Source organism: Mytilus californianus, unplaced genomic scaffold, assembly GCF_021869535.1.
Source record: "Mytilus californianus isolate M0D057914Y unplaced genomic scaffold, xbMytCali1.0.p SCAF_16, whole genome shotgun sequence".
NCBI classification, from domain to species: Eukaryota; Metazoa; Mollusca; class Bivalvia; order Mytilida; family Mytilidae; genus Mytilus; species Mytilus californianus.
This window is the reverse complement of record NW_026262648.1, coordinates 712,308-856,486: the sequence shown is the minus strand read 5'-3', so window position 1 is coordinate 856,486 and position 144,179 is coordinate 712,308. Positions and strand designations below refer to the sequence as shown.

Below are 144,179 nucleotides of genomic sequence, written 5' to 3'. Positions count from 1 at the left end.
TGGCAAAGACGATTTTGGCTGTAAAATCTGTTTTTGATTTAATGCTTCGAGTACAAGTATGATCACAATGTTTACAATATTATCGGATCTTCCATTCTATTGATTTTTTTTATTAGATTGTCTGTCCACTTGTCACATTATCGAGTGATGTAAATTTGATAATAATTTTGCGTGATAAAGAGCTTATTGTGCAATAGATCCTACAGTTTTTTAGATATCACATACCACATTTTCCACAAAACGATGCACAATTAGCTGTTACCCAAGAGGCGTATGTTGGGTCTAAACATACAGCACGGCCGTAGTCATTGCAATTCTGTAATTTGTCATGGCATCCTGTGATATACATTTTTCTTTTAGAAGTGATATAATAAATTGAAAACGATGAGAAATATGAAACAACTAAACAAAGACTAAATGTACTATCAGTAGAAAACTTTTTAAAATCTAGCACTAGGTTTACGAATTTCCTTCTTGTACTCTAACAAAATGTTTTTTTTTTTTAAACTCAACAAACAGACAAAACATGAAACATTTGAAAGATTAGATTTGCTGATATAAAAGTATTTCTTGTTAATGTTACTTTATAACATAATCGCACTGACAAAACACACTGAAGTTGTATTAAGTGACAACTTAAATTTCAATAATCATTATGTTTTCATAACATAATTTGTTTTTATTCAGGCATAACGTCACCACAAATTATTAAAACTTTTACTTAATTCCTTGACAAACAAAATAGTTGTTTTAAGTTAGCCATTATTGTAGATGTCTTATTAAAAACGCTCGAACTCGAGGCGATCTCGCTACAAAAAATGCTCCGAGGCGGTTGATATAAAAGAGCACGACGAACAACGAAAAAAGTATAGGAACTCAGCTGCCCTAAAGGGATGCAGTTTTTAATTCTTAAATGACCTCTGACTCATCTTTAATATATATTTATACACAAAAGACAGGTTTTCGTGAAATTAAATATCTATTTTAATATTTAGGATACATCATTAAAAGAAAAATCTATATTCAGTACCGTTCATTGTTCCGGTTCCACCAGTTCCAGTCATTGTTCCAGTTCCAGTTCCAGTCATGGTTCCTGTTCCAGTTCTAGTTCCTGTCATTGTTCCAGTTCCACTTTGTCCTACAAAACTTCCGGTGAAATGAGAACCGCCAGCTAAAATTCACAAATTGCTATAATGGTGAAATATCAGTTTGTTGTTTATTTTTGCAATTAGCCATGTGGAAAAAATAGTATTTCATATTTTGTCGTTAGGTTGGTCTTCTGTGTACCCCAGCAAGGTAAGTGTGTCAAATTTCGAGTGCTAAAATAACTGCAGTAAGTATGTTTTTTGAGAATTATTTGAAAAGGCTTCCAAACGTCATAAATTTGATGTAAAATAGCAGTGACCATTAAAACTTTAAACTAAATCTCCGTTTGAATATGGCCATGCCACCATTTGAATTCAATTTCTAAAACAGAATAGTAAAGTTCTAATATCCCGCATAACTGTTTTGTTTTTGTTTGTTTATTGTACAAAGTGACAAAATTAGAAAATGTTAGTATTGTCGCCTATAGAAAAAATAATTCAGTCATCATTGTAAATCAAATTAATAACTTGTACAGACCACCATATTTCCTGCAAATTGATATCCACCAGAAAGAAAGAACAAAAAAATATATTTTTTTTAGCCTGATTAAGACGATTTTGGCTGTAATGATTTATCTGTTTTTGATTTAATGCTTCGAGTTCAAGTATGATCACAATGTTTCCAATATTTTCAACGCTCCGTTTGAATATGACCATGCCACCATTTGAATTCAATTTCTAAAACAGAATAATAAAGTACTAATATCCCACAAAATAATTCAGTCATCAATGCAAATCAAATTAATAACTGGTACAGCCAACATATCTCCTGCAAATTGAGTTTCACCAGAAAGAAATAACAAAAAAATGGATATTTTTTTTTTTAATTTGGTAAAGACGATTTTGACTGTATCTGTTTTTGATTTAATGCTTCGAGTACAAGTATGATCAAAATGTTTATAATATTATCGGATCTTCAATACTATTGATTTTTTTATTAGATTGTCTGTCCACTTGTCACATTATCGAGTGATGTTAATTTGATAATAAATTTGCGTGATAAGAACTTATTGTGCAATAGATCCTACAGTTTTTTAGATATCACATACCACATTTTCCACAAAACGATGCACAATTAGCTGTTACCCAAGAGGCGTATGTTGGGTCTAAACATACAGCACGGCCGTAGTCATTGCAATTCTGTAAATTGTCATGGCATCCTGTGATATACATTTTTCTTTTTAAAGTGATGTAACAAATTGAAAACGTTAAGAAATATGAAACAACAAAACAAAGACTAAATGTACTATCAGTAGAAAACTTTACAAAACCTCGCACTAGGTGTGCGAATTTTCTTCTTATACTAAAACAAAATATATTTGTTAACACTTAACAAACAGACATAACATGAAACATTTGAAAGTTTAGATTTGCTGATATAAAAGTATTTGTTGTTAATATTACTTTATATAACATAATCGCAAAACATACTAAAGTTAAATGTAACCGATACAATTTTTTACATCGAGTTAAAAATAGATGCATTTTACACCCTTTTGTGTTATAAGAACTGTAAACAGATTGATTTCTCCTTTTGCTTTAAAGCAAGAGGCTCTTTAAAAGTGAAAATTCATTCATTTTGTTTAAATATTTAACATCAAATTAAACACCCTTATTTCTATCTCAATTATGAGGAAATCTCTGTGATGTAGAATGCATCAAGTAAACGAATTATATTATTATCAGGTCTTGCGTTTTCATTTCTCTACTTGATTTTTGTTCTTAGTCACATTTCTGTTGGAATTTTGCGTATTTGAGAAAAGATAGTAGATATTTCATCTGTGATTTTCTTTTATAAATCATCGATGATGATACATTTGTATGAACTCAAAACTTATTTTTCACTTACCGCCATAAACAGCTACAAAACAAATATCTGTCTTTAATAAAACTTAATTTTAAAATGCTATTTGATTATTTGATTATTACATAAATACTTTCACTATTTTGGTTTCAGTTGATAATTTTTTTTTTTAGATTTGAAAATATAGCCATGATAACTGAAACTCCAGTTTTCACAATTTTTTTCTATATAAATGAAAATATCGAGTTGTGTAAATTTGATAATAAATTTGCGTTATGATTTACATGATATATAACTTCAAAAGGCTTTATGAGCAGAGCAATATATCCTACACATTTTCCAAAGAACAATGCTCAATTTTCTTTTTGCCAAGGGGAGTATGTCGGGTCTATACACACATCACGACCGTTATTCATTTGTGATCAATTTGAAATGATAAGAAAGCATAAAATTTAAAACTGAGATGTAATATCATTAGTAAACTTTTCAACACTCATACTAGATGCGCAAATTTCCTTAATCTACACAAAAATAAACATAAAAAAATCAGAACAAATACATATAAATCAATAATTTAATATACACGATTTGCTGACCTAAAAGTATTTTTTGTTCAGGTAACCTTATATGATTAAATCAATTTAGAAGTTGTTTAAAAATTTAGGGTTCCAACTCCATTTAGCAAAATTGACATAAGAGGAGTAATGCCACAAATTTTTTTACAAAAAAACTGTGCAGAATTTATCTGTGTTTTAAATTAAAAAAAATACTTGGCATGTGTAAGTTATTTCCTGTCCAGTACTACAGTGAAAACGTCAAATGCCATTTCATTGCATATAAGGTAATAGCCATCACCGAAAGTAAATCAATCAAATTTGCAGTATTTTGAGACATAACGTACGATTAACAGTTTTTAATCTGTATTTAAATATAAAATCTGCATAACACGTAATACTGTTTCAGAAATGTATTCTTTAAGTACTGCCAATATACATATAGCTAGATTTAAACAAACCTCCACCAGAGGGCGCAAAAGAGCATTGTGGTTTACTGCAACATCCGTTTGCTTCTTTCACTAACTGACAATTGCGTGGTAGGGTTCCATAAGTAGGACATCTAAGGAAAACATATATTTATACATCTTATTAATTAAAACATCTGAATATTAAAAAATCTTTCATATTTATTCAGCTTTTTACTACTGTTATGAAAAGCATATTTTCGACATTTCATTTTTGTATATCTGCAATTCTAACCAAATTCTAATTGGCTTATTTCCCTTGTGGGACAGATTTACTGCAAATCATCCAAAAACGTTCAGTGGAATTTTAGCAATCAACGATCAATCAATCAATAAATGAAATCGTCTATTTATTCCTTTAAGATCTTAAAAAAGGCACGAAAAACGTGCTCTACAGTAACGACGGATACAATAATCACATTTATACATTAAAATGAAAACACGATTCATTCCAAATATTATCCAATACCTAATCCAACATACGCCCGATTTGTACACGACAATATCAGAAGAACACAAATTTTCAAAACATACAACTAACACTTGAAATCTATTTATGTAGTCTTTCTTCGTACGTTTTGTTTTATAGAACATGCACTCCTTTCATGTTTTCGTCATTATGTAATGTGTCTGTGTTCATATTCTTATTGGGAGGGGATATCCATCGTGTTGTTATAAATTGTATCAAATCTATATTGATATTCTTGCAAATGAAACATGTTTAAAAAAAAATACGAACACACGACAAACATATAGTCTAGGTAGCTTGGGTCGGTACATATCTTTACGATATGTTTTTTTCCAGTAAAACATCGATAAGAAAAAAAATTGCGCAAATCCAGCATCAGGAAGCACTCCACAGTTAGAAAATAAAATGAAAATTGAACCACAAAATGTTTAATCATCTTCTATTCCTAGCTTTCTAATACATTAAGCCAACTGTTTGTGTCATACATGTGCATATGTATTTAATCAGTATCTTCCATAGATTTGATTTTCAAAAGTTAAAAATGGTGTAAAAATCATTCTATTTTTGTGTATCCATGGCAACATTCTGCATTTATTTACCATAAATATTGCGAAAAGGGGCATGAAAATGTCACATATTCCCCCAAAATTTGGTTTTAACTAGAATTTCAATGCCTTTGAGTGATACCCTTTTTTCGTAACATTTAATCACAAAGTTCGTGCGACAAAAAGTTGGAAAAAAACATTACAATAATTGCCGGACCGATGGTATGGATATGAAAATACGGACTGTCATACAGAAAACAGCCCATAATACATTCATTACACAATCGTGATGTTCCTATAAACCCACTATGAAGGCTAAATTAATCTTCAGCTATCCAAAAATGAATTTTATTGCACACTAGCTCTCATATTTGAAAAAATCTACAGGGCCAAAATGCGAAACTACACACCAAAATGTGCAGTGCTACCTTAATATGATTCCCCCCCCCCTCCCCCCTGCTTCAACTTTTAATGCATATTTTAAAAAATTCACAGGGGCCAAAATGCGAAACTACACACCTAACTGTGGAGTGCAACCTCATTAAGAAAGACCACGAACCAGAACGAAGAAATAAAACACGGAACATTATAAGTTGGGAAGCGTGATCCAAACATGTAAGCTACTACAGGAAGAAACTTAAAGTAGCCACATTTATTGGTCTTATACTGTCGCTCTATCCCCCCACCCCCCAAACAAACAAAAAAATATAGATAATACAACCCTCTTAGCTTCTTATACTAATATGATAGTATTCAATCACTGTCTACTAAAAGCTAGTGATCATGACATCGTATGAGTTTAGAAAACTATACCTCATTTGAAAATGAAAGTTGTTCATTTTTGCAAACACAAGAATAACGTGATGTGTTACATGTATATATACAACTTAATGTTTATACTTGAGCGTTTCTGGTGAAGGTAATAAAAAAAAAAGCACTTCGGTCGCAAGGAAATATAAAGTGTTTATTTCATTATAGATAAATATCAAATGTGATTCACTTACACGTCTTTGCATACGTAAAGACCCGTTGATCCATCGACACATTGACAATTGTATTTGCAAGGAACAGTCCATGACTCTCCTTGTTGATAGGTCTGCCAATTGTAAATACATCCTTCTGCAATGAAACAGGTAAAGAGTCATCTGTAATATCAATAAAACAGTCCAAAACCGTTAATATACATGTCTCTCATAAAGTCATCCTTCTGGAATGAAACAGAAACACAGTCATTTATGAAAACAAAGAACCCTTAAGGATATTAGCTACATTGAAAAAATGAGGATTAATGAACTCCATAGTATACTAATCAAAGATTTCCAGAAAGCCAGGGGTTATTTTAAGTAGTACTTGGCTTCCGAACGGTAGTTCTTCGTATTAAGACTTTAAACATGGGTTGAAAATTGGCAAGTATAAAGGTAATACGTGTATAGTTGAGGATATACCTGATTTCTATCAAGTTAATCTTAAAGTAAAATATTTAGAAAGCAGTGAAAATTGCAAAATTTGGTTGAATAGATATGGATTTTGAAATGGTAGTCTGACACCTTTAGTGGATTCACTCTATATGGATGCTGGTTTTTCGTTATAACATTACCAGCATCTACATCATATCATACAGTTTCTTGTGTCAGGAGATAAATAAGCAACCTCATTAATAAATTATTGTATTTCTTGCCTTTGTGGATATGACAAATGTGACAGTTTACTATCTAAATCAGATGGAACACAGAATTAAGTATACAATCTGTTATGTTGTGGTAACAGAATTTCAAGTTACAACTGGTTTGATTTGACATTCAATTTCTCTCACATATGCTTTGATAATATCGATATGATACAATCTTTTTTAGCGGCGTCCAGAGGTGGTTATATGATTCACATAAATGACCTTGTGATCGGATGTGTATGGTTACGATACTTATCTTGCAGGGCTTTACCAGGTTTCGGGTAAAATAATGACACTTTGTCATCTGGTGGAAATATCTCTTGCATTCTTGTCATGCCAAACTTTCATTTGTTTAAGTTTTTGTTGGCATTTCACGTGGCTTACAAAGTATATTTTCAAATTAATATACATATATATTGACGGACTTTAGAGTTGCAACACTAGATTATTCTTTTCAATTATCATGTTCAAGTATGAAATTCTTGTAAAATAAATGTTTAAACATAAATTTCGATCATTACTTCATTGTCTATAAACAGTTAGCAGTTCGAAAGTTGAATTGATTACGTCATAATTCGTGTTCAAGTCATGTGGCATGCACTGAAATCATGGTTTCCCATATCAATGGATGTATCACCGTCGAAGACAATGACTGCTTGTTTCCAACGGCTAAACGATTGACAGAAAAGCCAACTAGTTCTGTTGTGCATGTTTTGAGTTCTATTTTGTCCTTTCTGATTTGCCATATGTCTCACCCATTACAGTGTGTTTCGGCAATTATGCGGTTTAAACTTGAGGGCTTAAATTGTTTTTCTGCAGTCAATTCTTTGGCATTTCAGTATTTGGGAAACATTTATGATGTGAAGCTGTGTGTCTTTCAATGATTTGATTAAGAGTTAGCGGTGTGGCCGTTACATTTCTAGCGAATGACGTAATCAGACTTTATGGACGAAACGTTGTCGCTACATAGTGATTTGGTCATGGGTAGTGATCAGCAAATCCCGTCTGCTTTCTACCTTTGTTGTATATAATAAGGACAGTAAGGGAAGTTTTTGACGTGAAATTGTCTAGCAACAGCACATTCACGCAATATTCGTATGGCCTGCTTTTAATTTTCTTTGTACGGTCTCAGAAATATGGAAACGCTATATGTTTTTACTGATTTAAATGTGGATATGATTTGAAAGAATTGTTTCACGAAGAAAAAAACCTTACAAAATTTCTAATGGGTTTCAAATATCGCTTTTAGAAATTCGTGCGACTTCAATAATCCGGTATGTTCATTTATCTCAGTTTTGTCAGACATTGAATTTTTGTAAACGGAACAAAAATTATGGTTAACATGAAAAGTTAAAAGTCATGATTTGTTAAAAAAAATTCACCAAAATGTGTGCTGCGTTTTCACAGTCAGTCAGTATATAATCTACTTTTTTTCATGAGTATCATCTAATCCAATTTCTGCCAATGCTTTTGTAAATTAAAAAAAGGATGTCTAAATCATATTTGCAAAGTCTGATAAAACTAAGACTAAGGATTGTGTGCACTTGATTTATACTACTTACACTAACATAGCTAAGCTGAAACATAACTTGTTAAAAACATCCTACCATTAAGTTCAAACATTGATCAGAATGAGTACAAAAACAAGTCCAACTAATTGAAATGTTAGTGGTCTTTACAAATATTAGAAACTTGGTAAAGGTCCTTCATAGTGTATACAAACTTCATAAAATGAATCAACACATGCTGGTATTGGATGAAGTGGAGCTGTAGGCGTTTTCTGGTTAACTTCCACTAAATATGCGTGACAGGATCATCAGTTTTCTGCAACTTTTAAAAAAAAAATTTTGATAAAAACTATAGAAACACCAAATTACAAAGTAAACTAGAAGGCTTAATTTTGGCTTTGGGATTCAAGGATTTTATCAAAAAAAGAGACGATGTTAAAGTAATCTCCGAAATTAGTTTTCCGTGAAATCAAATTATCAATGTTGCAATAGATTAGACCGTTTTTGAAGGATTTACTCCTCAGAGATTAACGCAAACTTCCTTGGTCATTTTCAATATGGAAATTGTCAGCGAATAATGGCGTGTGAAGTTCCATATAGTTAAGGCTAGTAAAGCTCAGGTCTGTTTAACGGCCACTCAAAATTCACCTAATATACCAAGCCAATGATACATATTTGTAATTGAACATCTAAATAGATTAGACATTTAACTTTTTTGTCATAGATGGTCGATTATCCTTTGCCAAATATTGTATTTCGAAAGCAGGGAACATCATGTTTTCTACAGATGATGACAATAAACAACTTACATTGTTTATGTTTATTTCAAATAACATAGTCTAACATATATTCGTTTTAAAGTGTAAAAGTGTGATTTAAAAACGGAGTTTAATCAGTATTGTTAACATTGTATGCCAATTATTGATTTGATAACATTTATCGCTTAAGATGTTACTTTTCTATTGTTCTCATTTCCCTATTTCCCCCATTGATAGGTTAAAAGTATCTATGAAATCCATTACCCGTCTGCATCAGTAAAGGTGAAATATTTATATGTATTGTGCTGTTGATGCACATTTCTGTTTGTATAATTATTCATTTTACGAAATCTCAGACTTTTGGGGCATAAAAGAATTATTGAAGTTGATACACTACGATAATTTTTATTGATACTGGCTCAAAGACTTCCAAGTGATGAAGTTGAAATAATCTCTTCGTAAATTTTAATGACGCCATCACAAGTTGGTTGACCGTTACAGAATATCCGTTTCACAGATGATGGCGGATATGTTCCTAATGTCGTAACTACAATCCCGTCCCCTTTACCCGAATGTGACCTAACGAACTAGACTTATGACTGGGATTTACTAATATGAGCAACACGACGGGTGCCACATGTCGAACAGGATTTGCTTACCCTTCCGGAGCTCCTGAGATCACCCCCAGTTTTTGGTGGGGTTCGTGTTGCTCAGTCTTTAGTTTTCTATGTTGTGTTTTGTGTACTATTGTTTGTCTGTTGGTCTTTTTCTTTTTTAGCAATGACGTTGTCAGTTTATTTTCGACTTATGAGTTGGATTGTCCCTTTGGTATCTTTCGCTTTTCCTTTTTCAAGGGTAATAATTTTAATATTAATTATTTGCCTATATTTTAACTTTCTACTATGCTTGACATATCCAAAAATACAAGACGCTTTATATATCAACAATTTCAAAGAGAAATACAACACAGAGACCAAATGAAAAAAATATTTCAAAATAAACGTAAACCTAAGCAACACCAGCTCCTAAAATATGCGGTTGGACTCTGGTGTAAGTTTTTCTTACCTAGTGACACATGTTGTGACAAATATTGATACAAAGAACTGTGTTGTTTCTTTTCAAAGCGATTCAATCATATACTACAGACATGGTTTAAAACGCTCAAAAAAATAAGCCTCTGAATAAAGTTACGGTAACTATAATTGTTTCCAAAGTTTTTTCGTCGTTATATTATAGATAATGCATATTTCAAGGTATGACTTTATGTAACCAAAAAACCCTAGAAATATGTATTATCTGACTTATGTATACCGTTCACAAAAACTATTGTTTTGCTCCTATAGAAAAAAAATTGGTAATTTGATAGTGATAAAATCCCAAACTGACGCGAAGAGGGCACACAATCGTAATGTATATGTTACACGAAACACGCACATCCATACGTCATAGTAAGATTTCCAATACGGTGTGAATCAGCAGATTGTATATTTCTGTTTTTAATCATCCTACATCTACAATGTAAACGTGATAAAATTCGTCTTGTTTTAAAATTATTATGAAAAGTTTTCCATTATTAGATTAATTTCACATACTAGTTATGTCCCTACTTGTAGCGATTAATTCGAAAATAAACTCTGCGATTATTTTGATACATTGTGCAAAAAAAAATGCAGTTTTTATTCTCATTAGGGTTACACGTGTCATTATTGTATACCTTGAAGTACATTTCATTGACACTTGGTCTCGTCCGGGTTAGGTCCCCCCCCACCAAAAAACTAGAATAATCATTCTGAAAGAAAATTACTCAATAGAGGCAAATAAATCATGATATTTTTTGCCAAATGACTGACGTGTTTGTCGTTTGTTTATGTTGCTGGTCTTCTTAACACCTCTAAGAATAGTAGCCGTAGTCAATTCTAGAGTCAATAAGATTATAAACCATTTCATGATAATGTGTATAGGTCGTTGTCTTTATATATATGAATAAAGAAAATGTGCCTAGTTAGTACCTTATATTGTACCTTCAAATATACTATTATCTGTTTACCGAGGTCAAGCTGATCAAAAGTCAATTTAACTGGTGTATAATAAAATCTGAAAGTTGAATTCAAAGATTCCTTCAGGTATTATGTAGTCATTGGGTATCTGTTTTAGTCATGGAATACATTAACAAGCCTCTTTTTATGATCGTTTGTGTCAATAATGTGTACATGTGTCATGACAAATTGCTGATTAAATTAATACACAAAAGTAGAGCCACACCATCATTAATGTTTTTAGATAATTCAAGGAATATTTAACTCCATACGCATATTTTTTTTATTTTAACATAAAATCGTCGGACATCTCATTGCATATTTTTAATATCTTATTTACTGAAAAGTTTTGGGAGATTTGTAAATGCACTTCAAAAGATTGTAGAATATGAAAACAATTTAATGGGACCAAGTTAACTTAAAAGACCATATATATTTTATCACTGATATATCAAAATTTGAAATACGGTAAAGGTAATAGCTTCACGTCTCTTGTACTGCATAAAGATATCATGTGCTCATTTTGCTCCGTTGAAATGGTAAAATATATTTTTTTCTGTCGGGAGAAATTTCATGATATCTGCACGCTAAAGAATCCTTTCGTGGGTTTTTATTGGCATATTGCGATATATTATTATATGATATGATCTTGCCTGTAACATATCTTAGACAATCCGTGGGTTGTGCTATAAAGAAACAAATATATGAAATGTCATTGCATTTTTTTATAATCTTACTGACTGATCTAAAGATGTGTTCAGCTACCTTATGTAGGATGTTTATAATTCTACCAGCTAAGCTGGATGAGTACTCCATTACCAAAGCTTTTGTAGAACGTTTATATTTCTACTAATCAAGCTAATGGAGAACTCCACTACCAAAACTTGTATATTATGTTTTTAATTTTACCAACTAAGCGATAAAGGAATACTCCTCTACCACAGCTTATGTAGGACATTCAAGGTTCTAACAACTATGCTAAAGGTAATATAAACTACCACAGATTATGTAGGACATTCAAGGTTCTAACAACTATGCTAAAGGTAATATAAACTACCACAGATTATGTAGGACATTCAAGGTTCTAACAACTGAGCTAAAGGTAATATAAACTACCACAGCATATGTAGGACACTCAAGGTTCTAACAACTATGCTAAAGATAATATAAACTACTACAGATTATGTAGGACGTTTCTATATCTACCAACTGAGCTAAAGGAGTACTCAAGAACAAAAGCTTATTTAAGAAGTTTACAATTTTAACAACTGAGCTTAAGGAGTACTCCACTACCAAAGCTTGTATAAGACGTTTAAAAATTTACCAACTGAGCAAAAGAAGATCTCCACTAACAAGGTCATGTAAGACGGATAGTACTCCATTACCACAGCTTAGTTAAAGCATTTATAGCTCTACTAACTAAGTTAAAGATGTACTCCACCACCAAAGCTTATGCTAAACCAGGCTAGAAAGATTCTTTTATAATTGCTAAGACGGATCATTGATAGACATTGATTTCAATAGAAAAACTTTTCAAAATATATTCTTAGAGGTTTATGAAAAACGAAAATTTAAAAAATTAATTCTTTTTTTTTTTTGTTGTCTATGAATTAATTACATGCGTCGATATCAATAATACATACTTAATACGGTATTGACAAATTGGTCTAAAAGAGTTATATCGATATATAAGTAACTATACAAATTAAGCTATCGTTGATGTCAAACGTCCCAAGCAGTCAGGGGCTAACACAAAAGGATGAGGGGGATGTATAACAAAAAATATATACTCAGAGATATAGTACCCCTTACCAAAAGAAAAAGTAAAAAAAAAAGAAAAAGATTGGGTATATTTGATTACATTCATTTATCAATGTTTTAAAATTGTGAATTGATTCTAAAACAGTATATTAGGTCTAAGCAATAAAATATATTTACTTCTCCATTTTAGATTTCCCTTGGAGTTTGGTATTTTTGTTCGTACTTTTTTTGCCAACTTCACCGTATCTTTTTCTGAAGAGAATTTCACGATCATTATTCGTCAGGTATACACCAGACAAGGACTGGTACGGTAAACGAGGGATAGATACATAAGAACTTGTATAATCTATCATTAGTCTCATAACCTTGATTTTAAAAGCTTGTTATCTACCACCATGTCAAGTATTAACAATTTTTCAATGCTATTAAATTAATATAAAGACTTTTTGTGAAGTAGCAGTCTTGACCCTTTATCGTGTTCAATAGTATTAGATAACAAAATAGGTAAGTAACGTTGAAGATTTGAAGTTTTTTTTTTTGTCTCAAAAGTCCACCTTTTTGTAAAAATATTCATTGACAAACTTGTGTATGTAGTTTAAAGTAATACATTGGGATAACATTCCGACGCCTTACGCAATTTCTGATGAGAAATGTTTTATAAAAGAGAGGCAAAAGATACCAGAGAGAAATTCAAACTCATAAGTCGAAAATAAACTGACAACGCCATGGCTAAAATTTAAAAAAAAAAAACAACAGAAAAACAATAGTACACAAAACACAACATAGAACACTAAAGACTGAGCAACATGAACCCCACCAAAAACTGTGGGTGATATCAGGTGCTCCGGAAGGGTGATCAGATCCTTCTCCACATGTGGCACCCGTCGTGTTGTTTATGTTAGTACAAACCCGGTAATAAGTCTAATTTGGTAGGTCACATTCGGGAAAAGAGAACAGGATGTAGTTACGACTATAAATCGGGATTATTATGTACAAAATAACTTATTATTTTACCTTACAAGAACTTTTTTTGCTTCCTTAATACCGCGGACAGAAAAGCAGCCTTTAAAATTTTATATAATGTCAGACTGGCACGCAATGATTTTATTCAAATCTGTGTTTGTGCTGCACGATATGATTTAATCTTAACTTGTCTCGCCCACGTACAGATATTAACCAGCTGTTTGGATTACATAGTAACTGTGGTGATTGTAAATATGTGCACTTAATTGTTCAAATTTAACAAACCGATATTTGTATAGATTGATTGAATGTATTCTATTTGAGAAAAAAAAAACGTGGTAATTTTACTTATTATCAACGTTCCATACGTTTGGGAACCTCGTAATCCTTTAGATATTTTGTTCGCAATGAAAATTGAAGAAAGCATAGAGATTGTATCTCTTGATAGGCAATACTTGGTCGCATGTAACATCCTGTATACCTGTTAAATCGAATAAAAATCAAAACCGTGTCGCATGTCCAATCCAGTTCTTTGAATTGAAGACTTGATCACTGTTAGTACCACATGTTAAGATAGTCGGTAAGATAAATCGTTACACATTGTGCTAAATCTAATACGATATATATGGGGTCAGTAAATTCCATATGGAGATTCAAGATTTGCTCTCACCCTATATGGAATTTACTGACCCCATTTATATTGTATTAGTTCACTAGCACACTATGTAACTAATAATTCTGGGTCGCATGGCACTCCCTTTTCCTGTCAAATATGTTAATATACAATATTGAGACGCATGTCACACCACTACCTGTCAAATCTATTCATAGACAATACTGATACGCATGTCACATCTACTACCTGTCAAATCTATTCATAGACATTACTGGGTAGTATGTCACATCTACTACCTATCAAATCTATTGGGTCGCATTTCACATCAAGCACTGATCAAAACCATTGGTAGTCAATATTGTGTCACCATAACGATTTATCAGGAATAAATGCTAATCTTGTGTTTAAGGCTCGAGTCAAATTTTGGCGATACACCAGCTTTGGAAATGAAATAATCAATGGGCGAATCCATAAAGAAAATGTATTAAAGACAGAAATCAAAACAACGAAACAATAATTTGGATAAACATAAAAGAACGTCAGCAGAGACAATATATCTGAGTTTGGTATTTAAGCAGCATGATTCAGGATTTGGTTAAAAAAGTGACCAATTAAAGTCTTTGATATGGATTTGATTTATTTGATCTGGATTGGCTTGATTCATATCAAATGAGGTTATTGATTTAATTGGACCAATTGACATGATGTTTATAATTTGACCTTACTCGTTCGAGAACGGCGTTAAATTCAAAAATGAAAAATTTAGTGACACTGCTACTTCCCTTAAATCTAAAGCATGTGAAAATCAGGTTTCTTCATAAAACAGTCTTTAAAGCTCAGTTAAGGTGAATCTTAGTTTTTTTTACTTGTTTATAAATATATCATTAACAGTTAAATTATATAATTGTGCTCAAACTATATTTGCAGTTGCCTCAGTCAAAGTAAAACCAAACATCGAATGACTCTCTTAATATGTTCCAGACCGTAATTGATAAGAGTTATATCAGAAGTATGAGTCATGAGTGTTAAGCGCAGGAAAATCAAATCATGCGTTTAAATACTACTTGATCGGTGCTGCTTAAAGAGACAATCATTTCCAGAGGGTACCAGTAGCGGCTAATTCGAAATAAGATTTCGGTATGTTATAGTCTTCATATAGTATTATACCATTTCTGTTGGCCAATATACACTCTTAATTTGCACAACACATTTCTTGACGATACAAATCTGTGTTGCTAATTAGATATGATTTTATAATATATAATTTTTAATAGAGGCATATTGATATGCCCTTTCGTACAATTTTGTATTGTAAAAGCAAGAGCATTTTGTTTAAACATTTAGTCTACTCTTTAATTAAATACAATGCATGTGCTGTACGTTCTTTCAGTAACTGATAGTTCTAAGTTCGGTACTTTGTGTCTTTTTGTCTTTTCGTTATTTATTTTTGTGCTTCATGCCAATCTAATAATTCCAATTGATTTATAAAGAATGTTCTTATATTTTGCAGTTACACAACTGTAACAGGTGAGGAGAGGGTTGAGACCTCGTAAACATTTTTAGTCGGCCCCTTTCTTAATTTTGTTGTCTTAAGTCAGAATCCTGTAAGTTTTCTTTTGTTCTGTTTGCATAGAAGGCATTACGGTCACTTGCAGTTGTTTACATTCACTGTCGTTTGTCAACGTTGACAATCATACAACATCTCCTTTCTTTTACTTGCTCAAAATAATCCCTCTCTTAGAACGCTGACGATTACAACTAGAGGTGATATACCTACTAACATATAAAACAATAATGCCGATACTGATTTCAAAAAGTCTTTTCCGAAATATTCTTCCAAAACAGCTGGTAATGAAAGAATTATGAGTATACGGTTTTCCTAGTTTTTGTGTTTGTGTGCATTGTGTTCATCTGATGAGTCAATATACAAAAATAAGAACACGTTTTGTTTCATTGATGAAGGCTGTACAGTGAGCCATAAATGCTAACATCGACTACATTAATTCTCTGGTAGATAGTCGTCTCATTAGCAACTGTATCACATCTTTATTTTTTTTTTAAACTATTAGATGTATGATAGTACTGGCATCTGCTGTAATCTTAAATTAGTGATATAAACTTTTAAAATATATATAAAACTAGGAGATGTGGTATGATTGCCATTGGCAGAACTATCCATTATAGTACACATTTATTCAAATGCATTATTATCTAAATGTTAATTTACTATCAACGATCAATCACAAAAATTATACATTTATTACGTATTATAATGGCTTATAATTACAATATGATATATAATTATAACATATGCCCGGAAAACATAGAGTAATCATGTCCATTGATTGAGCCAAAACGACGTGGATTTCGCAGGTATACTTCATTCCCTTTCCGTAGTCTCAGTATAACATTTATAGTGCCTGTAGACGCGTGGATATTAGGGGCATGTCCTCTGGCGATAAATTCTCCATTTTTGATTAAATTTAGTTCAAGCCAATTGCCACCATTCGTAATGAAACTTGTATTAAATTCATATTCTCCGGCCACTGGTGCAACGAAAATGCCTGTTCTTGAATGGTATCCATACCCAATGTTGGTCTTCACACGTGTAAACTTCACGATTGTGTTGGTAGAAAGATGTTGATGATCCTTTAAGGTAACGAAAAAGGCAGGTTTGATTTTTTTCCAAAAGATAAAAAAAAAAAGTGAAACATGAAATAATCAATTTATTTAAACTCGGGATCACTGTCACATATCAACTTAATTTTAGTTTGTTGATCGTGTTTAACATTTGTTTTAACTGACACGGCATAATTCAGACGAATACAGGTTTCCAAAAGCTCAATAGTATCCGTTTTGTAGAATACTACATGCACTTATCATTCTTGCGTCTAATTTATCTTATGAATAGTCTTCTAGCGATTATTTCTAAGAAACTAAAATTAAAACAAAGCAACGAAACCTACCTTTGCATTCAGAACTGCATCCTTGAGTACCTAACCACGCCAACACTAACAAGTAACACGAAAATACATTTGGGACCATTTTGTAGTAGTTAATTCTTCAAATCACAACATTTTCATAAGTGTGACTATTATAAACTGTATTATTAATTACATATTTGCGTGACAATGAACAGATGTTTGTTTTTTTTTATTATATTATTTTTTGGTGTGTGTTGCATAATTCTGAATTTATTTTTCTAAAGCACAAAATTGGTCATGCTATAAGCTTATTCTTATATCCGTAAAAGGAGAATTTTTCGCGGCTTGCAAATTAATTTTACTTGTTATCTGACACAGGTTGCATCCCCAAATAAACATATGGTTGATCCCTAAATAGTTTATTTCATTTGCTGTCTAATTTCAGAGATATTGGTATTGAACAAAAAAATGCATGTCCAATTCATCATATTCATTCACATTGTATACTAGATAATTCACTATTTAAGGAATGCATTATCAAAGATGTATTAGAAATACAAAATGCTGATACGAGCAATTTGGAAAATCGCAAAGTGGTTTTTCCAAGACATAAAAAGCAAGGTTGCAGTTTGTGTGTAGAAAATACTGTTCAGGTATTCTACGGGAAACTTCTGGTGAAATAATTCAAGCAAAACTATTGCGTATTTAACTACGAGATTGGCCTAGAAGTTGAAGGTACGACCCTGGTTTACAGAGAATTTCCACACAGACAGTACGTAACGAGCTTCGCATACACGAAATTAGACGACAACGACCTTATGTTTAACCAGTTTTGACCCAGCTGCACATACGTGCACACGTTCGTTGGTGCCATACATTTTCAAATTTAAGGAACTGGCGTCGTATTTTATTTAACAATAATGCACGTTTCATCTCTTAAGATGTGATTAACAAGGAAAAATGGGAGTTCCGACCATTTCCGCGTACAGGAAGTCGACAGACTTTGTGGTAATCGCGTAATTTGTATACTAAGAATTGTGATTGCCCTAAAAGACGCCGGATATTAATCGCATAAAATCTCTTTGGAATGAACTTGATAGACACGTCTGCCGAAGTTAAACCCTACCTGAGGTTATCACTGGACATATTCTGTCAAACTTTGCAACAGACATAGCTAAGGACACCTCATGTCCTAATTCAAAATCTGATACGATCCATTACAAGGGAACACGGAAGAGTGTAAGCCACACACGGTGGTCAAATAGATAATGACTTAAGCGGCACTAGAAATTGACTCAAATGTATCGGTTTTTTTTCAATCTTTGTTCAGTATCCTGTATCCTCTTCTATTGGACCAACTCAGTCAAACGTTGCTACATGAATGGATTACCAAAGGGGCATTTGAAAATGATAAATTCAATGAGACAGACGACTGCTTAAAATTAAAACGACAAAAGGACAAACAACAACAATAAAACATTGCTATTTTTTTCTTTAACTTTTGTAATATTTTTATATTAATGTTGTCAAAGAGAAATTTTACAGCTTTAATCATATCATCACACATCCAGTAAGTAAATATAACATATTTATCTTAAAACAAAAGTTTCTCATTAGAGAAAAAGGCTTTATATGAATTGCAGCAAATACAATTTAATTTATTGCTGGTTTAAACATTCTGATTGCAAATATATTTGCTGCAATTCATATAAAGCCTTTTTCTCTAATGAGAAACTTTTGTTTTAAGATAAATATGTTATATTTACTTACTGGATGTGTGATGATATGATTAAAGCTGTAAAATTTCTCTTTGACAACATTAATATAAAAATAAGGAGAATGTGGTATGATTGCCAATGAGACAACGATCCACCTAAGTTCAAATGAAGTTGATGTTAGCAATTATAGGCAACCGTACGGCCTTCAACAATGAGAAAAATCCATACCGTATAGTCTTCCATAATAGGCCCCGACATGAAAAATATGAAACAATTCAATTGAGAAAACTAACGGCTTAATTTATAACAAAACAATTTACGAAACCAACGACAACCATTGAACTACAGGCTCCTGACTTGGGATAGGCACATAAAGAATATGGCGGGGTTAAACATGTTTGTGAACTCTCAACAAAGACAGTGGTGTTACAGCACAACATCAGAACAAACTATGTACGTTTCGGCATTAATATTTTTTCGACAGGCTGTAGGTTTTCCTATGTGCATCAATTGTTCCCCTTTAATAGCAGACTTGTTCTTGTACTATGATGGATAACAGTTTATGGTCATAAAAAACATTTACCGTTATCTTGATGATGTTTTTCGTTACATAATCAAGAATTCCCTAAGAATACTCAAATCTACCTATAAGGAACTTTCTTTAGATATATTAAATATTAACAGAAATGACTATCCTTTTCTAGAATTAAACATTTCAGTTAAACACGAGAAACTCTACACAAAGATTTACGACAAAAGGGACAATTTTTCTTTTTTGGACGGTGATGATCCTTCAATACCTCTAACGGTGTTTTTATATTCCAACACGTACGCTTAATTTTTCATTCCAATGAGTGTAATCTGTGTGTTACTATTAAGTCAGGGATTTCGTTACGGCAAATTACTTAAAACCTTTAATAAATTATTCCATGGATGCAAAGATTTGGTTTGGAAGTTTGACTGTACCTGTAGAAAACTCATTTCAATCGGAAAAGCACATCCCAATTTTTACGGTGATAAGATCCGGGTAAACTTATCAATCCTTTAAATAAGTAATGTAAAGTATACTTAATATTATTGTTAAACACATGTACACATTTCCGGTAGTACAATCTTTCGATACCTATATTTTGGCATCGCAGAAGGTCATGTTTTATCTGACTGTTAATGAAGTATTTATACTAAATTCATAGGATGTTGGATGTGTACTGATTGATATCTTAGTCTTAGATACATGATTTTTTTATTCGTTGTTATTGACTTAGAACTAGGTGTCAGTAACTGCGAGTACTCTCAGATCTGTACTTTGTGTCTTTTTTGTTGGTAAGGATGTATGAATAACCTGCCTCGTCCGGTCTGTGTTTTTGTTAAATGTTTTTTTCTGCTTTGTATCGATCTGATGAGTCGAGCCCTTTTGAACTGATTTTTATAGTTTAATCTTATGCAATACTGTTACAACTCTGTCCAAGGTAAGGAAAGGGGGGTTGGGGGTTGGCGCCTTCAAAATGTTTAACCCCGGCACATTCTTTATGTGCCTGTCCCTAGTCAGGAGCCTGTGGTTTAATGGTTCATGTCTGGCATGTATGAGAAGAAATCAAGGGAAAACACACACAGAAGGTAATAAAAAAAAAACCCACAAGTTCATGCCCAAAATAAAAACGACAAATGTCAGTCTCTGTGTAAAATACAGTTCATTAATTCTGACAAATACCTCTACATCGGATAACAAATGTGGAGGAGATACAACAGCGAAATTAAAAAATCGAAAAAATGTAGCCAAAAATGACAAATATTCAACAAAAATATACAAAACATTAAAAAAAACGGGGATGATATTTTGTCTTACTCTACATGCCATAGGTTAATGCATTATCCAGTTATTGTGACACCATGAGCTGCAATATATCATACAATTGAAAACTTAACATTAATCTTTATTGACATTATGGACATAAATTACAAGTAACCTGGCAAAACATTGCTAAGTCTGTATTGCAAGCTTCAAGATCGCATGTAATACGTGGATCATCAATACAGGGTTGTGTTGTAGTTGCCATTGTTGTAGTAGTCGTTGTAGTAGCTGGAGTCGTTGTCGGTGCTAAAAATATACATATTTTAGATTATAGACAAGCATTTAACATGTTTAATGTCCATTTTTTTCAAAACAGGGGTTTGCTTAAATTTTGAGTTCTATCAAATCGAACCGTCTTTCGTTATAAAGTAATTATTGGTTCATGAAATAAAGTGTGAGGTCATGATCATTTGAATAGACACAACGAAATTTAACCATATTGTTTATCATGTTTATTTCAAACATCACTATGATCATACAAACAAAACAAATTAAGGAAATGATTGTCAATGAAACAACTATCAGCCTTTAAGAATGTGCAAAACCCATGCCATTAAGTCAGGTAGAAAAAGCCTAGATTGTGAAAGTTCACAAACATTGAGTTTTCAACAAAGCCTTATATCCTAAAGATGTGAAAAGTTTGAACTATATGCATATTTCTATCTGGCTAAACAACACAGTTGCGTTGCCTGTTGTGTATTTCACCAGCTTTCGATAATCAATGATAATTGCAACTACACTGTGCGTACTACGTGTAGTTTATAAGAGAAGTTCGTAGAAGTGAATTTTCTTACTCATTAGTCATGCTGAACAAAAGTATCTGATAAATCCCAATCGGCAAGTAACTCAAATGAGGATTATGTTCAATCGTCTATTACTAATCGGTCAAAGTATGTATGAACTTAAGGTCGTTTACTTAAGCATGTTGAGTAAAGTATAACTAACAAATGTGACTTCACTGATACTCATTCGTCCATTTTCAAATTATTGACTTTGTTTTCAATTCCAGAAATTTTAGTAAATGAAGACAACACTTACGTAGACTATAGTGTGTTCTACTTCAATTTATAGTATTTTAAAGTATGTATACATACGTCGCTCTCAAGCGTTAGTGTTTTAGCGTTCCCGATGAAGGTAGATACAGAAAAGTGAATCGCACATAGAAAATATATGAAATTTTTGTTCTAGTTACGGAAGAGGTATGTTTGTTTGATGTATAGTACTTCAAAGGAGGTAAATTTCTCACTACAATATACACCATTACTCCATGTACCACAAATTATCACATAATACACAAGTTTATTATACACCATTTCCGATACACTAGTTCCCTATACACCATTCGCGATACACCATTTCACAATACATCTTTCCCGATACACCATTTCCGTATACACAATTCCCCTGACACAATACTAAACTCTCATTATCTCCTTTCCATTTGAACCATTCACGATTTGCACCATTCAGAATATTACCCACAATGTTACATGTTTGAGAGAATTGGAAATCCAATGCATCTTTCATAAAGTGAAATAAAATTTAAGAAAAATACAACATTCGTTATGCACCATACACTATTATACTATATAGTTTTTTTGAGAATTTTACACCACTTAAGGACTGTATGTTTGCGGCATCTTTTCGTAGTCACATAGGTTGCGATCCCGGATAGTCCATATACTTTCGATGCAAATACAAAGTCAAAAAAATCATTGCTAGATCTCATACAATGCACCATGTTTGTTGCACTTCCTTGGTTAAGATAGTGATCACAATTTTATTCGTCCTTACAGTTGGTTCTCATTGCGAATGTACTAAAATTAGGAAAGTGGAATACACATCCTCGTTCTTTAGTCGCTGGTGAATAGTTGTCTCACTAGCAATCATACCACATCTAATTATAGTTAACTTTTCTATTATTTACCCTGACCTCCGCCTACACTTGACTGATTTAAGTCCTCTGGAAAAAATTGCAAAAAGACAAATGAAGCACTAAATATTATAGACTGAGGAAAACGTATTATAATGTAGACTGAATAAAACATAGTATAATACATACTGAAGAAAACATATTATAATATAAAGTGAGGAAAAGATAGTATAATATATCCTGGTGGACATATTATTATTTATCTTACCTCCTTTACATTTCTAGGAATATGATTGGTTAAAAGCAACCGCGTGGAGACCGTGTATATTCCATATAAGGTTAGTAGGCGGGGCTTATTTCAATACACGGTTAGTAGTGGTGTTACGTCTCTTTATAAAAACAAAACGGTACTGAGAAAAAATCTTAAAGGTTTCAACAGAAGAAGAAATTGATGATGAAAGATTGAAATAAATTCATAAAACACATTTAAAGCTAACAAGTTGTTATTGTTGGCATTTGTTTTTTGTATGATGCTAACGGTATTGAAGATTTGCTCACTTTGATGGGTCACTAGTCTAAATACCACATGTTAAGATAGTAGGTAAGATAAATTCGTTACATAGTGTGCTAGTGACGTAATACGGTATATATGGGATCAGTAAATACTATATGGGGATTCGAGCTTCGCTCTCACCCCATATGGAATTTACTGACCCCATATATACCGTATTAGGTCACTAGCACACTATGTAACTAATAATACACTGAAGAAAACATATTATAATATATATTGAAGAAAATATATCATAATGGTTGACATGTTAGCAGATATCAAAAGTAAATGTACATATGTAAGTAAGATTAAAATGCACAATTTCTATCGTAGTACATAGGTAAACTAATGTCGCCTCAATTATTCGTATTTGAATAATAAAATATTTTCCTTGTTATACATGTAATATAAATAGATTTGAAAAATGCAATGTCTGTCTGATATGTGTTTTTTTTCTGTCCTTATTATATACAACAAAGGTAGATTTGCTGATCACTACCCATGACCAAATCACTATGTAGCGACAACGTTTCGTCCATAAGGTCTGATTTCGTTATTCGCTAGACATGTTAACGGCCACACCGCTAACTGTTAATCAAATCATTAAAAAACACACAACTTCACATCATAAATGTTTCCCAAATACTGAAATGTCAAAGAGTTGACTGCAGAAAAACAATTTAAGCCCTCAAGTTTAAACAGCATAATTGCCGAAACACACTGTAATGGGTGAGACAAATGGCAAATCAGAAAAGACAACACATGTAAACCTTGGATCCCATACATGTATACCAAATATTGTTATCTTATTAGTATATTACTTATAATATGCCACAATTTCACTTGATAAAATCACTACACATGTAGTTTTTTAAGGAGTCGCTGAACAATGAAAATGAGGATAAGGACAATGGACATATGACTTGACAGAAACTTCTAAACATAAGGATTCTTTATACATTATGATTTTAAGTATGAAAAATCCATGATTTCTACCCTCTGAAATATAAAACTTTATATAAATAGTAAATTTTGTTGTCCGATTAGCATTTCATGTCTTGCATGTCTTGCATTCTGAAACTTTCGCACAGGCAGGACAAAACTGGAGACCTTGGAGAAATTAAGCTTCCTTATATGCCTCATGGTGATAGTCAGTAAATAAAAGGTACATTTATCTGGAGGAAAATGAACAAGGAAGATACAAAAAGTGAATGTAGTCTTCAGTTCCAGAACAGACATAGTTGTCAGAAATTTTTTTTTTAATTATCAGGTTTATTCGTTCAAATAAAGACAGTAGAAATCTCTAAAATCTCTAAATCCGCCTCTGCAAAGTTACTCATGTAGTTAAAGCTAAATATTTGAGCATGAAAGACTACAATAAATGGGGAATGTGTCCATAGAACACAGATGATGCCCACTCTTGCAGATCAAATAAAGTTATAAAGAGACATAACTGAAGAACGGTAAAAGTGATGCTACCCAAATTTGTGCTTGATCTGAGTTTTGTGGTAATACGTATTGTGTATAAGTTTCATAACATTTGGTTGAGGCAAACTAAAGTTAGAGAACGGCAACGAAAAATTCAGCAATTTTACCATCTGTAAAGGGCATAACTCTGGAACGGTTAAAGTGATGCCAATAAAATCCACACTTGATCTGTGTTTTGTAGTGATAAGCATTGTGTATCAGTTTCATAACATTTGGTTGATGCAAACTAAAGTTTAGAGAAAGGAAACCAACGGACGGACGCACGGACAGATGGACAAGGGTAAAACTTAATGCCCCCTCAGCTACGTATACTGTGGGGGAATAAACATGTATTTTCTGTAATTTCAATTATCTGGTTAACATACATGTACATGAACAGGATGAAGTTATTTTTCTCACAAATCATTAAACTAATATTTAATGAACACTGAAACACTAATTGCTATTCTGACCCACTGTGGCCGAGTCCAAGAATAGTGAACAATTAATGTCTTTCTTGGCAGTAAATTTCTTCTAACAATTATCTGGAGCACCACATGATATCTACATGTATCAGTGTGTAACAGAAGTAAAAAAGTATGCTACTATTATGCATGTGTAGGCGTAAGTATACATGTATATCTTTGCAAATACAGTAGAATATCATTATGATCTATATAATATTACTAATGAAATTAAATTTATCTGATCCCATACATGCATCTTCATAGCTGCGGAACCGTAGCTCTAAGGTCCTTATGTTATGTTTTGACTATTTGCGGACCATAATCTTTGGTCCGCAAATAGTAAAAAAATAACATAAGGACCTAAGAGCTACGGTTCCGCAGCTAATATCTTCATTGACATTGTGAATTATAATTTTTTGGTAGGAGAATGCGTTGGAAGATGTAAATGTATTTTCTGGGATATTGTCATTTTTTTTAAAGTACACTGTGAATCCTCCACAAACCTTTTTTTTAATAAACACTTGAGAATTTGCCCAATGATAGAAAAATGTCAACCTTCAATACTCTATTTTCGAGAATTTACCTTTAAATGCGGACTTGATTATCGGTACAGACTTAAGTTTGGAAACTTGGACCGCAGACTACGATTTTACCATCGGTCCTAGTGTCTGTACCGTGTTCCTTCATTTTCCCTGCAACAGCGAACAGGTAGCAGATATCTGGTATGTAAACTCTTTCCATAGCCCGTTTGAAGCATGTTGGAAGACTGACCATGCAATCTTTGATCTCCAAAATACCTCTCTCTTTTGTCTTCCTTGTGTATCCCAATTTTGGTTTTTCTCAATGATTTGAAATGTGACGTTTTCACGCTTTCAAACATCAAATTTTACAAACAATTAGAATGTGATCCCACAAAAGAAATAAGCAAACAAATTAATGAGGTCCTTTCAGATATGAACAGCAAAAAACGCATTGATGACGACACGTACGACTATCTACGACCTGATGGAATCTGCACAGCCGGTCGATTTTACTTGCTCCCAAAACTTCATAAAGAAGGAATTCCGGGAAGACCGAGAGTATCTGCCAATGGCCATCCAACCGAAAAAATATCTGAATTCGTGGATCACCATCTTAGATCACATGTTAGAACAATGCCATCCTACATTCATGATACAACAGATTATTTGAAGAAAGTGGATTCATTAAATCCCTTTCCAAACAACACAATTTTGGTATCGATGGATGTGTCTTCTTTATACACCAATATTCCGAAAAATGAAGGAGTAGCCGCTTGTGAACAAGTATGGAACAATCGTAAGGATAAACATCCCCCAACAGACTGTCTGGTTCAGTTGCTTAAACTAGTGCTCGAAAACAACAATTTTGTATTCAACGACCAGCACTACTTGCAGATCGACGGTACCAGTATGGGAACCAAAATGGCACCTTCTTTTGCTAACATGTTCATGGGGAGTCTCGAAGAACGCATCCTTTCGAGTGTACCATACAAACCCTTGTCTTGGCTCGGTTATATTGATGACATCGACATCAAATGGAACGAAACTGCAGAACGTCTGCAAGAATTTTTGATTTCTGTAATAACTGTCATCAATCTATAAAGTTCACATCTGAAGTTTCAAATGAGAAAATTGCGTTTCTCGACACCACCATAACTTTAGAAAACGGAGTCATGACAACCGACTTTCACACCAAAAAAACGGATAAACACCAATTTCTCTCTCCGAAGAGTTGTCACCCAAAACACTGTTCCCGGAGCATCCCGTACAGCCAAGCCATCAGGTTAAAACGGATTTGTTCATCGGAATCAAAATTAAACCACCATTTGGGACAACTCAGACAGCAACTTAAATCAAGAGGTTATAAGAACAATAATATTTCTGAAGCTTTCTGTAAAGCAAAAGAAAAAGACCGAACAAACCTGCTCGAATACAAAGAGAAGACGGCCAAGACAAATAAAATTCAATTTGTTGTCCGCTTTCATCCTGACCTGACAAATCTTTCATCTATTGACCACAAACACTGGCGTCTTATTGAAAATGATCCTTCCTTAAAAGAGATTTTTCCATCACCTCCCGTCATGGCTTACCGTAGACCAAAAAACCTCAAAGATATTCTAGTAACATCTAAATTATCTAAACAGGAGATATCGACAATAGGAGGTTATAAACCATGCGGAAGGGGCAATTGTAAGTACTGCAAAGTCGCCAACATCGAAACCAAATTCGTCAGCACAGTCACAAAGAAAAAATACAACATATTTATAACATCAAATTGAAAACGCAAATTAAATTGCATTTATGTTCTAACGTGTGGAACTTGCAAGTTGCAATATGTTGGTGAAACAGAAACATCATTTAACATCCGACTAAATAACCATCGGTCATTTTATACAAAAGAAAGAAATTGCCCAATCACAAGACATCTTTTAAGAGTAGGGGATGATTTTGAAAACGTCACATTTCAAATCATTGAGATAAACCAAAATTGGAATACACAAGGAAGACAAAAGAGAGAGGGATTTTGGATGCACCAGTTACGAACTCTTGAACCTGATGGACTCAATGAGAGAGACGAAAAAAGGTTTAAAAACAAATCTAAATAACAATCTTGAAATCATACAAATTAATTCATAGAAATTCATACAAAATTTTGAACATCAAGAAATATGTTAAACTTTTACTCCAACTTTATATAGTTGTAGCCACAAACATATATATTTTTATAGAACATCAAAAAATATGTTAAACTTTTACTCAAATTTTGTGTAGTTCAAGCTACAAAAATATTTTTTGTCATGCATCCGATTTCACCTTGAGAGATGCACACGCCTAATGAAGCGAATTTGTTTAGCGAAATATTGCGTATTTCTATTTAAAATCTAATAGAACTTTTTATGTATTAATTAGCGTGTTTAAGTTATATTCTTAGACATTTATATAATTTTTATTCAGTAACTGTATCAGTTTATTTTCACAAACTGATCCACGCCTAAATAGATTGAATGTTGATTGTTGCTATTTTTAGACATTATATATATATATATATATATATATATATATATATATATATATATATGTGTCGTACATTTGTACCCATGCTATTAACCACGACAAAGTCAACAGACAATTTTAGCAACCATATATAAATCTTCGTATTATGAAAAAATACGCTCCAATTCATATAAATACAATATAAAGTGAATTAAAGTTATTCATATGATCAATATTGAAAAATTTTGATCAAGAATTGTTTTCTTAAACAATAAGCAATAACGGAAACATTAATTATCTAATAAGCTTGTATTTATACTTTATTCTATTATTGATATAACCGTGTTATCAACATTCTGTTAAAAAGTAATTATTTAGATCTTTACAAGATTTTTTTACTGAGACTCCGGGTGAAACCGCTGTAGGTGCGATAGTCACTTTGAATGCACCGTAAAAGTCGGACACGTTATAGGTCTAATACACCAATATTGAAAAAAAAATTATACATTTTTTTTTAATTTTACACGGCAATTTTCAAATACTTTAATAAAAGGGTTCCCGATGGGGTTAGTGAACAGCGCTTCAGAGGTACCAAATTATTTCAATGCTATTTTGTCCTTTTCTATACATCTTTAATTTCCCGAATCATTATTCTGTAAAATACATGTTTAATATTTCATGATTTATTACATAATTGGCAATGGAGCAAACGCAAAAGATAAAAAAAATATTCCACGGAAATCAATGTATTTGCCACCCTGTCTCCCCTCTGAATATTAAATTATTTTTGTTTATATACATGAATACTCGGATAAAGATCAAAAGAACAGTCGTACAGAAATAATACCGATAATCATGCACATTGTTCTCCAACGGTTTTGTTTTTTCAATTGAACACTCTACCATTTAGGTAGTTTTCGATATTTTTCACCAGGTCGCATTTTAAATATACATCGCCAGATTTAATACAAGTAAAAGAATTCCGATAGAGTAAAAGATTTCCGTAAATAAAGTAAAATAAACATATATAAATGCAAATTTATAATATTGTATGCACATTTAGAACATTTCTTAGTTTACACTCTTTTTTGGGGGCCTTTTCTGTTTATAAAATTATTCAATAAAGACTAAATTCAGTAGTCTATCATCACAATAAAATATTCATCTGACATAATTTATTTAAAACTGACCTTACGCAAAGTATAAAAAAAATATACAACGGTGATCCAGGTATTTTGCCACCATCTCGCCCCCCTCCCCAAATAATTTAATTCCTTCTTTATTTTTTGTGTCTGAAACTCGCAATTCTCTCTTATCATCCTTACGAGATGTTAGTCACACTTGGACAGGTGAACCCTGGAGTCTTAAATACACTCGAGTGAAGATCAACAGAATAGATTCACAGAATGCTAACTTTTTTACTGGGAATTTAACCACGACTAGCGGGGAAATGTTTGCTAGACTGAATTAAAGTCAGAAAACATGCATTCATTGTAATCAAATTATCAGTTATATATATTCGTTCAACATATCCGTCAGAATTTTTTTTTTAACAAAACATTTTTATTGTACGATTTACTTTTATTACTATAAGCACAATAGAAATCTATGAAATATATATCTGCCGTTACCATAAGAATTTAGAGATGTTGCACGACTGTTCGTTTTATTTTTTGGATTAGGAGTTGGTTAATAGCTTTTCAAAACATTCATCGATGTGCTTTAACATATTTTTTAAATGATAAACGAGCAAGACTTGAATTGATATTAATTCCATTCCCGGCATGCCCCAGTTTAAAAGTATGTCACAATAAACTGGTATATTCCAAATAAAGGCAATTAATAATTTCCAATATTCTTCTTTATTATTGTTTATATATAAATACAGTTTGGTGAATGTGTTTTGTATGTTATTATGAACATAATAAGATAAGTAAAAAATCAAGAATTTTTTCTTTAAAGATAAATATATTTTATCGATTAAATATAACATGTATAAGGAGATGGAATTTGAAAATCTTTGGTAAGTTCAGTATCAGGTTTTTGTATGCCATATGTTCTTATATAATCATGATAATTGATTGTCCTTCAGATATATGGGATCTAACAACTTAGTAAATTTACCAAAAGATCTGTTGTTTTCGAACACGAATCTTGAAACATTGTAAGTATTAATTATGCTCATCTCAGACTTTATTTTATTTTGGATTATATTATATATTTAATCATTTACAAACATATCTTCAATATACGTATGTGCCAAGAACTCAGCAGTTTTGATATCATCCAAGTTTAACTATGTCACTATTTAACTATGACTTTTGAAGCAATTAAAATTACATTAATTTACTGAAGACCTTTGAAATGTTTGGCAATTTGAATATCAGTAGGTCTATTAAGTATATTCATAATCGTTGATTTTCTATTAGATATTGACTGACTAACACGTGGGAAAGTTGACCAAGAGGTATATCAAAATTGAACACAAATCTTCAATATTTGTAAAAAGTGAAATTTCAAAAATACTGAACTCCATGGAAAATCCAAAATGGAAAGTCGCTAATCAAATAGCAAAATAAAAAGCTCAAACACCTCAAACGAAGGGATAACAACTGTCATATTCCTGACTTGAATTGTAAGTGCAATTGATATTTATATCAGACTTAAACTTATCAAATGCTCTGTGGAATTTTCTACCTTGTTCACCTGTACCCTGTGTTGTTGATATACATAATCAAGATGACTGATTTTATTTCAAAGTTGTAGCCAACTAAGTTAGTTTACCAGATAGTCTGTTATCATCAAACACCAAGATACAAGAATTGTAATATTATTGTGATTAATTCTTAACACAAACTTTGTTTTATTAAAGATTGATTTGTTTAGATAATCACGTAGATCTACAGATGTGTGCAGTCCTAACCTGTACAGAAGTTAACTTGAAGTAGACGTTTTGACTGCTTATCAAGTTAACTTCAGACATTTTAAGCAGAAAAGCAATTTAACTTCGTCGTTGGTAAACTAGACCTACAGATGGGTGCAGTCCTAACCTGTACAGCAAGGTAACTTGATAACCAGTCATTGTGACTGGTCAAAGTTGCCTGTGAAAGGATTTAGGACTGCTCTGATCCGTCATATAACCACAATCAAGTTAACAATAAAAACGGACTTGGTCCTAGGACTGTTTTATGTCTGCCGAAACATTTAACTTGGAAACAGGTCCGCTATTCTTATAAGATAACTTCATAACCGGTCCTTCCATAACTTAACATAAGTTACCTTTGATTTTGACCACTCAGATCGAACCAGACCTGATCTCAAGGTAACTTTTGGCTGGTCTGCTCACATTAATTTACTTGTTTCTTAGTATAAACATAGAAAGTAAGGTTAATATAATATTTCCATTATATAAACAATACAGATTAAATACATGTTTTTAAAAAAATATACGCATAAAACTTTTAATCGTACAATAAAAATTTATCCGTGATCTGCCTTTCTATCAATTGAAAACGACATTGGTTACAATGCTAACGGACATTGAATATATATTCTAATAAATATCAAATTTTTAAAGTCGTATATACATTTATTTTATATAAAATGTTGAAAGTTATAATCGGTTTTAAAATGTGGCATTAATCTTATAAACTTGGTTATCAGATAACATCGATAAACAATCCCAATTACGAATAGGACTTAAGATCACATAAACAAATCATGATAATTGAAAGCAATATTGGTTTACAGTTATTGTTATTTATCATGTTTATGGTCGGCTTTCTAATATTTCTTTTTCTGCACCAATCAACAGCGCAAGCATGTTCTTTTTTTTTATTAAAATAATTGAATCAACACCAAAAATCGGCATTTTTCACATCTCATTTGATACCTCAGGCTTACTAGTACAACAAAATTTGTCGACCGCATCGCCCAAAACTGACCATATCTGCACTTTCTTAAGTTTATTTATATAGCCGCATGAAAAATAAGAAATATTTTAATGTCAGGATAGATTTTATAATGCAAATAACAGCAATATTGGAACACAATTACAAAATTTTGTCTGCATTAATTAAGATTGCCAGCATGTCTTCTTTTAATTCAAAATATTGTCTTACAACAAAATTTCAGTAGTTTTTATACCTCGGGCTGACTATTGTCACAAAATTATTTGACCGTATCCACCAAAACTGACCATATTTGCACTTTCTTATGTTTATTTATAAAGCCGCATACAAAAATATCAGAAATATTTTTATGTCAGGATTGATTGTATAATACAAATCACAGCAATATTGGAACACAATGATTACAAAATGTTGTCGACATTAGTTAAGATTGCCAGCGTGTCCTTTTTTTATTCAAAATATTGTCTCACAACAAAATTTCAGTAGTTTTGATACCCTAGGCTGACTAGTATCACAACATTATTTGACCGTATCAACCGAAACTGACCACATTTGAACTGTAATATGTTAATCTATAGAGCCGCATAAAAAAATCAGAGATATTTTTATGTCATGATAGATTGTATAATACAAATGACAGCAATATTGAAACGCAATGAGTACAAAATGTTGTCCGCATCAATATAGATTGCCAGCATATCGTCTTTTCATTCAAAATATTGTCTCGCAACAAAATTTCAGTAGTTTTGATAGCTCAGACTGACTCGTATCACAAAATATTATTATGAATCAACCAAAACTCACCATATTTGCACTTTCTTATGTTTATTATGGTCAGTGTTGGTTGATGCGGTCAAATAATTTTGTAAAACGAGACAGCCTGAGGCGCAGGTACTTAATTTTAATCCTGGTATCTGTGATGAGTTTATTGTATTATACAATCCTTCTTGACATAAAAATATTACTGATTTATTATGCGGCCATATAGATTTTAATAATAAAGTGCAAATATGGTCAGTTTTGGTTGATGCGGTCAAATAATTGTTGTTACACGAGTCAGCCTGAGGTATCAAAACTACTGAAATTTTGTTGCAAGTCAATATTTTGAATAAAAAGAGGACATGGTGGCTCTCTAAATTGATATGGACAAAATATTGTAATCATTATGTTCCAATATTGTTGTCATTTGTATCATACAATCCATCCTGGCATAAAATATATTACTGATTTATTATGCGGCCATATTAATTTACATAATCAAGTGCAAATATGGTCAGTTTTGGTTGATGCGGCAAATAATATTGTTATACAATTCAATCTGAGCAATCAAACTACTGACATTTTGTTAAGAATCAATATTTTGAATAAAAAAAGGAGACATGCTGGCACTTTACATTGATACAGACACAATTTTGTAGTCATTGTGTTCCAATATTGCTGTCATTTGTATTATACAATCCAGCCTGATATAAAAATGTTACTGATTAACTATGTGGCTATATAGATTTACATAATAAAGTTCAAATATTGTCAGTTTTTGTTGATGCGGTCAAATAATTTTGCTATATTTGAGCCAGTCTGAGACGTGAAAACTGTTGATTTTTATGATTCAATTATTTGAATAACATAAGGACATGCTTGCACTATTAATTGGTGCAGAAAAGGAAATATTAGTAAGCCGATATTGCAGCATGATAAATATCAGTAACTGTACACCAATATTGCTTTCATTTATCATTATTATTGTATACAACCTAAGTACTATTCGTTATTTTTTATCGATTTTATTTGAGAACCAAGTGTATAAGATTAATGCTACGACAAAGAGAAATGTGTATAACACGCACTGCGTACGTTATTTAAAAATTCATGTACTTAATAAGTATTGTTTATATAAAACAAAGACATTTTAAAATATTTACAAAAACAATTGATTTAGAGCGGTCCTGGTTACAAGTTAATTTAGTGCTGAGCAGACCAGCCAAAAGTTAACTTGAGATCATGTCTGGTTTGATCTGAGTTCTCAAAATCAAAGTTAACTTATGGTTGGACTGGTTTCGAAGTTAACTTATAAAAGTAGCGGACCTGTATCCAAGTTAACTTTTTCGCCAGTCATAAAACCAGTCCTAGGACCAATAAAATTGAGAATGGAAATGAGGAATGTGTCAAAGAGACAACAACCCGACCATAGAGCAGACAACAGCCGAAGACCACCAATTGGTCTTCAATGCAGCGAGAAACTCCCGCACCCGGAAGCGTCCTTCAGCTGGCCCTTAAACAAATATGTATACTAGTTCAGTGATAATGGACGCCATACTTAACTTCAAATTATACACAAGCAACTAAAATTAAAAGTGATAAAAGACTAACAAAGACCAGAGGCTCCTGACTTGGGACAGGCGCAAAAATGCGGCGAGGTTAAACATGTTTTTTGAGATCTCAACCCTCCCCCTATACCTCTAGCCAATGTAGAAAAGACAAACGTACAACAGTACGCACAGTAAAACTCAGTTTAAGAGAAGTCCGAAACAAGTCTGCTTTTCAAGTTAACTTGATTGTGGTCCTAGGACTGGTCAGAGCAGTCCTAAATCCTGTCACAGGTTAACTTTGACCAGTCAATATTACTGGTTAGCAAGATAACTTGTTGTACGGGTTAGGATTGCTCCAATCTGGATATCGATGTTCCTCAATATACTTGTGTGTCGACAACTCTGAATATTCCATCATTAAATTTTTAAAGCAAACTTTCCTTGTGTTTACTAATGTTACATAAAATATAACGCATTATTTTAGTTTGCAAGCTTTAAAAATGCATCAATAATATCAGTTTAAAGACAAATATATTTTATCTATTGAATACACGGAGATCGAATATGGTAATCCTTGGTAAGTTCAGAATCGGTGTTTAAATGTCAATTGTTCTTACATAATCATGATAATTGATTTTCTTCTAGATATATAGAATTTAACATGTTAGTAAGTTTACCAGAAGGAATGTTTTCTAACAACAAAAAGCTTAAAACATTGTATGTAGGATTTATGCTCATCTCAGACCTTTTCTTACATATATCATTTAAATTGTATATTTAATCACGTACACCACATATCTGCTGTTCTTAAATATACTTGTGTGTTGAGAACATATAGTAGTGTTGTCATCAGTATATTTTAATTTTGTTAGATAATGCTGAATGTTAAAGCAATACAAATTTCACCACCAATATCAGGTTGATGACAATTTCATTTGATCCATTGAATAGCTGAAGTTCAACCATTGAAATGTTTGGTAATTTGAATGTAAGTAGGTTAAATAAATATGTTCATGATGATTGATTTTCTATTAGATATTTACTTCAGTACAAGTTGGAAAGTTTACCAGAAGGTCAGTTAACATTGAACGCAAATCGTCAATATTTGTAAGTGCAATTGATATTTATATCAGACTAATAACTTATTAAATGTTGTGTGGAATTGTCTGCTTTATTCATATATATCCAGTGTTTTTGATATTCATAATCAAGATGACTGATTTTAATCCAAAATTGTAGCCAACTGAGAAAGTTTACCAGATAGTCTGTTATCATCAAATACCAAGTTACAAGAATTATTATTGTGATTAATGCTGAACACAAACTTTATTTTATTAAAAATTGTTTTGTTTATATAATCACGTACATCTACCGATGTGTGCAGTCCTAACCAGTACAAACGTTAACTTGGAGCAGACTTTTTGACTGCTTTCCAAGTCAACTTGAGAAATGATATGTCAGACTTAAACTTATTAAACGATCATATTTGATTTTAAATCAGGTTAAAAGGTTATAGAAAGGTGTTTTAATATAAGTGTGTGACAATAGCTCAACAGGTTTATCGTCTAGTGTAATGTTATTGAATACAAGGAGATCACATTGGTAATATTTGGTAAGTTCAGTAGTCGTGTTTTAATGTAACATGTTCTAACGTAATCATGATAATTGATTTTTTTTCAGAGATTTAGAGAATAACACGTTAGTCAGTTTACCAAAAGGTCTGTTTACATTCAACACAAACCTTAAAGGAGTAGGGGCAATAAGGGCCAAAATCGGCCCCAATTTTCACAAAAATACGAAGTTCCTTCACAGTTACATATTACCAACTAAAATAATCATTGTAAAGTGTGTTTTCAGAAAACATGTTATTTTCGGCAAAAATCACGTTCCGTGACGTCACAATAGAACCTCGAAAACGCCATGATTTGTAATTATTGCTTAGAATACAAAGATTTTCAGTACATTTTACGAGAATTCGTACCCTCCGCAGGCATGTGCCAAAATTTCCTTTGAACGATAAAAGGAACTATAAACAAACAAAATAGTAGCAAAATATTTTTTTGGCACATGCCTGCGGAGGGTATGAATTTTTTTGTCAAAAGCGGAATCGTTTCTTCTCGGGAGGCATTGAACACCTGACGTTATACCCCTTTCAGATAACCAGTTTACTCGCAAATACAACTTATAACTTCCATGTGATGCAAATTAATATTATGCATCTCAAAGTGGATTGTTTTTAAACCTTTTTTTAGTCTTCTTAGTCTTTTCCATGGTTTATTAGTGATATGACTGTGGATCGAATAGAGACACAAACTTGGGGCCAGGGCATGTTGTCAAACAAATTCTGATAAAAAATAGAAAAAAAAACAGAAATAAATTTTTTTAAAAATCAGTATAGAACTTAATTTTACATTTAATTAATTGATTTGCGACATGTAAAATATTTAGTTTCTCTGATCACTTTATATATATAACATGAGCATAAAAAAGTAGTTTCGGAAATTTGAAAAAAACCGGTTCAGATTATTGAAGACATCTTTTAGGACAACCACAAAAGGGAAACGTCTATAGTTACCAGCAGTACTTTAGACCTGATCTACTTAGCTCAACTTTAGAGAATAGCTGTCAAAGGATTATTAATTTCGGTTGTAATTCAAAAGGGTATGTTGATTATTTTACTTATCAATTTATCTCAACAGAAATATGCGGGGTTCCGTACAGTTTATCATATTTAAAATATTAATCTTCTCACGGTAGTATTTACACGATCATTTCAACTTAAAAAGCTTACATCAATCCATTTGAAAACTAAGTTATACCAAAAATGAATTGGTATCTTTACCAGAAATGTCCTTATTTTACAGTTGAATATAAATATTGCCGGGCGATGACAAAAAAAAAGAAATTTACGGGGTATGAAAACTACTTGTATCGATACTAGGAAACTTTTGTGTGTTTCTTTTCTATAACGTTATATTATGAATATAAACATAAAAATAAACAGTGAAAAGATCACAATTTATCCTACAATTTGAAGTTTATGTTAAAACAGTATTAGTTTCTTAGGTGTCGTATGATGAAGAAACTTTTCTAACGTACTGTTGAATTCAAGTTCCTGTAAATTAACGAATGATAAACAGTTGACGGGATGGTCGTGAGGATAAGATAGTCATGCTGGCAGTACGGAGATGCCAGGTTCAAATCTCAACACTTTTTTTGTAATTTTTTTTTTTTGCATAAATGCATAAATACTTTTTTAATATTGTCATAACGTGTTAAAAAATGATTTTGAATGATGAAGTTTTTTTTATAGATATTTACTGAAGAGCAGTATACATGGTATTTTGAATAGAGACATTGTACTTCACCAGTATGTACTAGCAGTTGTCACTTACATACTTAATGGTCCCTTAATAAGGTATTCCTTATTTTAACTGATTCATGTCTTAAAGCATTTGTGCTCGAATAAACAGTTTAAACCTATGTTTGAATGATGATTAATTGATAACATTGTATTATCAGGCACAGAAACAAAAAGACTACTTTTTGACAGTTTATAGTGGGCGGCTATAGAAGTAATAATCTTTTATCTTTAAATTGAGAAATGGTTATTGATATTTTTATAGTAATTTTAATAAACTTTCTCAACATAAAATGTTTACGTAATACCCTGTCATATTTAGTTCAGTATAAGTATACATTATTTTGATAATCTTCATTTTTTTCAACAGATTTTCAGCTGGCTTAAACAATGCAAGTGTATGCTGGGTGAAAGGAATATGTCGGTTCCTGATAGGAACTCACGACCTTAAGGTGAGTCTAGGGTTAAGATAAATTGACTGCGTGTTTTAACTTCTAGTAATTATGATAAACGTATCTTGATGAGAGCATGCATTATCTACATTTCGAGAAGACTTAGAGGTTTACATATTGAGTATACATTATTTTGTTGAATATTATATGTTTCCCTCTGTTTGTCTTTTGTGTGTGTGTGTGTTGTTATAGGGGTGGTGGTTTCCTGTCCCATTAATGTTTATCCGTTACATCTTTGTATTCATGTTTTAGGTTGTAATTTTCTAATATATGAAGACTTTAAGATTTATTTATTATTATTAACTATCCGTAATTTTGATACTGACTTAAACACTTTTGTCCGTTTAAACGTTAAACGATAATTAAGTATATAAACAATCAGGGTTGAATATAGCATATTTCAAAACTGATATTTCGTGATGGAATTTGCATGTAAATTAACAAAAACGTAAACACACACACACACGTGCGCAGACAAATACACACAACTAAACTAAGAAACATACGCACCATGATATTCTCAGACTAAAACATTTTACGATATTGTATTTTATAATTTTAAATCACACTAAGGATATTCAGTATGTTATTCTGATTTACCTCATCCTATCTGTTTAAATATTTCTATTTCTAATTATCAGAGAATGTCAACGCCCAGAAACTATACTTGCATTTTGTGTTCAAAGAGACCAAAAACCAGAGACAGGCGGAAACTCATAGGACCCAACAATAAATCACTGCGTAAATGTTTACAACAGAAGTTTTTCATTGAACAGGACAAAATTAACCACACTAACAGTGTTATATGTAATAAATGCAGAATACGATGCTCTCGAGAAATTGACACAAATGTAAGATGCCCCATACAAACTACAATATCTGAATTAAATAATGATGACACGGAGTACGTCCCTCCAACAAAATATGCTAGATGTCATCCATGTAAATCTCCGCCAAGTATCGCACTGCCTATACCATCAGCTGGAGGTGGCCATTCGCAGTGTGTTGTGTGTAAACGCCGAGGCCCAAAGCTAGTAGTCGTCCCAACAAACGCTAGATTTAATTTATTTTTGGATAAACTCATTGTTCTCACAGTTGGTGCCAGATGTTGTCCAGGTCACTTGTGCAATGAAATATTTTTACCTGATGCACTTGACAGAATTTCACATTCGCAGTCTTCGTCCATTTTCAACCGTACTGACTTAATGGACCTTATTATGCAAATCCGAGATATGGCATTGAGAGGAAGCAAGCGGCAAATTGATTTTGATACAGAAAATGCACTTACAAGCTCAGACATTTTAAATCTGACAGGCCTTTCTAAGGAAAACTTTAATGACCTATGTTCAATTGTCCAAAAGGGTAACTTACGTGTTCGGACATGTATTGGAATATTTTTGACCAAACTGAAGTCTGGTTTATCCAATAAACTTTTATCAACACTTTTTAATTTTGGTAAAGATTCTGTTAGACGTGCTATTGCATCAGCTAGAAAATTCTTGTCTGACAATCTTGTTCCCTCTAATCTAGGATTTAATCATATAAGTAGGGAAGAGGTTATAACATCGCATACTCGACCTCTAGCGCAATCACTGTTTGGAAAAGGAATGTATCCAGCAATTATAGTCGCAGATGGCACTTATATTCATATCCAGAAAAGTTCACAATTCAAGTTCCAACGTAAATGCTATAGTATGCACAAACATCGACCATTGGTTAAACCAATGGTCTTTGTAACAACTTCTGGTTACATTATAAGTGTAATTGGACCGTACTTTAGCGACGGCAAAAACAACGATGCACAAATAATGAAGCACATCATTCAACATGACATTGAGGAATTTAAAGAATGGGTGACTGAGGATGACATTATGATTGTCGACCGGGGTTTCCGAGATGCACTTGATTTACTGCAAGAAATGGGTATCCAAACAAAAATGCCAGCTTTTAATAAAAAAGGGGAGTCTCAACTTCCAGTTGAAGACAGCAACGTAACAAGACTAGTTACAAAAATCCGTTGGGTGGTAGAGTCCGTGAATGGCCACATTAAGTCATGGAAATATCTAGATAGAGTTCTACCACATAGCCAGATTCCATTTGTATCTGATTATGTCAATATTGCCTGTGCAATTATGAATAAATATTGGCAAGAACTAAATACAGGGGACTCAGAACAAGATGAACAATTGGTGTCTAAAATGCTTTATCTTTCAAAGCAAAAGAACTTACTCCATGAGAAAATAATAGAGGAAGGCCTTGACAAACGTTCTTGTAAATGGCAAAAGATTGATGCTTCATCCGCCCCTACTTTTCCCCGTTTATCAGAAGAAGATATAAGAAATATTACTGTTGGAGTCTACCAACTAAAACTTGCTCCAAGTTATACAAGAGAACACCTAGATGACGATGGTTATTATGAAGTTTTTACATATGACCATGAAGAGAATCTTTTGTGTGCTAAAATTCAATCAAGGCATATATCATCAAAATGCTATCGTGTATGGGTTAAATATGATGACATTAGTGTCGTGGGTTGGTATTGCCAGTGCAAAGCCGGAAGTCGTGTTGTAGGAACTTGCTCTCATGTTACGGCCTTAATTTGGTATCTTGGTATTGGAAAGTACACGGATAGAATTTTTGAAAACTGTCGTGATTGGAGCAAATATCTTCTTGATGCTCGTAACCTGCCAGATCCAGTTACTGTTGACGAAAGTGACAACGACGAAGCAAATGATGAAGAGTGAATGACGTGAAAATTCATTATTTGTTTTTTAATTTGAAAGAAATGACAAAACGTTTAATTCCTTTTTGAACCATACATTTTACAGTGTATATCATTTAATATGTCTGGAAATGTTTTTACCAACTGCTTCCTCCGACATTGTACAGAATTGAAAGAATAGTTGTTAATTTGCTTGGTTCCTTTTTATCTTAAATCGTACTTCTACAAAATTGTGTCTGTCATCAGGAAATGTGTCTTATGTAAAAGTGTACTCTCCGGTTTTATGTATTAGTGTATATGAAAAAAAAACAATCCATGTTCTTTAAAACTTACAGAAAGATAGTTCAATGCACGGGTTAAAATAACTGAATCCATTTCTTTTATATTTCAAACCGTAGGAAATCATTAGATAGTCGCTGTACGTAGTAGCTCATTTTTTTTATATGGGTTATTAGATATGTGACCCAATGTGTATTTTATGTATAATACATCACATTTCTACTATTTTAATCACCTTATCCATTCGTATGACCGTGCGTTTGTCAAACAAATATTTTCCAAATATTTCTTTTCTCAAAACTAATATACATGTCAGAATGTCATCATATTTTGTCAGCGACCAACCCTATCAAGTTGTAGTTTGTGTGTTTTTTTTTCTCGAATCTCTCCGACAATAACTTCATGTTTTCTTGTATGTTGAGTTACTAGTTCAACATATTTCTTCATATACATGTTTTTCATATGACTACTTGCAAGTAATTGTACGATTTAACAAATAGGTACATAACTCATCAAAACATATGTTCATGATAAAGCATAATGACATTTTTTTTTTACTTTATAGCTTGTGACTTGAGTAATCAGAGTATATCCATTCCTTCAGGCTTGCTCACGGAATATTGCGGATTGCAGAAAATATAGAATAATTTGTCACATAATGCAGAATTAATAAATATTCTTTGATAAAAAATACTGTATGCATATGCCTATTGTTAATTCTTTTTTTTTTCCTAAATAAGGAAAAATGAGATTTCTCCTATTTAACCTTATGAAATAACTGGTGGTTTTGTTAATTTCAACGTTTTCGAAAAAAAAACAAGGTTATGACACCAAGGTTTACTTATGTTTATATTGAAAATCGAAAATTTATTGATCCATAGGTCTTTAAAGAAGTTTAAGAAAAATATATCGTTCAACATTTAAACACCGAAGCTATCTGGAAGCGCTTATCTATGATTTGATTATTTTTTATGTAGGTTTCTGTTGCCATAGCAACGGTAACTGTGTTATTATAAGTAAAATGAATTGTAAACAAATATTATGAAATAGCATTTGTACACTGTATGAGTTGAAAAATAACTGAATGTTAAAACAGTATGTGCTACATTGATATTTCAAAACAGGTACAAATAAAAATATTCCATGAAAAAAGAGGATTTTTTTATTTATCTGTCATTAGTTTTGAAAGTTTCTTACGCGAAAACGGCTTGAGATATGAACAAAATCTTTTATGTTCTATGAAGTGGATAGTTTCGGCATGATTTTCAGAAAAAATGAATTTGTTCTAAGATGGGGCCGATTTTGGCCCTTATTGCCCTTACTCCTTTGTGTAAGTGTAATTTATTTTGGTATCAGACTTGAACTTATTTAAGTGTTTTGAATGTTAAACCCTATGTTCTTTAATATTCTTCTGTGCCAATAGTGTAAGGTTGCCAGCTAGTCTGTGATCATCGAACACTATGTTACAAGAATTATCACCCTTCTATTACACTTCTTTCTTACATGGTTATTAAACTTTTAATGTTATTCAATATTAAAACAATAATCTTAGAATTCCTATTGGTAATTTGAGTATTATTGTCTTGATTAAATATGTTTTTACATATTCAAGATGATTGATTTTATTTCAAAGTTGTAGCCAATTACAACTAAGTAAGTTTACCAGATAGTCTCTTATAATCGACACTATGTTGCAAGAATATTGATTATGTATAACGCTTATCAAATACTTTATTTTATTGAAATATTGAAGATTTATTTGTTTATATGATCACGTACTTATATAACTGATGTTCCTCAATATGCTCGTGTATAAACATCTTACCATCATTTAAATTTGTTTGCAAACTTTCTTTTTGTATACCAATATTACTTTAAATGTCGTTCAATATTTATAAGTTGCAGTTGAAAGCTTAACGAAATGCATCAACAATGTCAGTTTGAAGAAATATATATGTTATCTATTGAATAAAAGGAGATCGAACTTGGTAATCTTTGGTAAGTTCAGTATCAATGTATCAATGTCACATGTTCTAATATGATCATGATAATTGATTTTCTTCCAGATATATAGAATCGAACAACTTAATAAGTTTACCAAAAGATCTATTTGTGTCGAACACGAATCTGTTATCATTGTAAGTATGAATTATGTTCGTCTCAGACTTTATTTAATTTTATTTTAGATTAGATTATATATTATATACTAGTATTTAATCATGTACAAACATATCTGATGTCCTTCAATATCCTTATGTGCCGAGTTTGAACTTTGAAGCAATTAATATTACATCCACAGTATTAGGTGGTTGACAAATACATTTGATCCATTAAATAACTGAAGATAGTCCTTTGCAATGTTTTGTAATTTAAATATCAGTAGGTTTATTAAGTTTGTTTCTGATCATAGATTTTCTAATATATATTTACTGAATAACAATTAAGAAAGATGACCAGAAGGTCTGTTAACTTTGAACGCAAATCTTCAATACTTCTAAGTGCAATTGATATTTATAACAGGCTTAAACTTATTTAATATTGTGTGGAATTGTTAACCTTGTGTACATGTACCCGGTATTTTTTATATACTTGTATAACAACAGCCCAGCAGGTTTATCACCATTCTATTGTGTATGAACACTTTCATCTCACAGGCTTAATTAACTTTGATGTTATTCAATATTTTAAATTAAATCTGTAGCCAATAACAACTAAGAAAGTTTACCAGATAGTCTGTTATCATCAAACACCAAGATACAAGAATTCCAATTGTGATTCATGCTTATCACAGACTCTAATCTATATTAACTTGTTTTGTTTATATAGTCACGTACATATATAATTGATGTTCTTCGATATACGTAAGTGCCGACAACTTAATAGTTTTGCAATAAAAAATACATCAACATCAACATTATTAAGTATGTTCATGATCATTGATTTTATATAAAATATTTACCAAATAACAAGTGAGAAATTTACCAGAAGGCCTGTTCATTTTGAACACGGTGCAAATCTTAATATATGTTTGTGTAATTGAAAATCATTTATATCAGACTTAGCCGTATTTAATATTATAAGGATGTTTGAACCTCTTTAATATGTACCCTTTGCTCTTTAATATACTTGTGTGCCAATAGTTTAGCAGGTGTATCACCATTATATTGTCTATGAACATTTCCGTCGTACATGTTTATTGAACTTTTAATGTTATTCAATATTTCAAAATTGATCCTAGAATTCCTGTTGGTTATTTGAATAGTATTGTCTTGATTTAACACGTTCTTATCCATTCGTGTGATGTGTTTGTACTTTTGATTTTGCAATTTGATTAGGGACATTCCGTTTCGGAGTTCAGTATTTTTGTGATTTTACTTTTTACATAGGAGCAAGTTTACCAGTTGGTATGTAATCATCGAACCCAAAGCTTTGACATTTGTAAGTGTGATTGATTCTTATTTTAGCCTTTATCCTATAATAGATTGCATCATATTCCTATAACGATCATATATAGTTGATGTTCTTCTATACATGTAAGGGACCTTGTTGGCCAGGTAGTTTATGTAGTTTATTTACTGTATCACAAGCCTGTCAACACTGAACTAGTGATTTCAAACCACGCATGTGACAGGTGCATTTGACTCGAATATTGATTAATCTATACATACTCATTTTACTCTTAATCTCATTCTATATTGAAAGGTTAGTCTTTGAAATCTTGCATAATTCAAGAACCATTGTCTTGATAGAATATAATCTTACAAAATCATGATAGTACTTGATTTTCTTCCAAGTCAGGAATATGGCAGTTGTTTTTCACTTGTTCCATTGATTGCTAGCGTTTGATTTTGTCTGTATTCATGAAATTCCCTTAATGGAGTTGCCTTGTAGTTTAGTATTTTTGTTATACTTTTTTTAAACCTTTGGTAATGTGTGTATCAGTGTCCTAAATTTATTTAAGACGTTAGCATGTTTATCTTATCATATGACAGGTCGTATTGGATATTTAATCATGCACATATGTAACTGATGTTCTTCAAAATATTCTTGTGTGCAAACACCTCAACAGGTTTACTATCATTTTATTGTTTACGTACTATTAATTTCTACTTCTTTATTTAAATTTTAATGTCGTTCAATAATTTAATATTACTGTTCAAAGCAATATCAGTTTGAAAAAAATATATTTATCTTTTTAATACACGGAGAACGACATTTGTAATTTATGGTAAATTAAGCATCATTGTCCTATTTCAGATTTGCATTTATAATAATGGATGTTCTTATAGCACTGTACAGGGTAACTGCTTAATAAGTTTACCAGAAGTTCTGTTCTTGAAAACATAAATATAATAATAAGTTGTGTTGCAAGTATTGTTTTGTAGGACAGTTGTTCCTCTTGCGTAATAAAATGCCTTGCTTAATGTTTAACTTAAAGCTCCATCTATGTTGATTTGATGATTTAAACCTCTTGTTGTAAATATCTATAGAAACAGCATGATACTTTGTCGTTGTTTCATATAATTCCATGCTGTTGCCGTATCTTGCATATGTTTTGCCCTCAGGAATTTAAATTGTTTTGCAGTAATATGAAAAACCAGACGTCACATGGTTAAGTACATGAGATAGGAATTAACCTTATATTGAATTTAATATTTAAGGAATATGTACACAAACCCATTCATATGCTGCCTCATAATTGATTTTAAAGAATGGGCATCAAACCAAACACTGTATTATGAAGGAACATGTACTGATTCAAAAACCACCATAGATATTCACAATTTTAACGAGACAACCTGCATAATTCCAGGTAAGCAGTTTAGAATATGTCTTAAAAATAATTGAGTTTACTGATGTTTTATCTAATTGCAATATATCTATTCCCAATTTGACCTATGTAGCAACTATCTGGAATAAAAATAAATATCTTAGAAATGCTTCTATTTCTTTTTTTTTTCTGATTTGTTGTGAAATTGCCTGAACATTTAACATTCGTGATACATACATCGTGTCCATTTTCTATTCCACACACACACATATATATATATATATATATATATATATATATACAAGTCTAAATTGAAAACAACGTTCATATATATATATATATATATATATAATGAATGACTGAATAATAGCCAACGATAAATCTTACGGGGCGATGGATCATATAAATATGATACAGTACACTACAAAATATAATATATAACCAGTCTAAAAGGGTACAACATCACCAAAAAATGACAATAAACGAACAAATGTAACTATAAATATTTCGGATAACAGATATCCTTCATCAATATGAGCATGATGTAAAATGAATCAGATAAATCTATTCTGATTATTAAACTATAGCAATCTTGAATTCTATACAATAAAAAAAGTGAAACAGTTTCACCCGAACATCATATGTAGAGACGCTAATAAATATTGCCAATCACCCAAAATTATCCAAGATCTTTCCCAATCCTCCTGTCTTAGCTTTTCGGAGACCAGCAAGTCTGAAAGACTTATTTGTGAGAGCTGACGTCTCCTCTAATAAAAGCTATTCAACTGCAGGATGGTGCAAGTCGTGTGGTAACAGACGATGTCTGACTTGCCAACAAATACTGAATACTCAAACATTTACTTGCCACTCCACTGGGTCTGTGTACACTATATTTTGTAATGTAACTTGCAAAACACAGAATGTTGTATACCTTCTTCAGTGTCGATGTGGCATGCAGTATATTGGCGAGACAGAACAGACTTTCAACAAACGCATGAATGGTCATCGAAGTGACTACACCTGCAAGCCCGACCTCCCCGTAAGTCGTCATTTGAGATCACCTGGGCACGCCCAAGCTGATCTCAAAAACCTCACAATCACAATCATAGACCACAACGAGGGTTGGTCAAGGGCTGAAAGACTTGCTCGGGAAAGGTTTTGGATAAGAAAGCTAAGGACAGTTTCCCCAGAGTGCATAAATGAAAAAACATAGAATGAGTCACTCATTTTTCCTACCATCACTCATTTTCCTGACATCATTTGTTTCCAGTTACTCCGGCTTCCTTACTTGACTCTTACAGTTTTAAGGATTCTTTTGGAATTTTTGGAATTTTACTAGTTTAAATACAAGGGTTCTTTTCATTTGGTAGGGATATACAAGTACGCATCCACGTCCAACTTTTAACCTTAGCCCAAATTTACTATTATTTTTTCTTTTCATTATAAAACTGCTATTTATTTGGAATGATAAGTACGCAGCCTCTGTTTGTCATATTTTACCAGCTTATATCGATCAGTGCTGTTCTTTTGGGAATGTATTTACACGCAGTTGTTGTAACATCTTAACTGACGTCATTTTGGAATTTTAAAGTTGTGCCAGTTCATATCTATAATTACTATTTTCATTTTAGGCATGTCTTTGAGTCGTTTTTTGGAAATTTTAAAAATTTATTAGCGTCTCTACAGATGATGTTCGGGTGAAACTGTTTTTTGGTGATGTTGTACCCTTTTAGACTGGTTTTATATATATATATAAAGGACCAACCAGCAAATTTACTATGTACCGGATCGTCTAGAATAGACGATACTGTGCAGATAAGGAAAAAAAATTATATAAGTCTGGAGATTTGCACAACGATACTAATATAAGATGGTATTATACGAAGATGTTGTTAATAAATCGTGTTGACAAATATTTCGGCTTAACAAATAGCCTTCTTCGGTGTCAAGTATTTTAACAATACTGATAATATGTATAAAAATAGCTCAATAATACAGGTAAGTTTTGGTCTATTGATTTAATCCAAAATCCTGAACATCATAATATAAAACAAAACTCAATACTCAAATATACGTGACTGTGTATATTTACAACCCAAAATGAGTGAAAAATAAAACTTAGTATTTTTTATTGATGCCGTTTAGATGATGTACATTTAGTTCCTTTATCCAAAAGCTTTCCCGAACCTGTCGCTGGGCATCACTCCAGTGAATGTTCTGTTCAATCACTAGGATCTTCATGCGGTTAAAGTCATCAAGTGTGTGACCAGACTGTCTGAAATGCTGAGAAACTGGGAGAAGTGGTTTCTTAGAGATATCACTCCTATGGCCATTGAGGCGTTTGTGGAAAGGCTGCTTTGACTCACCAACATATTGGAGGCCACAAACCGAACATTCTAGAATGTAAATAACATTCATACTTTTGCAGTTAACATTGCAAAATATCTTATAGTTATTTTCTGTTGCCTTACTGTGAAAAGTTGATGAGTGATGCATCTGTAGGCAGCATTTGCAGCGTTTTTCATCACACGAACGACATTCTCCAGAAGTACTTCTATTATCAGACACTTCAGCCCGCACCAGCAGGTTACGCAGACTATTGGGTTGCCTAAAAGCTATCATGGGAGGCTCGGGAAAAATCTTGGATAGTTTGGACTTCTTTTCAACTGTTTTCCAATGCTCACGAATGACACCGAAGCTGTTTTTGAGAGATGGGTGGTAAGTAGGAACACATGGAGTCCTTTTATTTTTCTTTTTTTTTATATTTGTATTCTAACAGTTTACTCCTTGGAATAGTTTCCGCTTTCTGAAAGCCTTTTTGGATAGTTTTGTGTTTGTAGCCCCTTCTCTTCAAGCGGGTTTCGAGTTGACGTAGTTGTTTTTTAGTTGTTTCTGAGTTGGAACATATTCGCTTGACTCTGGGTGCCTGACTGTACGTGATGCTCTTAGTACAATGAGCAGGATGGCAACTTTTAGGGGATAGATATTGGTGAGTGTCAGTAGGCTTAGAATATAGATCAGTGGATATGATGCCATCTGTGAGCAAGCTGGAGGTATCGAGGAAGGTGATTTTGGATTTAGATTTCTCATGAGTAAATTTGATACTTGGATGTATGTTGTTGGCATGAGTGATGAATGTATCTAAATCCTCGTCACTTTTATTCCATTTCATATCCACATCATCTATAAATCTAAACCAGGAAAGCGGTTTTTCGATGGAAGATTCAAGGAGATGTTTTTCTAATTTGTCCATAAATATGTTGGCATATGATGGGGCCATTTTGGTGCCCATAGCAGTTCCATTAACTTGCAGATAATGGTCTCCATTAAAAGTGAAGTTGTTGTTTTTGAGTACCAGCGTGAGCATTTTGACCAAGCATTCAGTGGGTGGATATTTCACTGGTCGGGAATTCCAAACTTCTTTACACGCATCAATGCCATCTGCATGTGGAATATTCGTGTAGAGGGAGGTGACGTCCATAGAGACAAGTGTCGTGTCGGAGGGGAGTGGATTTAAGGCCTGCAATTTTCTAAGATAATCGGTAGTATCTTTGATGTGAGATGGTAAGTCCTCAACATGTTGACGAAGATGGAAGTCAACGAATTCCTATATTTTTCCGTCGGATGACCGTTCGCTGAAACTATAGGTCTTCCTGGGTTATTGGCCTTATGAATTTTAGGTAAAAGATAAAATCTGCCCGGTTTTGGATTTTCTGGTTTCAAATATTCTAGAGTCTTTTCATCGATGAAACCATCGTTGTGCATTTCTACCAAACTATCAGTTATTTTTCTGCTAAAAGATGTTGTAGGATCAGTCTAGTTTTTGGTAGAACCTTGCATCGCCAAGTTGTCGTTCAGCCTCTTGAATATAGGCAGATTTATCCATGACAACCACTGCACTGCCTTTGTCTGCAGGTTTAATGACGATACTGTCGTTAGATCGTAAGTTTTTCAGTGCAGTTCGTTCTTCGTTGGTAAGATTGTCAAAAGGTTTATTGTTATTTCTAGTAATTCTAATAATGTCCGACTTAAAATTGTCAATAAATGATTCCAAGGTGGCATTTGTGCTCGGTTTAGGGATCCAAGTACTCTTTTTTATAAATTTGTAGTTGTTTTCGTCTTCTGAAATTTCTGAGTCGCTATTCGAGCATCTTTTGTTGTTCTCCTTCGACGCGAAATATTCTTTAATGCGTAGACTTCTGGCAAAATTGTCAAGGTCTTCCGACAATTTAGTTTCATTGACAGGGGCAGGTAAAGGACAGAAATTTAAGCCTCTCGAGAGAAGAGATGTTTCAGCTTCCGTGTACTGGTGTTTGGAAAGATTGACCACAATGTTGGAGGGCGAATCAGTCTCTAGTGACCTACGTTTAAAGCGCCTTACTCGTTTTCTCTTTTTTTTTCAGATGGTAAAGAAGGATTGATATGTTCGATGCCATCCCTACGGAATTTTCTTTTTTGCCTTTCACTCAAATTTTGAGATTGTATGGTTGTTAAGACTTTGAGGCGAGCACTGATAGCATCACAATTGTCAGATGTGAGATCTTTTTTGCAGCTATTTGAAAGGGTGTTAAATTCGCCAGTAAGAGTTTTCAGACATTCTTCGCAGTGTTGTTTGAGGAGGACCATTAACCGCTTGGAACAATGGTAGAGGGTTTGATCCCATTTGCGAAGTGATGTGTTGGATAAATTGTCAGGTGTTTGTGGCATGAGCTTGATTTGTAGTCCGTTAGGAATACTTTTATTATACACATAATGGGTCAAATTAGATAAGTGGTGTTCAGTTCTAATTTGTTTTTGTTTAATAGCTCTAAGTTGTTTAAAGTAAGTGTTCTTACTTACCACCCATCTCTCAAAAACAGCTTCGGTGTCATTCGTGAGCATTGGAAAACAGTTGAAAAGAATTCCAAACTATCCAAGTTTTTTCCCGAGCCTCCCATGATAGCTTGTAGGCAACCCAATAGTCTGCGTAACCAGCTGGTGCGGGCTGAAGTGTCTGATAATAGAAGTACTTCTGGAGAATGTCGTTCGTGTGATGAAAAACGCTGCAAATGCTGCCTACAGATGCATTACTCATCAACTTTTCACAGTAAGGCAACCGAAAATAACTATAAGATATTTTGCAATGTTAACTGCAAAAGTATGAATGTTATTTACATTCTAGAATGTTCGGTTTGTGGCCTCCAATATGTTGGTGAGTCAAAGCAGCCTTTCCACAAACGCCTCAATGGCCATATGAGTGATATCTCTAAGAAGCCACTTCTTCCCGTTTCTCAGCATTTCAGACAGTCTGGTCACACACTTGATGACTTTAACCGCATGAAGATCCTAGTGATTTAACAGAACATTCACTAGAGTGATGCCCAGCGACAGGTTCGGGAAAGCTTTTGGATAAAGGAACTGAATGTACATCATCCAAACGGCATCAATAAAAAATACTAAGTTTTATTTTCCACTCATTTGGGTTTTAAATATACACAGTCACGTATATTTGAGTATTGAGTTTTGTTATATATTATGATGTTCAGGATTTTGGAATAAATCAATAGACCAAAACTTACCTGTATTATTGAGCTATTTTTATACATATTATCAGTATTGTTAAAATAATTGACACCGAAGAAGGCTATTTGTTAAGCCGAAATATTTGTCAACACGATTTATTAACAACATCTTCGTATAATACCATCTTATATTAGTATCGTTGTGCAAATCTCCAGACTTATATATTGTTTTCTGTTTAGTATTCAATTTATATTTAAGATCCATTTATTACATCGGTGATCCGTTTATTTGGCAATCGCCAATGGCAGTCAGCAGGGTTTAAGAACATTTGTTGTTCGACCTGTTAGTCAAATGCGTTTTGTTAAAATATACTTTTTCACTTTTTTGGTCTTTTAGAAAATGTTGTTTGTGCTGTATTTAGACCCCTCTAACAAGAATTTTTTTTGCATGCACACGTATAAAAATTGCGGTTTTTATCCAACGCAATCATAAGTTTGAACGTTGTTTTCAATTTACACTTGTTTATATTTTTTCGTTTGGGCTTGTATTATATTTGCCTTCGGGTTTATATGATCCGTTCATCCTATTTTGACTCCTCAAAATTCAGGAGTCTATCCTAAATTGAGGTAAATTGTATGGCTTTCCAAATACCGTTTCGATTCCTAACATCACTGAAGAGACATTAATTGTCGAAATCCGGATATGGTGTACAAAAAACCTTTGCACCTTTTGTTTGCGGTATAACATCTTTTCCGCAAGTTTATTGTTTTCTGTTTAGTGTTAAATTTATATCTAAGATCCATTCATTACATCGGTGATCCGTTTATTTGGTAATCGCCAATGGCAGTCAGCAGGGTTTAAGAACATTTGTTGTTCGACCTGTTAGTCAAATGCGTTTTGTTAAAATATACTTTTTCACTTTTTTGGTCTTTTGGAAAATGTTGTTTGTGCTGTATTTAGACCCCTCTAACAAGAAATTTGTTTTGCATGCACACGTATAAAAATTGCGGTTTTTATCCAACGCAATCATAGGTTTGAACGTTGTTTTCAATGTAGACTTGTTTATATTTTTTCGTTTGGGCTTGTATTATATTTGCCTTCGGGTTTAAATGATCCGTTCATCCTATTTTGACTCCTCAAAATTCAGGAGTCTATCCTTAATTGAGGTAAATTGTATGGCTTTCCAAATACCGTTTCGATTCCTAACATCACTGAAGAGACATTAATTGTCGAAATCCGGATATGGTGTACAAAAATCTTTGCATCTTTTGTTTGCGGTATAACATCTTTTCCGCAAGTTTATTGTTTTCTGTCTAGTTTTAAATTTATATCTAAGATCCAATTATTACATCGGTTATCCGTTTATTTGTCAATCGCCAATGGCAGTCAGCAGGGTTTAAGAACATTTGTTGTTCGACCTGTTAGTAAAATGCGTTTTGTTAAATTATACTTTTTCACTTTTTGGGGTCTTTTGGAAAATGTTGTTTGTGCTGTATTTAGACCCCTCTAACAATAAATTTGTTTTGCATGCACATGTATAAAAATTGCGGTTTTTATCCAACGCAATCATAGGTTTGAACGTTGTTTTCAATTTACACTTGTTTATATTTTTTCGTTTGGGCTTGTATTATATTTGCCTTCGGGTTTATATGATCCGTTCATCCTATTTTGACTCCTCAAATTCAGGAGTCTATCCTAAATTGAGGTAAATTGTATGGCTTTCCAAATACCGTTTCGATTCCTAACATCACTGAAGAGACATTAATTGTCGAAATCCGGATATGGTGTACAAAAACCTTTGCACCTTTTGTTTGCGGTATAACATCTTTTCCACAAGTTAATTGTTTTCTGTTTAGTGTTAAATTTATATCTAAGATCCATTTATTACATCGGTGATCCGTTTATTTGGCAATCGCCAATGGCAGTCAGCAGGGTTTAAGAACATTTGTTGTTCGACCTGTTAGTCAAATGCGTTTTGTTAAAATATACTTTTTCACTTTTTTGTCTTTTGGAAAATGTTGTTTGTGCTGTATTTAGACCCCTCTAACAAGAAATTTGTTTTGCATGCACACGTATAAAAATTGCGGTTTTTATCCAACGCAATCATAGGTTTGAACGTTGTTTTCAATTTAGACTTGTTTATATTTTTTCGTTTGGGCTTGTATTATATTTGCCTTCGGGTTTATATGATCCGTTCATCCTATTTTGACTCCTCAAAATTCAGGAGTCTATCCTTAATTGAGGTAAATTGTATGGCTTTCCAAATACCGTTTCGATTCCTAACATCACTGAAGAGACATTAATTGTCGAAATCCGGATATGGTGTACAAAAACCTTTGCATCTTTTGTTTGCGGTATAACATCTTTTCCGCAAGTTTATTGTTTTCTGTCTAGTTTTAAATTTATATCTAAGATCCAATTATTACATCGGTTATCCGTTTATTTGTCAATCGCCAATGGCAGTCAGCAGGGTTTAAGAACATTTGTTGTTCGACCTGTTAGTCAAATGCGTTTTGTTAAATTATACTTTTTCACTTTTTGGGGTCTTTTGGAAAATGTTGTTTGTGCTGTATTTAGACCCCTCTAACAAGAAATTTGTTTTGCATGCACACGTATAAAAATTGCGGTTTTTATCCAACGCAATCATAGGTTTGAACGTTGTTTTCAATTTACACTTGTTTATATTTTTTCGTTTGGGCTTGTATTATATTTGCCTTCGGGTTTATATGATCCGTTCATCCTATTTTGACTCCTCAAATTCAGGAGTCTATTCTAAATTGAGGTAAATTGTATGGCTTTCCAAATACCGTTTCGATTCCTAACATCACTGAAGAGACATTAATTGTCGAAATCCGGATATGGTGTACAAAAACCTTTGCACCTTTTGTTTGCGGTATAACATCTTTTCCGCAAGTTAATTGTTTTCTGTTTAGTGTTAAATTTATATCTAAGATCCATTTATTACATCGGTGATCCGTTTATTTGGCAACCGCCAATGGCAGTCAGCAGGGTTTAAGAACATTTGTTGTTCGACCTGTTAGTCAAATGCGTTTTGTTAAAATATACTTTTTCACTTTTTTGGTCTTTTGGAAAATGTTGTTTGTGCTGTATTTAGACCCCTCTAACAAGAAATTTGTTTTGCATGCACACGTATAAAAATTGCGGTTTTTATCCAACGCAATCATAGGTTTGAACGTTGTTTTCAATTTAGACTTGTTTATATTTTTTCGTTTGGGCTTGTATTATATTTGCCTTCGGGTTTATATGATTGATTGATTGTTGGTTGCTTAACGTCCAGTGGCAAATATTTCATGCATATTCAGGACGAGAACAAGTTTACAATAAATACAGAAGGTAGGTTCTGTAATAGATTAAGGGGTTAAGGTCGGAGAAATTTAGACTGCCACGGGAAATGAGGGTATATTGGATAGGGACAGAAATTTAGCCTTCCAACAGGTCACCGACGGACCCCTCAAAGAGTTGTTGCAAGGGTTCTTAACGTGCAAAGAGCGTGGCACTCTCTTTACACGAGGCATCGGATTTAACGTCCCCATTCTGACCGGACGTGGCTGCAAATTTGTACATCCCGCACAGCCAAACGGACGCCCCACTTTAGCACGGGTTTTACTGCCGGTCGGAGGAAGACCAATGGTGACCATACTTCTATTCCCCAGTCACCCTTGGGGGGGGGGGGGGGTTTATATGATCCGTTCATCCTATTTTGACTCCTCAAAATTCAGGAGTCTATCCTTAATTGAGGTAAATTGTATGGCTTTCCAAATACCGTTTCGATTCCTAACATCACTGAAGAGACATTAATTGTCGAAATCCGGATATGGTGTACAAAAACCTTTGCATCTTTTGTTTGCGGTATAACATGTTTTCCGCAAGTTTATTGTTTTCTGTCTAGTTTTAAATTTATATCTAAGATCCAATTATTACATCGGTTATCCGTTTATTTGTCAATCGCCAATGGCAGTCAGCAGGGTTTAAGAACATTTGTTGTTCGACCTGTTAGTCAAATGCGTTTTGTTAAATTATACTTTTTCACTTTTTGGGGTCTTTTGGAAAATGTTGTTTGTGCTGTATTTAGACCCCTCTAACAAGAAATTTGTTTTGCATGCACACGTATAAAAATTGCGGTTTTTATCCAACGCAATCATAGGTTTCAACGTTGTTTTCAATTTACACTTGTTTATATTTTTTCGTTTGGGCTTGTATTATATTTGCCTTCGGGTTTATATGATCCGTTCATCCTATTTTGACTCCTCAAATTCAGGAGTCTATCCTAAATTGAGGTAAATTGTATGGCTTTCCAAATACCGTTTCGATTCCTAACATCACTGAAGAGACATTAATTGTCGAAATCCGGATATGGTGTACAAAAACCTTTGCACCTTTTGTTTGCGGTATAACATCTTTTCCGCAAGTTTATTGTTTTCTGTTTAGTGTTAAATTTATATCTAAGATCCATTTATTACATCGGTGATACGTTTATTTGGCAATCGCCAATGGCAGTCAGCAGGGTTTAAGAACATTAGTTGTTCGACCTGTTAGTCAAATGCGTTTTGTTAAAATATACTTTTTCACTTTTTTGGTCTTTTGGAAAATGTTGTTTGTGCTGTATTTAGACCCCTCTAACAAGAAATTTGTTTTGCATGCACACGTATAAAAATTGCGGTTTTTATCCAACGCAATCATAGGTTTGAACGTTGTTTTCAATTTACACTTGTTTATATTTTTTCGTTTGGGCTTGTATTATATTTGCCTTCGGGTTTATATGATCCGTTCATCCTATTTTGACTCCTCAAAATTCAGGAGTCTATCCTTAATTGAGGTAAATTGTATGGCTTTCCAAATACCGTTTCGACTCCTAACATCACTGAAGAGACATTAATTGTCGAAATCCGGATATGGTGTACAAAAACCTTTGCATCTTTTGTTTGCGGTATAACATCTTTTCCGCAAATTTATTGTTTTCTGTTTAGTATTAAATTTATATTTAAGATCCATTTATTACATCGGTGATCCGTTTATTTGGCAATCGCCAATGGCAGTCAGCAGGGTTTAAGAACATTTGTTGTTCGACCTGTTAGTCAAATGCGTTTTGTTAAAATATACTTTTTCACTTTTTTGGTCTTTTGGAAAATGTTGTTTGTGCTGTATTTAGACCCCTCTAACAAGAAATTTGTTTTGCGTGCACACGTATCAAAAATTGCGGTTTTTATCCAACGCAATCATAGGTTTGAACGTTGTTTTCAATTAAGACTTGTTTATATTTTTTCGTTTGGGCTTGTATTATATTTGCCTTCGGGTTTATATGATCCGTTCATCCTATTTTGACTCCTCAAAATTCAGGAGTCTATCCTAAATTGAGGTAAATTGTTTGGCTTTCCAAATACCGTTTCGATTCCTAACATCACTGAAGAGACATTAATTGTCGAAATCCGGATATGGTGTACAAAAACCTTTGCACCTTTTGTTTGCGGTATAACATCTTTTCCGCAAATTTATTGTTTTCTGTTTAGTATTAAATTTATATTTAAGATCCATTTAACACATCGGTGATCCGTTTATTTGGCAATCGCCAATGGCAGTCAGCAGGGTTTAAGAACATTTGTTGTTCGACCTGTTAGTCAAATGCGTTTTGTTAAAATATACTTTTTCACTTTTTTGGACTTTTGGAAAATGTTGTTTGTGCTGTATTTAGACCCCTCTAACAAGAAATTTGTTTTGCATGCACACGTATAAAAATTGCGGTTTTTATCCAACGCAATCATAGGTTTGAACGTTGTTTTCAATTTAGACTTGTTTATATTTTTTCGTTTGGGCTTGTATTATATTTGCCTTCGGGTTTATATGATTGATTGATTGTTGGTTGCTTAACGTCCAGTGGCAAATATTTCATGCATATTCAGGACGAGAACAAGTTCACAATAAATACAATAGGTAGGTTCTGTAATAGATTAAGGGGTTAAGGTCGGAGAAATTTAGACTGCCACGGGAAATGAGGGTATATTGGATAGGGACAGAAATTTAGCCTTCCAACAGGTCACCTACGGACCCCTCAAAGAGTTGTTGCAAGGGTTCTTAACGTGCAAAGAGCGTGGCACTCTCTTTACACGAGGCATCGGATTTAACGTCCCCATTCTGACCGGACGTGGCTGCAAATTTGTACATCCCGCACAGCCAAACGGACGCCCCACTTTAGCACGGGTTTTACTGCCGGTCGGAGGAAGATCAATGGTGACCATACTTCTATTCCCCAGTCACCCTTGGGGGGGGGGGGGGGGTTTATATGATCCGTTCATCCTATTTTGACTCCTCAAAATTCAGGAGTCTATCCTTAATTGAGGTAAATTGTATGGCTTTCCAAATACCGTTTCGATTCCTAACATCACTGAAGAGACATTAATTGTCGAAATCCGGATATGGTGTACAAAAACCTTTGCATCTTTTGTTTGCGGTATAACATGTTTTCCGCAAGTTTATTGTTTTCTGTCTAGTTTTAAATTTATATCTAAGATCCAATTATTACATCGGTTATCCGTTTATTTGTCAATCGCCAATGGCAGTCAGCAGGGTTTAAGAACATTTGTTGTTCGACCTGTTAGTCAAATGCGTTTTGTTAAATTATACTTTTTCACTTTTTGGGGTCTTTTGGAAAATGTTGTTTGTGCTGTATTTAGACCCCTCTAACAAGAAATTTGTTTTGCATGCACACGTATAAAAATTGCGGTTTTTATCCAACGCAATCATAGGTTTCAACGTTGTTTTCAATTTACACTTGTTTATATTTTTTCGTTTGGGCTTGTATTATATTTGCCTTCGGGTTTATATGATCCGTTCATCCTATTTTGACTCCTCAAATTCAGGAGTCTATCCTAAATTGAGGTAAATTGTATGGCTTTCCAAATACCGTTTCGATTCCTAACATCACTGAAGAGACATTAATTGTCGAAATCCGGATATGGTGTACAAAAACCTTTGCACCTTTTGTTTGCGGTATAACATCTTTTCCGCAAGTTTATTGTTTTCTGTTTAGTGTTAAATTTATATCTAAGATCCATTTATTACATCGGTGATACGTTTATTTGGCAATCGCCAATGGCAGTCAGCAGGGTTTAAGAACATTTGTTGTTCGACCTGTTAGTCAAATGCGTTTTGTTAAAATATACTTTTTCACTTTTTTGGTCTTTTGGAAAATGTTGTTTGTGCTGTATTTAGACCCCTCTAACAAGAAATTTGTTTTGCATGCACACGTATAAAAATTGCGGTTTTTATCCAACGCAATCATAGGTTTGAACGTTGTTTTCAATTTACACTTGTTTATATTTTTTCGTTTGGGCTTGTATTATATTTGCCTTCGGGTTTATATGATCCGTTCATCCTATTTTGACTCCTCAAAATTCAGGAGTCTATCCTTAATTGAGGTAAATTGTATGGCTTTCCAAATACCGTTTCGACTCCTAACATCACTGAAGAGACATTAATTGTCGAAATCCGGATATGGTGTACAAAAACCTTTGCATCTTTTGTTTGCGGTATAACATCTTTTCCGCAAATTTATTGTTTTCTGTTTAGTATTAAATTTATATTTAAGATCCATTTATTACATCGGTGATCCGTTTATTTGGCAATCGCCAATGGCAGTCAGCAGGGTTTAAGAACATTTGTTGTTCGACCTGTTAGTCAAATGCGTTTTGTTAAAATATACTTTTTCACTTTTTTGGTCTTTTGGAAAATGTTGTTTGTGCTGTATTTAGACCCCTCTAACAAGAAATTTGTTTTGCGTGCACACGTATCAAAAATTGCGGTTTTTATCCAACGCAATCATAGGTTTGAACGTTGTTTTCAATTAAGACTTGTTTATATTTTTTCGTTTGGGCTTGTATTATATTTGCCTTCGGGTTTATATGATCCGTTCATCCTATTTTGACTCCTCAAAATTCAGGAGTCTATCCTAAATTGAGGTAAATTGTTTGGCTTTCCAAATACCGTTTCGATTCCTAACATCACTGAAGAGACATTAATTGTCGAAATCCGGATATGGTGTACAAAAACCTTTGCACCTTTTGTTTGCGGTATAACATCTTTTCCGCAAATTTATTGTTTTCTGTTTAGTGTTAAATTTATATCTAAGATCCATTTATTACATCGGTGATACGTTTATTTGGCAATCGCCAATGGCAGTCAGCAGGGTTTAAGAACATTTGTTGTTCGACCTGTTAGTCAAATGCGTTTTGTTAAAATATACTTTTTCACTTTTTTGGTCTTTTGGAAAATGTTGTTTGTGCTGTATTTAGACCCCTCTAACAAGAAATTTGTTTTGCATGCACATGTATAAAAATTGCGGTTTTTATCCAACGCAATCATAGGTTTGAACGTTGTTTTCAATTTACACTTGTTTATATTTTTTCGTTTGGGCTTGTATTATATTTGCCTTCGGGTTTATATGATCCGTTCATCCTATTTTGACTCCTCAAAATTCAGGAGTCTATCCTAAATTGAGGTAAATTGTATGGCTTTCCAAATACCGTTTCGACTCCTAACATCACTGAAGAGACATTAATTGTCGAAATCCGGATATGGTGTACAAAAACCTTTGCATCTTTTGTTTGCGGTATAACATCTTTTCCGCAAATTTATTGTTTTCTGTTTAGTATTAAATTTATATTTAAGATCCATTTATTACATCGGTGATTCGTTTATTTGGCAATCGCCAATGGCAGTCAGCAGGGTTTAAGAACATTTGTTGTTCGACCTGTTAGTCAAATGCGTTTTGTTAAAATATACTTTTTCACTTTTTTGGTCTTTTGGAAAATGTTGTTTGTGCTGTATTTAGACCCCTCTAACATGTCTAACAAGAAAATTGTTTTGCGTGCACACGTATCAAAAATTGCGGTTTTTATCCAACGCAATCATAGGTTTGAACGTTGTTTTCAATGTAGACTTGTTTATATTTTTTCGTTTGGGCTTGTATTATATTTGCCTTCGGGTTTATATGATCCGTTCATCCTATTTTGACTCCTCAAAATTCAGGAGTCTATCCTAAATTGAGGTAAATTGTATGGCTTTCCAAATACCGTTTCGATTCCTAACATCACTGAAGAGACATTAATTGTCGAAATCCGGATATGGTGTACAAAAACCTTTGCACCTTTTGTTTGCGGTATAACATCTTTTCCGCAAATTTATTGTTTTCTGTTTAGTATTAAATTTATATTTAAGATCCATTTAACACATCGGTGATCCGTTTATTTGGCAATCGCCAATGGCAGTCAGCAGGGTTTAAGAACATTTGTTGTTCGACCTGTTAGTCAAATGCGTTTTGTTAAAATATACTTTTTCACTTTTTTGGTCTTTTGGAAAATGTTGTTTGTGCTGTATTTAGACCCCACTAACAAGAAATTTGTTTTGCATGCACACGTATAAGAATTGCGGTTTTTATCCAACGCAATCATAGGTTTGAACGTTGTTTTCAATTTAGACTTGTTTATATTTTTTCGTTTGGGCTTGTATTATATTTGCCTACGGGTTCATATGATCCGTTCATCCTATTTTGACTCCTCAAAATTCAGGAGTCTATCCTAAATTGAGATAAATTGTATGGCTTTCCAAATACCGTTTCGATTCCTAACATCACTGAAGAGACATTAATTGTCGAAATCCGGATATGGTGTACAAAAACCTTTGCACCTTTTGTTTGCGGTATAACATCTTTTCCGCAAATTTATTGTTTTCTGTTTAGTATTAAATTTATATTTAAGATCCATTTATTATATCGGTGATCCGTTTATTTGGCAATCGCCAATGGCAGTCAGCAGGGTTTAAGAACATTTGTTGTTCGACCTGTTAGTCAAATGCGTTTTGTTAAAATATACTTTTTCACTTTTTTGGTCTTTTGGAAAATGTTGTTTGTGCTGTATTTAGACCCCTCTAACAAGAAATTTGTTTTGCATGGACACGTATAAAAATTGCGGTTTTTATTCAACGCAATCATAGGTTTGAACGTTGTTTTCAATGTAGACTTGTTTATATTTTTTCGTTTGGGCTTGTATTATATTTGCCTTCGGGTTTATATGATCCGTTCATCCTATTTTGACTCCTCAAAATTCAGGAGTCTATCCTAAATTGAGGTAAATTGTATGGCTTTCCAAATACCGTTTCGATTCCTAACATCACTGAAGAGACATTAATTGTCTAAATCCGGATATGGTGTACAAAAACCTTTGCACCTTTTGTTTGCGGTATAACATCTTTTCTGCAAGTTTATTGTTTTCTGTTTAGTGTTAAATTTATATCTAAGATCCATTTATTACATCGGTGATCCGTTTATTTGGCAATCGCCAATGGCAGTCAGCAGGGTTTAAGAACATTTGTTGTTCGACCTGTAAGTCAAATGCGTTTTGTTAAAATATACTTTTTCACTTTTTTGGTCTTTTGGAAAATGTTGTTTGTGCTGTATTTAGACCCCTCTAACAAGAAATTTGTTTTGCATGCACACGTATAAAAATTGCGGTTTTTATCCAACGCAATCATAGGTTTGAACGTTGTTTTCAATTTACACTTGTTTATATTTTTTCGTTTGGGCTTGTATTATATTTGCCTTCGGGTTTATATGATCCGTTCATCCTATTTTGACTCCTCAAAATTCAGGAGTCTATCCTAAATTGAGGTAAATTGTATGGCTTTCCAAATACCGTTTCGATTCCTAACATCACTGAAGAGACATTAATTGTCGAAATCCGGATATGGTGTACAAAAACCTTTGCACCTTTTGTTTGCGGTATAACATCTTTTCCGCAAGTTTATTGTTTTCTGTTTACTGTTAAATTTATATCTAAGATCCATTTATTACATCGGTGATCCGTTTATTTGGCAATCGCCAATGGCAGTCAGCAGGGTTTAAGAACATTTGTTGTTCGACCTGTTAGTCAAATGCGTTTTGTTAAAATATACTTTTTCACTTTTTTGGTCTTTTGGAAAATGTTGTTTGTGCTGTATTTAGACCCCTCTAACAAGAAATTTGTTTTGCATGCACATGTATAAAAATTGCGGTTTTTATCCAACGCAATCATAGGTTTGAACGTTGTTTTCAATTTAGACTTGTTTATATTTTTTCGTTTGGGCTTGTATTATATTTGCCTTCGGGTTTATATGATCCGTTCATTCTATTTTGACTCCTCAAAATTCAGGAGTCTATCCTAAATTGAGGTAAATTGTATGGCTTTCCAAATACCGTTTCGATTCCTAACACCACTGAAGAGACATTAATTGTCGAAATCCGGATATGGTGTACAAAAACCTTTGCACCTTTTGTTTGCGGTATAACATCTTTTCCGCAAGTTTATTGTTTTCTGTTTAGTGTTAAATTTATATCTAAGATCCATTTATTACATCGGTGATCCGTTTATTTGGCAATCGCCAATGGCAGTCAGCAGGGTTTAAGAACATTTGTTGTTCGACCTGTTAGTCAAATGCGTTTTGTTAAAATATACTTAATCACTTTTTTGGTCTTTTGGAAAATGTTGTTTGTGCTGTATTTAGACCCCTCTAACAAGAAATTTGTTTTGCATGCACATGTATAAAAATTGCGGTTTTTATCCAACGCAATCATAGGTTTGAACGTTGTTTTCAATTTAGACTTGTTTATATTTTTTCGTTTGGGCTTGTATTATATTTGCCTTCGGGTTTATATGATCCGTTCATCCTATTTTGACTCCTCAAAATTCAGGAGTCTATCCTAAATTGAGGTAAATTGTATGGCTTTCCAAATACCGTTTCGATTCCTAACATCACTGAAGAGACATTAATCGTCGAAATCCGGATATGGTGTACAAAAAACCTTTGCACCTTTTGTTTGCTGTATAACATCTTTTCCGCAAGTTTATTGTTTTCTGTTTAGTGTTAAATTTATATCTAAGATCCATTTATTACATCGGTGATCCGTTTATTTGGCAATCGCCAATGGCAGTCAGCAGGGTTTAAGAACATTTGTTGTTCGACCTGTTAGTCAAATGCGTTTTGTTAAAATATACTTTTTCACTTTTTTGGTCTTTTGGAAAATGTTGTTTGTGCTGTATTTAGACCCCTCTAACAAGAAATTTGTTTTGCATGCACACATATAAAAATTGCGGTTTTTATCCAACGCAAGCATAGGTTTGAACGTTTTTTTCAATTTACACTTGTTTATATTTTTTCGTTTGGGCTTGTATTATATTTGCCTTCGGGTTTATATGATCCGTTCATCCTATTTTGACTCCTCAAAATTCAGGAGTCTATCCAAAATTGAGGTGAATTGTATGGCTTTCCAAATACCGTTTCGATTCCTAACATCACTGAAGAGACATTAATTGTCGAAATCCGGATATGGTGTACAAAAAACCTTTGCACCTTTTGTTTGCTGTATAACATCTTTTCCGCAAGTTTAATGTTTTCTGTTTAGTGTTAAATTTATATCTAAGATCCATTTATTACATCGGTGATCCGTTTATTTGGCAATCGCCAATGGCAGTCAGCAGGGTTTAAGAACATTTGTTGTTCGACCTGTTAGTCAAATGCGTTTTGTTAAAATATACTTTTTCACTTTTTTGGTCTTTTGGAAAATGTTGTTTGTGCTGTATTTAGACCCCTCTAACAAGAAATTTGTTTTGCATGCACATGTATAAAAATTGCGGTTTTTATCCAACGCAATCATAGGTTTGAACGTTGTTTTCAATTTAGACTTGTTTATATTTTTTCGTTTGGGCTTGTATTATATTTGCCTTCGGGTTTATATGATCCGTTCATTCTATTTTGACTCCTCAAAATTCAGGAGTCTATCCTAAATTGAGGTAAATTGTATGGCTTTCCAAATACCGTTTCGATTCCTAACATCACTGAAGAGACATTAATTGTCGAAATCCGGATATGGTGTACAAAAACCTTTGCACCTTTTGTTTGCGGTATAACATCTTTTCCGCAAGTTTATTGTTTTCTGTTTACTGTTAAATTGATATTTAAGATCCATTTATTACATCGGTGATCCGTTTATTTGGCAATCGCCAATGGCAGTCAGCAGGGTTTAAGAACATTTGTTGTTCGACCTGTTAGTCAAATGCGTTTTGTTAAAATATACTTTATCACTTTTTTGGTCTTTTGGAAAATGTTGTTTGTGCTGTATTTAGACCCCTCTAACAAGAAATTTGTTTTGCATGCACATGTATAAAAATTGCGGTTTTTATCCAACGCAATCATAGGTTTGAACGTTGTTTTCAATTTAGACTTGTTATATTTTTTCGTTTGGGCTTGTATTATATTTGCCTTCGGGTTTATATGATCCGTTCATCCTATTTTGACTCCTCAAAATTCAGGAGTCTATCCTAAATTGAGGTAAATTGTATGGCTTTCCAAATACCGTTTCGATTCCTAACACCACTGAAGAGACATTAATTGTCGAAATCCGGATATGGTGTACAAAAACCTTTGCACCTTTTGTTTGCGGTATAACATCTTTTCCGCAAGTTTATTGTTTTCTGTTTAGTGTTAAATTTATATCTAAGATCCATTTATTACATCGGTGATCCGTTTATTTGGCAATCGCCAATGGCAGTCAGCAGGGTTTAAGAACATTTGTTGTTCGACCTGTTAGTCAAATGCGTTTTGTTAAAATATACTTTATCACTTTTTTGGTCTTTTGGAAAATGTTGTTTGTGCTGTATTTAGACCCCTCTAACAAGAAATTTGTTTTGCATGCACATGTATAAAAATTGCGGTTTTTATCCAACGCAATCATAGGTTTGAACGTTGTTTTCAATTTAGACTTGTTTATATTTTTTCGTTTGGGCTTGTATTATATTTGCCTTCGGGTTTATATGATCCGTTCATCCTATTTTGACTCCTCAAAATTCAGGAGTCTATCCTAAATTGAGGTAAATTGTATGGCTTTCCAAATACCGTTTCGATTCCTAACATCACTGAAGAGACATTAATCGTCGAAATCCGGATATGGTGTACAAAAAACCTTTGCACCTTTTGTTTGCTGTATAACATCTTTTCCGCAAGTTTATTGTTTTCTGTTTAGTGTTAAATTTATATCTAAGATCCATTTATTACATCGGTGATCCGTTTATTTGGCAATCGCCAATGGCAGTCAGCAGGGTTTAAGAACATTTGTTGTTCGACCTGTTAGTCAAATGCGTTTTGTTAAAATATACTTTATCACTTTTTTGGTCTTTTGGAAAATGTTGTTTGTGCTGTATTTAGACCCCTCTAACAAGAAATTTGTTTTGCATGCACATGTATAAAAATTGCGGTTTTTATCCAACGCAATCATAGGTTTGAACGTTGTTTTCAATTTAGACTTGTTATATTTTTTCGTTTGGGCTTGTATTATATTTGCCTTCGGGTTTATATGATCCGTTCATCCTATTTTGACTCCTCACAATTCAGGAGTCTATCCTAAATTGAGGTAAATTGTATGGCTTTCCAAATACCGTTTCGATTCCTAACACCACTGAAGAGACATTAATTGTCGAAATCCGGATATGGTGTACAAAAACCTTTGCACCTTTTGTTTGCGGTATAACATCTTTTCCGCAAGTTTATTGTTTTCTGTTTAGTGTTAAATTTATATCTAAGATCCATTTATTACATCGGTGATCCGTTTATTTGGCAATCGCCAATGGCAGTCAGCAGGGTTTAAGAACATTTGTTGTTCGACCTGTTAGTCAAATGCGTTTTGTTAAAATATACTTTATCACTTTTTTGGTCTTTTGGAAAATGTTGTTTGTGCTGTATTTAGACCCCTCTAACAAGAAATTTGTTTTGCATGCACATGTATAAAAATTGCGGTTTTTATCCAACGCAATCATAGGTTTGAACGTTGTTTTCAATTTAGACTTGTTTATATTTTTTCGTTTGGGCTTGTATTATATTTGCCTTCGGGTTTATATGATCCGTTCATCCTATTTTGACTCCTCAAAATTCAGGAGTCTATCCTAAATTGAGGTAAATTGTATGGCTTTCCAAATACCGTTTCGATTCCTAACATCACTGAAGAGACATTAATCGTCGAAATCCGGATATGGTGTACAAAAAACCTTTGCACCTTTTGTTTGCTGTATAACATCTTTTCCGCAAGTTTATTGTTTTCTGTTTAGTGTTAAATTTATATCTAAGATCCATTTATTACATCGGTGATCCGTTTATTTGGCAATCGCCAATGGCAGTCAGCAGGGTTTAAGAACATTTGTTGTTCGACCTGTTAGTCAAATGCGTTTTGTTAAAATATACTTTTTCACTTTTTTGGTCTTTTGGAAAATGTTGTTTGTGCTGTATTTAGACCCCTCTAACAAGAAATTTGTTTTGCATGCACACATATAAAAATTGCGGTTTTTATCCAACGCAAGCATAGGTTTGAACGTTGTTTTCAATTTACACTTGTTTATATTTTTTCGTTTGGGCTTGTATTATATTTGCCTTCGGGTTTATATGATCCGTTCATCCTATTTTGACTCCTCAAAATTCAGGAGTCTATCCAAAATTGAGGTGAATTGTATGGCTTTCCAAATACCGTTTCGATTCCTAACATCACTGAAGAGACATTAATTGTCGAAATCCGGATATGGTGTACAAAAAACCTTTGCACCTTTTGTTTGCTGTATAACATCTTTTCCGCAAGTTTAATGTTTTCTGTTTAGTGTTAAATTTATATCTAAGATCCATTTATTACATCGGTGATCCGTTTATTTGGCAATCGCCAATGGCAGTCAGCAGGGTTTAAGAACATTTGTTGTTCGACCTGTTAGTCAAATGCGTTTTGTTAAAATATACTTTTTCACTTTTTTGGTCTTTTGGAAAATGTTGTTTGTGCTGTATTTAGACCCCTCTAACAAGAAATTTGTTTTGCATGCACATGTATAAAAATTGCGGTTTTTATCCAACGCAATCATAGGTTTGAACGTTGTTTTCAATTTAGACTTGTTTATATTTTTTCGTTTGGGCTTGTATTATATTTGCCTTCGGGTTTATATGATCCGTTCATTCTATTTTGACTCCTCAAAATTCAGGAGTCTATCCTAAATTGAGGTAAATTGTATGGCTTTCCAAATACCGTTTCGATTCCTAACATCACTGAAGAGACATTAATTGTCGAAATCCGGATATGGTGTACAAAAACCTTTGCACCTTTTGTTTGCGGTATAACATCTTTTCCGCAAGTTTATTGTTTTCTGTTTACTGTTAAATTGATATTTAAGATCCATTTATTACATCGGTGATCCGTTTATTTGGCAATCGCCAATGGCAGTCAGCAGGGTTTAAGAACATTTGTTGTTCGACCTGTTAGTCAAATGCGTTTTGTTAAAATATACTTTATCACTTTTTTGGTCTTTTGGAAAATGTTGTTTGTGCTGTATTTAGACCCCTCTAACAAGAAATTTGTTTTGCATGCACATGTATAAAAATTGCGGTTTTTATCCAACGCAATCATAGGTTTGAACGTTGTTTTCAATTTAGACTTGTTTATATTTTTTCGTTTGGGCTTGTATTATATTTGCCTTCGGGTTTATATGATCCGTTCATCCTATTTTGACTCCTCAAAATTCAGGAGTCTATCCTAAATTGAGGTAAATTGTATGGCTTTCCAAATACCGTTTCGATTCCTAACATCACTGAAGAGACATTAATTGTCGAAATCCGGATATGGTGTACAAAAAACCTTTGCACCTTTTGTTTGCTGTATAACATCTTTTCCGCAAGTTTATTGTTTTCTGTTTAGTGTTAAATTTATATCTAAGATCCATTTATTACATCGGTGATCCGTTTATTTGGCAATCGCCAATGGCAGTCAGCAGGGTTTAAGAACATTTGTTGTTCGACCTGTTAGTCAAATGCGTTTTGTTAAAATATACTTTTTCACTTTTTTGGTCTTTTGGAAAATGTTGTTTGTGCTGTATTTAGACCCCTCTAACAAGAAATTTGTTTTGCATGCACACATATAAAAATTGCGGTTTTTATCCAACGCAAGCATAGGTTTGAACGTTGTTTTCAATTTACACTTGTTTATATTTTTTCGTTTGGGCTTGTATTATATTTGCCTTCGGGTTTATATGATCCGTTCATCCTATTTTGACTCCTCAAAATTCAGGAGTCTATCCAAAATTGAGGTGAATTGTATGGCTTTCCAAATACCGTTTCGATTCCTAACATCACTGAAGAGACATTAATTGTCGAAATCCGGATATGGTGTACAAAAAACCTTTGCACCTTTTGTTTGCTGTATAACATCTTTTCCGCAAGTTTAATGTTTTCTGTTTAGTGTTAAATTTATATCTAAGATCCATTTATTACATCGGTGATCCGTTTATTTGGCAATCGCCAATGGCAGTCAGCAGGGTTTAAGAACATTTGTTGTTCGACCTGTTAGTCAAATGCGTTTTGTTAAAATATACTTTTTCACTTTTTTGGTCTTTTGGAAAATGTTGTTTGTGCTGTATTTAGACCCCTCTAACAAAAAATTTGTTTTGCATGCACATGTATAAAAATTGCGGTTTTTATCCAACGCAATCATAGGTTTGAACGTTGTTTTCAATTTAGACTTGTTTATATTTTTTCGTTTGGGCTTGTATTATATTTGCCTTCGGGTTTATATGATCCGTTCATTCTATTTTGACTCCTCAAAATTCAGGAGTCTATCCTAAATTGAGGTAAATTGTATGGCTTTCCAAATACCGTTTCGATTCCTAACATCACTGAAGAGACATTAATTGTCGAAATCCGGATATGGTGTACAAAAACCTTTGCACCTTTTGTTTGCGGTATAACATCTTTTCCGCAAATTCATTGTTTTCTGTCTAGTATTATATTTATATTTAAGATCCATTTATTACATCGGTGATCCGTTTATTTGGCAATCGCCAATAGCAGTCACCAGGGTTTAAGAACATGTGTTGTTCGACCTGTTAGTCAAATGCGTTTTGTTAAAATATACTTTTTCACTTTTTTGGTCTTTTGGAAAATGTTGTTTGTGCTGTATTTAGACCCCTCTAACAAGAAATTTGTTTTGCATGCACACGTATAAAAATTGCGGTTTTTATCCAACACAATCATAGGTTTGAACGTTGTTTTCAATTTACACTTGTTTATATTTTTTCGTTTGGGCTTGTATTATATTTGCCTTCGGGTTTATATGATCCGTTCATCCTATTTTGACTCCTCAAAATTCAGGAGTCTATCCTAAATTGAGGTAAATTGTATGGCTTTCCAAATACCGTTTCGATTCCTAACACCACTGAAGAGACATTAATTGTCGAAATCCGGATATGGTGTACAAAAACCTTTGCACCTTTTGTTTGCGGTATAACATCTTTTCCGCAAGTTTATTGTTTTCTGTTTAGTGTTAAATTTATATCTAAGATCCATTTATTACATCGGTGATCCGTTTATTTGGCAATCGCCAATGGCAGTCAGCAGGGTTTAAGAACATTTGTTGTTCGACCTGTTAGTCAAATGCGTTTTGTTAAAATATACTTTATCACTTTTTTGGTCTTTTGGAAAATGTTGTTTGTGCTGTATTTAGACCCCTCTAACAAGAAATTTGTTTTGCATGCACATGTATAAAAATTGCGGTTTTTATCCAACGCAATCATAGGTTTGAACGTTGTTTTCAATTTAGACTTGTTTATATTTTTTCGTTTGGGCTTGTATTATATTTGCCTTCGGGTTTATATGATCCGTTCATCCTATTTTGACTCCTCAAAATTCAGGAGTCTATCCTAAATTGAGGTAAATTGTATGGCTTTCCAAATACCGTTTCGATTCCTAACATCACTGAAGAGACATTAATTGTCGAAATCCGGATATGGTGTACAAAAAACCTTTGCACCTTTTGTTTGCTGTATAACATCTTTTCCGCAAGTTTATTGTTTTCTGTTTAGTGTTAAATTTATATCTAAGATCCATTTATTACATCGGTGATCCGTTTATTTGGCAATCGCCAATGGCAGTCAGCAGGGTTTAAGAACATTTGTTGTTCGACCTGTTAGTCAAATGCGTTTTGTTAAAATATACTTTTTCACTTTTTTGGTCTTTTGGAAAATGTTGTTTGTGCTGTATTTAGACCCCTCTAACAAGAAATTTGTTTTGCATGCACATGTATAAAAATTGCGGTTTTTATCCAACGCAATCATAGGTTTGAACGTTGTTTTCAATTTAGACTTGTTTATATTTTTTCGTTTGGGCTTGTATTATATTTGCCTTCGGGTTTATATGATCCGTTCATTCTATTTTGACTCCTCAAAATTCAGGAGTCTATCCTAAATTGAGGTAAATTGTATGGCTTTCCAAATACCGTTTCGATTCTTAACATCACTGAAGAGACATTAATTGTCGAAATCCGGATATGGTGTACAAAAAATCTTTGCACCTTTTGTTTGCTGTATAACATCTTTTCCGCAAGTTTATTGTTTTCTGTTTAGTGTTAAATTTATATCTAAGATCCATTTATTACATCGGTGATCCGTTTATTTGGCAATCGCCAATGGCAGTCAGCAGGGTTTAAGAACATTTGTTGTTCGACCTGTTAGTCAAATGCGTTTTGTTAAAATATACTTTTTCACTTTTTTGGTCTTTTGGAAAATGTTGTTTGTGTTGTATTTAGACCCCTCTAACAAGAAATTTGTTTTGCATGCACACGTATAAAAATTGCGGTTTTTATCCAACGCAATCATAGGTTTGAACGTTGTTTTCAATTTACACTTGTTTATATTTTTTCGTTTGGGCTTGTATTATATTTGCCTTCGGGTTTATATGATCCGTTCATCCTATTTTGACTCCTCAAAATTCAGGAGTCTATCCTAAATTGAGGTAAATTGTATGGCTTTCCAAATACCGTTTCGATTCCTAACATCACTGAAGAGACATTAATTGTCGAAATCCGGATATGGTGTACAAAAACCTTTGCACCTTTTGTTTGCGGTATAACATCTTTTCCGCAAATTCATTGTTTTCTGTCTAGTATTAAATTTATATTTAAGATCCATTTATTACATCGGTGATCCGTTTATTTGGCAATCGCCAATAGCAGTCAGCAGGGTTTAAGAACATGTGTTGTTCGACCTGTTAGTCAAATGCGTTTTGTTAAAATATACTTTTTCACTTTTTTGGTCTTTTGGAAAATGTTGTTTGTGCTGTATTTAGACCCCTCTAACAAGAAATTTGTTTTGCATGCACACGTATAAAAATTGCGGTTTTTATCCAACACAATCATAGGTTTGAACGTTGTTTTCAATTTACACTTGTTTATATTTTTTCGTTTGGGCTTGTATTATATTTGCCTTCGGGTTTATATGATCCGTTCATCCTATTTTGACTCCTCAAAATTCAGGAGTCTATCCTAAATTGAGGTAAATTGTATGGCTTTCCAAATACCGTTTCGATTCCTAACATCACTGAAGAGACATTAATTGTCGAAATCCGGATATGGTGTACAAAAAACTTTGCACTTTTTGTTTGCGGTATAACATCTTTTCCGCAAGTTTATTGTTTTCTGTTTAGTGTTAAATTTATATCTAAGATCCATTTATTACATCTGTGATCCGTTTATTTGGCAATCGCCAATGGCAGTCAGCAGGGTTTAAGAACATTTGTTGTTCGACCTGTTAGTCAAATGCGTTTTGTTAAAATATACTTTTTTACTTTTTTGGTCTTTTGGAAAATGTTGTTTGTGCTGTATTTAGACCCCTCTAACAAGAAATTTGTTTTGCATGCACACGTATAAAAATTGCGGTTTTTATCCAACGCAATCATAGGTTTGAACGTTGTTTTCAATTTAGACTTGTTTATATTTTTTCGTTTGGGCTTGTATTATATTTGCCTTCGGGTTTATATGATCCGTTCATCCTATTTTGACTCCTCAAAATTCAGGAGTCTATCCTAAATTGAGGTAAATTGTATGGCTTTCCAAATACCGTTTCTATTCCTAACATCACTGAAGAGACATTAATTGTCGAAATCCGGATATGGTGTACAAAAACCTTTGCACCTTTTGTTTGCGGTATAACATCTTTTCCGCAAATTTATTGTTTTCTGTTTAGTATTAAATTTATATTTAAGATCCATTTATTACATCGGTGATCCGTTTATTTGGCAATCGCCAATGGCAGTCAGCAGGGTTTAAGAACATTTGTTGTTCGACCTGTTAGTCAAATGCGTTTTGTTAAAATATACTTTTTCACTTTTTTGGTCTTTTTGAAAATGTTGTTTGTGCTGTATTTAGACCCCTCTAACAAGAAATTTGTTTTGCATGCACACGTATAAAAATTGCGGTTTTTATCCAACGCAATCATAGGTTTGAACGTTGTTTTCAATTTAGACTTGTTTATATTTTTTCGTTTGGGCTTGTATTATATTTGCCTTCGGGTTTATATGATCCGTTCATCCTATTTTGACTCCTCAAAATTCAGGAGTCTATCCTAAATTGAGGTAAATAGTATGGCTTTCCAAATACCATTTCGATTCCTAACATCATTGAAGAGACATTAATTGTCGAAATCCGGATATGGTGTACAAAAACCTTTGCACCTTTTGTTTGCGGTATAACATCTTTTCCGCAAGTTTATTGTTTTCTGTTTAGTATTAAATTTATATTTAAGATCCATTTATTACATCGGTGATCCGTCCCCCAAGGGTGACTGGGGAATAGAAGTATGGTCACCATTGGTCTTCCTCCGACCGGCAGTAAAACCCTTGCTAAAGTGGGGCGTCCGTTTGGCTGTGCGGGATGTACAAATTTGCAGCCACGTCCGGTCAGAATGGGGACGTTAACTCCGATGCCTCGTGTAAAGAGAGTGCCACGCTCTTTGCACGTAAAGAACCCTTGCAACAACTCTTTGAGGGGTCCGTAGGTGACCTGTTGCAAGGCTAAATTTCTGCCCCTATCCAATATACCCTCATTTCCCGTGGCAGTCTAAATTTCTCCGACTTTAATCCCGGAAGCCCCTATTACAGAACCTACCTATTGTATTTATTGTTAATTTGTTCTCGTCCTGAATATGCATGAAATATTTGCCACTGGACGTTAAGCAACCAACAATCAATCAATCAATCAATCATCGGTGATCCGTTTATTTGGCAATCGCCAATGGCAGTCAGCAGGGTTTAAGAACATTTGTTGTTCGACCTGTTAGTCAAATGCGTTTTGTTAAAATATACTTTTTCACTTTTTTTGTCTTTTGGACAATGTTGTTTGTGCTGTATTTAGACCCCTCTAACAAGAAATTTGTTTTGCATGCACACGTATAAAAATTGCGGTTTTTATCCAACGCAATCATAGGTTTGAACGTTGTTTTCAATTTAGACTTGTTTATATTTTTTCGTTTGGGCTTGTATTATATTTGCCCTCGGGTTTATATGATCCGTTCATCCTATTTTGACTCCTCAAAATTCAGGAGTCTATCTTAAATTGAGGTAAATTGTATGTTTTTCCAAATACCGTTTCGATTCCTAACATCATTGAAGAGACATTAATTGTCGAAATCCGGATATGGTGTATAAAAACCTTTGCACCTTTTGTTTGCGGTATAACATCTTTTCCGCAAGTTTATTGTTTTCTGTTTAGTATTAAATTTATATTTAAGATCCATTTATTACATCGGTGATCCGTTTATTTGGCAATCGCCAATGGCAGTCAGCAGGGTTTAAGAACATTTGTTGTTCGACCTGTTAGTCAAATGCGTTTTGTTAAAATATACTTTTTCACTTTTTTGGTCTTTTGGAAAATGTTGTTTGTGCTGTATTTAGACCCCTCTAACAAGAAATTTGTTTTGCATGCACACGTATAAAAATTGCGGTTTTTATCCAACGCAATCATAGGTTTGAACGTTGTTTTCAATTTAGACTTGTTTATATTTTTTCGTTTGGGCTTGTATTATATTTGCCTTCGGGTTTATATGATCCGTTCATCCTATTTTGACTCCTCAAAACTCAGGAGTCTATCTGAAATTGAGGTAAATTGTATGGCTTTCCAAATACCGTTTCGATTCCTAACATCACTGAAGAGACATTAATTGTCGAAATCTGGATATGATGTACAAAAACCTTTGCACCTTTTGTTTGCGGTATAACATCTTTTCCGCAAGTTTATTGTTTTCTGTTTAGTATTAAATTTATATTTAAGATCCATTTATTACATCGGTGATCCGTTTGTTTGGCAATCGCCAATGGCAGTCAGCAGGGTTTAAGAACATTTGTTGTTCGACCTGTTAGTCAAATGCGTTTTGTTAAAATATACTTTTTCACTTTTTTTGTCTTTCGGAAAATGTTGTCTGTGCTGTATTTAGACCCCTCTAACAAGAAATTTCTTTTGCATGCACACGTATAAAAATTGCGGTTTTTATCCAACGCAATCATAGGTTTGAACGTTGTTTTCAATTTAGACTTGTTTATATTTTTTCGTTTGGGCTTGTATTATATTTGCCTTCGGGTTTATATGATCCGTTCATCCTATTTTGACTCCTCAAAATTCAGGAGTCTATCTTAAATTGAGGTAAATTGTATGGCTTTCCAAATACCGTTTCGATTCCTAACATCATTGAAGAGACATTAATTGTCGAAATCCGGATATGGTGTACAAAAACCTTTGCACCTTTTGTTTGCGGTATAACATCTTTTCCGCAAGTTTATTGTTTTCTGTTTAGTATTAAATTTATATTTAAGATCCATTTATTACATCGGTGATCCGTTTATTTGGCAATCGCCAATGGCAGTCAGCAGGGTTTAAGAACATTTGTTGTTCGACCTGTTAGTCAAATGCGTTTTGTTAAAATATACTTTTTCACTTTTTTGGTCTTTTGGAAAATGTTGTTTGTGCTGTATTTAGACCCCTCTAACAAGAAATTTGTTTTGCATGCACATCTATAAAAATTGCGGTTTTTATCCAACGCAATCATAGGTTTGAACGTTGTTTTCAATTTAGACTTGTTTATATTTTTTCGTTTGGGCTTGTATTATATTTGCCTTCGGGTTTATATGATCCGTTCAACCTATTTTGACTCCTCTAAATTCAGGAGTCTATCCTAAATTGAGGTAAATTGTATGGCTTTCCAAATACCGTTTCGATTCCTAACATCACTGAAGAGACATTAATTGTCGAAATCCGGATATGATGTACAAAAACATTTGTACCTTTTGTTTGCGGTATAACATCTTTTCCGCAAGTTTATTGTTTTCTGTTTAGTATTAAATTTATATTTAAGATCCATTTATTACATCGGTGATCCGTTTGTTTGGCAATCGCCAATGGCAGTCAGCAGGGTTTAAGAACATTTGTTGTTCGACCTGTTAGTCAAATGCGTTTTGTTAAAATATACTTTTTCACTTTTTTGGTCTTTTGGAAAATGTTGTTTGTGCTGTATTTAGACCCCTCTAACAAGAAATTTGTTTTGCATGCACACGTATAAAAATTGCGGTTTTTATCCAACGCAATCATAGGTTTGAACGTTGTTTTCAATTTAGACTTGTTTATATTTTTTCGTTTGGGCTTGTATTATATTTGCCCTCGGGTTTATATGATCCGTTCATCCTATTTTGACTCCTCAAAATTCAGGAGTCTATCTTAAATTGAGGTAAATTGTATGTTTTTCCAAATACCGTTTCGATTCCTAACATCATTGAAGAGACATTAATTGTCGAAATCCGGATATGGTGTATAAAAACCTTTGCACCTTTTGTTTGCGGTATAACATCTTTTCCGCAAGTTTATTGTTTTCTGTTTAGTATTAAATTTATATTTAAGATCCATTTATTACATCGGTGATCCGTTTATTTGGCAATCGCCAATGGCAGTCAGCAGGGTTTAAGAACATTTGTTGTTCGACCTGTTAGTCAAATGCGTTTTGTTAAAATATACTTTTTCACTTTTTTGGTCTTTTGGAAAATGTTGTTTGTGCTGTATTTAGACCCCTCTAACAAGAAATTTGTTTTGCATGCACACGTATAAAAATTGCGGTTTTTATCCAACGCAATCATAGGTTTGAACGTTGTTTTCAATTTAGACTTGTTTATATTTTTTCGTTTGGGCTTGTATTATATTTGCCTTCGGGTTTATATGATCCGTTCATCCTATTTTGACTCCTCAAAACTCAGGAGTCTATCTGAAATTGAGGTAAATTGTATGGCTTTCCAAATACCGTTTCGATACTAACATCACTGAAGAGACATTAATTGTCGAAATCTGGATATGATGTACAAAAACCTTTGCACCTTTTGTTTGCGGTATAACATCTTTTCCGCAAGTTTATTGTTTTCTGTTTAGTATTAAATTTATATTTAAGATCCATTTATTACATCGGTGATCCGTTTGTTTGGCAATCGCCAATGGCAGTCAGCAGGGTTTAAGAACATTTGTTGTTCGACCTGTTAGTCAAATGCGTTTTTTTAAAATATACTTTTTCACTTTTTTTGTCTTTTGGAAAATGTTGTCTGTGCTGTATTTAGACCCCTCTAACAAGAAATTTCTTTTGCATGCACACGTATAAAAATTGCGGTTTTTATCCAACGCAATCATAGGTTTGAACGTTGTTTTCAATTTAGACTTGTTTATATTTTTTCGTTTGGGCTTGTATTATATTTGCCTTCGGGTTTATATGATCCGTTCATCCTATTTTGACTCCTCAAAATTCAGGAGTCTATCTTAAATTGAGGTAAATTGTATGGCTTTCCAAATACCGTTTCGATTCCTAACATCATTGAAGAGACATTAATTGTCGAAATCCGGATATGGTGTACAAAAACCTTTGCATCTTTTGTTTGCGGTATAACATCTTTTCCGCAAGTTTATTGTTTTCTGTTTAGTATTAAATTTATATTTAAGATCCATTTATTATATCGGTGATCCGTTTATTTGGCAATCGCCAATGGCAGTCAGCAGGGTTTAAGAACATTTGTTGTTCGACCTGTTAGTCAAATGCGTTTTGTTAAAATATACTTTTTCACTTTTTTGGTCTTTTGGAAAATGTTGTTTGTGCTGTATTTAGACCCCTCTAACAAGAAATTTGTTTTGCATGCACACGTATAAAAATTGCGGTTTTTATCCAACGCAATCATAGGTTTGAACGTTGTTTTCAATTTAGACTTGTTTATATTTTTTCGTTTGGGCTTGTATTATATTTGCCTTCGGGTTTATATGATCCGTTCATCCTATTTTGACTCCTCAAAATTCAGGAGTCTATCTTAAATTGAGGTAAATTGTATGGCTTTCCAAATACCGTTTCGATTCCTAACATCATTGAAGAGACATTAATTGTCGAAATCCGGATATGGTGTACAAAAACCTTTGCACCTTTTGTTTGCGGTATAACATCTTTTCCGCAAGTTTATTGTTTTCTGTTTAGTATTAAATTTATATTTAAGATCCATTTATTACATCGGTGATCCGTTTATTTGGCAATCGCCAATGGCAGTCAGCAGGGTTTAAGAACATTTGTTGTTCGACCTGTTAGTCAAATGCGTTTTGTTAAAATATACTTTTTCACTTTTTTGGTCTTTTGGAAAATGTTGTTTGTGCTGTATTTAGACCCCTCTAACAAGAAATTTGTTTTGCATGCACACGTATAAAAATTGCGGTTTTTATCCAACGCAATCATAGGTTTGAACGTTGTTTTCAATTTAGACTTGTTTATATTTTTTCGTTTGGGCTTGTATTATATTTGCCTTCGGGTTTATATGATCCGTTCATCCTATTTTGACTCCTCAAAACTCAGGAGTCTATCTGAAATTGAGGTAAATTGTATGGCTTTCCAAATACCGTTTCGATACTAACATCACTGAAGAGACATTAATTGTCGAAATCTGGATATGATGTACAAAAACCTTTGCACCTTTTGTTTGCGGTATAACATCTTTTCCGCAAGTTTATTGTTTTCTGTTTAGTATTAAATTTATATTTAAGATCCATTTATTACATCGGTGATCCGTTTGTTTGGCAATCGCCAATGGCAGTCAGCAGGGTTTAAGAACATTTGTTGTTCGACCTGTTAGTCAAATGCGTTTTGTTAAAATATACTTTTTCACTTTTTTTGTCTTTTGGAAAATGTTGTCTGTGCTGTATTTAGACCCCTCTAACAAGAAATTTCTTTTGCATGCACACGTATAAAAATTGCGGTTTTTATCCAACGCAATCATAGGTTTGAACGTTGTTTTCAATTTAGACTTGTTTATATTTTTTCGTTTGGGCTTGTATTATATTTGCCTTCGGGTTTATATGATCCGTTCATCCTATTTTGACTCCTCAAAATTCAGGAGTCTATCTTAAATTGAGGTAAATTGTATGGCTTTCCAAATACCGTTTCGATTCCTAACATCATTGAAGAGACATTAATTGTCGAAATCCGGATATGGTGTACAAAAACCTTTGCATCTTTTGTTTGCGGTATAACATCTTTTCCGCAAGTTTATTGTTTTCTGTTTAGTATTAAATTTATATTTAAGATCCATTTATTATATCGGTGATCCGTTTATTTGGCAATCGCCAATGGCAGTCAGCAGGGTTTAAGAACATTTGTTGTTCGACCTGTTAGTCAAATGCGTTTTGTTAAAATATACTTTTTCACTTTTTTGGTCTTTTGGAAAATGTTGTTTGTGCTGTATTTAGACCCCTCTAACAAGAAATTTGTTTTGCATGCACACGTATAAAAATTGCGGTTTTTATCCAACGCAATCATAGGTTTGAACGTTGTTTTCAATTTAGACTTGTTTATATTTTTTCGTTTGGGCTTGTATTATATTTGCCTTCGGGTTTATATGATCCGTTCATCCTATTTTGACTCCTCAAAATTCAGGAGTCTATCTTAAATTGAGGTAAATTGTATGGCTTTCCAAATACCGTTTCGATTCCTAACATCATTGAAGAGACATTAATTGTCGAAATCCGGATATGGTGTACAAAAACCTTTGCACCTTTTGTTTGCGGTATAACATCTTTTCCGCAAGTTTATTGTTTTCTGTTTAGTATTAAATTTATATTTAAGATCCATTTATTACATCGGTGATCCGTTTATTTGGCAATCGCCAATGGCAGTCAGCAGGGTTTAAGAACATTTGTTGTTCGACCTGTTAGTCAAATGCGTTTTGTTAAAATATACTTTTTCACTTTTTTGGTCTTTTGGAAAATGTTGTTTGTGCTGTATTTAGACCCCTCTAACAAGAAATTTGTTTTGCATGCACATGTATAAAAATTGCGGTTTTTATCCAACGCAATCATAGGTTTGAACGTTGTTTTCAATTTAGACTTGTTTATATTTTTTCGTTTGGGCTTGTATTATATTTGCCTTCGGGTTTATATGATCCGTTCAACCTATTTTGACTCCTCTAAATTCAGGAGTCTATCCTAAATTGAGGTAAATTGTATGGCTTTCCAAATACCGTTTCGATTCCTAACATCACTGAAGAGACATTAATTGTCGAAATCCGGATATGGTGTACAAAAACCTTTGCACCTTTTGTTTGCGGTATAACATTTTTTCCGCAAGTGTATTGTTTTCTGTTTAGTATTAAATTGATATTTAAGATCCATTTACTACATCGGTGATCCGTTTATTTGGCAATCGCCAATGGCAGTCAGCAGGGTTTAAGAACATTTGTTCGACCTGTTAGTCAAATGCATTTTGTTAAAATATACTTTTTCACTTTTTTGGTCTTTTGGAAAATGTTGTTTGTGCTGTATTTAGACCCCTCTAACAAGAAATTTCTTTTGCATGCACACGTATAAAAATTGCGGTTTTTATCCAACGCAATCATAGGTTTGAACGTTGTTTTCAATTTAGACTTGTTTATATTTTTTCGTTTGGGCTTGTATTATATTTGCCTTCGGGTTTATATTATCCGTTCATCCTATTTTGACTCCTCAAAATTCAGGAGTCTATCTTAAATTGAGGTAAATTGTATGGCTTTCCAAATACCGTTTCGATTCCTAACATCATTGAAGAGACATTAATTGTCGAAATCCGGATATGGTGTACAAAAACCTTTGCACCTTTTGTTTGCGGTATAACATCTTTTCCGCAAGATTATTGTTTTCTGTTTAGTATTAAATTTATATTTAAGATCCATTTATTACATCGGTGATCCGTTTATTTGGCAATCGCCAATGGCAGTCAGCAGGGTTTAAGAACATTTGTTGTTCGACCTGTTAGTCAAATGCGTTTTGTTAAAATATACTTTTTCACTTTTTTGGTCTTTTGGAAAATGTTGTTTGTGCTGTATTTAGACCCCTCTAACAAGAAATTTGTTTTGCATGCACATGTATAGAAATTGCGGTTTTTATCCAACGCAATCATAGGTTTGAACGTTGTTTTCAATTTAGACTTGTTGATATTTTTTCGTTTGGGCTTGTATTATATTTGCCTTCGGGTTTATATGATCCGTTCAACCTATTTTGACTCCTCAAAATTCAGGAGTCTATCCTAAATTGAGGTAAATTGTATGGCTTTCCAAATACCGTTTCGATTCCTAACATCACTGAAGAAACATTAATTGTCGAAATCCGGATATGGTGTACAAAAACATTTGCACCTTTTGTTTGCGGTATAACATCTTTTCCGCAAATTTATTGTTTTCTGTTTAGTATTAAATTTATATTTAAGATCCATTTATTACATCGGTGATCCGTTTATTTGGCAATCGCCAATGGCAGTCAGCAGGGTTTAAGAACATTTGTTGTTCGACTTGTTAGTCAAATGCGTTTTGTTAAAATACACTTTTTCACTTTTTTGGTCTTTTGGAAAATGTTGTTTGTGCTGTATTTAGACCCCTCTAACAAGAAATTTGTTTTGCATGCACATGTATAAAAATTGCGGTTTTTATCCAACGCAATCATAGGTTTGAACGTTGTTTTCAATTTAGACTTGTTGATATTTTTTCGTTTGGGCTTGTATTATATTTGCCTTCGGGTTTATATGATCCGTTCATCCTATTTTGACTCCTCAAAATTCAGGAGTCTATCCTAAATTGAGGTAAATTGTATGGCTTTCCAAATACCGTTTCGATTCCTAACATCACTGAAGAGACATTAATTGTCGAAATCCGGATATGGTGTACAAAAACCTTTGCACCTTTTGTTTGCGGTATAACATCTTTTCCGCAAGTTTATTGTTTTCTGTTTAGTATTAAATTTATATTTAAGATCCATTTATTACATCGGTGATCCGTTTATTTGGCAATCGCCAATGGCAGTCAGCAGGGTTTAAGAACATTTGTTGTTCGACCTGTTAGTCAAATGCGTTTTGTTAAATTATACTTTTTCACTTTTTGGGTCTTTTGGAAATATGGTGACAGAGTTGCATCTGCTGCTGTCTTCAGGGACAGAGCTGCAACTCTCCGTTTGCCATCTGATGCATCGATCTTTACTGCTGAAGCATAAAATGCGTTTTGTTAAAATATACTTTTTCCTTTTCATTTATATTTAAGATTCATTTATTACATCGGTGATCCGTTTATTTGGCAATCGCCAATGGCAGTCAGCAGGGTTTAACAACATTTGTTGTTTTGCATGCACATGTATAAAAATTGCGGTTTTTATCCAACGCAATCATAGGTTTGAACGTTGTTTTCAATTTAGATTTGTTGATATTTTTTCGTTTGGGCTTGTATTATATTTGCCTTCGGGTTTATATGATCCGTTCATCCTATTTTGACTCCTCAAAATTCAGGAGTCTATCCTAAATTGAGGTAAATTGTATGGCTTTCCAAATACCGTTTCGATTCCTAACATCACTGAAGAGACATTAATTGTCGAAATCCGGATATGGTGTACAAAAACCTTTGCACATTTTGTTTGTGGTATAACATCTTTTCCGCAAGTTTATTGTTTTCTGTTTAGTATTAAATTTATATTTAAGATCCATTTATTACATCGGTGATCCGTTTATTTGGCAATCGCCAATGGCAGTCAGCAGGGTTTAAGAACATTTGTTGTTCGACCTGTTAGTCAAATGCGTTTTGTTAAAATATACTTTTTCACTTTTTTGGTCTTTTGGAAAATTTTGTTTGTGCTGTATTTAGACCCCTCTAACAAGAAATTTATTTTGCATGCACACGTATAAAAATTGCGGTTTTTATTCAACGCAATCATAGGTTTGAACGTTGTTTTCAATTTAGACTTGTTTATATTTTTTCGTTTGGGCTTGTATTATATTTGCCTTCGGGTTTATATGATCCGTTCATCCTATTTTGACTCCTCAAAATTCAGGAGTCTATCCTAAATTAAGGTAAATGGTATGGCTTTCCAAATACCGTTTCGATTCCTAACATCACTGAAGAGACATTAATTGTCGAAATCCGGATATGGTGTACAAAAACCTTTGCACCTTTTGTTTGCGGTATAACTTCTTTTCCACAAGTTTATTGTTTTCTGTTTAGTATTAAATTTATATTTAAGATCCATTTATTACATCGGTGATCCGTTTATTTGGCAATCGCCAATGGCAGTCAGCAGGGTTTAAGAACATTTGTTGTTCGACCTGTTAGTCAAATGCGTTTTGTTAAAATATACTTTTTCACTTTTTTGGTCTTTTGGAAAATGTTGTTTGTGCTGTATTTAGACCCCTCTAACAAGAAATTTATTTTGCATGCACACGTATAAAAATTGCGGTTTTTATCCAACGCAATCATAGGTTTGAACGTTGTTTTCAATTTAGACTTGTTGATATTTTTTCGTTTGGGCTTGTATTATATTTGCCTTCGGGTTTATATGATCCGTTCATCCTATTTTGACTCCTCAAAATTCAGGAGTCTATCCTAAATTGAGGTAAATTGTATGGCTTTCCAAATACCGTTTCGATTCCTAACATCACTGAAGAGACATTAATTGTCGAAATCCAGATATGGTGTACAAAAACCTTTGCACCTTTTGTTTGCGGTATAACATCTTTTCCGCAAGTTTATTGTTTTCTGTTTAGTATTAAATTTATATTTAAGATTCATTTATTACATCGGTGATCCGTTTATTTGGCAATCGCCAATGGCAGTCAGCAGAGTTTAAGAACATTTGTTGTTCGACCTGTTAGTCAAATGCGTTTTGTTAAAATATACTTTTTCACTTTTTTGGTCTTTTGGAAAATGTTGTTTGTGCTGTATTTAGACCCCTCTAACAAGAAATTTGTTTTGCATGCACACGTATAAAAATTGCGGTTTTTATCCAACGCAATCATAGGTTTGAACGTTGTTTTCAATTTAGACTTGTTTATATTTTTTCGTTTGGGCTTGTATTATATTTGCCTTCGGGTTTATATGATCCGTTCATCCTATTTTGACTCCTCAAAATTCAGGAGTCTATCCTAAATTGAGGTAAATTATATGGCTTTCCAAATACCGTTTCGATTCCTAACATCACTGAAGAGACATTAATTGTCGAAATCCGGATATGGTGTACAAAAACCTTTGCACCTTTTGTTTGCGGTATAACATCTTTTCCGCAAGTTTATTGTTTTCTGTTTAGTATTAAATTTATATTTAAGATCCATTTAACACATCGGTGATCCGTTTATTTGGCAATCGCCAATGGCAGTCAGCAGGGTTTAAGAACATTTGTTGTTCGACCTGTTAGTCAAATGCGTTTTGTTAAAATATACTTTTTCACTTGTTTGGTCTTTTGGAAAGTGTTGTTTGTGCTGTATTTAGACCCCTCTAACAAGAAATTTGTTTTGAATGCACACGTATAAAAATTGCGGTTTTTATCCAACGCAATCATAGGTTTGAACGTTGTTTTCAATTTAGACTTGTTTATATTTTTTCGTTTGGGCTTGTATTATATTTGCCTTCGGGTTTATATGATCCGTTCATCCTATTTTGACTCCTCAAAATTCAGGAGTCTATCCTAAATTGAGGTAAATTGTATGGCTTTCCAAATACCGTTTCGATTCCTAACATCACTGAAGAGACATTAATTGTCGAAATCCGGATATGGTGTACAAAAACCTTTGCACATTTTGTTTGTGGTATAACATCTTTTCCGCAAGTTTATTGTTTTCTGTTTATATTAAATTTATATTTAAGATCCATTTAATACATCGGTGATCCGTTTATTTGGCAATCGCCAATGGCAGTCAGCAGGGTTTAAGAACATTTGTTGTTCGACCTGTTAGTCAAATGCGTTTTGTTAAAATATACTTTTTCACTTGTTTGGTCTTTTGGAAAGTGTTGTTTGTGCTGTATTTAGACCCCTCTAACAATAAATTTGTTTTGCATGCACACGTATAAAAATTGCGGTTTTTATCCAACGCAATCATAGGTTTGAACGTTGTTTTCAATTTAGACTTGTTTATATTTTTTCGTTTGGGCTTGTATTATATTTGCCTTCGGGTTTATATGATCCGTTCATCCTATTTTGACTCCTCAAAATTCAGGAGTCAATCCCAAATTGAGGTAAATTATATGGCCTTCCAAATACCGTTTCGATTCCTAACATCACTGAAGAGACATTAATTGTCGAAATCCGGATATGGTGTACAAATTTTTGCACCTCATGTTTGCGGTATAACATCTTTTTCGCAAGTTTATTGTTTTCTGTGTAGTATTTAATTTATATTTAAGATCCATTTATTACATCGGTGATCCGTTTATTTGGCAATCGCCAATGGCAGTCAGCAGGATTTAAGAACATTTGTTGTTCGACCTGTTAGTCAAATGCGTATTGTTAAAATATACTTTTTCACTTTTTTGGTCTTTTGGAAAATGTTGTTTGTGCTGTATTTAGACCCCTCTAACAAGAAATTTGTTTTGCATGCACACGTATAAAAATTGCGGTTTTTATCCAACGCAATCATAGGTTTGATTTACACTACATGAAAGTATTATTTTTGTTTTTGTGTTTGACATAAAAAAAAACTGGAAAATTACGATGTTTAAATCAAAACATTCTTAAATGTACTCTATACCTAAACAAACAAAAATTGCAAATTTCAAAATGAGCAATGATAAAAAATTTGTCAGAAATCATTGTTTTTACTCAGTAAATTAATCAATGAGTGAAGGATTTTTCTTAGAAGAAATTTAAAGGTCCCAGTGAATAAATTACACAGAGAATAATTGCTATTGTATGTACCCAATAGCATAATAGGAGATTAATCTATGGTAAAGTTTCATTGGGTTTGCAAAAATTATTTTGTTAAATTTACTCGTTATATTATATTTATCATATTCATATCAACATACTGTAATTGTACTTGTTTTCGCGGTGTATTTATATTCACGAATTTTGCGGTTGGTATATTATCGTGGGAAAAAAATACACGCAAATTTGAATTAAACCTTTCAACTTGAAACTTACTGTTCATCTCTGCATGTCAGCTTGGCCTTACATCGATGACAGGACATGTTTTCAATCCTGTTAATCCGTGAAAAAAAACAAGTCCGTTACATACAGACTAAATTAATATCAGCAGTTGCCAAGTTGAACCCAATTAAAGATAAAAGAAACAATATTGATACAAGATTACATTGAACCATATGAAATTTCTATTTTATCTATTATCGATTAATTTACAAACATGTGTGTATAGGTAGATGACAATAGTTTTGAAAGCTTTACTGTAATCATTATAGTTATATTTTTTTTTTAAACTTACATCTGTTGAATCTTCATATGAAGAATGACAAACGAATGAATTAAAATTCAAATCAGTTCAGTCATACCGATAATCTTACTACTAACAGTATACCCGACGGCTATTTACGCATTTCCTTTTAATGCAGTTCTTATTGACACACGAGACGATAATTATAACTTTTATTTTTAATTTAATTTTTAGGAATAAAAACCGCGAATATAAATATCTGCGAACGTGTTTGAAATACACATTTCGCGAAAATAAGTACAATTACAATATAAAAAGAAAAAAGAAGATGTAAAAAATCAGTGTTCATTCTTACCTTTACATTATAGAATTAAAAAAGAGAACGACACGTTTTAAATGTCATGCATCTGAAGTGCTTTTCTGGATGTTTGGTACGATGATTTGTTTCTTCTTTATATATTAATGAGAATTGAAAATCGGATAACTACTGCATAATTAAAAGGACAATTCCTGTAAATGCAATTATCCAAATTGGCTCAAATTGTCGTAATTGATTTATGCCGTGCAAACATCTATATAAAACTTTCTGTAATGTGACTGCAGGCTGTGATTACTTGAAAAGAAAAGGTGAAACAATGTAAGAAAGCTTAAAACCAGTATCATTTACTAATTCGGCAACCACTAAATAAATCCTAAACAAGTTAAAGTAAAACTATGAGTATGATGCATGCATAACTATTTAAATGAGGTCGAATTGAGGTTTCAGTTTATGAAAATTGAATTAAACTGACTGCTAATAGTGCAAAATATTTTTGCAATAGTATAAGATTTATACCGTTTTGTTTTTCATTTTTTAATGGAGGATGGAGCCCTTGGATCAACTCCTCATGTTCTGCAACTTGTGGAGATGGTGTCATAATCAAAACCAGAACATGTGACAATCCCCCACCGTCTGACGATGGACTGAAATGTGTTGGTTCCGAAATTGAAACATCACTTTGCAACTTAAGAAAATGTCGAGGTAAATTCTTTAGATACATCAGATTACAATCAACATTACCTTAGAATTCAATTGTTAACCGGAGCGGAACACTTCTCTTTAGAACTTATTAAAAAAAACCTGTTCAATCTATCACTGTATTTTGTGAAATCAGAATAAAAAAACTCATCAAAGATGTTAGGCTTTTTCGCCATACGCGTGTTTCTTCCAAGTGAGACTCGTCTGTAGCGTTTGAATGAAATCAGTTTTGAGGCAAGAGCAAATAAATGGTAAAGGGCGTACCAAAAAAATCAGTTAAGTACCAAATACGGTTAATGCAATCAAAAAACCTTAGTGTTTTCAATATTTCAATATTTCAAAAACAATAAACAGTCAGGGCAATTACTTAAATGAGTGATTTCTTAAATCACTTAATATTCAAGTAACATTTTCTCCCACTTAAATGCTGCAATTAAGAGTAGTCTTTCTTAAAAAATCACCTATTTAAAAAGTACAAATAAATCATTTAAAAAGTACAAATAAATCACTAGACTAAGTGATTTTATTTTATTGTAGCTTTAAATATATAATATTAATGATCCTGGGACTAATTATGATGTTTAAGTTATCAGAAACAACATCTATGTTAATATGCTGACTGCTCATGTATAGTGATTGCTCTTTTTTTAATCTGGGAAAATGACATGAACATCACTTGTTTATCTATTTTGAGTATTATTTTATTAATAACCCCCCCCCCCCCCGCCAACCCACCACACACACACACACACACACACACACACACACACTATTTACAAAACTCTTGAACATTTATTTTTTGTCTTTAATTCTTACTCAATTCATTCCTTTCATGACCTGTCGATAATTTTTATTTAATCAACGTGTGGTTCGTTTGATCTCAGTTCTTTAATTTAGTCAAAATTCGATTATGACTTCAAACGTTATCGCTTTCCTCTGAAATTCCAATTCTGACGTCACGAAAAAAGGCGACCATGTCTGATGAGGTCAAGTAGAAAGAACACATCTTTTTGCAGGTCGTTCAAAAAGAATGTATGCATATCAGCTAAAAACCATTAGAGAAACATATTCCACCACCAAATATCTTGCAATACGATATTTATCCACTCTCGACAGTTATATTGTAAATATTTAAAACGCTCGGCAAGCCTCGCGTTGTAAATTAAAAAAAGAATTAACTGTCTCCAGTGGATAAATATCGGATCACACTCGATGCAGTGGTAGAATCTATATATAGCGAACAGTATCATTTAATAACATAATCTCAAAGCTGAAACCTTGAATTTTACAGGAAAAATGCTCCCACCTCTGGGAAAAATATGTCAGAAAGTACTAGATCATTTTGTTAAGCCTTCATCGTAGCATTTTTCTTAACAAATTTAGAATATACAGATGAATGATTGCATCAAAGTCGTAAACCTTGCTACTTCAAAGAAGCAAAAGGTCAATTTTATTCAGTTTTACTTATACTTAAATATAATCTAAACCTGTGCGTTTAAAATTTTGGTAAAATACAAAATCACAGAATTCCTAATTTGCTACTCAAATGAGTGATTTTAAAGCACTTATTTCAGTAATTTCATAGACTCATAAATTGACAGAAAATGAACAAATTATTTATATATCATGTCAACATGAAAGTGTTGATAACTGGCGTGACGTCATCGACCCAGTCGTAAACATCTTTATTCCAAAGCTAAAGCTGATTTTGGCTAAAATAATACCTTAATACTGTTATTCTGAAACATATTTAATTAATCGATTTCAGCAACCTCAAAACAAAAATAGAAAAAAAAAGCTACAGTGTTTCAACATTCCAAATGTGGTTGAGTTGTTTAGAGATTTAATCAAACAAATCAAGGATATGCCATTACTTTCTAAATAAAAAAACAAGTTTAACATGACATAAAGCAATTACTGATAGTCAAGATGCGTCTATACAAGTTTCACCGTGTTTAGCAAAACCTTGAGTCAATGGGGTTGTATATTGTTCATATCTTTTTACAGCATCATGCCGTCGTTCAAAGAAAAGATCAGTAGACCATTTGGACAATAAATCAGGTAAATTTTTCACCATAATTGTTTCATTCATTATGACAAACATAAGTTATGGTCGACATTAATACAATTTTAGCACTTGCTACGGTTACCCGCAAAACGTAACAATAAGAAATAATAATTGTTATGTCCATACTAATTGCCGAGATGTATTTCCAAGAGGGACCCTATTTCATACGGAAATTGCATGTAACAATAACATAGTTTGTTATTGTTACCTACAGTTATTGTCAATAGATAAATATATTCAGGTAGGCACTGTTTTAAAAAAAATGTTTGATTTGCAAGCAATCTATGAAACAAATTTAAACAATTAAATTGAGATGTAATATTAACATGATTAAACTTCAAGATAAATTGACCAATATGACGTTCATTTTTGCCATGGGGTGGTCGTATAAAGCAGTTCACTATTCATGACTATGGATTCGAATGAGCAAAATGTTCAATGTGTGGTCAGTGAAAAGTTTTTTTTTTCTTCAAAATTTTAATGATAAACTTCATCAAATCGAAAATTCAAATTCTGTTCAACAATATAGAAGACGTTCTGATCATAACCCCAGAGGAACAATTTCTTTCATCAGTGAAATTGCCTACAGAATTGCTCAAAAGGAACATTAATCTCAATGAATCAAAGAATACTTTTCCAATGAGTCATGGAAAATGCAAACACAAACAGATATCACAGAAGAAGAACACAGCAGAGTGGAACTGCTAAGTGTGTGGTATTGAAGTCCATATATATGAATATATTGTTTGCAACAGGTATATGGAGTAGTACCACCTAAATGTGCTGGCCTCACAGTGTCAACTTAGGTATATACTGGATGTGCCAGAAGTACCACCAAAATAAATAGCTATAATACTTCTTATTATAAGTGTTTAATTCATTATTGCTATGTTTATTGAATAATGTCTATTCATAGAATTTTTGTTTCAAATATGTAAACCGAAGATTACGGGCAATGACACGAATACAGTTCAAATATCCAGATTATACACACTAAAAAGACATAACTTGCAAATGTAAAATTTTGCCAGTAGATATAACTGCCGATAACAATAACAAAATTTATTGTTATCTGCAATTTCCGTATGCAATAGGATTCCTCTCCAGAAATACATTTCGGGAATTAGTCTCAGAAGTAACAATAATTATTTTGTTATTGTTACTTTTTGCGGGTGACCGTAAAAAAAAATAAAATAAATAAGTTTTATTTAGAGTCGGCATAGTATACAAACAAAGACATAACATAAGCTCTAATGAGTTTTTAATCGACAAAAGATAGTGCCTACAATTCTTGTCTCGCCTATGATGAAAGTCGAGGAAAGCGAGATATAGAGATTGCTTTTCTGGCGACTGCAACGATGGCGTCAACAATTGTTAAGTTTTCTGCCTAAGTTAGTTTATTACGTACTACTTGCGATAGAATATTGATATATAGTACAAAGTTGCGTTACTAGCAGTATATATCAGTTTGACAACCATTGTGAGGCTCTGCTCTCTAGGTCAAGGTTCAGCAACTTTGAAGTGACTAACCATTGTAAATGTTAACTTTTTGAATTGGTTTGTTTAAAAGAATCTATTTGTGATAGATCAATGATATTTAATATAAAGTTGCATTACTATAAGTACATATCAGTTAGACGACTATTTTGAGGCCCTGGCTTCTAGGTCATGATTCAGCGACTTTGAATTATTTAGCAGTTTTCAATGTTAAGTTTTCTACTGAAGTTAGATTGATAAGAACTGCTTACAATATACAATGATATTGTCGATATAGTTACATTACTGTCTGTACATCTCAGTGTTTCAAGCATTTATAGGCCCCGTCCACAAGCTTTCAAGTGACTTTGAAATAATATGCAATGTTGCTGTCCATCAGATTGTCTTTTTTCTGACGTTGATGCCTACAGGCGATACACATATCGCTGTGTCAACAGTTTATAATTGTGCCTTTGCAGTTAATATTATTTAATTTTGAATTTATTACGAAATTGTTATATCACCCACCATGTGAATCCACACTTAGTCGAAATAGCACAAATGCCAGACAGTGTGCAGTTGCTTTATAAGAAACAAACAAGTTTATTGCATTATACAACTCACTAGATTCGTACTATATGGCTAACACATCTGAAAGCATTTTGAAGATCATCATGCCTTACAACGAGTGACTGTAATATCACAAATGAAATAAGAGTACAATACAGTATAATGTTATAAATCACAATATTTTATGAAATTCATTTATTTACTCTGTCTTCCAGGATCAAACAGCCTAAATTGAAAGCCATGAACCGAAAAAGAAGAGACAGATTAGATTGAAAAAAATGTAAACAAAGTGGATCGATTTCATTCTTATATAAAACTGAGGGAAAATTTTAACATGGTTTACATTTTATGATCATCATTGTGGGAACATTCATTCTTTGCTTTCGTTTGAAAATCTAACTTTCGATATCTTAGATACCATCTGTGTGGTTAACCTTCTCACGAGTGCGAACGTACTAATTCTTACTTGTATAATGTAATCTTGAATTCAGTTATTAGGTTAGATGACTTTTAATTGGACCTATCAAAGCATTTCATCTGTGATATGTATGACAATAAATTTGTAAAGAGTGAAAATAAACGTTTTTTTATATCGTTTGATGATATTTTGTGGAATATACATTAGTTAAAATTGAGAATGGAAATGGGGAATGTGTCAAAGAGACAACAACCCGACAAATAGTTACATGTTACATTTTTTTGGTGATTTTTTGTGGGAATATTCATTGGTATTATCAACTTGTATTTGAATCATTAATATATGTGATTTGTTTCTTGATAAATGTGGTTATAAATTAAATAGTACATGTTTGCATTGTGTTGCCATATACATATCAAATGAACATATTTATAATACCGTATACATATAGTTCACAACTAGGAGGTTAACTTATTTTTTATTAACATAGATTTTGAATTTCAATTAAACTATATGTCCTGATTTTATTTTTCTTTCATGTTCGGAGTTCCCCTTTTGATGACAACCCCACAGTTGCAACAGCATCATATTTATATCTATAAGATACATTTAAAAAAAAAATATTTCAATGTCATTGCCATTATTCAAGCATCATCGCACTTAAGTTTGTCTAAAAGAATAACAAATTTGAAAAAAAGTTACAAATAGTTACACCTGTTTTAAACTGATGTCCAATCAACTGGCGTCAGAATCATAAATTTCACAAATCAAACACGGAAACAGAGATTTGGTTGCGTATTTGATATTTATTTATGTTCACCTATCTAGTGCAGAACAAACCCACCAAATTCAATAATATAAACAAACTAGAACAATTTTTAATTATACACTTATAGCCTTTCGATGAGGTCGATACGAGGTTATATCGACCTAAGAGGAGTATATTGACTGAGGACGATATGCTTCTGTAGGTCGATTTAAAATGGTTTTGACCTCAACCAAAGGCTAGAATTGTAACATTATTAATCAACAACTATTGCATGAACAATGTAAAATTGGGGATTCTGCTGTAACATGCTGTATGCCCTGTGCACTATGCTGATTTTGACCTACGAAAAGCTAAACACAACAGTATTGTTGTCCAAACGGAGTCAATACAAATGTACATATGATCAAGTTTTAACGAATCACAAGTCCTTAAAAATATTGGATTAATAATATAGTGCTATATACGTACTAAAAACCACAAGCAATAATTTCAAACGAAATAGTCCTTGCACATGTATGCAATTGCAAAAAAAAATCATTTAAGTCTTTGATCTATTTTCAAAAGACGATATGCTCTTTCAAACTGTTAATTATCAAAAGACAACACGAAGACAGCCCTAGGGTAAAATACAAGTGTATATACAACCATCCAGGGAATTACGTTTTTCATATAGTATTCAATCTTTAATTGTACATGCACAACTGGATTCATTTTAGATGTTTTCACGAGAGATCATAAAAAAACAAATGCTACTTTCAAAGGTGTTTGCAAACATGAAACTTAAAGGGATTTCTTTTGTAGACAAGAAACAAATTGAATTAGGTAATTTGATTAAATGAATACAATAAAGTTTTAAAACAGTGGCGAAAAAAGCACAAATCGAGTTAAGTAGATGACAAATAATAATTGTCTCAATAATAATTATAATGTCAATTTCATAAATTAAAGGCTTGTGAGTAGAAAACGACATAGTCTTAGTAGTCGGCACTTGTGTTGACATGAATTATCATTGATATGGTCATAATTATAAATTAACCATATACAAAGCTTAAATTTTTTGAAAAACTAAGACTTTTTTATCTCAGGAATAGATCACCTTAGCTGTAATTGGCAAAACTTTTAGGAATTTTTGGTCCTCAATGCTCTTCAACTTCGTACTTTATTTGGCGTTTTTAACTTTTTTTATTCGAGCATCACTGATGAGTCTTTTGTAGACGAAACGCGCGTCTGGCGCAAACACATAATTTCAATCCTGGTATCTATGATGAGTTTATTCCATTGAAACAATAGAATGGTCAGGCTGATTTAAATGTGTATATAGAAATTTGTTGTTATTATTATCATTAACATTAGACCGATGGTCATTCATTCTAAAATTGAGTCTTTGTCGAGTTTCCCGACTACAATAGACTCATCCGGATTATAGAGAAAATATATTATTTAACAATTGACCCTATATTGAGCACACCATATCGTCTACAAAGAGAAGAATTTTGGATAAAAGAGTTTGGAACAGCCATTCCCTATGGATGCACTGACAACATTGATGGTGGAGGTATATTGTCTAGTCCCAGGTGTAGTACTGTAGAATTACAATTCGTTAATACTTCTGCTCGACGAAATAGAAGTCATGGTCACAATAAGTATACACCACCTACTGTTCACACTGTGACACTTGATAGTCTGTTATCGTCTTTTCAAAAGCCTTTATGAATTAACCATATCAGAACTAAACTATACTCTATTCCATTATTTAAACTGTATTTACTTTTTCAAGAGGACCACACTACTTCCGTTATTGATTCTTATTCTGTGTTCTATAGATTAGTTGCAATAATCATGGACATTGCTAACCATAGACTATTTAAACCCGTATCGTCTACTTCCAAAGATGAGGAAAAAATTAATTTGAAAGTAGAATTCGCCAACATAGGTTTAAATGCTATTAATATTAATTTAGCAATATTTTCCACCAGAAATCTGTACAAAAAAACTATACCTGATTACTTAAAAAATAAAGCTACATATATACTTACATCAAGTCTACTGCATCCAAGATTTTCAACCATAAGGGGTTTTAGAGGCTTTTAACCTTAAAAATGTGAAATCCAAACTTCCGGATTGTTCATGTGCATCGTTGAAATACAGTTATAGTCCAGCTGGTCATGTTATTACTGGCGACTTTGGCATCGTTGCCAATGAACAACTAAGATAGTTGTTAGCCAAGGGACCAAACTATAGAATTCCTCAGCCCATCAACAAAAAAACTCCAGATTACAGATGAATGCAGTTAAGGACTATGATGAAAAATGGGTAAAGCGCGAACCAGACGAATCAGAACTGGACACTTTGTCAAAGCTATTCGAACATGCATTCAGAAACGCATTCAGAAACAACGATGTACTATGAGCACAAGGGTTTCTAGCCTTTTCAAAAATTCGGAGGTTGTGGATGCTTTATCCTCTACATGCTCTATGCATGACAAATATTTGTTTTTTGTTCCAGCAGATAAAGCCTTCGACTAAACATCTTTCTAAAGTGTTGACTTCTATTTTTTCTACAGTAAAAGACGGCCTTTAAAAATATTGTGATGAGATATATTCAACCAGTGGTGTCAATCAGATGTGGATTTTCAAAAATTCTAAAGATCTACTGCTAAATCTTTTTTGTCTACACTTTACACTACTATTCTTCATGCTCAATTGAAAGATCGACTTCACCATCTCATTAAACCGATCGTTTTCTATAAAAATGGGAATTGTAGATATACATTTCTTGTTTTGGTTTATAATAATTCTTATTTTGTGAAGAACCATACTGATTCTATCAGAAAATACAGTGAAGATGATATTATCAAAATGCTGGACTTTTTAATCGACAATATATTTGTTGAGTTTGGAAGATTGATATTTCAACAGACAGTCGATATTTCAATTGGTACTAATTGTGCATCCCTTCTGGCCGACTTGTTTTTGTACTCATATGAAACAGAATTCATTCAGAACCTTCTAAAAGACAAAAAGAAAAAGCACCTTGCAAACTTCTTTAATTTTACTTTCAGATATATTGATGATGACTTGTTCTATCACTGAATAAACCATATTTCGGTCAGTACTTGGATTTCATATATCCCAGTGAACTTGAAATTAGGGATACTACTGATACAAGAAGGACTGCTTCACACTTTGATCTTTTCCTCAATATTGGACGACTTCACACTAAAATTTATGACAAACAGGATGATTTCAACAACCAAATTATCAATTTTCTATTTCTCAGCAGTAACATACCCTCTGCTCCGTCGTAGGTGTTACCATATCTCAATTGATACCTTATTTATTTTTGATGTTTCTGTTATGATTTCAATTGTATAATGTGTTATGTCTTACCGGTTGTAGTCCAAATAATTATAGAATAGCCTTCCACTACCGTTTGGACTGAGAAGGTAAATTGTATAAAGTTCCAGATTGCATATTCGTTACGTAAGTGTGTCACTGTTTGTGATATCCTGTTCTTGTCTGTTGTTGAGTCACCAAGGGTGACTGGGGAATAGAAGTATGGTCACCATTGGTCTTCCTCCGACCGGCAGTTAATCCCTTGCTAAAGTGGGGCGTCCGTTTGGCTGTGCGGGATGTACAAATTTGCAGCCACGTCCGGTCAGAATGGGGACGTTAAATCCGATGCCTCGTGTAAAGAGAGTGCCACGCTCTTTGCACGTTAAGAACCCTTGCAACAACTCTTTGAGGGGTCCGTAGGTGATCTGTTGCAAGGCTAAATTTCTGTCCCTACCCAATATACCCTCATTTCCCGTGGCAGTCTAAATTTCTCCGACCTTAATCCCGGACGCCTCTCTTACAGAACCTACCTATTGTATTTATTGCTAATTTGTTCTCGTCCTGAATATGCATGAAATATTTGCCACTGGATGTTAAGCAACCAACAATCAATCAATCAATCTGTTGTTGATGGACGATGTTCGTTGTTGTTCTGCGGTTTTCATGTTGTGTCGACTTTTATATTATTTGTGTGTGTGCGTTTCTCTATGATGAGTGTTTGTGCTGTATTTCTGTCACGTAGTGTTGTCATTTTAGCGATATTTGTTAACATTTCCATATACGCGGGAGGTTTGGCCGTGAAACCATGTTTAACATGCCATTTTTTTCTTAAAATGTCTTGTACCAAAGAGGGATACATATGTATTATTCATATTTTTGACGACAATTTATAGATCTTGGAATGCTTTTTTTATTATTGTTTTAAAACGTCAATGAAAAAAAAACAGAGTGATACGACATTATTGTCATTAAAATAGATATCTATCAGAGATCAAATAACAAGAATATGAATAACACATTCTATGGAAGAATACTAGTACTAGACATAATACATTCTTTAGATTAAAAACAAAGATATGTACATTGCACATTATTATTTCTTTGGGTTACTCGACATTCCTCATGTTCCTTGCATTAAAATGATAATTACCCCCATACATTCAAACGTCAATGAAAAAAAACAGAGTGATACGACATTATTGTCATTAAAATAGATATCTATCAGAGATCAAATAACAAGAATATGAATAACACATTCTATGGAAGAATACTAGTACTAGACATAATACATTCTTTAGATTAAAAACAAAGATATGTACATTGCACATTATTATTTCTTTGGGTTACTCGACATTCCTCATGTTCCTTGCATTAAAATGATAATTACCCCCATACATTCATTCTGATCACGTATGCGTCTTCATACAACGTGTTTATCCTAAGTCAGCTTTGTGTGGTTAATTCAAGTATTTTGTAAAAAAAAATGTGTCATAAAATCCGCATCACGCCAAAACAGTTCACCTTGACTAAATGCAACTGTGCTCGAACCTAGTACAGGATTAGTATGAAAGCACCCATTTAATAACACTATAGTTAAAGTTATTCCCTTTTAAATTTGTAAACGTTATGTTAAAATGCTGGAATACAAAAGAATTAAATAGATACTTAAAAAAGAGAAATTGGAGATTAAGCTATTACGAAAATACAAAAGGTATACAACGTGATTGTGTCAATGCCGATGAAAACAAATATAACATATTATAACATTCATCTGTATTCTTAAATTATCTATTAACAAAACTTTTAATTGATCGAAATACTTGTGATTTTTTACCCCGTGAATATATTACCTTATATGTGTTAGGCAAACCCTTTGGAATTTCAGGTCCTAAATGGTCATCAACTTTGGCATTTGTTTGGCCGTTAACGTTTGTGAATCGAGCGCCACTGTTGAGTCTTTCTTAGACGGATTCAAGTCTGGCGCACACAACTTAAAGTCTTGATTAGTTCTTGTCAACTGATTCCGTGATCAACACTCCCTTTGTTGTATGCCATTACTTTCGGTAGAAAATTTCCTTAATTCATTCATTGTGTTTTTTTTAAACTGCATTTGGTTCAAAATTCATCACAACATTATTCAAAGGTGTCAAACAAATTTAATAGTTTCAACTGAAACGGTAATAGAAACAATTTCAACAACATCAACGATATAGATACATTATAGAAATAAAAGAATTAGAAACAATATCAACGTTAAAGATAAAACATGAAAATAATAATAATAAGAACAATATCAACAAAATAGATACATCATATTATGATAATAATACAAACAATATCATTAATATAGATACAACATAGAAATTATAATGATATCAATAATATAGAAATCATATCAACAATATAGACACAATATAATCAACATCAACAATATAGAAACAATATCAACAAAATCCACACTTTAGAAACATCATAGAAATAAAAGCTATATCAACACTATCAATAATAAAGAAAAAACATAGAAATAAAAGAAATATCACCAATGTCAACACTGTAGATACATCATAGAATTCATAGAAACGGAAACGATGTAACAATACAAACACATCAAAGACCCAATAACCATCAAAACAATGTCAACAATGCAGCTTTAATATAGAAATATTTAAAATAATGGAAACAATGTCAGCAATACGGATACACATCATCGACACAATAATAATAAAACAATATCAACAATGCAGATATAATATAGAAATAATAACAACAAAAACAATGCAGATATATCACAGAAATAATAATAATTGAAACACTGTCAGCAATACAAATCCATCGTTTGAATGAAAAACAAATTGTAACAATGTCAACAATATAAATACATCATAGACAAAAATAAGTAATTATAAAAAACCAATATCAACAATACAAATCCATCGTTTGATTTGACAACAAAATTGTAACAATGTCAACAATAGACATACATAACAGAAATACATATAATATAAACAATGACAGCAATACAAATACAGCATAAAAATTTAAAAAAAAAAAAAACAATGTCAACAATACAAATCTATCATTCAAATACACAAAATTGTAACAATGTCAACAAAACAAATCTATCATTCAAATAAACAAAAGGGTAACAATGTCATCAATACAAATACATAATAGAAATAAAAACGAATAGAAACAATGTCAACAATACAAACACAACATTGAAAACAAAACATGGAAACAATGTCATACCAACAAATACATCATTGATATAAAAATAATAATAATAGGTTCAATGTCAACACTTTAGACAACGATAGATAAATCATAGTAATAAAAATAATCGAAAAATGTTTACAATACAAACACGTCAAATGTTTATAAATACCTCATATCAATAAAATTTACATAAACAATGTCAACACTACAGATATATAAGAGATGTATTGATGATAAACGGAGCCATGTCAACACTATATATATACATCATATATTAACGATAAAAATTATAAAAGCAATGTCAGCAATACAACTACATCATATTAATAAAAAAACAAATGACAACAATGTCAACAATACATATATATAATTTAGATAAAATTAATAGAAACAAAATCAACAATACATATATGTCATATGAACAAAAGTAATGGAAACATCTTCAACAAAACCGATACAACATGTAACTGAAACTATTTGAACACTACATATACATCAAAGAAATAATTAAAAAGAATACAAAGTCAACAATACACTTGCGTTTATACATTATAGGGACATTTATAACAGAATCAATGTCAACAATGTCACAACAGAAACATCATATGAATAATAATATTAGAAACTATGGCTAAAATACAAATACAGCATACCAATAATAATGATTAGAACAATGTCAACAACATAGATACATCATATGCATAATATTAATAATAAAACAATGGCTAAAATACAAATACAGCATAGAAATAATAATGATTAGAACAATGTCAACAAAACAGGTACATCCTATGAATAATAATAATAGAAACAGTGGCTATATATAGATTCTTACATTGATACCAGTGGATTATCGGATTTATCCAATCGAGATAGTTAAATTATCAATTTTAAAGTCCGAGCCTCGGCGAGGACTTTAAAATTTATAATTTAACTATCGAGATTGGATAAATCTGATCATTTACGAGTAACTATGTAAGAATCTGTTTCTCTAATGATTAAAAAATAAATCTTCCTTTTTTGCTAAACTAAAATCCCCTTCGAGTGCCTTCCACTTTCCATAAAGTTGTCAATTTCATTAACACCTGTTTGCATATTTTGATGCATCCAGTGAGCTGAGAAAGGTTATGACCCTTAAACTCATCCAATCATCTTCTGAGATCACTGACAACCCCACGTTAATTAAATTTGTTTATACAATGGGTTTGGAAAGGGATAAATTTACATAATATTAGAGAAAATACAAATACAACATAGAAATAATAATGATTAGAACAATGTCAACAACTCAGATACATCATAAGAATATTGATAATAGAAACAATGGCTAAAATACAAATACAGCATACCAATAATAATGATTAGACAAATGTCAACAAAACAGATACATCATAGAAATAATACTAGTAAAAACATTGACAAGAATACAGAACCATAAATAAAATAATACTATAAAAATTAGCACTACAAACTATGACAATTTTACTACTGTTACCTTTATATTCACTCGCGGTACACAGTGTATATCATGACAGTGATAACACGACTCATTATTGGTGCCTATTATTTTAACGCGCCTCGTAAATCTAGAAAACATAGCGTGAATCTGAATCTAATTAATTATTTCGAGAATATCTGTACATGTAACACAATTTTTATATCGTCCCTATAATGTTGATTGCTAGCATCCGTCTATCACATCTTCACTCTTTTTTGTGTCACACTTGAAAAGAAAACTTTCAACAAATCGTAATCTATTTCGGTTACTTTTCAAGTATTAGGCAGGTCAAAAATGAAATGATGTAACTCTCACAGTTTAAACTCTAAACAGAAAAATGATAATCGTTGAACATTAAGCCCTGTTCGATTTTTAATAAAATGGAATTTTGCTTTTTCATTTCTGAGGTGACAACATCTAAATTCATATCTTTATCGTTGTATACAGATTTTTCTTTCAATTTTTATACGTTTATATCAAGTTCGAAATATATAGGATATTAATAGTATTATCATAAATCTATGATGAAAATAGGAAACATGATATTGAGGACACTGTTATATTCTTGACACAATTTATGAATTATTCTTAATCGATAAAAAAAACTTAACATTATAGCTTATATAGAAACAAATTATGCTGATATTAATTAATATGAAATTACATATTTGAACCAATGAAATGCGTTATCTGTATGATACATTTGTGGATCGATTTTTATTTAATTTTTGTTTTATTAATGTTCGATTGGGAATAGTTCACGCATATTTTGACGAGATCAAATCTGCAATACATCTATAAGACTGAAGGAACGTTGCAACGCTGACTCATGAACACATTTTAAAGGCCAACGTAATGACAGACAGACAGGAGTAAAGTAAGCTACTAACTTTAAAAAAGCTAAACTCAAAATTCTTTTAAATTCGACATTTTTAAAGCCATCTGTACCAACAAATGTTTGGTTATTTTTGGATGATGTATTTCTATAGGAGCGATCAAGAACCCCTTCCTTCACTGATAGATCATGGTATGTAGCTCCCTTGATGCCGCAAAATTCTTTTAAATTCGACATAGTTTGAAGCCATTTATACCAACAAATGTTTGGTTATTTTTGAATGATGTATTTCTGAAGGAGCGATGAAGAACCCCTTCCTTCACTGATATATCATGGTATGAAGCTCCTTTGATGCCGCAAAATTCTTTTAACTTTGACATTGTTTGAAGCCATCTGTACCAACAAATGTTTGGCTATTTTTGACTGATGTATTTCTGTGGGAGCGATGAAGAACCCCTTCCTTCCCTTATACATCACGGTACGTAGCTCCCTTAATGCAGTTAATATACGAGACATAGTTCGTCATCACAACTTTCTATATAAAATGAAACCAATTATGACTATATTTTGACAAAACTAACTAATATATCTTTTAAAATGGCGATTCATATTTAGTAACGAGTAGTTGATACAATTGTGTAGTTCTCATTTGCTTTTGCTCAATATAAAGGTACCAATATATTCTTTCTATACATATAATTGTGTCGACTAGTTCCTGTCTCATTTACGTATTGTTCACATCTCATTTCATTGATATTATCAGTTTTCTTGAAGTTAAACAGAGTATACATGTATAATTTACTGCATGTTTAACATGGTGGATTTCAAATATGAATTAGATACAATACAAAGGTAACAAAAATACAGGCAAGTAACAACCGTTGCCGGATTGTTTTTCTGCACGAGTAGTCAGGTGAAGGTCCGAGGCGATAGCCGAGGACCTTGACCTGACTACAAGTGCAGAAGAACTATAAGGCAGTTTGTTTCTGGCCTGGTTTTTTTTTACCTTTGTTTTGTATCTGACTTGTACGACGTTTCAAGAAAAAAGTAGCACATTTTGCATTTAGAAGAGGTAGCAAAATTCAACAGATTAGAAACTTAAATGGCCATATACCAGTTAATGTAAGTTGCAGTTAAAACAAACTTTTGTTTTCATTTACCTTCAGTCGACAGTCTTTTTCTCAAGAAATTCATTTTCTAATAATTTAATAAAAAGAACCATGTCAAGTAAAATATGAATGTCGTACACATTTGAGATTTTTTAAAATGCAACTTCGCAAGTAAGTCATGTATGAAAACAATTTCAGAGGTAAGCAAGCTAACATTTGATTTTTATTTGGGGGAAAAACGGGAAAGGGGGGGGGGGGTTAAATAAATTTAAAATAAATAGTTTTGATCATTTTTTTGTTGAAAAAATGCAGGATGTGCCATTCCATTCCCCCATTCCCTCTTAAAAAATAATAAAAATCTTACATTTGCTCCCAAATATATGAATTCAATATATATGAATTCAATATACATGAATTCAATATCAAAATAAATGTATAAAAAGAATGAATTTCTTATTTCATTAGTGAACGAAATGTCAAGAAAAAATAATTTTGTCTTGTTATTAGATATATATAGGCATATATTTTGGATTTGAAAAAAAACAAAATTCATGCTTATAGATTTTTATATGTCTGATCAGGATTAAACACGTGTCACAATATGATCCAATCGCTGCTTACCGTTCAAAATTGGTGACATAAATTGAATGATTTTCTTCAAGATTTGCTACCTATTTGAACATGTATTACACGGACACTTTTTATATATGGAATCGATCGTGCATTGGTGAGTTAATAGGTATTTTATCTTTTGATTAGATTTGATTTTTATATATATATATATATTTCCTGTCTTTTTTATTGAAATATAAACGTCGGTACCAGCATTTCTTTACTTTCATTGTCCAGAATACTATTTATATCCATATATTGAAAAAATAATACGTTTACGTACCGACCATTTAGCTTCAAAAGGGGGGTATGTTTTTTTTTCTGAGTAAGAAAATTATTTAGTATTTCAATGCTAGCACACACATATTTTATTTTTTTCTAAATTAGCACTATTATATACGGTATTCGGAAAATCAGGAATCAGAACATTATTTTGTCATCTGCTTGACCACAATATATTTTATCTCATAAAATTGGGGATCAGAAATTTTTTTTGGAAAAAACCATAACCCCCCTTTTGAAGTTAAATGGGTAATCCCTTAGTGTACTGATATGAATAGTTATATACTGGAATTGTTTTAAAAAAATATAGTTATTGATGCCAACGTAAATATTTTAATAAAAAAGACAGGAAATATGGGTCCGTGTATATTTGCGTCCATTCGTTTTTCATTTTGAAATACCAAAAACAAAAATAAAAAAACGAGAGTGTTTTCATTTTTCGTTTTTGATTTCTCAATAACCAAAACGAAAAACAAAAGTGTTTTCATTTTTTGTTTTTGATTTCTCTAAAACCAAAATGAAAATCAAAAGTGTTTCCGTTTTTCGTTTTTGATTTCACTAAACAAGAATTTTGTATTTACTTTTAATTATTTCTCGTTTTATAATGTACAATGTTTTCCTTTCTTGTTTCACAGTCATTGATAGTAAATAATGCCAATGTAAACACCCCTGTGTTCTTTCAACATAATGTAGACAAAATAGACCGCCTGACTTATGAATTGAACTACGATGATAAATTAATCAAAGCCTTTCAAATTACCTTGTTTATATCTTTAATAAAAAATAAATTATTATAAATATTAAACGAATCATAAATTTAAATTGTACAATATAATATTATATAAAGATGGTACAAATAAGTAGATTGATTACAACATCACATTAACAAGGGAGGTTACTATTTTTTAAAACTGATAAGAAAACTACCCCGGTCGTTAAAGTATACATGCACAGTCACTGTGGTTATCAGATCTTTAATCGAAGATAATGTCGACGGACGCAAAAGACTTTATCAATCTGAACAATAAGGATGCGTGATCTTTACTTCTAAATTTAAAAAGGTTGATCTCAGATGATTAGAATTCATGACCAAGGTCCATTATACGAACATTCAGGACGATAATGTGTTTTGCTTGATCAATTGATTGAAAACAAATTTCCGCAATTTCACAATTCAAAACGGGATTAGCATTCAATCATTTTGCTATTCGGAGCCTACTCGGTATTAGTTTTGCTTATTTGTGAAATCTATATGGTGACCTTAACTAGAGCCTGGGTGTGGATGGGGGTTTACGGAATAGAGAATAGTGGGCAAAAAATATAAATAATAGAGACAATGGACCAAGAAATAAAAAAATAGAATAATGAGGTGTTAAAATATAAAGAGAACAGAATAATTGGCAAAAAGTATAAAGAAATAAACATGATAAAAAATAGAGAAAAATGGCCTGAAACACTGATTAAAGAATAGAGAAAAATGGAATAGAATATCAAAGAATACAGAAATGAAGAAATACGCATCCAGACCATCATACTAGTTGCCTAAACCAACGTTATGTTGTCTCCGGTAGAATGTTATTGGTTTTCATACGTTTTCTTTTTATTTCTATGCGTATCAATTAAGACATGAGCTTTCATAATTTGCCAGCTTATTACATTATAAAAAAAAAAAGACTAAGCCGAACATCACTCTGGATTTTTTCTCAAGTAGACCTCAGCTACCCACCCTACCACACCATTACCGAAAAGTTAATAAAAAAAATCTACGGCAATACTTTTGTCCGCACTAGGTGCAAAGGGAAGCTGGGTAGCTGAGGTCTTCTGGAGAAAAAATCCAGGGTGTAGGATAAAGCAAAACATTGTTATCCACATAGTCAAGTATGTGGTTGTTGTTTTCAGGGTATGAATGGTTCTTTTCCTCGTTGAAGACCCTCCAGCTACTTTCAAGATGAAGAACAGGAATAAAAGCCCTGTTTATTGATAATTTGTATTTTTTTCTATGTATTGTGTGCGAGATTGTCACATGCACATTTACTCCATATCTCATTATTTTCTATTTTAGGGCCTAAACACGGCTCAATGCAAGTTTAGCCCTTCAATATTAAAGGTCATATGTTACATTATTGTCTCGGATAAGAGTGAATTTGGTACCTATTTAAACGTTTAAACCCGCTGCATTTGTTTGCACCTGTCCTAAGTCAGGCACCTGATGTTCAGTAGTTGCCGTTTGTTGATGTGGTTCATGAGTGTTCTCGTTTCTTGTTTATTATATAGATTACACCGTTGCATAGTTTTCCCGTTTGAATGGTTTTGCACTGATCATTTTGGGGCCCTTTGTAGCTTGCTGTTCGGTGTTAGCCAAGGCTCCGTGTTGACGATCGTACTTTGACCTATAACGGTTTTTCGTTTACAAATTGTGACTTGGATGGAGAAATGTCTCATTGGCACTCATACCACATCTTCTTATATCTATATATGGTCTTTTAAAGTGAATTGGGATATTGGGATTTCTAGCTTTAATCTCATCCATGTCAACTTTTTATTTGTATTTACAGAAAAGAGAGCTAGTTTTGTATTCTTTAATATACTGTAACAGTTTAATTTTCCATGAAAAAAGGACAGTTTTTTCTATGTCCGGTAGCATCGTATCATATCTGGACATCGGCTATTGTCTGCTTTTTGGTCGGGTTGTTGTCTCTTTGACATATTCCCCATTTCCATTGTCAATTTTATTATTGGTAGGCATGTAAAATGCCAAACCATACACGACCGTTCATTAGTCATTGTAGATCTATTCTAAGTCTTAATAAGTCTACACAAAGCAGAAAGGGAACTTTTACAACAAGGAATATTACACAACTGAAGTCATAGTCATAAAGATCAATTAACTGATTGGTGTTCCTTTAACGTCGCCGCAGAACATAAAAATATTACCTGATCTTCATTCTCAACATCTTCAATCTCTATTGTTCCGAAGGAAGCAATCATTTGATTCTCTGGGGTGGGGCAGGGATTTGTACCCTATGTCAATAATATTTTTTTTTAACCCAGACTGAAAAACATGCCTTTATCCATGGCCACACACAAACACAATAATATTTTCAAGATTTATTAAAAATATATTTTTTTACACTTTTATATTTTTATTTTCATGTTGTTTTGAAATATTTATTTGATTTGAATTTATACGAGTTTACTAAATATACATGTTTATACCAAGCCAAGTCCGTTTATATCTTGTTTCTCGCCTGACTATACAAAAGGCCAGGAGAACTTTGGCCATCATTTGTCGTCTTTGATAGATATGGTTGACTGATAAGTTGTCTATATAAAGTAATGGGACAATGGCATGGAGACATCACCAAATCACCATATACAATACACAAAAAGACACCTAGAGCTTACCATATGGTCTTCAACTACCCACCAACAGGCAGTAAGCTCTGGTTGGCCTTAAACACAAATCCAAGGGCACAGCAAAATGAGAAAATATCCAATTAAAACTGGGTGACCTGGGAGGAAAACATTGGAACTTTCCTAAGAAATACAAATTTCAACAACAACAACAACAACCCCCCCCCCCCCCCCCCCCCCCCAACCACCACCCTCCCCCTCAACAATTTAATAAGGAGATGTGGTATGATTGCCAATGTGACAACTATCCCCTAAGTTCAAATGAAGTGGATGTAAGCAATTAAATATAGGCAACCGTACCACCTTCAACAATGAGAAAAAAACCAGTAGGGTATAGTCGGCTATGAAAGGCTCTGACATGAAAAATATGAAACAGTTCACTTGAGAAAAAACGGCCTAATTTATAACACAATAAAACGAAAAACAAATATGACAGACATCAACAAACGACAACCATTGAACTACAGGCTCCTAACTTGGGACAGGCACATACAGTATGTGGCGGGGTTAAACATGCAAGTGAGCGCTCAACCCTCCCGTTAACCTAGGACGAGTTTTGTTACAGAACAACATAAGAACAAACTGTTTAAAAATCAGTTGAAAAGGGCTTAACATATCAGATCGATACAAAACAGAAAAAAACATCTAACAAAAGCACAGACCGGACGTGGCAGGGTGTTTATACGTCATTAACAAACAAAAAAAGGACACAAAGTACAGATCTGAGAGTAATCGCAGTAATGACAACTAGTTCAAAGCCAATGACAACTAATACAAAAATCATGTATCTAAGACTAAAATATCAATCAGTACACATCCAACATCCAATGGATTTAGTGTAAAGACGTCATTAACAGTCAGAGAAAGACAAGACCTTGTGCAATGCCAAATCATAGGTATCAACAGATTGTAGTACCTTGATGTGTATAACAATAATATGTAGTATAATTTTAAGTTACTGATAACAAAATTGATATTTATACCAATAAAAACAATATTCAAAGATCGATTTACAGTGTTCAATTGGTAACCTTTTAAAATAAGTTAATTTAAAGGATTGATAAGTTTACCCTGCTCGTTTTTAATTTACATGCATACAATTTCTATTTATATTATTATTGATAAATACAATAGTGCAGAAGTAGTGGAAATAGATCTACAAGTGAGGGAAGTTGTTTGTGACTTCAGGGAACTTTATTTGGATATGCCTGTTATGGTCTAATTGAGATTTACAAGACCTTCATTCAGTTTTAGCACATTTTGTGAATGTATGTCCCATTTATAGGCATTATGTTTTTCGGTCTGTGCGTCCGTTTGTTCTTCCGTTTATCCGTCTGTTCCGCTTCAGGTTAATGTTTTTGGTCAAATTAATTTTTGATGAAGTTGAAGTCCAATCAACTTGAAACTCAGTACACATGTTTCATATGATATGATCTTTCTAATTTTAATGCCAAGTTAGAGTTCTGACCGCAATTTACGGTCCACTGGACATAGAAACTGATAGTGCGAGTGGGGCATTCATGTACTATTGACACATTCTTGTTCAAATCCTTTATTAAAGAAGTTAGTAAATTTACTTCAGATAAAAATACTAAATTAGACGAACCAATCTAATTAAAAGATATATCTCTGATTTCGTTATACTTATATGACTTGTTGTGTATGGATTTTAATAAGATTACTGGACAAACGCGTTCAATCTTCGGACTTAATTCTTAACAATTTTACCGAGCGGAGCGAGGCCAAAAAAAATAACGTCTTTCAAGCCAAATGTTAAATGTATGCTATACACACAAATTTATTGTTTAAACTTGGTAATCAATTAATCTAAAATACAGTCCTAGATAATCAAATAATCATGAAATATTTGGTCTAGTAATCAAATAATCACTAAAAAAACGGCCAAGTAATCACATAATCAAAATCCCCATGAGGAATCATTAAAGATGACATATTTTTGTATTAATATTTATTCACTTATAAGGTCTTTGCATCGGAAATAAACTAATTAATTCTAAAACCAGTTGTTGGCATAATACGGGTCATTTGCTTCTCATATATTTTATGAGGGTGTGATACTAAACCCCTCACAGGAGTGAATATGCTTGATTTTCATGTGATGAAGACATAATCTTTCAATCGGTGTAATTGGGGTCTGGAGCTGGCATGTCAGTTACTGCTAGTAATCCTTTGTTAATTTATGTTGCTTAGTTTCTTTTGTTACCTATTCTGACATCGGACTCGGACTTCTTTTAAACTGAGTTTTACTGTGCGTATTGCTGTGTGTTTGTTTACTCTACATTGGCTAGCTATAGTGGTATAGGGGGAAGGTTGAGATCTCACAAAACATGTTTCAACCCGCCGCATTTTTGCGCATGTCCCAAGTCAGGAGCCTCTGGCCTTTGATAGTCTTGTATGTTTTTTTTTTATTTTTAGTTTTGTGTGACGTCCATTTTCACTGAACTAGTATACATTTTTATTTAGGGGCCAGCTGAATCCCGCCTCCTGTTGCGGGATTTTCTCATTCTGTTGAAGACCCATTGGTGGCCTTCGGCTGTTTTCTGCTCTTTCACAAACATGTCTTTGGTTGGGTTGTTGTCTCTTTGACACATTCTTCATTTCCATTCTCAATTTTATTGATTGATTGATTGATTGATTGATTAATTGATTGGTTGTTTGTTTGATTGTTTGATTGTTCGTTTGATTGATTGATTGATTGATAAATTGATTGATTGATTGATTGATTGATTGATTGATTGATTGTAAAGGGATTTGCTCATATTGCTCCAAACAAAAGTCATGACCATTTGATAATCATTTGTTTGTTGTTATTATAATTGCTATATATACTGCCGTCTTAATTTCACCAATGAAACTGTTTTTTTTTTACATTGATTTTTGTCTTTGTATTAAATTAATTTGTGAACTTCTTGCAACTCTGCAATGACCTTCTGATTACAATTAGACCCGCAAGAATGTGAAATATGAACACTTATTTGGCCTTCAATGCCTCAACCTTTTTTAATGTGGGTGTCTACTTTGTTCAGTAAGATTTCGGTTTTGACATTTATTTTGCAAACTACCATAGATTTCCGGTAATTGTTCTGCATAAAACCTCATGGGAAAGCACATTGACATTATTTACTAAACGTTTATTGAAACCTGTAATGTGAAGACATGAATGAAAATGCGGAGTTTGTGAGACCAGGTTCAAGCAAGCAGCCACTCGCTAGCAGCCACTTCACTAGCAGCCAGTTTTCAGATGTTTATATAAACCCAAAATGTTGCATAAGATTCAAACGTACTTCAAATGTTTTTATTAATATATAACCACTATATTATCAGTTTTTAATATATAATTAAGCAGTCAAAGACACTATTCAATGAATTTAAAAAGTTTCATTCTTGTTCATTAATTATATAAATACAATAGAAATCGCTTTCAATACATCACACAGCGTGCTGCACGCTTTACATTTCTAATAGTCAACACTTTGGAGTGTATATAGAATCGTAAATAATTATGAAATTATTTAAATGTTGGCAAAATTGCACTATTGTGTGAAATAGCTTTCCATATTCTCGGCATCCTGTCAAATAGTTTATGAAAAGTAACGATTGTTCTGCATTAGAAGAAAATAAAATTACACTCGTGCTTTAACTTTTTTTTTTGACACACAAAACTGTTTTGACAAAACATTCTACTTCTGAAACAGTGGATTTCGCTTACTTATGATTGGACGAAAGGTTTATTTTTTGTACTCAAAGTATGGTGGGCAAGGAAATTATTTATTAGCTTTAAAAAATAATCCGTGCTATACCCAAACTGGGAATTTTGATCAAGTAGGCGCTAGGTCTCTAGCTTACGTTTGAACCTAGTGCGGAAAAAAGTATTGCCATAGAATTTTTGTTTATTAACTTTTCGGTAAGGGTTGGGTAGGGTATCTGACCTCAACTTTTGACCTACTTTAGAAAAAAAAACTAAGCCGAACAATACCCTGGTTTTTTATACTGTAGACCTCAGCTACCAAGCTTCCCTTTGCACCTAGTACGGACAAAAGTATTGCCATAGAATTTTTTTAATTAAATTTTCGGTACGGGTGGGGTTGGGTGTCCGCGGACCCCAACTTTGGACCTACTTAAAAAAAAAAAGACGAATAACACCCTGGATTTTTTTCTCCAGTAGACCTCAGCTACCCAACTTCCCTTTGCACCTAGTGCGGACAAAAGTATTGCCGTGGATTTTTTTTTTTAACTTTTCGGTAATGGTGTGGTAGGGTAGGTAGCTGAGGTCCACTTGAGAAAAAATCCAGAGTGATGTTTGGCTTTGTCTTTTTTTATTATGTAATAAGCTGGCAAATTATGAAAGCTCACGTCTTAATTGATGGGCATATAAATCAAAAGAAAACGTATGATAACCAATAACATTCTACCGGAGACAAAATAACGTTGGTTTAGGCAACTAGTATGATGGTCTGGATACGGGTTCTTCATTTCTGTATTCTTTGATATTCTATGCCGATTTTCTCTATTCTTTAATCAGTGTTTCAGGCCATTTTTCTCTATTCTTTATTTCTTTATACTTTTTGCCAATTATTCTGTTCTCTTTATATTTTAAGACCTCATTATTCTATTTTTTTTATTTCTTGGTCCATTGTCTCTATTATTCATATTTTTTGCCCACTATTCTCTATTCTGTAAACCCCTATCCACACCCAGGCTCTAGTTAATTAAAGTCACCATATAGATTTCACAAATAAGCAAAACTAATACCGAGTAGGCTCCGAATGGCAAAATGATTGAATGCTAATCCCGGTTTGAATTGTGAAATTGCGGAAATTGTTTTTTAATCAATTGATCAAGCAAAACACATTATCGTCCTGAATGTTCGCATACTACTGGCAGATGGACCTCGGTCATCAATTCTAATCATCTTAGATCAACCTTTCTAAACTTAAAAGTAAAGATCACACACCCTTATTGTTCAGATTGATAAAGTTTTTTGCATCGATCCGTCGACATTATCTTCGATTAAAGATCTGATAACCACAGTGACTGTGCATGTATACTTTAACGTCCGAGGTAGTTTTCTTATCAGTTTTAAAAAATAGTAACCTCCCTTGTTAATGTGATGTTGTAATCAATCTATCTATTTTTACCTTCTTTATATAATATTATATTGTACAATTTAAATATATGATTCGTTTAATATTTGAATATAATAATTTATTTTTTATTGAAGATATAAACACGGTAATTTGAAAGGCTTTGATTCATTTATCACCGTAGTTCAATTCATAAGTCAGGCGGTCTATTTTGTCTACATTATGTTGAAAGAACACCGGAATGTTTACATTGGCATTATTTACTATCAATAACTGTGAAACAAGAAAGGAAAACATTGTATATTATAAAACGAGAAATAATTAAAATTAAATACAAAATTCTTGTTTAGTTACATCAAAAAACGAAGAACGGAAACACTTTTGATTTTCATTTTGGTTTTAGAGAAATCAAAAACAAAAAATAAAAACACTTTCGTTTTCCGTTTTGGTTTTAGAGAAATCAAAAACGAAAAATGAGAACACTTTTGTATTTCGTTTTGGTTTTTGAGAAATCAAAAACGAAAAATGAAAACACTCTCGTTTTTTGTTTTTTGTTTTTGATATTTCAAAACGAAAAACGAATGGACGCAAATATACACGGACCAATATGTCGGTGAAACAAAAAGTTCAAATCTAATTGAAATTTAAAGTGCTCATGAACTCACTGATCATGCACGAGTAATTCTATTTATACAAACTGTCCGTGTAACAACTATAAAAAGTGTCCGTGTATCATCTAAAAGTGTCCGTGTAACACCCGTTAATGTACTGTTGATGTACTGTTTTTCTATAGCTCTGCTGGGGGCAAAGTCGTACAAGGATAGATTTAAGGATGTTAGCTGTTTCAAAATAAAAAGATTGTGTAAAGACCGTTACAAATTGATAGTATATAAATAAAGGAACTAGAAAAGTAGAAACAAATTAAGGGTCTGTGTGGTTGTCTAGGAGATATAAGCCTTTGAAGATTTCGTGGGAAATAATTACCTCTAGACTTTTCATACACATGATACATTTACCATTGGCACCCTTTTTCTTTCAAAAATTATGAAAACATAACAAGGCTTTTATAGCATTTTCAAATATGGCTTCTTAAACTATATATAATAAACTTATAAAAAGAAAAGTAGAGATCTGTGGAGATTTTTTTTTAATGATACTACATTCATTTGACATTGATAAAACCAAAGGATACTGAATATAGCAAAAATACAAAAACAAGAGGAGCAAACATCCCTAAGCTGTATATTTAACATATTTAAGAGTCTATTTCCACCACTATGCTGGTTGCTAGGCAACAGAATATACTTTATAGACCCAAAATGTCATCATTTGCAGAAGCGGTGTGGTAAAGAGTTACACTCCTTGCCCTTCAAAAGAGTCTTCACATCCCTTGCATTTGATCAATGGTGGGTAGTTGTCGTATTGACAATCAATGTCCTTGTATTTTTCATTAAACTAGAAATTGAAATTTAAAGAGTTCAAATTTCGGTTAGATGCTTCAACGTAACAAACAATGTGCTTCACAACGCTCCTCTGGGTGAAATTATTGGTATCGTGGACCCTAGAGATCTAGGTATTCAATTCGAATATGAAAATAAAAAACACACAAGGGAAACAAAATGCGTACATGCTGCTGTTGACATTAGTGTAAACATATTGTATTAATTAAATTCAAGTTAAATAATGTACACAATTTGGCATTTTCAAATTAATACAATTGAATAATTAATAGGAGCCGGAAACGAGCTGTAAACTTGTATTAATCCGTTTCCTAATTCAAATTAGAACATTTCATATTGTGATACTCAAACAGTAGAATGTATAAAATTAAACAATGTTACACTAGATGGAAAACAAACAAAACATATAATAAGGTTGTGAACTCAAGAATAGAGAAAAAAATTAGATACATCGGAAATACAATAATAAAGTGCATGTTTCTGAACAGACACAATTATTTAAGATACACAAATGCACTGTAGACTTGTTGAATAAAATCATATGACAAATCTTTTGCTACTGATTATGAATGTTTGATCTGCCAATAATATTTCAATTTTTTGTTCATAGCTGAGTTCCGTTGAATCGTCTTCTGACAAGAAATGTATGATTCTGATGTTATAAAAATGCTGTTCACGCATGATGTGAAATCGGGGGCAGTGCAACAAGTAATGCGCTGTTGTTCTTATAGCACCACATAAACAAAATGGTGAGGACACTATAGTTTTAACAAAAAAATGTTGATTTGGAGAACTTCATTGCATTCGAAGTCTTGAGTGATAAATTTGACCTAATCGTTCCCAATGTAATAACAATTTGGAAGATGTTGATTTGGAGAACTTCATTGCATTTGAAGTCTTCACTGATAAAATTGACCTAATCGCTTCCCAATGTAATAAAATTTTGGAGGTTTTGTCACCCGATATTTGACACAATTCCTGAAAGCCCCCACTGAAGTACTATTCTTAGCACTCTTGGGGAGGAGATTCCATGAACGTACCGTTGCAGGTAAATAATCATTCGAATAAAGGACTGTTCTTGTTCGAACAGGGGGGATTCGTGACGAGTTTCTCGTATTATGATTATGCATGGTTGCATGGGATTCTGGAACTAATTTTGATAAATATTCCGAAGTAATATGATTTTTCATCCAAACACCAACCTAGTACCCCCAGTTACGATCGTGGTAGCCTCTGTTTGTACTTTTTCAATCTTATCAATCAAAAGATTTGTGTTGTTGTCCCAGATAACATCAGCATATTCTAATAATGGTCTTATATATATGTTAGGTATATTGTCTCAAGTGTTCGTCTCTCAAGGATGAATTTAAATTTTCGTAGAGCATTCAATCGTATATATGCCCTTTTGGTTATTACATCAATATGTTTATGCCATGTGCCAGTGTTTGAAATACATGTATGTAATTCAAGGTGTATATGGGTGGATACCTCATTTACAGCTACGTTGTCCATGTTATGTTTTGAAATATCTGGTTTGTGAAGTTTCCGTGAAATATTCATAGTCTCGGTTTTCTGAGGCTTAAAGGTCACTAGCCAATTTAAAGACCATCTATGAATTTTTGCTAGATCACTATTCAAGTTGTTAGCCGATTCTAGGGGGTCATCTACTATCAAATATAAACTTGTACCACCAGCAAACAATTAATAGTGGACTGTATATCAGATATGATATCATTGATAAATATCAAAAATAACAGAGGTCCCAGGATTGTCCCCAAGGGTACTCCAGCCTTTATACTGCTACACTCGTCATTATTATTAATTACTACCCTCTGCTTTCTATTAGAAAGATAATTGTTAACCCATGCCAAAATAGAACCTTTAATGCCAATAGCTTCTAATTTTCTCAACAACCCCTTATGCCAAACTCTGTCAAGTGCCGGACTTATGTCGCAAAAAATTACTCTATTTTTTTTCCCGTCATCTAATGCCTTTCCGAACTCATTTGTAATATTGAGCAATTGCTTAATGGCTGGATCCCCTTGTGTAAAACCTGATGGGTTGGGTGTAATTATCAGGTTAGCAAGTAAGTAATTACGAATATGCTTAAAAACACATCTTTCCATGACTTTGCCAACAACGCTTATCAATGAGATCGGTCTGTAGTTTCTGTAGTCACTTGGAGAGTCATTTTTAAATACAGTGGTAACATTAGCACATTTCCAGTCGGAAGGAAATTTGTTAAGTGATATAGACAGGTTAAATAACCTGCACAAAGGGTATTTCAAAATTCAAGATGCTTCTTTCAGAAGTCGTGGGCTTATACAATCTGGTCCCGAAGCTTTTGATACGTCCAAAATCTTCAAAATGTCTGCTACCTCGTTCTCAGATATTACCATATAGCCAAGTCCCTTTGTTCGTGTGTCAGGAATGTCTGGCATTTGTGTGTTAGAGTCATCAAGATTTGGTTGACTACAAAAATAAGCATTAACTATTTTTGCCTTTTTTTGTATCTTCACAGATCAGATCATCGTATATCTGTAAAGGGGAAATGTTGCTACTGACACTGGAGTCACTGTTCATCAAAGATTTAATAAGACTCCAATATTGTTCCCATCATGAGTTTCAGATATAATTTTGGATGACAATTTTGAAATAAACAGTCCTCGAGTTTAAAACTAGTGTGTTACATTTATTCATAATTAATCGAAATGTTGCCCAGTCCGGAGCACAATTTGTTTTTTTGGCTCTTTTATCATGTTTATGGACACGAATTTTTTTACGAATCATCCTTTTGATATTAGCGGTGAGATAATGTGGTTTATCTTTTCTGACTGTAATGATTCGGCTAGAAATGTTTTTATTTGCCTTGTCAATAAGTTCGTCCGTTATAGCACGTTCTATGGTGTCAACGTCATTTGAAATAAATAAAGCATCCCAATCAACAAGTGTGAGATAATGTCTATATGAGTCATAATCACTTATATCATACATGTATACTTTACGCTTAAAAACTTAATGTAATTTACAGGGTTGAGTAAGATACCTATAACAGGTAAATGATATCGAATCTGATCCAGTAACGGGGCCCGACATCAGCAAATGGGGTCATTAACTAAATTAAGGTAAAGTAAAGAATAACTGTGTGATCGAAAATAAGTTGGTGTAAACTGAATTGTGCTTTTATCATACTAATTCTATCATTAGTGCTATTCCTTGACTGGTTGGTGTTAAAATCACCTGTAACTTTTATATCTAAATTACAGGTAGGGCAAGGTCGGTAGACTGCTCTATGTTGTCCCATACCTGTGGACTACTCTTAGGTTGGACGTAAAAGGTCCCGTAAAGATATTTTTGATCTTGAATTTAACTTCGAGGCATATGCATTCAATATCAAAGACTACTAAGTCTCGCCTTTCAGAACAATTCAAATTATCTTTAACACCTCCTTTGCCTTCCCCACCCGATCTCTTCGGACTGGTGTTCTATAACCCGGTAACAAAATAGTTTCATTGCTTACTTGCGGAGAAAACGAGAGTATTTCATGGCAAGAATATTCAGCGGCAATCAACTCAGTCCTCGGAACAATACTCTAAATATTAAGATGCATAAATGAAACAGCATTTTTAAGAACGTCATCGAGGCTACTATTACTACAAGAGCTTGACTTTGCAGTCAACGGACCTGAATTTGGTTCAATGCCGGATATCAATAACAATATACAAATTATACTAGCCGAGCAAGCTATGATCAGATCACAATGATCATGTGAACTGTCATGTGTACACTTGGAAATCCTAGCGTCACATTTCTCAAATTGCAGTGAAATGATGCTACGTCTATCACCTGGGTGAAATACAAAATATAACAAAATAGAAACTGGTAACAAACGAATATCGTACTTTGAGAAAAGTGAAATGCATAATATATCAAGGAACGATAATCTCCCTTCTTGACAGTATGCGCAGCACATAAAAACCGGCCAATACTCGCTCGGTAGCTCAATGCGTCAGCCCCCATTAAGTGACTTCCGAGGTATGCTCAAAATTGACGCGAAAGAGCATGACCTGTACAAATTAGAGGATCATCCTGTTCGTCAGGTGAAATTGTTCAGTAGCGCATGGTCCGATTTGAATTGTGTCACAACATTTAAAAAAGAATGTAAAAAGAAAGAGAAAAATCAAGGAAAAAATAATATATGTGATCAAGATAACAAGAACAATATTTTATGAATAATATTGCTCGGGGGTTCTGAATACAAAATTATGTCAAAAGTATGACCTTGCTTAAATAAGAGGTGGATACGTACTTACTAAATTTTTGTGTGCAGGTATAATACATTTGACTGTTTTTCAGCATTATTAAAATTTGTAAACGTAATATTACTGCAAACATTGTGTAATTGTAATATCTAAATTGTTAATAAGCAACACTGCACTTTTTCTCCTAGAATAATTTGAATGACCCAAATATACATGAAAAAGAAATACGCATTTACCACAACCATTACGATAAATAAGGTGGAATTTGATTTTCAAGTATCATGCATTGAGATGTAAAATGCTTTTCAGAAGAAAAGGAAAAAGAGAAGAAAAAATCCATGTATACCATGTATACCATAAAAAAAGTAAAAATAGTTTAACTCTCAGGACACCTCAATTTCTTTAAATATCTGCATGAACGCAGGTAAACAAATTTAAACCAACGACTGAAATCAATAGTCTCATATACGGTGTACAAAATGACATTTGCAATTGCCGTGTGAATTCAATTACATATTAGCCAATGAAAAACGAGTATGTGACATGGTTCATCTCATTGAAAGTTACTATATGTCTATTGTAGTAGTAAAACACTGATGTGTTTGTTTGCAAAAGAACATATTCGAAATATTCAGATATCATCAAAATATGTTAATCAAGAACAACAACATTGAGTTTATTTAGATAACTTAGTTATACTAGACTACCATCCATCCGGTGTATTGTAGGATGGGTTTACCTTGCCGACTGCTTGGATGAATCTAAATGTTGTACTTACATCATAGAGTTGATCTTGTTTGTCAAGCGAACAAAGTTTACCATTAGTTGTCCATAACTGTTTAATTTTGTTCTTGTTCAACAGTTTTCTGCAGTGATACAGTATATTATTACGAAGCATGGTTAGATCTTCACTGATGTAGACTGACTTAAAGTTTGCAGTTTCTTTCATATTTTTTCTGCATTTGGGTATCTTGAACTTGACACCAAGTTCTTATAATCTAACAATGATTTGACTATGTTTTTGGACACTATTTTCATCTGAATTTGATAGTTTGCCAAAACACTAAATGCGTAGTAAATGCCTAAGACATCTGAAAGCATTTTCAAGCTCATCAATTCTTTCAACGAGTTACTTTAATATCATTAATAAAATAGAGTACAATACAGTATAATGTTATAAATCACAATAATTTAAGAAATTCAGTTATTTATTCTTTTTCTCCCAGGAAAAAACAGCGTAAATTGAAAGCCATGAACAAAAAAAGAAGGGACAAGTTTGATTGATAAAATGAAAACAATGTGGATCGATTTCATTCTTATATAAAACTCAGGGACATGTTTACCATGGTTAAAATTTATCGTCATCATTGTAGGGAAAGTCATTCTTTGCTCTCGTTTGAAATTTTAACTTTCGATATCTTAGATACAATCTGTGTGGTTTACTTTCTCTCGAGTGCAAACTTACCAAGTCTTCCTTGTAAGTTGTAATTTTGAATTCAATTATTAGGTTAGATGATATTTTTTTTTTGGACGTATTATATCATTGCATCTGACATTAAATTAGTAAAAGTGTGTGAGAATAAACGTTGTGTTATATCGTTTGATGATATTTTGTGGGATATACATTAGTATACATTAGTTTCAAGCTACATTTTTTGGTAATATTTTGTTGGAATATTCATTTGTATTATCAACTTGCATTTCAATCATTAATACATGTTTTTTTTTTCTCAATACATGCAGATATAAATTTAATAGTACATGTTTTCATTTTGTTGCCATATTACTATCAAATGAACAGGGCAAATGATTCACAATACCGTATACATCAACTTATTTTCAAAATTCAGTAACTTGAAGTTACTGATGGGTGTAGTTGAGGGTAAGACGAGACCCAAGTGAACCAAAACTAGACACTTTATTTGAAAAAAATCAGAGCTATTCAGTCGTGCATTCAGAAAGGGATTCAAACTCTACGAATAAAATGAGCACATGGGTTTTGAATCCTTTCAAAAAATCGATAGTGTGCATGCTGTATCCTCTCCTCACGACAAATGTGTTGATGTTGCAGCCAACAAAGCCTCTAACTATATTGTTTGTATATGTTAACATCATACTTTTGAGTGTTAAATGGAGGTGAAAGATAATAAAAAGATAGTCAAACACATTAGCCGAAAAACAACGTGACAATACCATTGCAAAAATCAAAAAAGGATAGGTAAGCAGGTCATGATTCACATGCTGCTCTCGTCTAACTAATAAATACAATATCATCATTCACGGAGGAGGATATTTAAGAAAATTAAAAACGTGACCTTCTCTCCTTAAATTTTAGCATTAAAAGGACTATAAAAAGCTCAGTCAAAATACTGGGTAAACAACTTCCAAAAAATCATTAAAAAAACTACATACACTGGCAAAAATGCCACACATGTGTACATGCGTGACACATGCGTTTCACATGCGTGTCACACGCATGTGAAAGAGACGTTTCATGCCACGCATGTGACACATGTGTGAAAAACACATGTGATACGCATGATACACACATGTGATCATGCGTTTCACATGTGAATCACATGCGTAAGGAAATACACCTGTGATACATGCGTGATTACTACATGTAAAAGGCATGGTGCCTGTATTAAATATTTTTCAAAATGTCCTCCTATTTGTCCAATTACCATGATTGTTGACATGTTTCTCAGTTCTCATGTGAATTACATGCAATTTCTAACACATTTTTCTAACACATGCGTTATACATGTGTTTTCTCTATATATACACAGGCAAAATGAAATTAAGGTGAATTGAGCATCAATCACACAAATTCACAGTATTTGAGCATATTTTAGATAAGTTAATGCTAATCTAGTACACATTCTATTTTGATATATAAATATTCTTCTTGGTCTTGACTATGTGTTCATACTTCCATTATATTTTACTTTCTTGATCCTAAACAATACAAAAAATATTTATCTATCAACTCCCAACTCACAATATCTCCAATGCAAGAGATAAGATGCAATAAAACAAAGAAGGCAAGCAAATATCCAGGTCACCTTAGTTCACTCCTAGAATTTTTTCGTTTATGTTCAAGTCTCAATACTTTTTTTAAAAGTCATGTAAGGATTGGTGATTCATTTATAGAATATGTATGCACTAATGTTTATTTCATTTTTAATATGTATGTACAAGTCATTTTGTGGTTATCAGCCATGAGACAATCCAATCCCATATGGAAATAGTCTCACTTGCAAAAGATGCCAAGTTTTGAAGAAAAAAAGTATTTCACCCTGCAACATATTCCTGAGCCTGTTTCAAGCCAGGAACCTTTTCAGTGGTTGTCTAAGTCTCATCCTAATAAAAAAAAATATTTAAAGAATTTGGTGTTGATGGCAGCTCTTTGATTGGTATAGACTCTGGTTAATTAAGTAGATCATGACATTGTTTAGACACCTGTTCATTGTTGAGGACTGTATGTTAGCACCTTAATGCCTTTCATGTGTTTTTGTTGTGTAGCTGTCTGATTTATTTATACCTCATATCTCATTGTATTAATAAACTGAAATAGAAAGTTCTGTGGAATATATTTTGATATACCATATTGAAAGTCTTGCTGTTATTTACAACCATTTCCTTCTTATTTCATATATCTATTTCAGTTTTTCATTTTAACACCAATCTTAAGGTTAAGGCAAAAAGAAAACAAATGTTGACAAACAACAGGCATATACCATTAGAAGATCTCAAAGTTTGGCTGCACAATAAACTAAAAATTCTTGTTATTTCAAATATTTATATAAAAATCAGTTTAAAACATGCATTTTCCATTTTTAGACTGTAATTGTCATGTTGGCACAATAATTTGAATTTGAATTGTATTATATTCTGAGAGTACTTGTGGTTAAAAAAATATACACGATATTTAATTCCATGTGTTTTAGATTTCTTGAATACACCACTCCCATATAATGACTACATGTCTGTTAGTAATGTTAAGAGTTCTCTCCTGCATGTAATTGCTGTAATTGCTATTTGTACCCAAGGCTTCCTTCATACATTTGCACTTATCCTTCTAAGATGTTGCTTGAATGATAAAATCCTGTAATACATTATCAGCCATCAGACTCTTGGAATACAGTTGCTGTAATAAAAAAAATAAACTGTAATCACAGAGATATGTCTCGCTTTTTAGTAATTTCGATAATGCAAATGTTGAAATTAAAATAGCAACACTTTAACATGTAAGATTTGCAAATATTCAAAGTCAATGAACCATGACTAAAGGTACATGGCTAAACAATCTCCATGGAAATTAGATGTGCCAATGCTAATACAACGCATACCAAATACCATTGACTTATCATAAGTAGTTCCCTTTAATAAACCTAAACACAAACTAATACATGTAAACTAAGAAAATTTTAAAGTCAATAAACGATAACTGAGGGGGGGGGGGGGGGGGGGGGGGGGAATAATCATCATGGTAATGAGATGTGTCAATGCTAATACAACTGCATTCCAAATATCATTGACTTACCACTAGTGGTTTCCCATAAGCCGACCTAATCACAAACTAATACATGAAAACTAAGCAAAAGTTTCAAAGTCAATAGACCATGACTGAGAGGGTGGGGCCAAATTATCTTCATGGAAATGAGATATGCCAATGCTTATACAACTGCATACCAATCATAATTAACTTACCACTAGTGGTTCTCCATAAACTGACCTAATCACAAACTAATACATGAAGACTAAGCAAGAATTTCAAATTAAGTCAATAAACCATAACTGAGGGGGCGGGGCCAAATAATCTCCATGGTAATGAGATGTGCCAATACTAATACAACTGCATACCAAATATCTTCGACTTACTACTTGTGGTTCACTATAAACTAGACCTAATCACAAACTAATACATTGTTGAAGCCGCTGTCGTCAACAACGCCAGAAACAGCATACCTATGCCTCGCTTTTTGACTCCTTCAAGCGAGACAAAAACAGCATATATTTTTTGTAAAACATACATAAAATATTGGATTATCAATCAGGCAAAAAATGATAACATCAATTTAATCTCCAATGATTTACCAAACTTACATATATATATATATATATCGTGTGAACAACTGGAGTGGAATATAATAGTTGTTGTTTATTTTATTTATTTTTCGTTTAATGTCTTTTACGTAAATTGGAATTGTATTACATCTGTAATTTCAGGACCTTTTATAGCTTGCTAGATGCAGTATCAGTTTTGCTCATTGTTGAAAGCTGTTCATACAGTGATCTATAGTTGCTAACATTCAGTCATTTGGACTCTGGTGGATAGTTGTCTCATTGGCAATAATACTACATATTCTCATTTTTATCAACATTAATTACCGTAATAATGAAAACTAACTCTATTCATGCATGTGTACTACACATTACCTGTATACATAATATATACTATAATACTCCGGGACATCATGGTGTTGTGACTGAAGCAAAGTACCTCAGCCTTATTTTTAGCCTGAATTTTAAGATTTTTCGTTTTGTCATCTAATAATGTCATGCTGGTCATTAGGTGCACAGTTTTCTCTGCTTTCAAAATCTTTCTTTTTGAACCCTTTGACCCAGAACTTGTTAATTATCTGTAGTAATAATTATGTGGAAAACAAATGGGCCTGGAATGGTGTAATTTTTAATCAACACCATTGTCCTATATAAAAAAGTTATAAATAAAGTTGAATTCTTTGAATAGTCATTTTTATGTCATGCCGGCTCACAAATTGGACCTTGTTATTTTAGTATTATAGATCTAGATAACTAAGTGCTTGTAGAAACACAATTCCTCATTTTTCAAGCCCCTTTCTTACATGTCTTAACCTCATTTAAATTACAATACCAACTAAAAGCTCCAAGGAGCCTGTGTCGCTCACCTGATATTTTTTTAATTTTACAATTGATGCATGAAATAATGCAACCGATATACTTTTGCTTTAGTTTCAAAGATATAAGTCAAAAACTGCATTTTTCCCCCTATGATCTATTTTTAAACTAAATACCCTAATGCTTATTATGGCCAAGTTTGGTTAAATTTGTCTCAGTTGTTTCAGGAAAAGACTTTTGTAAAAGATTACAAAAATTTACGAAAAAATTGTTAAATTTGACTTTAAAGTGCAATAACTCCTTATGGGGTCAATTGACCATTTTGATCCTGTTGACTTGTTTGTGAATCTTATTTTGCTGAAGATTATTGCTGTTTACAGTTTATCTCTATTATAATGTTCAAGATAATAACCAATAAATTGCTTTGCCGAGCGCAGCTGGATATGACCACAGAGGTCCAACCCTTTTTTAAAAAAAAAAATAAATTTGAAGGATTTTCTTTTTGATTTTGATATCTGAAATCTTGAGGAGAAAAAATTGTCCCCGATTCCTAAATGGTTTGAGCCATAACCCCCCAAAGCCAATCCTAACCATCCCTTTGTGGTATGGAAACTTGTAGTATAATTTCAGAGAGATCCATACACTGTTCCACAAGTTATTGTCATGAAACTAGAAAAATGCTTATTTGGGCCCCTAATTCCTAAACTGTTGGGACCATAACCCCCAAAATCAATCCCAACCTTCCTTTTGTGGTTATAAACCTTATGTTTAAATTTCATAGATTTCTATTTACTAATACTAAAGTTATTGTCTGGAAACCAAGTGTCTTTGGGCGACGACGACGACAACGTGATACCAATAATTTTTTGTGGTCGTATAAAAATTGAAAAAAAAATTCTTAAAATTACCAATTCAGGGGCAGCAACCCAACAACGGGTTGTCTGATGCGTCTGAAAATTCAACAGAGATAGATATTCACCTGATGAACATTTTTACCCCATGTCAGATTTGCTCTAAATGCTTTGGTTTCAAAGATAGAAGCCAAAAACTGCATTTTACCCCCATGTTCTATTTTTAGCAATATTGGCCATCTTGGTTGATGGCCAGGGTCAACGGATACATTTTTTAAACTAGATACCCTAAGGATGATTTAGGCCAAGTTTGGTTTTATTTGGCCCAATAGTTTCAGAGAAGATTTTTGTAAAAGTTAACGGACGACGACTGACGCCAAGTGATGAGAAAATGATGCAATTAACAGCAAAAGTAGGCGAGACACTGGGTTCTGCGGAACCCTTACGATTTTTTTGAAATTGCCTTGGAATTCAGTATTTTTGTTATACCATTTGGAAATTAAATACTGTAACAAATACATACCAGTTACATTTATATATACTGTAGCTATAGGATCTCCTCAATATCTAATCCTGTTGTTAATTTCATTTAAACATATAATGTATATAGCTTCCCTTCCACTTACATCTGAGGAGATAATTCTGAAAATTAAAATTCCTGTGATTATCATATAAAATCTTAACCTGATGCAGTCTGCTTTCCAATAAGAATAAATTAGGAATACAGTTATCCCTTGGCAAAGAGAGAGAAAACAAGTGATATTTTTATATTATAACCAATACTGCACATGGTAATTGGAACATCACTAGTTTTCTGGATTGGATTGTTGCTCACTTTGTCAGGATCTTTTACAGCTGACTATATACTGTAGAAACTTTAATTTTCGTTGGGTTAAAATTTCGTGGTTTTGTCTCTTTACAAGATTTTCATGGGGATTTAATTTCGTGGTTTCCAGTAAATGGAAGTGATATTATATGTAGGTTAAATTTTCGTGGGTGTTTTAATTTCGTGGATATATTCTTTCCACGAAATAAACGAAATTAAATCCTCCACAAAAATTTCTGCTTTTACAGTAGTATGGTTTTGTTCATTGTTGAAAGTCATACAGTGACCTAAATTTTTTTACATCCTCTTTGACTAATGGAATGTTTTCTCATTGACAATCCTACCATACATTGTAAGACCTTATTTATAAAATACTAAAAATTTCAATCTGTGACAATAACATTTTATTAATTAAATAAGGTAATCTGATCAACATTATGAAGCAATTTTCAAAACACTCTGTCATTGCCTGACAGCGATCAAATTAATTCTAACTTCTATGACAATGTACAATGATGTATATATGTGCAAGGCTCAAAACTAAGTATTACAACTAAATTCATACATATATCCATATACATTTACAAGGTACTTAAAAATTCAGCGAGACTGATGCATAAAATGTAGGTAAAAAAAAAATACTTTTGTTGGATCCTGCATCATAATTATTACAAGTTAATGAAGGCAAGTCATAATCATTGAGTACATGTACATTATATTTGAACTTAAAGTAAAGGATAATCTGATTAGTCTCTAATCAGTAATGAAGCCACACAACACTGTGTGATAACAGTGACATATAAGTCTCCCATAGATGCACATACTATTATTTTAGGTCTTTTGTATATATATGTTTAAGGTTACTTAGAATTGGCTGTTGACATACATGTACACATGGACTGTCAGGCATGGAGTCATTGGACCCTAGGTTACTCCAGTCCATTATCAGTCACTATCAATAGTCAACTCCTCTGTCCATTTGTTGTAATACAATGTACAGCTGAAAGGGAGAAAACAGTACTTTATTAATAGCATGTGGATGCAAGACTATAATAAGTATAGCTTATCCATTTAGGAGAATTCTGTATTTACCTAGTGATGTGACAGTCAACAGTGGCGGATCCAGAACTTTTTATAACTAAAGGGGGGGGGGGGGGCCACTCCAGTCATGCTTCAGTGATTCCCTATATAATCAACCAAATTTTTACCACAAAAGGGGGGCCGCCCCCCCCTGGATCCGCCTATGGTAAAATCAAGTTTAATGAAGGCCAAGCTTAAAATACAATACAGTTATCTACTTTCTAATGCAGCATATTAAAATAAATACCATTTAACAAATATTTTGCATTGTCTTTAGCAACTAAACAATGTGACATCATATGCGTACTCATGATGTCAAACATAAAATTCTAGAAGTACATTTTATTTATACCTTTCGTACGCTTCAGAATGGTTTCAATGTTGACAAAAAAAATGGAGGACCTTTCACTGGACTGAAAATTTCAAATAGTCCAGGACCTTTCATTTTTTAATGCAAATTTTAACCCCTGCATGTAGACCAATTTGAAAACCTGGCCCAAAATAAATAGACAGCTGCACCATGAGCACATGATACACCAATCGCTTATTCAAAGAATAAAGTTCAATAACTTTTCAATGTCATAATCAGACATTCATGAAAAACTAAAGGGAGGTTATCTTAATAGATATAAACCAGTCACCAAAGTTTCATGATAACTGCTCAAAGCATTGTCTGAAATATGAAAATCCCCCTTTTTTATGAATAAAATCACATAACTCTGAAACATAAAATCTAAAATTTATAAAAACCAAAAGGGAGCTTATGACAATAAATATAAACAATTCACCAAAGTTTTCTCAAAACTGCTGTAAGCATTTTTGAGTTATTGTCTGAAAACTGGAAAATCTCCCTTTTTTAAATGAATATAACCCCACAACTTGGAAACATAAAATCTTAAATTTATAAAAATCGAAAGGGAGCTCATGTCAATAGATACAAACAAGTCACAAAAGTTTCTTGCCATTTGGTGAACACATTTTGAGTTATTGTCCCAAAACTGGAAAATCCCCATTTAAAGTTTTTTAATGTTTTTTGGATATCAACAACTTTGTCAAACATACATGGAATTTTGACATGGAATTAGTTATATCTGCACACAAGAACACACATTTGTATGTGTTTTTTCTGCATAAACATGTAATTCATAATTTATTAAAACTTCCGACATAGTCCCATTGTGCATCTCTTTTTTATGCCCTTGTCGTAACGGAGGGGGCATCAAGTTTTACACTTGTCTGTCTGTACATCCTTGCATACTTGCATTGAGAAATAGGTTTTATACCCTTTTGATATATTGAATATTTTGACATTACAGTCATACTTTTCTTAAGACTGCATAAAATGACAAACTGTGAACATTGTTACACTAAATCTGTTGAATGTAAACTGATAGATATTTTAGTTTGGGAAAACATGTTTTTTGCACCTTTTTTATTATAAGACCTATTGATGAATCCAGTCCTTTTTGGCTAATTTTGAAAGTTGGTACTTTGTTGTTTGCTGTCTGCCATTACTGTATGTAGTTTATATTTTTCATCCTTGTAGGTTACTTTATGGTATTGATTTTGTTCATTGACCAGTAAATGTTTACATCTTTGTCATTTGGTCTATTAATTGATAGTTGTCACATTGAGGATCATACCTCATCTTTTCATATTTATATGCTAGGTCATTGAAAACGCTCCAAGGATACAACATAATTTAATTGTTATATATTTGCAAATTCATTCTGATAATGCAAAAATATAAATTGATTGACTTTTTTTCTTATTTTAATGTCCAGAGGCAAATATTTTATGTATTCTAAACGAGAACAACTTATCATGATCAATTAATAATATAGGCCAGTCTGACAATGCTTGTTTTAGACCCTTTTTGGTCTCTAATTCCTGAATGGTTTGGGCAAATACCCCCAAAATGAAACTTAACCTTCTACTTGTGGTACAATTTCATAGCAATTAAAATACTTATAAACAAGTTATTGTCCTGAATTTAGAAAAATGCTTGATTTGGGCCTTTTTTGGCCCCTAATTCCTACACTGGTTGAACCATGATGCCAAAAATAATCCCAACCTTCCTTTTATGGTATTGAACCTTTAAATCTTATTTCATAGACATCCATACACTTAAACTGAAGTTATTGTCCGGAAACCAAATATCTTCGAACGAGTTGATAGCAATATACGACCTCAAAACTTTTTTGCTGTAGTATACAATATGGTTGTTCTTTTAAACATTTTCATAAATAATCTAAAAGAAATGTAGACCTGTTTGGGATTGCTTGCAATGCAATTTTCATTACATTAAACAATATATATTTCCACGGAATAACTTCTGTAAACCTAAATATTAATAGCACTTACTTTCTAACTCATACATTTCAAAGTGACATTATTCCTGTATAAATTGCCAAATAAACGGATCACCGATGTAATAATAAATCTTAATTATAAATTTAATACTAAACAGAAAACAATGAACTTGCGGAAAAGATGGTATACCGCCAACAAAAGGTGCAAAGGTTTTATTTCTTGGTTTCCTTAAACTGACCTCATCATGAATATCAACAATTTTTTTACGACTATGCCTCTATTGAAAACAGCATGCCTAAGTCACAGCTTCATAACTGTTGTGGCTAAACAAATAAAATGCTTCGCTGGGCGCAGCTTGATACGACCGCAGAGGTCAAACCCTGAACAGTTGGGGCAAGTATGGACACAACATTCAAGCTTGATACAGCTCTGAATTTGGATTGTGATTAAATATTTGACACAGTATAGGTTTCTAACACAGAAAGAATGTGGTCTAAGAACTTGAATTTTTTTAATTTACCTATTATGGTCCAATGTCCAAAATCAAAATACATGGTTAGATTCAGCATATCAAAGAACCCCATATATTCAATTTTTGTTGAAATCAAACAAAGTTTAATTTTGGACCCCAACTTGGACAAACTTGAAAACTGGGCCCATAATCAAAAATCTAAACACATGTTTAGATTCAGCATATCAAAGAACCCCAAGAATTCAATTTTTCTTAAAATCAAACTAAGTTTAATTTTGGACCCTTTGGACCTTAATGTAGACCAATTTAAAAAACGGGACCCAAAATTAAAAATCTAAATACACGGTTAGATTTTGAATATCAAAGAACCCCAATAATTCAATTTTTGATGAAATCAAACAAAGTTTAATTTTGGACCCTTTTGACCTCAATATGAATCAATTTGATAGCGGGCCCACAAATAAAAAATCTAAATACATGGTTAGATTCAGCATATCAAAGAACCCCATATATTCAATTTTTGTTGAAATAAAAAAAAGTTTAATTTGGACCCCAATTTGGACCAACTTGAAAACTGGGCCCATAATAAAAAATATAAACACATGTTTAGATTCAGCATATCAAAGAACCCCAAGAATTCAATTTTTGTTAAAATCAAACTAAGTTTAATTTTGGACCCTTTGGACCTTAATGTAGACCTATTTAAAAAATGGGACCCAAAATTAAAAATCTAAATACACGGTTAGATTTGGAATATCAAAGAACCCCAATAATTCAATTTTTGATGAAATCAAACAAAGTTTAATTTTGGACCCTTTTGACCTCAATATGAACCAATTTGATAGCGGGCCCACAAATAAAAAATCTGAATACATGGTTAGATTCAGCATATCATAGAACCCCTTATATTCAATTTTTTTTGAAATCAAACAAAGTTTAATTTTGGACCCCAATTTGGACCAACTTGAAAACTGGGCCAAAAATCTAAAAACATATTTAGATTCAGCATATCAAAGAACCCCAAGAACTCAATTTTTGTTGAAATCAAACAAAGTTTAATTTTGGACCCTTTGGACCTTAATGTAGACATATTTAAAAAACAGGACCCAAAATTAAAAATCTAAATACACAGTTAGATTTGGCATATCAAAGAACCCCAATAATTCAATTTAAAGCAGAATCAATACAACGTTTTGGTTACTTCCCTTACACTGCTTTTAAATTATGTTAAAAGAAATGCATATTTATAAAGGAAGACCAGTAATGACTACAAAAAAGTATTTAATCATTTTATTAATGTTCTAATCCATCATATAAATTCCATATGACCCTTGAATGAAGGGATGAACAAAAGTGATTACATGTACAGTATATATTACAGGATCTCTGAATCTGTCATGATTTATAATGCCAATCTTTGGGGATTAAGTTATTAATAATCATGATACTTTGAAATTTTAAGTCATTCAAAGTTGTTTAAATTACACCAAAAGTTGGACTATTTTATGTAAGGTAGTATCTGAGAAATGGACTAAACCAGGCAAGGTTTGGTGGTAAATACATTGTACATGTACAATGTACTTTGTTTTTGGCTTTGAACTAGGTGTTAGTAACTGGGAGTACTCTCAGATCTGAACTTGGTTTTTTTTGTTGTGGGGATGTGTAAGTACCCACCACGTCTTGTGTGTGGTTTTGTTAGATTTCTTTCTACTTTGTATAGATCTGACGAGTTAAGCCCTTTTCACATCAATATACCAGGTTAGGAGGTGGGTTCGGCACCACAAACTACTAGTAGTCTAGCCCTACCCCATCCTGTACATATTTGTATGTATGTGCCTGTCCCATGTCAGGAGCCTGTAATTCAGTGGTTCAGTTTGTCGTTTGTTGCTGTGTATCATATTTTGGTTTTTTTTGTTCTTTGTTGTGTATATAAATTAGTTTGCTAGTTTTCTTGTTTGAATTATTTTACAAATTTGTCATTTTCATTTGGGGTCTTTTATAGCTGACTATATGGTATGGGGTTTGCTCATTGTTGAAGGATGTACAGTGACCTCTAGTTGTTAACTTTGATGTCATTTGATCTCTGATGGAGAGTTGTCTTTTCTCATTAGTGTAAACAAGATTTTATTTTGAAAATAATTAGGTTATTTAAACATTACAATATGACAGTTTTATTAGGATTGGAAAACAAGTGAATTTTCACAGACTTTTACCAATTCCTCTCTTTTCTCATAGGCAATTATATCACATTTTCTTATTTTTATATTTACATTACGTACATGTAAAGTAGATCTTTCATCTTCTGGAAGTGTCCGATTCCTAAGTACATGTACAACAGGGGGCCCTAATTAACAGCATGATTTTGAGTCGGCTAAAAAACAATCAGATAGATTATGATACAATTAACAGGTTTCTTTGCAATTATTTTGCAAATAACTAAGCTAATGCAAGAATAAAGTTATTTTCCAATAAATACATAAATTAAATAATAGTAAATAATGAATCTACAATTATATTTTAAGAAGTGAAACATCATTTAAATTCAATAAATATCATATATTAAATTTCAATTTTTTTTTTTAATTCTGGGTAGATAAGTTTTCATTTTTTTAAAGTACATGTAGGGCGAGTTGGTAGACCTTTATCTGTTTATAATATATTTATTATATATTATCATGATTATATTCATTTGGATTTTACCCAAGTTAGGCAAGTTGCCACTGTTGGCAGGAGTACATTTTATATTTAACAGGATTTAATCCTTTTCACAGGTGGGGCGATTTTTTTTTAATGTGGGGCAAGCAAGTTGGTATGAAGGGAGCTACCACTTGATTTGGTGGGGGGGTGGGGCTAGGATGAAAATGTTATGAACAGTTATCCTGCATTGTTTTTAGTTGTAATATCTGTCCTGACAGTTTATTATTCATTCTTTTCGGTCCTGGCTTTTATTTTTTTACTCAAAACTCCTGTCCCGCATTTTTTCAAATTCCGTCAAAGCCCCCTCTCCCATAAAAATCAAATGGTAGCTCCCTAAACAAGAGTGGAGCGATTTTAAAATAATTGGGCGTTTTGCCAATTGCAATGGGGCGAATTGACTTGCTTCCGTTTTTGCCAATCTTTGACTGATTTTCGGGTTTATACATGCATGACATGGATAAAGTCAAATGGTTTTTCGTGAAAAGTATAGCACTAGCATCTTCCTAAAAATGCGCATGATTATATTTACATTTCATTGCGCTTTCCAAGTACAATAAGTTGGTACGTAATCCATCAAAACGAAACACTTTCGTTGCGTTGACTTTCGTTCCCCGGATTCAGTTAATCGACAATGTAAGTTACTAACCCATTTCAATATATCTGTTTATAATAACTTTTTGATCCATCAGTTTGAAAAATCAAAGGTCTTTGTATCAACTATCTGACTATCTTTGTCCATTCTTTTAAAACATGAATTCAGCAGCAGACGAGCGTCCATGGATTTTGCGTCATAGTATAAAAACGACAACGGTGAAAAGATTTCCGGGTTTCCGTATTCGACGTGCCAAGCTTTCGTACATTTACGTATATATATGAGAGTTAGTCTGGAATCAAGAATGTTGATTTAAATAAGGACACAAAAAAAATATATAGATAGTTGAAAAGCAAAAATATAGAAAGAAGGATCATAGAGAATAATTGAGTATACTTAATTATGAAGAATCATGCAAAGACATTATTCTCAGAGCATATACTGGCATGTCTCTGGAAGAATTGAGAATAAAGAAAAACTAAATAAAGAATATTCAATCATTTATATATTATTTATAACTCATTCACATTTTGTTTCATTCAGAATTAAATAACTCTGCTGAGGGGGGCATGGGAAGTTTGGAAAATTGACAAACGATAATTACTCTAAATTCTAATCAGAGGAGAATTAAATGTTAGACAGTTAGAGTGTAATAAATAAAATATAAACATATATTTTTCAAAATGATGTCACAGAAAACACAGATTTTTTTTTATTACTAATAAGATTCTGCAATTTGAGTATCTATGTCCAACAGATGTCAGTGAATTAGAAATTTTACTAATCTGATACGCGTTTAGTTAAGAATCTGTGACAAGTTCTTTTGTAATATTATTAGGAAATTGCCTACCGCCTCCTTGATTTAGAATTGCATACTCTTCAAGATTAAGGTAGCCTACACAAATAACAGCCAGTTTTGGACTTGATCTTTTTGTCCAAGGTTAAACAATATATTTTGTTTTATAATTTTCAACTCATGAACTATGCAAATATTTTTAACACTATCTCCTCATGATATTCGACGAAAAGCTCACCAGATCTTATCTTCACATGTTTGCCAATATGGCGAATCAAATCAAAGTTTTACTTACTTAATTTCAAGTTGGCAATTACATGTATACTCAAACCTAGGTTGCCGCATGTTGAACAGAAAGTTCCTAACTTTATCATTCACAATACTTGAGTTCACCCATGTATTTTGGAGGTTCGTGTTGCACATAAAGGCGGATTTAGAGCACCCTGCCCCTCCCCTTTTGTGGCAAAAATTTGATCTATTATATCGGGAATCACTGATGCATGACTAGGGAGGCCCCCTCTTTAGCAGTCTGTGGGCCCCCTTATGAAAATTTCTGGATCCGTCAATGGCACAATCTTTAGTTTTTATGTAATGTTAAGCCCAACGGTTACTGGGAATTTCTGTACAGTATTTCATACCAAGGTTGTTTGGGTATCACAGTTTTAAAACTTGATGTTATCACCGTTGATCCAATAAACAAATCCTTGGTTGATCTATTCTTAAACAACTTCTTTCCAGTAGTACCCTCACAATGGTATTAATGACATTAATGTCTCCAACCTGGGACTATTATGGAGACTATTATACAATAGTCCCAGCTCCAACACTGATCATTGATATTTATGTTCCCCTTATAAATAGAATAGAGAAATTGAGGACATTTGTTCCACATTTTATGAACTTTGAAAAAACACAAGCACATGTAACTTTTGACACCACCTGCGGGCAAGTGCCTGCAGGACACTGATGTGGTGGCACGTGGGTGGTGGTAAGTCGGTGGCGGATCCAGAACTTTTCATAAGGGGGGCCCGCTGACTGACCTACGGGGGGGGGGGGCACTCCAGTCATGCTTCAGTGATTCCCTATATAATCAACCAAATTTTTCCCACGAAAGGGGGGCCCGGGCCCCCCAGGCCCCCCACCCTGGATCCGCCTATGTAAGTTTATAACCGCCGTTACAGTATACCCCTCTCAACCCACCAAATGCTTGCTTGAAACACAAGTAAAATATAAGCAGGTAATTATATCCTTTGCTTTTATTCCACACCAATGATGAAGAAATGTATGATAAAGTTATAATGGTATATTATTCTGTACATTGTATAAGCCTAAAAATTAAAGGGACGAAAGTATGTAGTGACTATTGTTTGTCGTGATTTAAACACGATAATAGTGTTGCTTTCCCCTTTATCTTATGAGCCGTATTGAACAGGACAGACTACCCCAAACACTCTGAAACTTTTCAAGTACTTTCTATATGCTCATGTGTATAATATTGTTAGCATAGTTTTGTTCTTGGACAGATAATCAGAATGGTCAACAATCAAGTATTGACAATGTTAATTGGTTTCGTTTGTTTGAACTACCAAACCAGGTAATTTTTAAATTTTCACTTGTACAACCCAATGTCAATGTTACATACAATCAGTCATTTTTGTAACACAAGGGTTACAAATAAGAAAATACTAAATAAAATATGCAAATTTATAATTTAGTTCCATAACTGTATGAAGCACCTAAGACTTAAATATATCTACTGGGTGTATCTGTCTGTCTTTTGTCCAAGATAGTTGGCAGATATATAGGAATAAAAAGAGATGTAAGGTTATTGTAACACACCTTTGAGAAAGTTATTCAAACAATAATAACAAAAACACAACACAACACATCTAGATATTCCAAGTTCTAAATCATTTTTTTTCAAAGTGGTGAAGATCAAAAGATCTGCAATTAACACCAAATTCTCCCAATATAAATGCATACTTCTTTTACCTGTGTATATGTATTAAAAGAAATACCAATGAAAATCTTAATTAAAATAAATGTTTAAAGATTAAACTTTTAATTGTTCAAATAAGAACATTTTATGGGGGAAGGGGAATGATTCACAGAATCCCTTGGCCTACTCCCTTTAGGAATTATATGTAGAGAGAGACTTTTTACAAGTCTAGTCTCACTTTTTTTTAAGGATCCTGGACCCATATCTGGCAATTATTGCAATTTTATTTACTTTGCCTTTTTTTACTGCGATTATTTTCCTAAGCTGATTGGATAAAATACCATTTATTATGGTGACAATTAAGGATAATCAGGGGCTGATCCAGCCATTTTTAAAAGGGGGAGTGTCCCAACACAGGATAAAAGGGGGGTTCCAATTATGTTTCCCCATTTAAATGCATTGATCATTCAAAAAAAGGGGGGTTTCATGTGAAAATAATTTTTTTAAAAGTAAAATAAGATTTTCAATGGAATATATGTCTTACAAGGTATTAGATGTTAATAAACAAGTTTTAATTATGATGTTAATTTTTTTCAACTTGGACACAATTAACTTTTTTTTCATGTGAATTTCACATGAAAAATTTAACGTAAAATTCATGTGAAAAATTTAACTTAAATTCACATCAACAAAATTTTCCTGTGCAACACATGCGTTACACATGCGTTTGACTATACATGTGTTACACATGCAAATATCACATGTGTCACATGCGTTTTCCAACACATGCGTGACACAGGTGTTTTTCTGACACATGCGATTCACATGCGTGTATTACGCATGTGAACGCATGTGTACCACGCATGATTCACATGCGTGGCAAGAAACATGTGTATTACGCATGTGACACACCTGTGACACATGCGTTTTTAGGTACATGCGTGACACATGTGTGGCATTTTTGCCCTAGTATAGCCGGTGTCATATGGTATTTTGAACTCCCTGAAAAGTGAACCCGGGGTTAAAATACCATATGGAAAATTGACTGCGGGGTCATTATACCGCATGGTATTTTGACCCCGGGTTTATTTTACCCATTTCAACCCCCATGTTTTATATGAAAAGTATTGCAGAGTATCTAATGTACACAATATGTTTGGTATGATTTTTTTGAAATTAGTGGTGTATAGTAAGGAATTCAATATACCATGGCAGGGGGGGGGGGGGGCAATACCATGGCTAGGTAAAATTTTCCAAACATCTTTTCAAGTATGTTTAATACATACCAACTACCTATTGGAGTGTTAGGGTGAAGGTTGGCGCCTGTTAAAACATGTAAATCCGCTGCATTTGTATGCATCTGTCCTAAGTCAGGAGACTGTTGTTCAGTGGTTGTCGTTTGTTGGTGTGGTTAATTTGATCTCGTTTCTCGTTTTTTTTATAGATTAGACCGTTGGTTTTCATGTTTGAATTGTATTAAACTATTCATTTTTGGGCCCTTTATAGCTTGCTGTTCTGTATGACCCAAGGCTCTGTGTTGAAGGCCGTACTCTGACCTATAATTGTTTTTTTACACATTGTGACTCAGATAGAGAGTTGTCTCTTTGGCACTCATACCACATCTTCTTATTTATATTTAATACATACCAACTACTTATTGGAGTATCATAACTATGCAAAGGGTTTGAACAGCTATGATGTTTGAAATTAGAGGTGTAAAGTAAGGGGTTTAATATACCATGGCAGGGGAGTCAAAATACCATGGTGAGAAAAATTGTCCAAACACCTTTTTCAGTATATTTGATACATACCAACTACTTATTGGAGTATTACTACTATGTAAATGAGTTAGAATATGTATAACTCTAAAGGTGTATATAAGAGGGTTCAATCTATCATGGAAAAAAGAGGGGGGGGGTCAAAATACCATGGCTAATTTTCCAAACATCTTTATAAGCATGTTTGGTACATAACAACTACTTATTGGAGTATGCTTACTTTGTAAAGGAGATAAAACGCTATACACCTCCAGTTGCAAGAATATATAGCTATCATAACTCCTTTACAAGATAATACTACTCCAATAAGTAGTTGGTGTGTATTAAACATGGTGCAAAAGATGTTTTGGAAATGTTACTTAGCCATGATATTTTGACCTCCTGCTATGGTTTATTGAACCCCCTTTTATACACCTTTAGTTTCAGAAATTATAGCTTTTCTTACTCTTTTACATAGTAATAATTCTCCAATAAATTTGTTGGTATGTATTAAACTTACCTATAAAGATATTTGGAAGATTTTACTTAGCCAAGGTATTTAACCCCTGCCAAGGTATATTGAATCCCCTCCTAAACACCTCAAATTTCAAAACTTGTAGCTATTCTAACTCCTTTGCATAGTACAAATACTCCAATAAATAGTTGGTATGTATTAAACATGCTTATAAAGACTATGGAAAATTTTACGAAGCCTTGGTATTTTGATTCCCTGTCATGGTATATTGAACCCCCTACTACACATCTCCAATTTCAAAAAATATAGCTATTCTAACTTCTTTACATACATGTAGTAATAAAACTCCAATAAGTAGTTGGTATGTATTAAACCTGCTTGAAAAGACGTTTCAAAATCTGTACTTAGCCATCGTGTTTTGACCCCCTTAACATGGTATATTGATCCCCCTCCTATACACCTCAAATTTCAACAATCAAATTATTTCAAACTTCTTTTCAAAATATCAATACTCTAATAAATATATGGTATATATAAAACATGTTGAAAAAGATGTTTTGACTATTTGACTAAGTCATGGTACTTTGACCCCCTTCCCCTTTTTCACCATGGAAAATCTAGTATAATGTAAGACGACATATACAGCGATTCGAGCAAAATTTCTTCGAAAAATTCAAATCAAGCCGAATCGTGATAGAATATAGTGTGAACCAATAAATGATCAAATATTTATCTCATCTGCCTACAAACAGTTGAATATGATACAATAGATGACTCTTGGATGATAAATACCAATACTAGACCTCTTTGTCTTCACCATAAGGTCCATTTTGGTCCATTTATACCTCTCATTTCCTCAAAATTTCAACTTTTCAGGCCAATAAATAAACATTTTGGGGTAGCTTTCACTCATTCATGAAAGAAATGTGATAATAAATGATTGATTGAGGTATTCAAGCTGAATCAACTATCCATGAAAAAGTTTACTGACTCCATTGAGGTTTCAAGAAGTCTTTACGTAAAACTTAAATTTACGCTGCGTTCCAGAGAGGGACATAACAAGCTTCCCTTTTAGTGATTAATTTGTTGTTACTGCTTCAAAAATAATTTCATTTACTAATAGTTATATATTTATTAAAGTAGTACTTAGGAAAAAGTTTTCTTTTATAGCATTGAAATAAGAAATAAGGAGAAAAAGTCATTCAAAAACTCCCCAAAACACTGCGTATGGCTTGCTCTGTTTACTAATATTCATGGTAGAGTCCTATTTCAAAGCAATTTTCTCATAAAATGTGTGTTTGAGACTAAATCCACTCAGCATATTTCATGTTTGTAATATTTCACTTAAATAGCAATTTAAAAAAATGATAATACACATAAGGTATAAGGTGTATGTGCAGCTTCCCATAGTAGGTATAATACTTTCATTGATTTCCCCTATTAGTCTTTGTTAAATTTGCACTTTTCAAAAAAATGTGCAGAAATTATCTTTGTTTCAAATAAAGATATACTAGGCATGAGTAAAGTTTTTTTTTTGTTTAGTACTATAGACAAATTTTCACATAACATTTCATTGCATATAAGAAAATAACCATCACTGGAAATTAACCAATCAAATGTTCACGCTTTTTTTTTGTGTACAAGCTTGAGTAACCATGTAACCTCAACTTTTCAAATTATTCTATACAAACACCAAATAAAAAAATAAGGGCTCTTTCAAAAACCCAAGATAAATGTTTATGACTCAAAAGTTTTTTACTGCATTGAAATGTAGAATTACTTTCCTACAACTGTAAAATTCAAGGGAATATTTTTTTCGACTCTTTCTCGTATGCAACTGGATGTGACGTTATTTGATTTTGTGGTATTACACAATACGAGTACTTTTTCTCGTAAGATTTTTTGTGAAATGAGTAGCAGGCCTTCATATAGATTAGTTAACTGTTTCTTAATTTCCTTTCAAAATAACAAAATGAAATACTTTTACTACCATATACAGTTTACTGATAATTTCTATTTAATATCTGTGTATTATGTTTTCTAACACGATAACATAAAAATCATTTAATTAGTAAAGTGACAAACTAGTTTAAAATAAAATATTTTCATATTGAAGGAATGTAACACTGTAAAATGAGTCTATTGTAGGTTGTTATAAATGCTCAAATGTGCAAAAATGTATTTTAGAGAACCAATAAAACAGATTTATTTAATAGGATTTATTTTTACATTTAAACCAGTTCAAGGATAGGAATACTGGACAAAAACAAGTTCAAAGTAGATCAAAGTTAACAAACGAAATGTATTTAAAGATTATATTGGTTTGCTTAACATTCAATTGCAAGTACTTCATGCATATCCATGACCAAACTACGTTGCACAGACCACAAAAGCAAAATGGTAGCAAATTAATTGTTCAAAATTAATTTCCTAGTGTAATAAGTTTTTAAATTAAACTCGTTTCATATTACTAAACAAAAAAAAAACCGGATTATTATAGAAATAAATCTTACTCTTACTTATCAAACCTAATGAATTGTTCAAAACTGAAGGAAAATTAACCCGGCGTTCTTTACTTTGAAAGAAAATTGGAAGTAACTGAATTACAAAAAAAATAGTTTACACACACAACTTTTAACTTTACACCTAACGAACAGAATACTGATATTTTCCTGGCCAAGTTAAATTTTGACATGAAGTACACATAGGTTATTGGAATATCATAATTTATAACGAGGATTATTATATTGGTTGCAATGAATTACATTGATTTCCCAGTAAAATAATTTCGCATGTAAAATAACTGTGGTTATTTTCACTTCTCTGACGACAATAAGCGTTGTCAAAACGTCGATAACGTCGGATCAAAACAAATTGTGTATGCGTAGAAAAAGATATAGATCCTTACATTTTCTTCTTTAATTTCATAAAAAAGCCCAATGTAATAAAAATAATAACTAATCAAAGAAATATCGAAAAAATATTCATCTCGTGACCGAACAACACTGATAATTAACCCATGCGCTACTCGCATTCGTGAATTAATGTGTTGTTCGGTCACTCGTTGAATATTTTTCTCTATTTGAATTCTTCGATTAGTTATTCTATAAATAATTTAAGTTTAAAGGATAGGGGGGGTTTGTCGGCCCCCATTTTTTTTTTAAACAGAAATAGTAATTAGGGTCTTGTCTTTTACTCTTTTTAAGCATTTTAATTGAATGAAACGTAAGATAATAATTTTTCTCCTGACTATATTTAGACATGTTAGATATGTCAAATTTGTCAAATGACTTCATTTAAAAAAAAAACGACAAACCTAGGACTATTAAACTTACATATATATTATGTCCCAGGAAAAATTAGAAAACAAGGTCTGCAAAAAAATTGATTATTTGATATTTTGATATTTCTAAGAATCCGATTTGTTTCCGTGTGTTTATAGCAAGCTTGTACGTATGTGTATGTAACAGGCACAAATCACCTCTAATCTTTAAGATCAACAATTCAACATAGTGCATAACTAATTCTTATAACACTTGATTTTTTGAAAAAACATACTAGTTATGCATCCTTTTATAAAAGTTGTGTTTTTCTTCAACTTTGTAAGACCGTATCTCACTGCTGAAAAGAATCTTAAAAAAGTCAAATCTAGATTTCCATCAAATGTAATATTCATCTTCAAAACTTGTTTATTAAATAGATTTGACCAACATGACCAGAATTTCTCGAATAAGCATTGATCACGCATGATATATCCCGAAGTATAACACATTCCGAGAAAAACTTTAAAATATTGCTTTGATCATTTTAAAACAGACAAATCAACGTTTAGACGTTCCGCGATGTAACTTTAAATTTATTATTGTTTCTTAAGAAATAATTAAAACGCTCTAATGAAGGAGTGGAAAGAGAAGTCTTTCTTTTCTGTATTCCTTAATTTTTCAATGTAATTTTTCTTTATTCTTTTTTTTTTACCGTTATTCTCTATTCTTTTTATTTTAGCACTCTATTAATCTTTATTCCTTATATAATTTTTATATTTAGTTCTCTATTCCATACTTGTTTGGTCCATCATTCTATAGTCTTTAAACTTTCAATACATATTCTAATAGTAATTATTTTGTTATATAACAGTTTTTTTTTTTTAACGTTTTGAAGCCTCTGTATATCACAGTTTGGGTGTAAGTCTAAACTTTCCATTAAATGCATAGCAATATTTAATTTTTCAAAACTGCTTTATTCTTAATATTTATAAGGTTGTCTATTTAATAATTTCTAATCAACGTGATCATTGATATTCACAATGCACACTAGTCATGAATAACATATACCTGAGACTATTACAATGTATAACACATTGAAGTCTCAGCCTATACGAGGAGTATGGAACGTGTCTACCCGCATAGCTTTATAAATCTTAAAACAAAACTTTATAGATAACAAATATATTTTTTTTAATAGTGAACATAAATTTGGAAGTTGAATTAAATTATATGTCCTGAGTGCATTTTTTTTTATGTTCGGAGTTCCCCTTGTGATGACAAGCCAACAGTTGCAACAACACAATTTTTATATCTACAAGGTACATTTAAGAAAAAAACTATTTCGTACATACGATCGAATTTTAACGAATAACAAATCCTTAAAAATATTTGATTCATAATTGATATAGTTATATATCCGTACTAAAAATCACCAGCAATAATTTTAAATAGAAAAAAAAATAATTCTTGTACCTGTATGCAATTGCAAAAAAAAATGAAGCCTTTGATCTACTATCAAAAAACGATAATGCTCCTTTAAACTGTACATTATTAAAATACAAGACGAAGACAGCCCAAGGGTTAAATGCAAGTGTATATACAACCATCAAGGGAAATAAGTTTTTATACAATATTCAATCTTTAATTCACATCCGTAATTGTACATGCACAACTGTTTTCATTTTAGATATTTACACGAGAGATCATAAAAATCAAGCGTAACTTTCAGAGGTGCTTACAAAAAAGAAACTAAAAGGGATTTCTTTTGTAGACAAGTATCAAATTGAATTAGGAAATTTGATCAAATGAATACAATAAAGTTTTAAAACAATCTTTGTAAAAAAAGTTGCGAAAAACACACAAATCGAGTTACGAAGATGAAAAAGAATAATTATATCAATAATAATTGTAATGACAATTCCATCAATGTAAGGCCTGTATGTAGAAAACCACATAGGCTTAGCAATTATTGCTGCCCGTTCATCGAACAATATAACATAACATACAGGATGATATCAATCGAAAGCAAAAGAGAACGATTCAATTGTAAAATCAGAGCTTTCCTTAAATTTAACATTCAGATTATTGTTTTGGAAAACAGCAGCATACATGTTTTGATTTACGAATACGACTGATGTACTTGATATTCCTCATAATCAGCAATGTAGTCTCGACATCTAGCTCTCCCTGAGTTCGGGACGTTTTTTGTTCAAAAACTCAACGAGATGAATTGGGATTGTTATTTTCTTCTTTTCCACAAACACGCAGTGTGAATGAGTAAAGTTGGAAGAAAGATTAATTTGGCTATAGTTCACAATAATGTCTTCTAGTAGACATAACATATTGCCGACATACGTTCACCGTTTCATTCTAGAACAAAAAAAAAGAGGCGAAAGATACCAGAGGGACATTCAAACTCATAAGTCGAAAATACACTGACAACGCCTGGTCAAAGAAAGAAAAAGAACAACAGATAAAATGTAGTTTACAAAACACAACATAGAAAACTAAAGACTGAGCAACACGAACCCCACCGAAAACAAAGCAACGCCTATCCATGTCACTTTTATATGTTCCTCGACACATACATTAAAAGATTTGAATTGAGGATTACAATTGTAACATAATGAACTGTATTTTAGTTGAATTAAATTTTGATTTTCTGTTGAATCAGTTGAACATCTAAATGGTTATCGATGTGTAATACTTGATGCTGGACGCTACATAATAACCAACAAATCTACGATGATACAATACAATCAATGTATTTCTATCAATCATTTACTTACAGAAAAAGACTTTTGAATATAAAAGTATGATACAATACCTTTATTTTTATTAGTGTAATTGCACTAATAAATCATATTTTTTTGTTATCGAAACGAAAATATTATAAACCACTCCCGGTTACTAGTATACTTCAGTTCGTCTGTAATTTCACAGCTCTTTTAAAATTCCGAAAAATCATAAAGTAAAAATAAATGTTCCCATGGAAAAATATATATTCCCATGGGAAAAATGAGTTACATTGGGAAATTTCTAATTTCCCATGGAACAAACAATTTTCAAAAGTTCCCATGGTAGTTCCCAAGGGAACTTCGAAATTCCCATTAGAAAAGTAGCTTTTCCCGTAGGAACTTTAATATTTGAATGGAAATTCTGAAATTTCCGATTGGAAGTGCACTTTTGATCGGCTGTAGTAACATCAGTGACAACAGTGACATGTTTGGACATGTGGTGAAAATAATTTTTTTTATTATCAATCACTTGGCCAATATTTGTGTTATCTTGTAAAACAGTAGAGTTAGATTTCCCATTTCTGGTATGGCAATTTTGTCCTGCACAGTGTTTATAGATGACCCCAAAGGTGACTAGGGGTAGAAGTATGGTCACTACAGGTCTTCTTTCAACCGGCAGTAAAACTCCTGCCAAAGTGGGTCGTCCGTTTGGCTGTGCTAGGTGTACAAGAATGCAGTTACGTCCGGTTATAATAGGGAAGTCAAATCCGATGCCTCGCGCCACGAAATCAAATGGTTTCAGCGACAAATAGGAAAGATCTAATAACGTAAGAGTGCAATAATTTTACTGCCCAAATATGCTTTCAACAATTTTCGTTCTTCAATAATGCCCAGGCCACAATATTTGAAAACACAAAATTTGATGAGCTCATGTAACCGAAATTTGTTTTTCCTCAGAAGGAATTCGATGTTTATTCGTTTTGATGTCAACAGCACCACTTTAGAAAATACGCAACAGAAATGATGAATT

The 144,179-nt window shown here is 32.7% G+C and overlaps 1 protein-coding gene and 1 long non-coding RNA gene across 3 annotated transcripts; one reads left to right on the top strand and one right to left on the bottom strand.

Moving 5' to 3' along the window:
- Positions 1-43,299: 43,299 nt before the first annotated feature.
- LOC127726038 (semaphorin-5A-like) lies at positions 43,300-91,719 on the top strand. The gene is made up of 5 exons (XM_052233368.1): positions 43,300-43,335; positions 45,859-46,010; positions 86,883-87,041; positions 89,046-89,099; positions 91,368-91,719. Exons 2-5 carry the CDS (start codon positions 45,863-45,865, stop codon positions 91,385-91,387), a joined length of 381 nt encoding a protein of 126 aa, XP_052089328.1. The 5' UTR covers positions 43,300-43,335; positions 45,859-45,862; the 3' UTR covers positions 91,388-91,719.
- A 29,530-nt stretch (positions 91,720-121,249) lies between these two features.
- Positions 121,250-132,982, bottom strand: LOC127726041 (uncharacterized). 2 transcript variants are annotated; one of them, XR_007993290.1, is made up of 5 exons: positions 132,119-132,982; positions 131,172-131,263; positions 125,914-126,027; positions 124,725-124,843; positions 121,250-121,617 (listed from the first exon to the last, which is right to left on the bottom strand). It is a non-coding gene; the product is annotated as an uncharacterized LOC127726041 (long non-coding RNA). The 2 variants fall into 2 exon arrangements; XR_007993289.1 differs by having other exon boundaries at positions 132,236-132,981.
- Positions 132,983-144,179: the final 11,197 nt, after the last annotated feature.

Excerpts from the sequence above, each read along its gene's own strand:
- LOC127726038 (XM_052233368.1), top strand. The coding sequence starts at position 45,863 with ATGTACACAAACCCATTCATATGCTGCCTCATAATTGATTTTAAAGAA. Across the intron at positions 46,011-86,882 it reads GACAACCTGCATAATTCCAG|GATGGAGCCCTTGGATCAAC; the intron begins GTAAGCAGTTTA and ends TTTTTAATGGAG. Across the intron at positions 89,100-91,367 it reads CCATTTGGACAATAAATCAG|GATCAAACAGCCTAAATTGA; the intron begins GTAAATTTTTCA and ends TCTGTCTTCCAG.